The sequence below is a fragment of the Bidens hawaiensis genome, unplaced genomic scaffold (assembly GCF_021521415.1).
Source record: "Bidens hawaiensis isolate Kalapana, Puna unplaced genomic scaffold, B.hawaiensis_p1.1 tig00019721_1, whole genome shotgun sequence".
Taxonomy (NCBI): Eukaryota; Viridiplantae; Streptophyta; class Magnoliopsida; order Asterales; family Asteraceae; genus Bidens; species Bidens hawaiensis.
The window spans coordinates 252,850-397,028 of record NW_027492997.1 but is presented as its reverse complement, the minus strand read 5'-3'; the positions used below and the strand labels follow the sequence as shown (position 1 = coordinate 397,028).

Genomic DNA, 144,179 nt, shown 5'->3' with positions numbered 1-144,179 from the left:
TGACCAATATTTTGGATCATTTGTTTTATTATACAAGCATACTTTTTTGATAGTGTTAGGGTTTTTGAAGGCTTTGGGCAGGTTTTGGGTTTAGGTTTAAACGGGAGACGAAGAGAACATGACGGGTCACATTGATTTCTTGTTCATTAAGCTATTAAACATAGTTTTATGTTGTTATGTAATTATAATCTTGGTTGTTTGTAAATAAGAAAACCCTAGTTGTAGTTCGTGGATGTATGTCATCTGATGGGATTGAACCATATTAAAGTTCTTGTGTCGTTTATATTTTATGACATGATATATTATGCAGAACATGTATTCATTATTGTTAATATAATATACTATTTTATAGAACCATTCGATATATGATATTTTTGGCAAACTTGGTTACAGAAATTTAAACAAAAAGGCTTTAAAAGAATTTTATAAATAATAGAATCATATTAAAACTTGATGTCTTGTAAATTAATATGTTTAAACAAGACCACAAAGAGTAACTATAAAATCATATTTAAAGGTTTTAAAAGAATTTTAAATAATAGAATCATATTAAAACTTGATGTCTTGTAAATTAATATGTTTAAATGAGACCACAAAGAGTAACTATAAAATCATATTTGATTTCCTATCTGACATGATATCTGTCCACATGAAATAATGAAAATCATAAAATTGGTTGAATCATATTTATTATGTGAATGAATCAAATCAAGTAAAAGTTAAGAGGTAAATTTGTGGTTTTTAATTTTTTGTGTTTACTATTTACTTTCCATCACTATTCCCACATTTTTAATTTAATTGTGTGTACATATGTGTGTATTATTAAAAAATAAATTAAAAAAAAACTATTAGAAGTAGGATGCGGGTAGTTACAAAACACTAAATTATTGAAGAACACAGTTAGCCATAAAGTTTAATTATCTTTTTACCAGTGTTTATATTTTTTTTTTCCAATTTAATACTTATACTATATACAAATATATATGTGCATGTTATTTACATAAAAGTAAAACAATCAAACTATTTTGTTCATATTATTTTTTCTATAAATTTTAGACGTTTCATGTGTGGTTCTATGTGGAAACGAAATTTGTTTACTTCTTTAAATTTTAGAAAAAATAATTAAATATTGCATTTCAATCTTTTTTTTTTTGTATATTTACAAACATAAAGCATAAAATTACATTTGGTTTTGTAATTGACTTGATTCATCAATATAGAGAAAAAAAAACATACGTAATTCGACTTCTACATATGTATAACTATGGTTGTAAAAAAAACTAATAACTTATTGGTCTAGTGATATGGTGTTCTTCTCACAAATATGAGGTTTCACAGGTTCATATTCTTGCAAATGTAAGGTAAAAGTAAATAAAAATATAGTTGTGGTTGCAAAAAATGTGTGAAAAGAATAATATTGCAATCCTAACAACTATGATTTGGAAGAAAATGAGTGATGGTTTGTGTGATAGAGAGTACAAGTCAAGTGTCCTTGTATAAAATGAACAATATCTTAAGATCATCTAAAACTTATGATGGTATAGAAATTGTACAAAGCTAACAACTATGGTTTGAACCTTTCAAAACCAAGTCATTGTACCCTATAAAACCACCCTTCTCCTGACCCGGATCCCATGGTTTTTGTACCCACCTTCTTTTGTGTGAACCATAGGACCACTACACATGTAACCTACCCGCCCTTCGCCTTTCGAGTAATTACCGATTACACCCTAAAGTTCTCGTTAATTCATTGTTTACGTTTAAGTCGTTTGGGTTTTTGATTTATAAAGGATATTTGTTTAGACGTGGTAGATGCCATGTGATTCGGTTTAGGGGTGTGTAACTGTGTATAAAACCGAAAAAATAAAAGAACCGGTGTGTAACTATGTATAAAATCGAAAAACTAAAAGAACCCAGCTGGAAAAACCGAACCAAAACAAAAATCGGCTGTTTGGTTTTATGCTTTTGTAAAAAAACAAACTCGTGGTTCGGTTTTGGTTTTGCATGTGATGTAAATCGAAAAAACGAAACGAATTTCTAAATTTTTATTTTTTATTTTTTGTTGTGAGTAATTTATAAGAATATATTAAAAGGAAAGTTAATGATATTTTAGCTAAAATGTATAACAATCAATTAGTTATTAATTAATAACATCATTTAGGCCTCCATTATATTCGGACAAATTTAATTTTTCGGCTCAAAATTTTCAAGATTAAATGGCAAAACCGAAACGAAAACCAAATCGAAGCTCCAAAACCCGAAACCAAACAATTTTCAAACATAGTTCACGTTAATTCATTGTTTACGTTTAGTCGTCTGTTTGGATTTAAGATAAATACTTTTTTTAGAGGCGGTAGAGATTGTATGATTCGATTCTATTTGTCTTACATTAGTTTCTTAAACATATATAAAATGAATCATGAACATGAGTTTATAAGAAGTTAAAATACCAAAATAGGGATAACAAGTTTTGTTTAAAAGTTAAATTGTTCTAATCTACAACTGTTACCAACTTCATTATGATCATCTATGGAGGGTTTGGGGTTTAGTTGATCTTTTGACCTACTAAACATTTTATTAACAAGGATATATACCATTGTCGTTTTCTTATAGTTTAACTTTAGCTAAAATGTTTTAATTATGTCACGGATGGGTTCTTTGTCACACGAAAATCTAAAATTTGATAATATGGTGTTATTATCAACCTCGTGAGGCTAGGATAAAAGTATTATAAATATACATATTTAATAATTAATAGCAATTTGTCGGTTAGACTTTAGCCACAAAAGTTTGATAAGTATACTTTTTGCCCTTATCAACTTTAATTACAAACTTTAGTTTATTGGACTTTTATCATAAAAGTTTCACATGTGTATTTTTTAGCCCTCCAACTTTAGTTTCACAATTTTACTTTTTGACCACTCAACTTTGATAATAACACTTTTGCCCTTTCAACTTACATTGTTTTCACTTTTTAACCCCTCTATTTTATTAATAAAACTTTTGTCACAAAACTTTTATCTAGTAAACACATATAACACATTTTAGAATTATAGAAATACATACAATACAAGTGTGGTTTATTTAACATTCAAGAAACCTCTAGAACCTGTCATTTATGTTGTCCTCTACCATGGTGGCCTATAAATACACAAACTTGGGTGAGTTATTTTTTAAGTATACTCAAAATATTATTCTTTCGATATAAGTGAAGGTTTTAGCATTCAATTTGTGCTTTGATAAGTTCAAATACAAGTTTATGCATAAAACATCTCTTTTTTCATGATCTATCTACTTGTTACTTATTAGTTATATCCTATGATGAAGAACGAGAGGCCGGATAAAAGATTTAGACTAATGAAATGGGTTGAAGTGTCACGATGGTGTTGCTGACAGAGGATAGAGAGCACATATGACGAAGGTGCGATTCTATTGTGCATCTTTTTACTTTGTGCTCTCTATCGTTCTGTCATCATCGCATGCCTTCTTTCCTCTATTTCATTTTTCTTTATCAAAACCGTGTTTTCTGAGGTGATTATAAAGCTTTTGTGTTTTATATATATATATATATATATATATATATATATATATATTTCTAGGAATTTGATATTTAATGTAGGGAAGATAATTGGTCAGGTACAGAACGAGTTTTGGTAATCTCAGTTTCATACCCACGAGCATCCACATGATTACCCATCAGGTTAGCATGTATACCCGTTGAGATGCCCACTACCTGAAACATGATCTTAAATTATCAATAAAGACATATGCGTTATATCATTTATATAATTTTAATAAGTTCAAATTTTCAACACCTTTAACATACTATTTTTTATATCCTATACCATTATAGGTGTGTTTGATTTCGATTATGGTAAACGAGAATGAATCATAGAATATCTTTCACCTAATATCACATCCGTCACAAGTTCCTAAAAACTTCTAAAACCGATCATATGCATTGTACATATACCAAACACTTCATGTATTTAATTTTCATGTCGGGTTCGGGTTCGATTATTATCCATATATCAAAGGCTAACACACTTTACTATAGAAACTTTTCATAACCGCTTGTTTTAGTTTTCATGTTTTTCTCCTCAATCGCACTTTAGGAGGCTTACGACAGTGGAGTTCTTGGTAATGTCGTTAACGAACGGCCATCGCAAGCCCAAACTCGAGTCTACATCATAGCTCATTTGATAGATGAATTCAAGCCCATTCTCGACCTTCTATTGGAGCGAACTTATATAAATAGGTTTGAGCCACTTAACGAGCTTAATTATCTTTAAAAGCTTGAACAAGCCTACTCTTTATGTATATACTTTTAATACATATTAAAAATATGTTATACTTAAAAATATTTATATTATACTTGAACGAGCCTACTTTTAATACATATTTATGTATATTATTTATGTTATACTTAAAAATAATATATACGTAAATAAAATAGTTATATATATAAAAATAATATATACGTAAATAATATATAAGCCAAGCCAACCAACTTTTGTGCTACAAAAATTGTTCACGAGGCGAGCTTATACTCAGGAGGTAGATCTTGAAACAAGTTAGGCCCGAGTTCAAGCTCCCATAATTTGTATGACACGCACTTAAATTTAGACGGGTACGTCTTAACTCGTTCACGAGACGAGTTCAAATTCCATATGTTTTAAAGGTACACTTTTGATAGTAGCTGAAACAATAATAATGCTGCCAAGATTATTTTTCTCTTTAATTTGTATAGAAAAATAACTATGAGACTTGATTCAATATATATACTAGTTTTTAAAAGATATGCTTGCAGTTTGATATTAAAGTTGTTTTCAAACCCTTTTTAGGTTCCTTCAGACATCAACATTATACTTTTCGTAAAAAAAATAACGATCACACATATTAAAGGGGTGTGTTTACATAAATGAAATTCGTAAGTTAATTCATAGTCTAAAACGCAATCCTAAACATTTCAGAGCGAACCCACGTACCCGTTTAGCTAAACTAACTTGGGTCGGTTATAATGTAGCAAAATAATCGAAACCAATTTGGAACTGGTTAAAACCAAACCAAACCAAACCATGATAAAGAAAAAAAAACAGTTAAAAACCGAAACCGTTTTAAAACCAAAACAATCTTTCGACTTGAAAACCGGTTTGTTAGAAATCGTTTTTGACTTTTGTTTAAAAAAAATATAAATAAATAAAAAAAAAACTGGTTTACAATACTTAAAATAATTGGTTAAATATAGATTTCAAACTGTGATGCGCAAACCATGCTCCAGATTCGTTATCACGACCATTAGCACCCAAGGAATCGTGTTCCAGGTTCGTGTTCATGACCATTAGCACCCCTAAAATCAAAATTGTGGAATACGTAAAAATCACAAACTGCCCGACCAATCAGACCGGCCAAGCGTTTACTCAGTTTGGGTCAAACGATGCAAAGGATACACAAGTCAACATAGCCTATGTTCCGACCCAACACACATCCACGACAGTATTTAACTATTTATCCACAACCTCATCGAAACACATTTTTTAAAACAAAATGCTGAAAAGAAGATAGCTCATGAAGCATACTTGGCGATTTTCGTTTCAAGTGAAGATTTATCGGCCCCAACAACCTTGTCAATTTCCTTTCCGTTTTTAGTAAAAAAGAACGTGGGCACGCTGCTACGTTCCACTTTGTAGCCACATCGCTCGCTTCATCAATGTCAATTTTCAAGAACAACGTTTTAGGGTACTTAGCCGCCAGGTCTGTGTAGACAGGAGCTATGAAGCGGCAGGGCCCGCACCATGTAGCCGTGAAGTACAAAATGGCTAGTTGGTTTGACTTTGATGAAGTGGTCAACCTTGTTTCCAACTCTTTAGCTTTGTGAATGGCAATTACTTCACCTAAACATAAACATATAAACAAATAACAGAAGTAAACAAGATTGTATTTGTAACAAATCAATTTTTATTACTTTTTACATATTTATTATATATTGTTCCAATTTTTTATTAAGCTCGTTTAGGCACGCAAGCCTAATCTAACTCGTGTATGAAGTTGTCTTAAGCTCGGTTATCAAACGAGTTCCAATTCAACCTTGAGCTCGGCTCAAGCTTGTTTTAAGCTCGGATCGACTCAAGCTTCTAGCTGGTCGATATCAAGTAGCTCACGAGCGGCTCGCCTATTCACGCCCCTGGTCGCAAGTCACCAGGCGTGTATTTTTAAAGCACGCAAATCCTCCTTTTACTTTATTTAATAAATTATATTATTATTGAGAAAGAATGTCTAAGTCTTTAAGATCAACCCAACCCGCCCGCATACTACGTTACGACCCGTCACCCAACCCTTACCAGAAAGGTTGGGGCAGAATAACGGGGAATATATAGCGCATAACAGAGTGCTTTTTTAATCTTATACTAATCATGTTGGTATATCGTTTAATAGCATGAGCATAAAAGTGAAATCACATACCGTATGTTTGAGTTGAAGCCTTCACGGGCTGCATTAAAAAAAATTATACGTGAGCCTCAAATAAAACGTGTTTTAAGTTTTTAACTTAATTAGAACTGTTAAAATCAGAAAATGGTAAATTTACTGATCATGGAGATGTTAAATTTTTGTTAAAATCATAAATCAAAGAATAAAAACTATGAACTTCCAAATTTACAAATAATAACATGCCTCGGTTTCAGCTTGTGCCTTTTGCTTTCCATGATCAGTTGCTTTAGTTTTCTTCTCTCTCCTTAATCGTTCATACTTCCTCCGATGCTCTTTGATCTTGTGGACATTAGGTTCAATCTGAAACAGGGTTAATAAAGGTAAAAGAATAACAATACCAAAAGTTGTTTTTCAACTTATCTACCTAAAAAATGAGTCAACTAGGGTCAAATTTTGAATATATGTATCGAAGATTAAAAAATGGGCTGAGAACAAAAAAAGCACCTTTTTCAGAGTTGAACCGATTTCCTCATCATGATCTATATTCGATGCTAAGCCCAAATCATGAGCCGCTTCTTCCCAAAGGCCAAGCATCGCCCTTGCCAGTCCACGCATTTTATACCCTTTTGACGAGTCAGCGTTGATCTAAAAATTCAAAGGATGAAAGATTGAGTTGTTTAGAAACAAAATTTACACACTCAAATTGTTTAGCAGCCGACTTTAAATTAGGCACAAAAGGAGACTTGGGTTTTCTTTTTTCTGTTATAAAAGGTATTTTAGTCATTATAAAAATTTTAACAGTTGGAGAACATTGGACTGAGTTTGTAATGTCCAGAAAACTATGTATCGAATCCATAATACGGGCATACCACAGGAACCATCCGTATTGGTGGCGGTGTTGTGGGTCCCACAAAAAACACAGGCTTTTTATTGTTTATTGTAAAGGGTATTCTAGTCATTTTAAAAAAATTAACAACCAAGAGACATTTTGTTACAGATTGTAGCAAAAAAGTAGCATGCCATTAATTTATTGTATATGTATATGTGCATATACCAGATTATCTTTGTAAACATGTAAATCAATATTTATTTAATGAATATTTCTTTTCAGATATTTTCACATATGTGATGGTGAAATAGCAAATTTTACAAATAAAATCAGGTAAAATGAAGCTGGTTGCTAAAATAAGGAAAAATATAAAATTCATTTCAATAGCATGCAGTGAGCTAACCATTATTATCTAAGGTGTAAAGACAAACCTTTAACGCTGCATCAGCATCTCGAATTGCAGCATTTGGTTTTTTGAGTTTCACAAATACACTAGCTGCAATTATGTAAAAAAGACGAAAATATAAATAACCAAATGAAAACTCAAAAGCAGGACAGTTAGATTTGGGTAACTGCATGTGTGTGTAAATCGTAATAATTATAGAAATAAACAATTTTAGGAGTTGAACAAATAAGATTTTGATCTTAACTTCCTGATTATTTAGGGGAACAATAATCAGTTTGAAAACACAGATCCAAATACCGCTTAATTAATCTTTTATTACACAAATGAGAAATACCTCTTGTGGCATACAATATAGCCGAGCTTGGATTTAGTGTTATAGCTTCAGTTAGGTGATATTTGGCTTCATCCAGATTACCTGCGGCATAATGTTTTTTCAAAGAACAGTAGACGGATTAAATTAAAATAAATAAAAACATCAGCATATTAAAGGTAGCAATTCTGACCCGTTTACTTAATAACAGGATGCATTTGACCTCATGTGGGACAACACACTTAGCTAAAAGAAGAACAGGTTGAAATGCATAAAAAACTGTTTTAATCAAAGATTCAGATTATTATCATTATAATACTGTCATAACTCAAAATTTACGCATAAATTAACTTTTAAGAAAAAAGAGTTTGTGAGTCAACAGTCAAGACAACCAGATCCCAATTGTTTCGACGCGTACTAAAAACTGACCCGTTTCAAAATTCAAGCTGAACCCCTTTTGACCCGCTACCCTACCCACCTGTCCCATTTTTCCACCTAAGCAATTTACAGAACATACCTTCAGAGATTGCCTCAAGAGCCTTTGACTTCAAATTTTGTGCAAGATCACGGCTTTCATCAGTAACTTCAATCGAGGGATCTCCCATCTAAAACCAAAGGTAAATATTTGATAACAATAGTAAGAAAAAGGGAACACTTGTATAACGGTAGTTGACCAGGTCAAAGCGCATCAACTTTTTACCACCTTTTGTGGAGGGTCATCATCAGGTTTTACAACATCAGAATCATCCAAATCCAGGTCAGACTCAACAATATCCTCGTTGGCCGTGTGTCTATTTTCAGCACCCTTCATTTTTTGGTAACATCAAGAAAAACACATTAAAAACATATCTTTAAAAATTGTGAAAGGTAAGCAAGCAAATAAAATTGCATCAAAAGAATCAAGGGTTATTTGTTTTAACAAAATCAATAAATGGACATCTTAATCGCATATTTTTAAATAAACATAATTTAAAACGCATATAAATTAACTAATCAATAATAAACAACTTGACCCCAAGCCGAGTCCGAGCTTGAATAACAAACTCACCAACCAAGCTCGAGCTTTACAAGATGAGCTCGAAACAAGCCGAGCTCGAACTCAAGCTCTCATAAGTCAATACAAGCTGATCTTGAGCCTAGTTGAGGTCGTTCTCGGCTCGTTTACACCCCTAGCCCATGCTTGGCTCATTTATTATTTATTAATTAACTAATTATATACACTTTTTTAATTATCTTTAAATATTTTGAGAAAAACCTTAAACAAGCCTAAAGTTAAAAATACACATAAAAGCATCCTAACACATCGAAGTACAAAAGAGTTCAAACTTAAAAATAACTTGTTAAGGCTCGACGAGCCAAAACTATCTTCCCATACAAGCCTCTAAGCTCGAGTTTAATAACTAAACAACCTTTATTTTTGGCTCGAGCTCAAGCTCAATAGTTTTTTATCAATCCAAGCTCAATAGCTTTTTATCGATCCAAGCTCAAGTAGCTCGCAAGCGACTTTGCTCGACCTTTTGAAAAAGAGCTTGAAAAATAATTTTTTATTATCATTATTATTAAAAAAGCTCAGCTTTGAAAAAAGAGCTTGAAAAATAATTTATTATTATTATTATTACTACTATTATTAAAAAGAGCTCATCTTTGAAAAAAGAGCTTTAAACTTTAAACGAGGTGAGCGTTAAAACGAGCCAAACTCGAGCCTAATCAAGCTCGTGCTCGGCTCGATCACATCATTAAATACAATTAAGTGAAAATTAGAAAGCTCACCGATTTTGCCGCTGGTGGAATTTTGGCTCCGAGACTGGAAACCAACAATTAAATAATAATAATAATAATAAGTAGGTTTAGATAAGTAATAATTATACCTTTGCAGGAAGGTTTTGAAGAACCGTAGTGATGGTTTATGGAGGATTGAAGGGTCCGATTGGCAGTTTTCGACGAACAACTTTAGTTCCTCAAGTTTGGAATCATCCATCGGTTTTGTTTGCTGTGTTTTTAATTAAAATTTGCAGCTTGATTAGTGATGAGTTTATGAACGAGTTTTGGAGAACCTTCCAGTTGCTGTGTGTATTTTATAGGAGCGTAAATGAGCTGAGACGCTCGAGAAACTATTCATGATTCGGGATTGGTTCGTGAAAAAAAGCTTATTGAGGTGAGTTTAAACGAGTTTGAGCTCGAGCTTGAGCATAAATGGATGTTCGTTTAGTAATCCAGCTCAAGGTTTACTTATGAAGCTCGAGCCGGCTCGCAAATCTAGGTGAGCCTTTTATTTATTTATAGTTTAGAATATATATATATATATATATTATCTATATAGAGTAAAAGAGGTGGCAGGTGTCACAAATTTTAGTTTTCTGTTTTAGGCAATATTTTCATAACCGGATCGAGCAGCGAGCCGGGCAGACGACCGGTTCACCAGTTCAACCGGTCGGACAGGCCGAATTACGGATGAGCTCAGGATGGTAACGGTACCGACCATTACCGATCCCGAAATTCGGAAATAGTTGGTACCGGTACCGGTACCGAAATGTTCGGTTCGGTATCGGTTCGGCACCGGTACGGTACCGATATTTCGTGAAAAATTCATAAAATACCTGAAAAATTCGGAAAATACCAGTACCGTACTGATACCGAAAACTCAAAATTTGATACCGATTCGGTACCGACGATACCTACCGGTACCAATCGGTATCTGTACCGAAAATGCTCATCCCTAGGCTGAACGACTTTGGTCAAAAAATGACGGGTATGGCTGGAAAAAGATTTTTCAAGAAAATAATATATTTTTACACAGTATACCGGTTCAACCGGTCGGACTGGTTGAACCGATTCGGACCGGCCGGTTATCTGGGAGCCGAGCGAACTATGTTAAACCGGACCAGTCGGTGGGCCGAATCCTGGTCGGAGTCTGCTCCGGTTTTTACAACGTTGGTTTTAGGTTATAGATAAATTATTTGGGATGCTAACCAATGGATAAATTATTCGGGATGCTAAATTACTTGGTCTGGTAGGGATGAGCTCAGTATCGTACCGGTATCGGTACCGAAAATCCCGATCCCGAAAATCGTAAAAATTTTGGTACCGGTACCGATACGGTACCGGTATTTAAGGTAAAATTCAGGAAATACCGGTAACGGTACCGTACCGGTCCCGAAAATCAAAACCTTGGTACCGGTATCAGTATCATACCAATTTTTGCTCATCTCTAAGTTAATGTTCTATTTGTTGAAACATTTATGGGTAGGTTGCAAGTTCGAATTCGATTTCGAACAGGTTGTGTCTTCTGTTTTTTACTTAATATTACATGTGTATTTGTTTTGTTATTCGGTATACCCAATTTTTATAATTCCTTTGTTTATTTTAAAGGAAGCCATATACACATGAATATTTTATATTATAATTATTAGTAAGAACGGTTATAATTATAATTTGTTAACGTTTTATGTCTATGACTCGGGTATTATCGACCGAATAAATGTCTTTTTAAGTACTTTAATATTTTATATATTAATCAACCGAACCCACATTAGTGCATCTAGTATGGCTGTTCAAAAAGCTCGCAGCTCGATAAAAGCTAGCTCAAAAAACTTGATTTGAAACGATATGAGCCGAGCCGGCTTCTTTTTGTAACCGAACCGAGCCGATCTCGACTAAGCTTAGCTTTGCTTGTCTTGTTCTTAGACTCATTTAGAGGTGGCAAAACAATCTGGTTAACCGAAACGGTTTAAAACCTTAGGATTGGAACCAGTTTGTAATTTTCTCCACCAAACCGGTTTCAAAATGGCTAACCAGACCAAAACCGGTCAAAACCCGAACCAAAACTGATCGTAACACTGTCAAGAAAACGGTTTCAAATTGAACGAAACCGATCATAAACCGGTACTTTTAACTTTTGTTAACCAAACCTATTTTGAGTTCTCAACCGGTTTGTGCAACTCTAGGCTCGTTTAACTTCGAGCTTGAACCCACGCTAGCTTGTTTTTTGTGCTCACTCATACTCACTCTCAGTCATTCTGTTCTGCAAATCACTATCGGCGATTGACTCAAATATACGACCGCCTCAACCGTACTAATCCGCCTTCTGTACGGACACCGTCGACTCCTGCAATTGGGCTTGTTTCGTTCCACAAGATCAGGTAGTAATAATAATAATAATAATAATCGGACTTATCTCTTTCAATTCTATAACCTATACGAACATCATAATGTGATAATGTATATACACTGTTACATCTTCGTGGTTATATTATCTCATTATTAGCTTATTATTATTATTAATATGTGTGCCAGTAGCTGTGTTTATACTTTATACCTGTTCCGCATTCTGAAACCCTAATTTTAGTTAATTACTCAGTACTCAAAGTTCCGTAATCTTGGCTATCGGAACCTTGATTAGGGGCTTGCACAGTTCGGTTATTAGCCTCAACCAAAAACTGAAACGGAAGTCATATGTTAATCTATTTTACTAACCAATTGGTTTTCAGTTAATCGGTATGGTTTATTCAGTTAGCTTGTCGGTTTTCGGTTCGGTTAATAACCAAAATCAAACTTAGGCTAAAACTTTGCGTAGAAATACATGAAGTGGAGGTATAAAACATAAAATATGTGAAATGGAGGTATAGCAGCTATAAATATATGAAAATATGAATGGTTCGGTTAATAACCAAAACCAAACTTAGGCTAAAGTTTTGCGGTGAAATACATGAAATGGAGGTATAAAACATGAAATACATGAATTGGAGCCTTGGAGGTACAACAACTAGAAATATATGAAAATATGAATGGCTCTGTTAATAACAAAAACCAAACTTAGGCTAAAAGTTTTGCAATGAAATACATGAAATGAGGGTATAAATACATGAAATGGAGGTATAACTGCTTAAAATATGTGAAAATATGAATGGTTCGGTTAATAACCAAAACCAAACACATGCTAAAGTTTTGCATAGAAATACATGAAGTGGAGGTATAAATACATGAAATGGGGGTATAACAGCTAGAAATATGTGAAAATATGAATGGTTCGGTTAATAACCAAAACCAAACTTAGGCTAAAGTCTTGCGTTGAAATACATGAAATGGAGCCATGGAGGTATAAAATCTAGAAATATATGAACATATGATTATATGAATGGTTCGTTTCGGTTGATTTCGGTTAACTTTGGTTTGGTTTCATCAGTTTTTGGATCGGTTGATTTCGGTTAATCATGGTTACAAAAAAGAACCGATAACCGATTTATAGTTAATTCGGTTTTTGGTTAACTTCGGTTTGGTTTCATCAGTTTTCGGTTTGGTTGATTTCGGTTAACCATGGTTACAAAAAGAACTGATAACCGATTTTCTGTTAATTCGGTTTTTGGTTAATTTTGGTTTGGTTTCGTCAGTTTTCGGATTCGGATAACAGCTCGGTTATTGGTCACCCCTAGACTGCGAATAAACGGAGTTGACTTTTGAAACTACTCATCAACTGAGACTTGATTTGTTGTTTAGACAGTCGATGGCTTGTGGATTTCAAATTTTGGCGTTGAAGTGTTATTCGTTGTCAACGGTTGTGAATGAAAGCGATGAACGTGTCATTGTTAAGGAGAGTTCGGATTCAGTAAAGCACTGGAAAGATAAACATAGTTTGTTCACAGGGGTATCGGCTTTCAGAAGCAAAAGGTAACTAACTACTGAATAAATTAATGATTACTATACTGTTGTATCATCTAGTTGAGTAAGTATATAGCTGTAGAATATGGTTAAGTGATTCATAATCTGTTTGGTTCCTGGTTAGAATGGTGCATTTGGTGTTATAGTAATATAGTGCATTTTAAAATTTTTTTAAAATATTTATAGTATTTTAGTTTGCAGTGTCTGTAAGTATGCTTTCTTCTCTATCTGTGTTCACTAGAATGCTTTGGTATAGTTTTTCTTTTGCCATTTTTTGTGTTAGTTATGTTTTAGTTGTTTATATATAATGCTACAAATACTGTATCAAATTACTGAAAATCTTGCATATGTTATATGAATCGAATTGAGGCGTTATTGCTAAAATAAAAATAAAAAACTCACACAAAAGTTCTCACAGTTTGGAAGCAGGGTCATCCCAAAAGTCAAAAGACACTATTTCTGTTTAATGAATTAAACCTTGACTCCTTATCGGCTAGTCCCTATAATATAGTTATTCCTTATTCTTCAACTTGTTTTATCAAGAAACTATGAAAAAGAAACTAATTACTCTAATAAAAAAGACTCTGTCTTAACCCTCTTAATTTCAACATGTGCCCGGACGTCCCTTGCTTGCTTTGATCAACACCAGTAAACCTAATCTATTCGTGATTCCGTGTTCTAAAACGTGCTATCCAGCACTAGGCAGCTAAATGACCTTTTAATGCTTCATAGCCTGAGTGATTTATTTGATTTTTTTTTCCTTTATATATGCATATAATTATTAAAATTTTATTATGCTACAACTGTTTTGAATTTCAATTTCACTGTGACACGACTACTTGGAAATAGTACTTCCAAGTTGTGACATTTACTTGTTAATATGTCAATTTGGTTTATGTTTTTATCTCTAATCAGCCAAAATATTATTGAAATAATGTAATTGTTTAATCGTATATGACGCTAATCATCTATAGAAACCGAAAACATAAAGGAACAAAAGTATAAATTATAAAATACTATTTGTTGCAACAGTTTCCGGGGAATGCAACGTACGGTGGAGATGGCATTTGCTTTAAACACGGGCGGATTGCCAGGCAACGATGACCAAGAAGGCATAAACGGGGACCAACCAACGGGCCTAGGTCAAACAAGATTGGGCCGTCTAGTCAGCGCAGGCGGGAGACAGTTATTAGAAAAGCTAAACTCAGCCAGAAAAAACTTTCCCATGAAGGTATTTCTTCTCCTCCTCGGTTTCTACACCGCCAATGCACTCGCCACCATCCTCGGTCAAACTGGTGACTGGGATGTTTTAGTGGCGGGTGTGGTGGTAGCAGCAATCGAGGGCATCGGTATGCTTATGTACAAAAAATCTAATTTATCTACCACTACCGCTAGCGGTAGGAGCAAGAGATTTGAGTCCTTAATTGTGATGGTAAACTATTGGAAAGCTGGTGTTTGTTTAGGGCTCTTTGTAGATGCCTTTAAATTAGGTAGTTAATTGTTATTTTACTATATTGTAAAATGTAAAGTAACTTGCTTGTTGTAATTTGAGATATTAATAAGTGTGTTTTAGTGCTTAGGCTATGCAATTTAATTTAGGGGTGGAAGCTAACTAAGGCAGGCTTGCTAAAAGCTCGAATCAAGGTGAGCTTAAATGAGTCCGAGCCCGACCCTCCATTGGAGCTTCTTTAAATAATGCGCTTAACCCCAAGGTTTACTTCTAAAGTTTGATTACTTACAAATTGAGCTCGCTAGCTAACTGAGATCTGCTTGCTAAAAGCTCGAATCAAGTTGAGCTTATATGAGCTCAAGCCCGACCCTCCATTGGAGCTTCTTTAAAAAATGCGCTTAAGCCCAAGGTTTACTTATAATGTTCGATTGCTTAGAAATTGAACTCGTTAGCTAACTGAGATCGGCTTGCTAAAAGCTCGAATCAAGTTGAGCTTAAATGAACTCAAGCCCTACCCTCCATTGGAGCTTCTTTAATAAATGAGCTTAAGCCCAAGGCTTACTTATAAAGTTTGATTACTTGTAAATGAGCTCGTGAGCTAACTGAGATCGGCTTGCTAAAAGCTCGAATCAAGGTTTCATACCGAACTGCTTGGATACCGGTTGGAGGATTCTTCCACTTGGAAACCGTTTTTATAAACCAGTCTAGTTTGAAAAAAAAAAATTCGATCTTTGACCATATTTTACTGAACCAGACCTCTATGTTTTATTGTGGTTTATTGAAACGCATTAAAATATGGTTTATTATAGTCCTTCATGTAACGCAAATAAGATCACGTTGGATTTCATACATGCTAACAATCGTAACTGCCCAATTGAAACAAGTCAAACGGTAAAAATGAATAGCTAAACCGTCAAACTGGCATAGGTAGTTCGTCTAGCCCGCCCGCCCACCCACTCAGCCTAGTTAATTTGGTTTGGCGTTTTTCATAAACGTAGTTGGGGGCTCAGCCAAGAATATTTGTCAAAACTGACCAAGCCAAACCATAGTCACCCGAATATTATGGATCATACCCGAGGTTGGTAGACTAGGTTAATAGAGAGAGTACATTTAAGTAAATAGATATTTTAAAATGCATAATGAATGGACCGGTAACGATATAGCAAACTCAACACACAGAGGTTGGTGATGTTGTTCACTTCTTTTATCATATTTAGCATTATTAATGCATTTATCGTCTTAGTTGTGTAAATGGTATATTTTTATAATTTTTTTAAATAATTACTAGAAAGTTGAATTTAAGGTGCTAGATGATACCAACTTGTAAAATTAATTGTATTATTTTTTTATTTACTTTTATTTCTAACGTAACTATACAAAGCTGTTTTTATATATTCAGTTAATATTTATATTATTAAAAAGCATCATATGAAAAACAATTAAATAAAATATTATATTGTGTTAGTTATCTGGGCTAGCAATACAAGCCCATTACTAAACAGTCCACGTCAATTGGATTATCAATAATATATGCATGTTGTGATGTGAAGTGTGAACATGAGGCGGTTTGTGCATCGGAAGCAGTTTTTAACCCGAACCGAAATTGATTATGAAATCGATTTGGTGAAACTGGTCATGCTTCAAACCAAACTAACGGTTGGATATCAGTTTGAAACCTCTTTCAGTTGAAAACTGGTTTCAAAACCGAACTGGTATGGGCTCAAAAACCGATTTTTGCACCTGTAGTTTTATGCTGGTTCATTAAAACGTATTAAAGTGATGGTAATCATATAGACATGTGTAATTGATATTTTGCTTAAATATGAAGTATTATTTTATTATCTAAATGAAAAATTATAAACAAATTAAGTTTATATTCTCATTAACACAATACTGGGTTAGTGCTAGCCGCCTAGCCCGGTTGCTTGAGGGGAGGGGGAGGGGGTGTTATTCGGTTACTAGGGTTTCAAGTCGAACTTAAAACATTATATAACTTTGAACGGATGATTGAGACCCATCATATTTAGACTTGAAAAAATGTTATTCGAGAAAAAAAAAATGAATGACAAAAATCTCACTTTAATTAATACCTTTATTATGTTTTTAAGTGGTTGGTGGAGTTAGTTAATAAAGAGTAAATGCCTTATAAATGCAATATATTTTATTTATTTGTAAAGTATATAACATTTTGCAAACAATAAGACGTTTTTATTGAAGTGTCTTATCATGAATGTGATATTTTATTAAAGCGTGACAACTAAGAAAACAGTTATAATTTCAAGGAAATTGTAGAATGAGTAGCTACTTAGATTTTAGTTTATACCTTGAATCAAATCGAGTTAAGTTAAACGAGATAGGGTTTCATATATTGAACTTGGCTAGAATCACGGTTCTCACACTTATGTGTGTTATCTATGCTATATATAAAGAGAATCCCAAATACCTCTTAAATTTTAAGAGGTACCATTAACAATGCAAAAGATACAACACATAATGCATCAAATTATAAGATTCTATGGACATTTTTGTCTTTAGCCATATCAATACCATTAACTTCAATTTTGTTAAAAATAAGTTACAATTTTAGTCCTCTAACTTCAATCAAATTTTGTTAATTTATATAATAGTTACACCTTTACCCCTTATTATAAACAAACTACCCCTGTGATTTTTAAACGGCCATAACTTTTTCATACGTGAATATTCTTTTTAAAAAATTACACTATAAAAACGAGCATTTATACTCTTTAATTTGAGTATGTTATTGCTATAGTTTATTAATTTAAAAAAAAACTAACATGCTACATGATTACCTATTAGTACCGGCAAAAGGTCGAACAGGTTAGGCTCATGGGTCATAACGAATTAAGGTCAGAACGGGTCGATACAAAAAAAAAGATGTTTAATTTGGTTTGGTTCTCGATGGGTTCAGGTCGGAAGAGGCCAGGTCAAACGAGCTTTGGGTTAAAACGATGTTGAGTCGGAACAGGTTTCGCGTCAGAACGGGCTGGTTAAGAAGTGGTTTACTTGAAATTACTATACAATTCATCTTTGTTTCTTGATTTTCGTCACCGATTACTCACGTTCAGGCATTAGTTACGCAGATGACATTGTTTATGTGTACTAAATTGCTCGCGTCTAGACTGTGTGACGCGCTTACCGACACCGGTTACGCGTCTGATGCCACGTTAAGCACATACTATCATCGGGATATGCACGTACTGTTACAAGGAATGTACAGATATCGGTAACTTTCGTGTGTAACCCGCTACATCGCGCAGACACCTGACTAGTTTATATAAATATAATATAATCTGAATATCTGATTACAACGTGCTACAATTATAGCAGTCGTATAATTATGATGATATAAATGTATATAAATAATAGTTTAGAAAAAAATTATGGGTTGTTATAGTCCTTTCTGGAACTCAAATAAGGTCAATTTGAATTCATAAGCGCTATCGATTATTGAAACGATCGCACCTTCCAAACTGAAACAAGTCATCGGCTTGAGATTCAAACAGTAAAACCGAACTATTAAACTCTCAAACTAGTAAAATTACTTGGTCCAACTCACACGCTAAATTAATTAGTTGGGTTTTTCTTTTTTAAAAGCTGTAGTTAGCGGTTCGGTCAAGAATATTTGTCAGATTTGGCAAAACCCAACCTTAATCACCTATGATGGATCCTAGTAGAGGTCGGTATACCAGATCAACAAAGAGCACATTTAATAAAAAAGGTGTTTTAAAATACCTATTAAAACGACTAGTAACTGTATACCAAACCTCCAACAACATAGAAGTGTTGGTGATGTGTTCTCTTCTTTATTGTATTTTACATTGCAAACGCATTTATCATCTTGCTAGTTATTAAATTTATATATTAATAAATGAGAGTGTTTATAATAAAAGGATCCAATTACAATAGAAAGACAGGTAAGCAGGCAACAAGTTGCGCCCGTCACCCCGTATTGAATGGTAAAACCAATCCTACTGAAAGCTCGATGCGCTAGAAGAGTAATCTTCATCGTGTTTTTATTATTCATGATTTGGTTGATTAGGGAACACCTTCGTGCCCCTCTAAAACCGAAATTTTATTATCTCAATTGGGATCAAATTACCAAAGATCTTGAACATATTTTATTATTTATTTTTTGATTTTGGCACTTTTGTTTTTCTCGCGTCTGAAGCTGTAGAGTTATTAGCCGAGTTCAACGGATCATGCATGGTAATGTTATGACTCCATAATTAGTCAATGCAGTTTTTAAAAGATTACGTTTAGTACTTTGAAAATGGGTAGCGGCGTAGTTTTTCCGCCCCTTTGTTTAGTGTAATCACTACCATTTTTAATTATTATAATTGTTATTAGTAGTATTATATATTATTGTTATTATTATAACAATATTTTATGATTCGTCTCTTGCTAGGAGATCCATCCATATGTATCATTTAAGTAGAAAAGAAACTTATTACTTTATTTGACTATAATTACTTTTCTATTATTAAATATTATGCTTGGGGAAGAAGGATAAAAAGTAGTCCACAAAACATATTTACATATTAATGAAATGGAAGAAAAATGTTAACCATCCAAGTGCTTGTGTCTGCTTGGCATAATTCAGAATTTAATAAAAGTTAATACATTAAAAAAAAGAATATTATAATATGAATAAACATAAGGGATTTGGGGTAGTGAGTAGCGACTATTAAAAAAAACTAGTCTTTTCGTTCGGCGCGCTGCGCAGAGGCAATTGGAATCATTATGTACCCATCGCGAATTCGGTCGTTTCGGTTATGTTCATTACGGCATCGGAACTGAAAAACTGGAATAGCTTACAATACAAAAATAACATGTTTAAAATGACGTTTATACGGTTGGTAAAACCCGGGCGTTGTGGTGGCGACTCGACACGAATTCTGTCAGTCTCGGTTACCACACATTTCAAATGAAGTTTATTCGGTCGGTAAAACATTGACATCACAAATTCAATCGGTTTTGGTTACATTAGTTACAGTACCGAAACTAAAAAAAAGTTAAATATTAAAAGCAAAAAAGAAATAAAATTCATTGCAATATTCAAAAAAAATTCTTGAGAACGGCCTAAGACTGGACCCATACAAGAGAAACAAAAACAAATAAAAAAAATGGAAGAAAAGAGCCCAAAAGAAAACCAGTAGGTGATGAGATTTTAACCAGGGTGTCAACTATCACAAAGTCCTACAACTAAATTAACATCAACCAACATGCTGCGGGTGCATCATCTTCTAGTCGTACCAGATTAATTCCTTATATAGTAACATCAGGATTCTTAAAAGTAGTTGTGGCACCGACCTTTTGCTATTTATCTATAGTATAATATATGCTACGACAAAATAAATTAAATAACAAATAGTTTTGCTAAAATGAAAATAATTTCTAAAAAATGTAGGAAGTCGGAAGGCGTCACATGTCTAAAAAGATATGTCTAAAAAGATTATAGAAAACATGTTTTTTGAAAAAAAAAAAAACGCGTTGACGTATCATTGGAAAAAAGCATCAATGCATCTTATATATTCATAAACGTACCATGGTAGCCTTTTTTACGCTTTTTAAACGCGAATTTTTGAGTAAACTGGGGTTTTCGTCTATGTGATCTGTTCAAATATGCAGTTTTAATCCAACAGTTTTAAATTAGCGATTTTCGTCTTTGTGGTTTCATTTCACTTGTAATTAAACCCGAATTCATAATCTTGTTAAGTCTGGTCGTTAAACCCATCGGCGTGTCCTTCACGTGAGTAGAAACTTTGTCCTTTTTCTCCCCATATAAACCTCAGTCCTAATTCGCAACCCCCATCACGCGAGGGGCTGGGATGTACGGGAAAAAAGGCAAAACTGTCCCTCAAGGACACGCTGATGGGTTTAACAGTCAGACTTAACGAGATTAGTGAATTCGGATTTAATTGCAAGAGAAATAAAACTACATGAACGAAAATTGCAATTTTGAAATTATTGGACTAAAATATTTGATTTGAATAATCAGATGAACGAAAATCGTAGTTTACTATTTTATTTTATTAAAGCCAATCACTATATGTATGTGATTTAATAATCTACCTATATTCTAATAAAGTAAAATAAATGTGGACACTTATCATGTTTTGATTAAATCTCACAATTTTTTTTCCTCCAAAACTAATATACTCTAATATATATAATAAATCAATAATGATTCACTTTCCTTTTACACTATATTTATATAATATCTATATATTTTTATAATATAAATATTAACATATTATTTTACTATATATTTCAAAATACTTGGTGAATTTAAAAAATCAATAACAAATTATGTTTCTCAAACAAAAATTGTTTTGGGTTTTTTGTGAAACTTAAATTTGATTTTATGGTCAAAAGATGGTAAATAGATTGTTTGGTACAAGTTAACTGCATTTATGTTGAAATTTGTAACGGGTCAAAAATGAAAATTCTGCGTATTTTTAAAAGTTTAAGAATGCAAAATATATTTATCATCAAAGTTGTTATGGGTTCAAAGTGTTAACTTTAAAATGTCAAAAGTATGAAAGTTAGAAGTTTAAACATGATTCGGGTTTCAAATTTATTTTTAAGGGTATTTTTTGAAATAATCAAAAGGTTCGGGATTTGGCAAACTGACTATTGTTCCCTCAACTATTAAAATATAAGAAAAGATTGCGAACATTTTCGACGTGCCACCCCTATGCCTATCAATGCTTCTAACTTTTATCAAATTTGAAATATTTATGTCAACATTGATTTTTCCTTCAATGGTGATCAGAACGTTGTATGGGAAACACGTCATGCAAAACTATACTCAAATGAATATTCACAAAATTGAATAGGTTTACATGTTATTTTTTATGTTGTCATTATGACAAAGTCGAGAAGCCCTCTGAAACCTATCAAAATCTTTTTCATGGTGTAGCTTAGAAAAACATAGCTTTTGAAGAACATCCATTGTTACAATTAATGTTCTACTTTCCTTTGATGGGTGGTAAATTGATAAATATATCAATAAAAGTAACGCTCCTTTTGTATTTAGGCTGAGTGGTTAGAACTACTATCGTATGAGAAGCTTTATTTCCAAAATTGGTTCATAACCAAAAGTCTTTCAATTATACATATATGGCACCGAGAATGAATTTTTCAATAGAAAGAAGCATTCTCGGGTACGTTTTTGCACGAGCATTTTTTTATTAAAAAAAATCATTTTGTGATATAAATAAAATCAATTTATGTACACATTGTATAGATATAAACATAGATGTAATACATTTTTTTTATATACGCTATGTAATTATTTTTTTTACTTATAATTTTATAAGTTATATTATTCCGTGTGTGACACGGGCTCTAAAACTAGTTTATATTATTATAGTTTACTATAAAGATATATGAAGAGGTAGGTCCCAGCAGAGCCCAGTTGGACCCGCAAGACTCACCTTGAAAAGAGACGTCTGCGCATAAACCAATTGGATCCGCAGGACCACCATGCTCAGAGACGTGATGTCCTTACGCGCAGTACGCAAGCTGTTCCCGCAGGAAATGCCTCCCAATGGTGAAGTACTCCGCCTGTTCCCGCAGCTGCGGATACAAGCCATCAGGGAAGGCCACCCGCGTAGCAAGACTACACGCACAAGGCACTTAGCTCTCAATAATTCAGTTGTCACCTGAAGGAATGAGCAAAGCCGGGAGCAATCCCGCACAAAGGCGGGAGGGGGAATACTCCCGCCCAAATAAGCCAGTCCGTACGATACGGGAAGATCTTCTGTACTGTATCTGACGAGGTATGGGCAAAAGATCTGACCAAATATACGATAGCTTATTGACAACAGTATGGCGAGCAGCATGCTATTGTACTGTATGTCACTAATAGCCGCTGCCTACTCACCAACTCCTGTCATACCACGTGCATAGCCGGCAGTTGGTGGAAAAGAAATAGTACACAGCAGGCCTGGTCACTGTCAGCCGCTGCCTACCCACCAACTACCAGCATGGCACGTGCGTAGGCCACAGTTGGTAGAACATGAATACTATTCAGCCGGCCATACCTTCTTAGAAACCTACCTTCGGCTATAAATACCCCAAATGGTATGATCATCTTATCATCGTATACTATCTGGTATTACATATTATACCTGATATCTGCTCTAGCAATCTCTTAATATACATTTATATTCAAGAGCAATCTAGTCTGATTCTCACACCGGAGGGTGGTCACAAGGAGGAACCCCCCCCCCCCCTTCTCAGTGACGAGCTCACGGTGTCTGTTTTGCAGGTTATCAGAAGAACCATCTTTGTCGGGTCTAACCCCTCGTGGGAAACATCTATCTAACCCCCAGGTTATCTGTAATCTGCCCGGGGTCCGGTTAGTGTTTCTTCAATATATGTGTAAAAGTATATGCAACAAAAACACAAAAAGGCAGGGTATATAAAAATTCTTTCGAACATTTATTTTCTATTTAATTTAACCTTTAAGGTGTAAACTTGTTATGACCACTTTTAAATTAAAAGTGGGATGCTGAGTGATGGTTGTAAGTCATTGTCACGTTGAGTCAATAACAACTAATGGGGATTCCTTTATTACATATAAAGTCCTATATTTTAAGTACACTATATTCTTTAGTTTTTTTCTTTTTATATAATTTAATACTTGAAAACTTCTTTTACATAGGTCACTGTTTGTATCTCTTTATTATATATCAACACCCCCCCCCTCCCCCCCAAAATAAATTTAGGGGTGACCAATAACTAGGGATGATGGTACTTGATATCAGTACTGAATTCAGTACCGATTTGGTACCGTCGGTACCAACAGGTGGAAGGTTAGAAGGAAACGGATGTGGCCCCGGTCACTGTCATTTTCTCCGTTAATAGGGTAAATTTCGCGATTTTTCCCAAAAATTTGTATAGTTATTAAGCGCGGTCACTGCCGATTTATTTTTCCAAAAAGCTACCGGTCACCACCAATTTTTTTTAAATACAATACCCTATCGTTTGATTTTTTTTATAAAACCTCACGGTTTTTATAAACAAAAGTTATAAAATTTTAAAAAACTTAGTTTTTAATAACACTCAAATTTGGAGGGGCTTGTTGTAAATTTTTACATAACATAACTTAAAAAAAAAACAAACGGGAATTCTTTCAAAACAATCGTCCTACCTGCTGCTTCCCTTCTACCCTGCCTTCTGCCTTCTGAGTTCGCCACCGCCCACCGCCCCACCACCGTCCGCCGGTCATCTACCGCCGCCGCTCATCCCCGCTCATCCACCACCGCAAGGTAATAGTCTATTTCTTCTACCTTTGTGTTGTTAAATCAAGGATTATAAAATTATGGTTGGTAATTGTGAATTGAGGATTTGAGGAAATTAGTCAATTAAGCTTGTAATTGGTATTGTATGGTGAAATTTTACTCTAACTTACCCTATTGATTCTTCTTAATTAGGTAAATCATGAAAAAACAAGATATATTTTTTTCTTTTTTCAAAAAAAAAGGATGATGAATAAACGAGTAAATCTTCTTCTAAGGTACTCACCCTCCTCTCGGCTCTCGTATTATTATCATATTATGGATATTTTGGGTCTTTTTTTTAATTGTAAGAACAATCCTTTTTGAATGAATGAAAAAAATTAGATACATAGATGTCATGTTGTTTGATCTGACCCGACCCGAACCACCGACACGGCCCGAACCACCGACACGAACTGAACCACCAACACGGCCCGAACTACCGACACGAATCGAATTGCCAACCCGAAAATTTTCGGGTCCGTGACTTCGGTCACCGCCATGGCGAAGCCAAGCTTCGCCACTGGGTATCAAGTTTTTAGTTTTTGGTATCGGTACACGGAAGCGGTATTTCCCGATTTTTGCATGAAATATCGGTGTACCGAAACCGAGCATTTCGGGACCGAAACTGGTACCAAATATTTCAAATTTTCGGAATCGGTACAGGTCCGGTACCATCCCGAGTTAGGGTGTAAACGAGCTGAGTTTTTTTGAGCTCGAGTTGAGTCCAAGCTTAAAAATAACTCGAGAGTCAAACTTGAGCTTTTAGAAAAAAAGTTTAATACGGGCCGAGCTTAAACCTAGTCAAGCTCAGATTGACTCGACTCATTTAACCCCACTTCATAACTAAAAAAACATTCACACTCCCAAGTCATAAGGAAGAGAGTTGTTGAGTCGGTGACTCGGTGAGCCACTCAATCTTATCTCCAACCTACTCTAAGTTTTTAGTTTATCGTCTAAAATCTAAATTATTTAAAATTAATTAAAGTTATATTTTATTTATTCTATAAATTAAGTAACTTTTTATATATTATACAAAATCTAAAACAAGTGTGATGATTTATCATCCATTTGTTGAGAAATCATTAAAAAGTTATTAATAAATTTGACATAAAATAAAGTAAGGATTACAATTACAAAATATGAGCTGTGCTCCTTATTTAACATGACTTTTTTAAAACAGATTTTGTGTCTACGCTAATCACACATTTGTATCCCTGATACAACAATAACCTAGAGGTTGTGGATTCGAAACCGATCCTAAACGTCAATCGTCTTGTCGCGAAGTGAGGTTGATTTACCTCTCACGTGATGGGCTTAGGACGGTCTGGCATGGGCCAATTTGTGTGTCCGGAATAGCACGTTTTGTAACAATGATACAAAAACAAAAGATAGTAGCACTGCTGGAGCAGAGCATTGAGTATGAATGGTTGAATTGCATCATTGTGATTGTCAGGGCGGGCTCAATTATTTTGAAGGCCTGAATCAAAATAAGAAATTTGTTGCTCTTTTATAACAATTATAAATAAAAAAAAAGTTGCTCAGAAACAGTCCCAAACTCATGTCCTGCATCTAACAATAATAACACAAGTTTACTACCAAACCAATACATAATTTTAACTTTACTCCGATTAAAATATATTTATATTTAATGTTTTTTTTTAATTTAATGAGCTTAAAGTATAGGTCTAAAGCCATTGTTTGGTTTTACTAGCCCACGAGCTGGCCCCGATAATTACTAGAAAAACTAGAGTTGAAGTGGTAATGCACCGAAAAATACATAAACGCGAATGATTATTTATCGTAGGTGCTCTAAGCATTAATATTCGTACAATTATTTATTCACAATCATTTCTATATTTTCAATTAAGATTAAAATAATTAAAAAAAATCATGTTAAAGTTATGTAGGTTGTGTGTGTATGCTCAATCCTCTGGAATCTTTCGTTACCCACTAAGGCTCGGTTGTATCATCACTAATAATGTATGTACTACATGTTTGACCATTAATAAAAATGATTGCATTAGTTTTGTTTGATGTCTTTCTAAATTAAGATATATAATAATATGGAGTAAAATTAATTTATCTATTATCGATATTAACAAAGATATTAAAAAATAGTTTCGATGAAAGTTGTTATTGTTATGAGAAGATGGTCTAGTGGTACGAGACATGTCATTTGTTAATGATGACGCATGTTCGATTCTCACTTGAGCGAATTCGACGGACATCTGGGTGAAGGGACAGTCAGGGTTTTAATATCGTGTTCGAGCCCGACAGGGGTAAGGGTTTACGGATTTCATCCGGTTCCCGTGCATTAGAGGGATATGGTCACCCAGCGGTCGAGAAGTCGACCTTGGATGTAGTCGCAAAAGAGTAGGTTTATACGTGAGATTCTTTACCATCCGCCGCCACCACCGTCCACTGTCCACCACCTACCACCATCATCCACCGCCACCACCATCCACTACCACTATCACCGTCCAGCACCACCATCCACCACCCACTACCGCAGTTCGTACACCATCACCTATTTATTTTAGCAGTGTACATACATTAAAAAATAAAGCGTCTTCTCCTTTTAGACTGCAGAGGTTTAGTCCAACCAGGGCCCGCCGGGGCATAGGGCAATGCGGCCGACCTGCCGGGGCACTTAATTTTCAGGGGCACAAAATTAGTTGAAACGTATAAGGTTTAAAAATCATTATTGCGATTTTATAAATATTCCGACGGGTTCGGGATCGAAACGCACAAAATATGTTGTTAGAGCGCGTAATGAACGATGATTAATGTTTTTCCGTTATAGTCTAAATGTTTTACGAGATTTAATTGATTTATAAGGCACGCTTTAAGGCGTTTTTGATGTTCGCTGGATTTTTCTCGCCGGATTCCGGTGTCGCCGGAAAATCAAGGTAGAGGGTGACGGGTGGGTTCGGGCCCGGCAAAAAACAAATATTATATATTATTTTAAATATTTTACACTTAAGGCCCTTGTAAAATCAAGTTGTTTTAAGAAAGAAACTTAAGTAAAATTACAATTTGAACCTTGTACTTTGAAATATTATAAAAAAATGTAATAATAAGTTATAAACTTGGATATTTCGTTATATTATATTCGTATTGTTTGAAGATCGTTTAATTAAGAAATTAAATCCGGGAGTTTCGTGAATTGGACAAACGAATAGAAAATGAACTATCGATAAACGTAAATCATCAAGATTGAAATATTAATGATGCACGATAAACAGGAATACATTGAAACGACAAATCGGATCTGTTTTATCGAATGCAAATGCAAATTTAAATTCGAATAAAAACATAAATTAAGGAATGTTACATGAAACGAATATTCATAATATTATATATATACATATATATTTTATATATAAAACATTTTTATGAAATAAAATATGTATATTTAATGTTTTACCCTAATTATATAATAACTAGCTTTGTATAACGGCAAAGGGGTATGACTCTTAACCAAAATGTTGTAGGTTCTAGTCTCACTTGAGACATTTTTAAACTTATTTTTATACAAAAAGTTTTTTACACAATCTAAATCATAACCAAGTAAGCCCATTTAAAATTTTAATTGTTTAAACCAAACAAAAAACCATTTACGTAAGGCCTTTTTTTTTTTGCTTGTATTTCGTTACTCGTTAGGGTCTGTGGGCCTCTTTTTATTTCGGCTCGACCGAGGCATATAAATTCTTGGATACGGCCCTAAGTCCAACTCTTCTTCTACATACTGCAAATGTGATTCGCAGGCTGCGAATGCTTTACCTCTTTTAAAACAAACAACATCTTAATATTTCATTAAGAGATTACATCTTAAGATCTTAATAAGGTTTAAGGATTTAGCATAAGTTGCCAAGCAACCCCTTGGTATATCTAAAAAAACCTCTTTATTATTTAAATAGTCTTTAAATAATATATTAAATATATATTTACACATAATATTTGATAATTTACTACAGATAAAACCATGATAAATATAGTGTATCACTAATTAAATATATGTTTATAAATAATAAAATATATAACATTTTGAACTTCGTTCGTACAACATTATGTTAGATAAATACTTTTTCTTTCGTTTTTCCATCATAACCAAGCTGTTCATTTTCGGTTCAAAATTTAGTTTAAAAAAAAAAGACAATACGGCTAACACGAGAAAATCAAATTCGTACATATTGAACCATTGTTTTTTTTTTCTTTTTTTATAGTCCATCAACGTCTGCACATCTTAAAATCGAGAAAACCTAACCGAGGAAACTGCAACTAGAATCGAAAAAAAAACACCTTATTAAAATTATGTTTTTTTTTCCAGTTTGAAACAACAAACGTACCGAATTCAATTTTGGTTGTCGTTTTGATTGGAGAATAACTTATTATTTAAACAGTCTTTAAATAATATATTAAATATATATTTACACGTAATATTTGATAATTTACTATAGATAAAACCATGATAAATACAGTGTATCACTAATTAAATATATGTTTATAAATAATAAAATATATAAAAGAGTTATAAATTTATATAAATTAATTTAATAAATAATAAATAGACGGAACTCAAATCAAGCTTAGGCATGTATAATTCACGAGTAGAGCTAGAGTTTTTAAAAATAAATAAAAAAAATGCATATTCAAACGTGCCAAACTTAAGCCGAAGCTTTTGTAAGTTAAATAAGCCGACTTAAACGAGACAATGTTGTTTGTTTTTTAAGATAAAAACTGTCTGCAATCTGATTTCATCTGATTCTGCAACTGAAGATGTGATCTGAAGGTCTGCAATATGAAAATATAATTACTGTTTATTTTATAAACCAGCTATTGTTAGCATAAACTCATATGCCCTCACCCCTGCCATTACCATTACCATTGAAGACGAAGAAGAGGCTCAAACCTTCAACCTCACAACCACACACCGTCACGTCATTATTACCACAACCGGATCTCCGTACCACCGCTGCTAAACTCGTGGTGAAACGAATCTGCACCTCCGTCGGATACTTAATCGTCAGCTCTTGAAACCCTAGCCTCCGTCACCGTGACGCATATTCAATCGTTAGCCAAGCCCGCTGCTATTTTCGCTAACTCCACTCGCGAGATTCAGTTCGCGAAACCGTTGCCTCGCCACAAGTACAATTGTTCGACGAGATTGAGATGCATATTGATGAAGCTTGTCTCCACTACAAGTCCTCCGTCGCAGCTCTTCGTTTCAACAAATCCGCCACCGCTTCAATCATGTGTAACGCAGTTTCTATGATGTCACTCAGGTGGTTTCTGGTGAGAGTGGAGGTGGTTTCTTTGTCGGAGAAGACGGCGGCAGCGGTGGTTGCGGGAGAGCTTGGTGGTGGCTGCCATAAAGCTTGGTGGCTATGGAGGAAGAAGAAGGAGGAGGGGGGGGGGGAGAAAATATAAATATATATATATATATATTGTTTTTGTTTATTTATTAAAATGTTTTTTTAATTTAATATATAAAACGACCAACTTGCCCTCATGTGGAATGCATATGACAGAACTTAACGAGAAAATCTAACTGGGTTAGGAAAAAAAGACAAACGGTGTCGTATTTTGAAACATAAAGGACAAAAAAGATCAATTTTAAAGATAAGGGACCACGAGTGAAATTTGGATGAAAGATAAATGACAATTTATGTAATTTTGTATAAAAACAAACATGTACATCAGTACATGAAACAAGAGCACCTAGACGTGGCACAGTATTAACTATTTATTATATTTTATACTAAAGAGATGAAAGACCCACATCAGCATATCACATACCATACTTCAAATAAATTATTATTCTATGTGCATGAGGAGAGAGAATCCATAGCCTAAATACAAAATTGCAATCCTGTTATGTACGCTATTAATTATTATTTTTAAAACACTTTTTAATTTTTTACGTTATAAACTTGAACCTAAAATCTTTTTAGTGCTTAAAAGACTTTGTGTTTGTTACCGTGCCAACTCAAGTTCAAGCTTTCTTATATTTAATTAGTCAAACTCGAGCTTAGACAAGCTCAAGCTTGCCTTGACTCGGGTTAGTCACATCCTAAAAATGTTTGTTTAGTTGGGCCCTTTAAGACATGCCAAACCAAAAATACTTCTCAAGTCTGACAATCAAAATAACATCTTTTTATAAAGTAAAATGAGTAAACAATAATTGTGTTTTCAATATCATTATTACGCGTTTTTTGAATAAAAAGTTATCAAAAGCCCGATGCCTACGTAGGAGTGTTGTGATATTGCTATTACTCTATAATTTATAAAAGACACTTTTTTTTTTTACAAATTCTTCACACCAAATAACTTTTATTCTATTACGATAAAAACACACATGCACATGAAAGTAGTAAACCCAAAGGTAAGGTTAAACCCAGAACCGGTACCGAAAGTACCCATTTTTGGTGCCAATATAGGTACTAAATGTTCTCAGTACGGTATTTGAAAAGCCAAAGACCGGTAAAACGCTGGTGTCAAAAATGTCTATCCTGAAAATCTTAAAATATACCGAACTAGTACCGAAAGCACACAATACGACAGAGACGGGATTGGTATAATACTGTTAACGATCCCGAATTTCCCACAAAAAACTTAGTACCGGTACTAAATATGCTCGAATTAGCACCGGTACCATAGGCAAAAATTCGATTAATACCAGTATCAGTACCGAATTTTTCAATCTCAATTTTCTTAAAACCTCGATACAAATACCAAAACACTATTTCATTACCAATACCCGGTACATTTTACTCATAACATGTTTGGGATTGAGTTTGAAAAATGCTTATTGGCTTATTGGTGCTTTCAAAAAGCCAATAAGTTAAAATGTGTTTGACAATCACAAAAATATTTTATATTTTAACCTTTTGAAATAGTTAAAAAACAGTTTTTTAAAAGCCCAGAATCCTGACTTTTCAAAATAAATTTTTGAAAAAACCAATAAACTAATAAACATTTTTCAAGCTTAATCCCAAACATGTACTCACAATACCAGTACCGGTACCGATACCCCTATTTATCATTTATGCTCCCGCATGAGAGAGAAAATCCAAAGCCTAAATTCAAAATAAAATTCAAAATCGGAATCGGGTGACGTACTGATTTGCTTGCTGCTTATATAATGCGCCAAAAACACCCAACACTTCACACTCCTTCATTACATTACACATTTCATTTGCGTTACAATAATATATACAGAATCTGATTTCTATAAACTTATAATAATAATCATCATCGTCATCGTACTCAGTATATCCCATCAATAGCAAAGCTATAGTAGGGTCTGAGGAGGGTAAGATGTAGACAGCCTTACCTTTACCCCATAAGGATAGAGAGCTGCTTCCGGTGAGACCCCGGCTTGATAGTAGTTTTGCATCAAGCCTTGGACATAGCACTCAATCATCGGGACACCGGCTGATCGGTGCATGTACCCTTGTCTTTCGGCTATCAACGCCACTACACGATGCCTGATTAACCGTCCGTCACTTTTAACGTTATTTTCACGAGATTAGTAAAATAACGTCAAAATTAGTGCAATTTCACTTTTGCCCACCCGAGGGTTCACACGTATACGTCATATGTGCGCAATTATAATAATAATAATTCCGCTTTAATTCCGCTTTAATCGCACGCTATAAGTTATCAATTTAACCCTAATTTCACCAACAGTTTGTTACAGCGAGAGTCATGGCGGCCAGTGACAGTGGAAGCCATGGTGACGTCACCGATCAGCATCATCAACTCTCGTTCGCCAGAAGGTATATTATTATACATCATTATATTCGATCATCTACGTGTTGTTGTTGTTATATGATGTAATGTTTAGTTTAATTTGTTTGTGATTAGCGGTTGATTAATTGTTAGGGTTTGTGAATGATGTGTAGTGATATGCGTAGTGATTGTGCTGATTGATTGAAATGTATGATGATGTAGAGGTGAAACCCTAGGTGTTTGTTGAAGCTTGAAATGAGCTGAGCTGAGCCTTATCGAGGACGAGCCGATAAGGTTTGAGGTTTTTAAATGTGTGTTAAGTTGATTAATAAATGATAAACGAGCCGAGCCGACGAGGTTGTGTACTTTTTAGTTTTTTTTTTTAAATTTCTGTGTGTTAGTTTTACAATGCATAGCTGATTACGAGCCGATTAGGTTTTTAATTTATCAAATATGTGTTTGTTTATGATTAGCGGTTGATTAATTGTTAGGGTTTGTGAATGATTTGTAGTGATATTGAATGATTTGTAGTGATATACAGAGTGATTGTGTTGTTGATTGATTGAACTTTGAATGGTGAATGTATGATGATGATGTAGAGGATGAAACCCTAGGTGCTTGTTAAAATTAAGGGGGTGTTTGGCCTAGCTTATTTAACCATGCTTATAGCTTTTTTAGTTTTTTTTTACAAAATAAGCTTAGTTTGGTGTTTGTTTTAGCTTTTTAAGCTTATGCTTATAAGCTTATATAAGCTAATTTGAAGAAGCTTATTTGAAGATGGTTTTTTAGCTTATTTGAAGAAGCTTATTTGTGTTAGGGTGTAAGTTACTCATTTGTCCTCAAATGATGGTGGATTAATAATTATTGAAGCAACCTATTACTATAACAAATTAAAGAATGGTGGATTTAACAACTTATTATCGACTTGTAGAATATAAGCTAATCCAAATACTTAAAAGGAGCTTATCAAATGATAGAAAATAAGCTATAAGCCAATTTAAAATATAAGCATAAGCCAAAATATAAAAGTTAGGCCAAACACCCCCTAAGCTTACGTCACTCAGTGGTTGGATTTGTAAAAAGCTAGAAATGAGCCAAGCCGAGCCTTATCGAGCACGAGCCGATAAGGCTTAAGGTTTTTAAATGTGTGTTAAGTTGATTAATAAATGACAAACGAGCCGAGCCGAGCCGACGAGGTTGTGTAGTTTTTAGGTTTTTTTTTAAACTTCTGTGTGTTAATTTTACAATGCATAGTCGATTACGAGGCGATTAGGTTTTTAATTTATTTAAAATATGTGTTAAGTTGATTAATAAATGATAAACGAGCCGAGACGAGCTTGTGTTTTTTTTAAGTTTTATCTCTTTTGGACCTATGTATTAATTTTACACTGCACGAGTCAAGCGTTGGCTTGTTAAAGGTATCACACGAGCTCGAGCTGAGCTTAGGTTCGCTTGAGTTTTTTATTTTTCAAAATATATAAAAATAATAACAAACGTATGTAAGTTAATTATTTAATAAGTAATTAACGAGCTGTGCCCAAGCCTGAAGAAATAACTCACGACCCGAGCTTGAACTCTAGTAATTCAAAAGTCAAAACTAGCCGAGACGAGACGAGCTTGTGTTTTTTTTAGTTTTTTTAATCTCTTATGGACTTCTATGTATTAGTTAGTTTTACAATGCATGAGTCAGCGTTGGCTTGTTTAAGGTACTTCACGAGCTCGAGCTGTGCTTAGGCTTGTTTAAGGTTTTTCCCAAAGTATATAAAAATAATTAAAAATGTATGTAAGTTAATTAATAAGTAATTAACGAGCTGTGCCTAAGCTTGAAGAAACAACTCACGAGCCAAGCTCGAGCTCTAGTAAGTCAAAACGAGCAGAGCTTGAGTGTAGTCGAGCTCAGGCTCGGCGCGTTTACATCCCTACTGTCTGACTGTACTTTTTGGAGTTGCAATTTTGTTTGGAAAATTGAAGAATTTTCTGAAGCTTGTTACATGAGATCATTATATTTCATTATTGTTGCTTTTTATTTCAAATACAAGTAAATAAATATTATTGATGTGAGTCAACAAGATTTCTCTTCCTGTAACTGTCACAATTTACTGAAGTTTTCAATTTTCAAGAGATGGCTGGCTTCCCATTTTCCAATGTGAATTTATCTAAGAACAAGTTTCTATTTTTTCAACTGCTTTTATCTATCTTAACCTAATCCGTTTATATACGCTAAGGTTAGCAGGGTATTGGTGGGGTCGGTGAGTTATATATTTTGATTAAAATGAATAATATAAAAATACAACTTATGTATATGTATTAACTTTGAGTTCTTCCTGCGTGGAATTTTTACAGTTATCAGATAGAGGCTTTAGAGCAAGCAATCAAGAAGAACACAATAGTGTTCTTGGAGACCGGATCAGGCAAAACATTGATTGCGATTATGCTTTTACGCTACTATGCTCATCTTTTGAGTAAACCGTCTCCGTATATCGCAGTGTTCCTGGTACCAACTGTTGTATTGGTCAAACAGGTAGCTAGTTGACTTTTTTTTATTTGAATTTGTCATGTGTAATTAAAGCATGATCATGTGAGTTTTTTTTTGTTTCATTAGCAAGCTGAGTATGTGAGAAATCACCTTGATTTGAAAGTGGAAGAATACTGGGGTGAGAAAGGTGTTGATAATTGGGATCTTGATGAATGGAAGAAACAACGAGATGAGAATCAGGTATGTTAAGTCAACATTTGTACTTTTGTTGACCACTGTCAATATAATCTAAAGTTTGGCTAATGATCAAATACCTAAAGCATCCATGAAGTAAAAAAATGTAGTCTTGTGCCAACACAAATACATATGCCATGAAAATATTAGTTTTGATCATTTTACCACTGTACCTAGGTCTGTAGGTGAACCGAACAAACATGAATGGACCATGTTCATATTTGTTTGTTTAAGTTTAACTGAACAAACGATCTAGCGCAGACAATTCAACGAATAAGTTTTCTAGTTTGTGCTCGTTTGCTAAGAAAATCAACGTGCTTGTGTTCCTATATGGTAGTTCGTTAACAATATAAACGAACGGTTCACGAGCGTAAACGAACGAACATAACTGAGCTAATAAAAAGAAAATCAGAACAACAATATGTGGGACTTGTAAAGTTATTAAAACTAATAATCTGTAATGGGCCTAAAATATTTAAAGGAATGCATTAAAGAACGTAAATGAAAGAACTTCAACAAATGTAAACAAGCAAATATTAATGAAGGAATGAGACGTGATCATGATCGTTTGTTTAACTACGTGAACAAAAAGTTTTCTTCATGTTTGTTAAACTAGCTTCCCGCCGAACGGTTCATTGAACGTTTACTAATTTTACTATTTTTGTAGAAGGGTAAGACAATCTAAATCAATATTTTAGTGTAGTAGTAAAAAATTTGCTGTACTAATTACAATTACTATCGATCTAATTAATTAAGCAATTTTGGCATCATAAACTTTAAATATGGTACTCTTACCTTGGTTGTACCTTATAATTTTTATTCTCCGCCTTAAATTAAATGCACACATATGTTTAATGATTCTTACAGCTATTGGTCATGACGCCTGACATCTTAAAGAATGCATTGAGTCATAGATTATTGACCTTGGATGTCATCAAGGTGTTGATATTTGATGAATGCCACAATGCTCGGAAAAATCATGCATATGCTATCATCATGAGGGTATGTTAATGATAACACGTCTAATAATACTGCTACTAATTTGCTTTGATTGATTATTTAAAAATGTGAATAATATGTCTAGGAACATTATCACCATGCGCTGCGTGCTGGTAGTTCTCAGCTTCCTAGGATCCTTGGAATGACTGCTTCACCTGTGAAAGCTAAAGGTCTGGAAATGTACAATTATCAAAATTATTTTACTAAAAGTTTGATTTTTAATAAACTTATCAGGTCATTGTTTCTTGTATTTTTAGGGTCGAGTTCAAGCGATGAGTATTGGAAACAAATACATGAACTGGAAAACTTATTCCATTCAAAGGTTCTCAGTTGTTTGTACATATTTGCCTTTGTAAAAAATGCGGTTCTATACCACCAACTTTAAAACAAGTACAAAATAGAAGTTAGCAATACTTATAGAAACAAGCACGATATATACATATCTTTTATGGCATTCTATACTTGTTTTTAAACTTAAGAAAAAGTATTTATAATAAATATTTTATCACTTAATTTTTTTTTTCATATCTGACATCTCACGTAAAGGCTGGCATGATGTCAACCAGTGCCACGCCAGCATCTTACACATAAAATAGTTAAAAATGAGGGAAACCAATGTTCATCCAGTTTGCTCTCTTTTCAATTTGTAGGAAGTAGTTGTATTTGTTTATTCTTTTTACATAATTTTCCTTTGTTCAAGCTTAATCTAATAATAATAATGACACACGTGTCTTTTTTTAATGAAGGTTTATACATGTGCAAGTGAATCTGCGTTGGCGGAACACATTGCAATTTCCACTCCAAAGTATAAGTTTTACAGGGCAGCAGAAGTCCCAAGTCAAAAGTTTGAAGAAATAAAATGTAAATTGTTGATTTTAAGGGAAAAGGTAGTTTTGATCACTTGGAATTTAATATGTATTCTTTTAATTAAAATTTAAAAAGCTGATATATGACAAGTATGAGTTTCATCTTCCAGTATGAATTGGCGATAACAAATTCAAACCTCTTGGACTCATCAAAAGAGAATACAAGAACTAGATTAAAACGATTATCTTCACATTTTGAGTTCTGTTTATATGAACTTGGCATTTGGTTGGCATTAAAGGTATGTTTTTAGTTTTATGTTTCTACTTTTGACTAAGTGATCGACTGTTGAACCATTGTTTCCGTGTACAAAAGAAAATATCATATGATCCTTGTATCAATTTATGTTTCTTCAATTTGTAAAATGTCTTATGATAGACTGTTGAACCAAGCGTTCAGTGAACAGTTTGTGAACATTTTGACGGGAAGTTAGTTTATGCTCGTTCATTTAGTAAACGAACAAACATAAACAAAAAGCCTGTTCATTTAGTTAAATGAACGGCCATGAACACATCCTTCATTGTTCATTTATGTTCGGTCGTTCGCGTTCATCAATGTTTGTTAGTTTGTGTTTGCCTAAATTCATTAGTTTATGTTCGTTAATATATTTATTAAAATTGTTTTGGTGGGTTACAAAGTTGTCTAGTTTTAAAAATTTTTAGGCCCTGCACATTCTTATGTTTGTTCTATGCTTATTTATGCTTGTTTGTTTACATTCATGAACCGTTCGTTTATTAACGAACAAACGTAACTGCAGACACTTATTTTCTTAACAAACGATCACGGACAAGATAACTCTGTTCGTTTAGTTCGTGTTTATTTGTTTAATCGGTTAAACTTAAATCAATGAATACAAACATGATCTGTTCATAATCGTATTCTTTGGATTTGTTTACATGCCTATTTCTTCTGTTTCTTAACTGTATATTTTGATCGGTACTTGATATACGGGCCATACTTTCTAGGGAAAGTAAAAGAAATGGTTAAAGTTATAATTGGTTGAATGTGTTGTGGGCGTCAAACGGGCCAAAATGTATTCAAAAGCTCATAAATTTCTCAATTAACATGTTGAGTGCTTCATAAAGTCTTACTTCGTTAAAAATTCGTATGGTTAGGCATGTAGTTAACAACATATGTATTTATTTTTTGCCTTTCAAAAAATAATTTAACAGGCAGCTGAAGTTCATTCATGTGAAGCAACCGACATTTACAATTGGGGGACGTCTGATGTTCGTGGTGAGGCGATTGCAAGAGAATTTTGCAAAGAAGCCCAAAACACTTTCTCTTCTTACATACCCCCATGTAAGTTAAAAGTTTGTTACTTGGTGAATTTTATTGCGTTCAAATCATTTTTCAACTTCCAATATACAAAATGCGTAGGTTGGTCTGTAACATATATAAATAAAGAAAGTGTGAAACGCGGTCTATTCACAACAAAAGTCATGTGCTTAATTGAATCACTTGCCGAATACAGGTTTGTGCTAAACTATGCATTTGTGCTTTCTTATTTTGATTTTAAAGCTATTTAAAAAACAATTTGGATTTTTTTTGTAGGGATGTCAAAGATATGCGATGCATAATCTTTGTTGAGCGAGTGATTGCAGCGATGGCACTTAAAAGTTTGCTGTGTGAGCTGTACCCAGATTTATTTATCTGGAAAGCTGAGTATACAGCTGGCCGTCACTTGGATTTGCAGTCACAGAGCTGCAATGCTCAAAATAAGATTATTGGCGAGTTTCGTAAAGGCAATGTATGTCCTTATTTTTCATATCAGATACCACTTGGCATGTACATACAATCTAATTTGACGAATATTCAAATGTTGACTTTTTTGAAGGTCAATATCATTGTTACAACATCGATTCTTGAAGAAGGGTTGGATGTTCAGAGCTGCAATCTTGTAGTTAGATTTGACCTTTCATCAACGGTGTGTAGCTTTATTCAATCTCGAGGCCGTGCTCGGATGAAAAACTCGGAGTTTTTACTTTTGATTCCAAGGTACAATATTATAAATTCCACTAATTATTTTAATTTATCAAATTCATGACACTAAATTATGAGTGTTATTGTATAGTTTTAGCTTTATTAAAATAAATTATTTATTTTTTAATTAAACAACTTCTAACTGTAAGTAATCAGTAGTTCTATTTCTTTTTTAAGTATTATAATCAAAACCATATGATAAAAAAGTTCTACTGTGTTTATTTCTCAATTTGATGATTTTTAGTGAGGACCGGAAGACATTGGAGAAGGTGCGAAATTACCTTAAGAGTGGAGATATTATGCGAGAGGAATCACTAAACCATGCTTCAGAACCCTGCGCACCACTTAATAATGACATTTTGAACGAAGCCCGTTTTTGTGTTGAATCAACCGGGGCTTCTTTAAGCCTTAGTTCGAGCATTTCAATGGTTTACTTTTATTGCTCCAGGCTTCCTTCTGATGGGTTTGTTCTGAACTCTGTTATTATTTGTCTCGTTATTTCATGGATAATACCATGCTTATATTGATAGCGTTACATGGATAGGTATTTTAAGCCATATCCAAGATTTGTCATTGATAAAGAAGCTGGTACTTGCAGTATTTTATTTCCAAAAAGTTGCCCGCTTCTAAGCGTGCATATTTCAAGCACTGAAAAAATGCTGAAACAACTTGCATGCCTTGAAGCTTGCAAGCAACTGCACATGGTCGGGGCGCTAACTGATTATCTTGTCCCTGATACCTTGGAGAAAGCTGATGCTGATGCACCAGAAATTGGTAAAAATTTGATATTTATTTTGGAAGATTTATCTAATTTTGCAACTTCAAGCCACGATAACGAGTTTTTAGCTTTTGCAAAAAAATTGCCTTCTGCTTATGTTACTACTCAGTGGTCAAATAAATAATTACATATTTAGATTTGTAAACTGATTATTTGAGGTGAAAGAAGTCTTACCTCTTTTTAATTTCTATTTTTAGTTTTTAATTCCTCTTTTTACACATTTTATCTAAATTTTGCAACTTCCTAACTACAAAAACACATCCAAACACTAGTTTTCGTTACTATTGTGACTTGAAGACCAAATAGTGGGTTTTTATTGTTTGGAAGAACAAATCGTACTTCTGATTATTTTAATATATAAGGGCCAGGTAATGAGATCTGTAAACTGATTATCTGAAGGTGAAAGAAGGATCACTTTTCAAAACTGAATTTACAAAATATTCCTATTTGATTTTCTCATTACAACTTCCAGGAGAAAAAAAAATGTCCAAATCCGTTTTTTATAACTTTTATTCTAGTCTTAAAAAGAATTTTATGGTTTCAGCGTACGACTATGAAAAAGAACAGGCTCAATACGTGCCACCTGAGCTTGTGGGTCGAGTTGGAAGTGATTCGACTAAAAAGTTTCATTTCTACGCAATTAAGTTAAAGAGGAACTTTGAGTACGACATCCCGCTCCAAGATATTGTTCTTGGAATCAACACAGAGTTGGATCTTGATAATCAACGGTTGGAGTTTGATCTTGAGGCTGATAGAGGCTCCATTGATGTATCAATTTCATATACTGGCTCCTCTTTCCTTACATCCGATCAGGTAATATGAAAAGTTCACAACCTTTAATTTTGCTATATATAAAATAAACATACATATATTTGTTTTGATGTGCTAAAAATGGTAGTCTTATTATTACAAAATGAAGATGCAACAGTTAGTATTTGGTGTTTGGATGAAGTGATTCTGATCATGGTAATATTCTTATTACCTTATTTAGGTGTCTTAATCAATTTTTTTTGTTAAAAGAGTTTCAGGTCATACTTGTTGGCACTCATATTTTACCCACACTTTCATAATACTTTTGAGTATTGAAAGTGTTTTAGAGGGAAATGATATGCAACAAACGGACCTATCTTATATATGTTCTTTGCCGCATGTAAGATAGGTCCACTTTTGTTGTATAACAGTGTGGGTACAATGAGAGCGCAAACATGTATAACTTTCTATTTGTGAAATGATCACATGTATGAAACTCTTTATTAAAAAAATTGAGTTGACCCCTAAATAAATAGTATATCATGATCACTATTACATTATCCAAACACCTGTTATGATTTCAAATTTCAATAATCAGATAATCATTTTTAGCACATCAAATCAAATATATGAATACTTAAATTGCAAAATTTGGAGACCACGTTCCTAAAACTCTATTGGTGAACAATCATGTTAGGATCCAAACATGATTTTTAGTTTATATCCTTGATAGCAGTCATGTTGATAATTTATTTTGTCACACAATGCCATATTCTTATTAAGATCATATAATTTTTTTTTAATTTTTTTTTCAGATAACGACATCATACCAATTCCAAATGACAGTACTAAGAGTCCTTCTTGATAATTCTATCACAAAGTTAAACAAATATCTGCAACTAGGTACAAAGAAAAATAATATTGCGGTATTTGACTATCTCTTGTTTCCGTCATTGGGCTTGAATAAAAGCCCGCTGGTCATTGATTGGGCTTCCGTTAATTCGGTTGTATTCCCCTACCTAAAACAACGTAATTGCTCGTTAATGGGCAAATATCATCGCCAAATAAGCACAATAAACGGAGAAGTTTGCAGCTGCTTAATGGAAAATGCATTGGTGTTTACACCCCATAATGGACGGCTGTATTGCACCACAAAAAGATTGGTTGGATTGACTGGGAATTCATCTTTGCAATTAAAAGAAGGGGAAGCCGTAACGTACAAAGAGTACTACAAAACACGGTACTGACCTTTTTCTACGAATTTTCATTTATTAATCTATAATATCGAAAAACAACTATATGAATTTTGGCTGCATTAACTTTGTTTCTAAATCTCAATAAAAAAAATTCTGTAGACCACTGATGTACCCTTCAGTTTTGCATAATTAAGCCCTTATTATGAGAAACTCACAATTAATTCATTTTTTTCGTGTGATTAAGCTCTTAAAATTCATATAATGGACCTTTTTGTTGTGTTTTTAATAAGCTTAGAGACCTAGCCGTGCAAATATAAAGGCCAAGGTGTTATTTATTTCTTTTTATTAGTTTAATATATGTATGGGTAAAATAAAATAGTTTATTTGAAAATGCAGCTATGGGATTGATTTGCGGTATGGAGAGGAATCGTTTTTTGCTGCAAGACAACTTTTTGTTGTTCGGAATACTCTTCAAAAGGGCAGACATCATAAGGAGAAAGGTAAGATTAATGGTTTATTATGATATATTTGATGTTAAGTATTTTATTTGCCTATTTATCAATTTTGTAGATACAAAGATGCTGCAATAATTTTACAACACTCTTAACATTTGTTAAATAATTGACAAACCATCAAATAAGTTTTTGCCATACGTTAGCCAATGAAGCATTTAATTATTATATGTTTAATTTCCTTAACACTATGAGATAAACCGGGGGTCTTATTATATATTGATCGTGTGTCTAATATAGTAATAATTAGAATAATATTGCACTTGAATACCTTTTCGATATGATAGTTATGCAACTAGCCTAATACTATGTGCCAAATGAAACATTGTATTTTCTTAGGACAAAGGGGATAATTACTTTCTAGTGTTAGTACAACCTTTGGTTCGAACTAATTATTTTTTTCCTATATGTTTTGATTTTACTTTTTTTTTTAATTTTATTATGCAGAAACAAGTAATGCAGGGGTTGAGCTGCCTCCCGAACTGTGTTACATTTTGATGTCTCCAATACCTGTAACCACATTCTATGCGTTTTCTTTTGTTCCATCAATAATGCATAGAATCGAGTCATGGCTTCTGGCTCTAAATCTTAAAAAGATGCATTTAGACTGTAGTGAATCACATGGAAGTATGCCCGCTATCAAGGTATTAAGTTTATTCATTTCATCTTTTGTTATATTAATTTTAAACAAATAAACGAGCCTAAGTATGATCGTCTTTTTCAGATCTTAGAAGCAATAACGACCAAGAAATGCCTTGAAAAGTTTCATCTTGAATCCCTTGAAACTCTAGGGGATTCTTTTCTAAAATATGCTGCTAGCCAGCAGTTATTCAAAACCTTTCAAAATCAACACGAAGGAATCTTGAGTTCCCGAAGGGAGAAAGTAATTTCAAATGCCTCGTTATGCAGATTGGGATGCAACCGCAATATCCCGGTAATTTTTTTTAATTTTATTTGTGTTAAAGATTGATATTATAGAGGTGGCAATCATAGTTATGTTTCATGTCTAACGGGTAAAACAAAAAAAAAGGTGGCATGAAGCATCTTAAATCGTTTTACAAAAAATATGGATTACTATAATACTACTGTCTTAATATACTTTTTGCATCTATGTTGACATAATGACTTGATGATTAATTATGAAAATTAATCTATATTTTTGAACGGAAGGTACCTAATATATTTATCTTTTATTTGCTATGCAAACTGTCTGTCCCTCTTACTCCTCACTCTTCAGTTTTAACGAAAGTTATTATGAAAAACAGTTGGTTAAAGAAAAAGGGTCAAATGGGGCTGGCCAGGTCAAAACAGGTTGAACGTTGTCCAAAGTGTATTTTTAATCGATGAAGACTTTTAAAGCGTTTATATAGATACATGGATTACTAATCAAGTTTTGGACAAAGACCTCAAAATATTGCCACTTTCTTAACGTGTCTACTTTTCATTTTATCTTGAAAAGGGTATTTTGGTAATTAGTATTATACTTTCAGGGTTTCATCCGTAACAAACCTTTTGATCCAAAAACTTGGGTCGTTCCCGGAGATCTTTCTGGAAGCTTCAAATTAGAAGATACTGTATTTTCAACCAAAAGAAAAGTTTATGTTGGAAACAATAGAGTTATAAAAAAGAAAGTAATAGCCGATGTTGTTGAAGCGTTGATTGGCGTTTTTCTTAGTGAAGGTGGAGAAATGGCCGCCTTATCTTTTATGAGTTGGCTTGGTATTAAGGTTGACTTGGTCAACACGCCATACATAAGAGAAGTAACCTTACAACCAGAGAAATATCTAAACATTAAACACTTGGAGTCTTTGTTGAAATATACATTTCGTGATGCTTCTTTGCTTGTTGAGGCGTTGACTCATGGATCTTATATGATTCCCGAGATACCAAAATGTTACCAGGTAACAAGATACATTTACTTATTTACCATTATTACCTTCCTTAAAAATGGATAGATGTAATTTACTTAGGCCTGTAAAGAACCAAACGCCCAGTGAACAGTTCGTGAACTGTGTAGACTTTACCGGGAGGTTCGTTTATTTGATAGACGAACGAACATGGATACATGTTTTGTTCGTTCATTTATGTTCGTGGATGTTCGTTTGTTTACATTCATTTACATTCTAGTGTTAATCACTTTTTGTGGCTCAACACATTGTCTTCACTTTATATTTAGCTGGTTGTAGCTCAGCTACGTTCGTTTGTCTGTGTTCAGTTTTGTTCGACGTCTACGCTGGTGAACTGTTCGTTTATACTTTTAACGGGCCGAACATAAACGTGCTCGAGCATGGTCGTTCTTTTAACGAACGAACACGATCAAGAAAACCTCGTTTAATTTTTCGATTAAAGATAAACGAACCAAAACACACCCTTTCAACCCTAAAATTACTGGTTTTTTCACCTTCAATTACTTTTTTTATTAACTCTTGCAAGCTTTCCAACTCATTTGGTCTTTTCAAAATGCACGAGTAGTAAAATTGGAATTCTGCTGATTATTTTTTACAGCCTTTTCTTTCAAAATGCACATCCAAACACACCCGTATTCACTGTTTTGTTATAATAGACAACAGAGTATCTTTGTATAAGCTGAAATATATTTATTGTTTTATAATGCAGCGTTTAGAATTTCTCGGGGATGCTGTTTTAGATTATCTTATCACCGTTCATTTGTATAATAAGTATCCGGGTAAGTCTCCTGGGATGCTAACCGATTTGAGGTCAGCTTCGGTGAACAATGATTGTTATGCGCAATCGGCATTCAAAGTCGATTTGCATAAACATATTCTTCATGGTTCACAAGCGCTACACCAGCATCTTGTCAGAGTCATTAATGAGATTGACCATGCAACCTTGGAATCTACTTTCGGATGGGACTCCGAGACATCTTTTCCTAAGGTTAGTTTTTATTCTTTTTTTGTATATTCCGAAAGTTAGACAAATAATTAGTTTCTTTTTAGTTACTACATAACTGATTGTTTAGAAGGATAATGTGATATCATATTATTATTTATGTAGCAAGTTTTTGGGAATGTTTATTCGTTGGGAAAAATATATATTAGAAATACGTTGTTTTTCAAAATTTATGACATTTGTACTCTTATCTTAAACTTGCATTTGGATATGAGAGTTTGAAGCGTGAGGAGAAAAAGAAGGGTATAATGGTCATATCAGAAATTATATTTAATGAAATATTTGATACGTTTGAATGTTTGGGTGAGTTGTGTATATGTTTATTGCCAGCTGAAATAAGTTGTCTGCAACACGATTGCTTATTTAAAACTGATTTTTTTAGATTAAAATTACAAGTTTACTAAACTCCATTTCAAGAAAAACACCTTTCAACATATTTTTTACTATTTATTTTATTACACGTGATTATCTTATTCTATTCAATACTATATAATTATTTTAAAAACGCAAATACATACACATATTTTTTACTATATATTTATTTATTACATGTGATTATCTTATTCTATTCAATACTATTTAAAAATGCAAATACAAACACCCGTTTCTTATCCCCATCACTTGTCACATTTATGTTAATATTAATTTCCGGGTATTACATGCACAGGTACTTGGAGACATCATTGAATCTTTGGCTGGGGCTATTTTTGTCGATTCAGGTTACGACAAAAACCAAGTGTTTAAAAGTATTCGGCCTCTTCTTGAACCATTGGTCACACCCGAAACATTAAAACTACATCCCATAAAAGAGTTACATGATCTTTGTCAAAAGCATCATTTTGAAATTAAGAAAACTGCTAACCGTACCGAGGATGGTACCGTATGTTTTAGTCTCGAAGTTGAATACGGAGGGCATGCCATTAAGGAATCGGCGATGGCTGCTGATAAGAAGATGGGTGAAAGACTCGCATCCAAAAACATTTTGAAGCGTGTTAAGGAATCATTGTTGGAATTGGATTAATTCACGGTATTTTTGTTCTTTGTTTTGTGGTGATTCTTTTAAGCAACCAACAAACCATGGGTGAAAGACTCGCATCCAAAAACATTTTGAAGCGTGTTGAGGAATCGTTGTCGGAATTGGATTAACTCACGGCATTTTGTTCTTTGTTTTGTGGTAATTCATGGAATTGGATTAAGAAACTATGGGTGAAAGACTCGCATCAAAAAACATTTTGAAACGTGTTGAGGAATCGCTGTCTGAATTGGATTAATTCACGGTATTTTGTTCTTTGTTTTGTGGTTATTTATGGAACTGGGTTAAGTTTTTGGGAACCAAAAGTGTTGAATTATGTTGGCTTGTTTATGACTAATTTCTTTTCCCTTGGAACAACTGTTTTGTGGGTGTAAACACATTAAATGAATCATATTTTAGTCATAAAGAAATGGATTAATATTATTTTTAGAGGTGTTCATGGTTTGGTGTAAAAACTTGGAATCGTCCAAACCAATCGAGGTTTGAGTTTCCCGGTTGGCATCGGTTTGAAAATTTTGAAACCGAGATGAACTGTTTGGCTTACGGTTTATTCCTGGTTGGTGTCAGTTTGAAAATTTTGAAACCGAGATGAACGGTTTGGCTTACGGTTTAGAAGAAACTGGTCAGAGTGATAGGAGTTAATGGGTGTTGGCTAGGGAGGGTCGAGGTTTGGTGTGAGGTCAGTGGAGAAAGGGGCTGGCTTACATTTTAACTATTTGTTCTTTCTGCGTTTGACACATTTGGTTTCTTAACCCTAGAGGTCGTGGACTTTATGAAGAGGGTTTAACGGGTAGTACATATTAATTCTTCGGCTTCTAAGAGCAAATTGTTTTTACCAAAATTAGGTTTGCCATCCAAAAGGTGGTTGCGGCCCGGCTTAACCATTTGCATGCTTTTTATTAATTAAGTGAATCTTAAAAAACAAAACACTATTTGTCTATTTAAATAGGATTAATTTTCATGTAAATACAGGTATTTTGGTTATTTGTCTATTTAAATAGGATTTCTTATTTTACCTCCTTATAACTTATCAATAAGTTATAAAAGTATAACTTATAGAACTTTTCCTCTCATAATCCCAAACACCCCTACATAATCTGCTCTTAAGGGTTAAGTTTATAAACAAACCATGCCTAATTCTTTCTATTGAATGTTTAAATTTTCTAATTTCAGACTTCAATCACAAGTTATGTTGTATATTTTTCATAACAATAAAACAACTAATATGTTGTAGTTAATAAAATAAGAACTTTATAATTAAGCGTGTTTGGATGAGAGTAATAAGTTCATCACCCGAGTAACCAAAAACAAAACCGGGAATGATTTTGCATAGCCTGTGTAGTTTCAGTTATTCTTGAAAACACAAAACCCTTTAACCATTGTTTCAAAATCAAACGCTTTACCATTAATGAGAACTATTACAATGTGATTAGCAAGAGAAGATGGTTTAAGGAGGAACTCACAAATAACAATACAATATGGTATACCGTCATTATTAATCCACCGTTAGCCTGTGACCACAAAGCAGTTATTAATCCTTCTTTCAATTGAAGAGTAGGTTGATCGAGTATGTATTGCCCTTTTGTGCAGCTGCTTCTACCCGTCTTGCTCCAACCTGAAGTCGATTTACATTAATAATAACAGTGCTTCGGTTCATGTTGCTAAGATGATATTTTATGCATGGATAAAATAATCGCCAAAATTTAATATTTTCAAATGATAAATCGACGATAATATATCAGTTTTGTTCATACTAAATTCAGTTTATTGATATTAGCAAATATTTTGAATAAAAAAAAACATAAAATGAGTTTTTTTGTTTATTCTTTTCTTTGTTACTGTCATAAGAAAACCTTAATAATCTGTAGGTAGTTAATCCTTTTCAGTGTATTTCATATTTAATTGAGCATCTAACGATAATGCCGTCAAATTTAGATGACTTGGACATAATTATGTTAATGAAAAAAGAAGAATTGATATAAAAAAATGTACCTTGTCCATTAACCAAAATCCAACAGACGGAACGTATTGCACCAGGTACATAACAGCTAACACGGGCTGCAAGAATAACAGAACAATAAATATATGTTTGTATTTGAAAATGAAAGCAAAGGATGATAACAACAACAATAATAATAACAACAGCAAGAATAATAATAAATACTAAGGATATAGAGATTAATATGTGTAGTTATTTGCAAATTATAATGTGAATGTAACACTAATAAAAGTACCTGATATGATATCCAAGCTTCCTTTAAACCATGGCTTGCAGCAACTAATGTAAGCTCTGCACATCTCTCCGCTGATACTCGTTTCTAATTTGTGAAGATTTTCATAAATAATGAGTATCAAACTTGATAACAAGTTAACAATTACATTGTTTCAATTATAATATAATTAGGTGAATAAAACGATTCAAGACAATGTTATGCATTAACAGTATACATTTGAGACTTTCGACCAGTTTGACTTTGACCCGTTTGACCTATTTTCATTTAAGCTATATTTTTTACCTGCTAGCAAGCATAACTTGAATCAACAAATTCATAAGTAAGCAGGTAAAAATGGGTCAAATGATGACCAGTTTGACTCGTCTGACTTTGTTTCACTTGCCATTACACAACATGAGACTAACCTCTTTGAGTCCCCTTTGACTTGAGGTGCTTGTATCGGGCGCATTTGATGTCTCTATCGGGCCAGGACATACAACCGTTACCTTGATTCCCTTTTGGTAAAGCTAAATGACAATAAAATGCATAATAAGTTCGTTTATATGGTAACTTTTTTTTTAGCATTGGATGTTTAATTAAAAACAAATACTCTACATAAAAAAAATTAATAAACTGCATACCTCAGACCGCAAGGAATGAAAGTAACCATTTAAAGCAAATTTTGATGCAGAATATACGGCTTGACCTGGTGCAGGAGTTTTACCTGCAGCACTACTCATCTGCAGACGTAATGTACATCCAAATTATACACAGTTAAAATTATATTACGATAAAAGAATTAAAATTTAAAAAGCTTAACATAGCACAACAAAGTGTCCTCCACCTCTCTTCAACATGTGAGGGAGCAGCAGTCGTGTAAGAGATATCGGGCCCATAACATTTACATCGAGTGTAGCCTATTAGTTGCAAAACAAAAGGTGAAAACAGATTCAAGTTAAGTTACTTCAAAATACTTAAAAATAATAATACATGACTGCAAAATTAAGAGTACTACTACATTAAACAATATCAATATATGATACCTTGAGACTTGATTCAGGTACATCAAGTACTGTTGATTTCTGCAACAAGAACAAAACAGGGAAACGATCAGTGTCTTAGCAGTTGAGATGCCTCTTCGTTAGAAGTGAGAAAACGGGTAGATGATAGGGAATCAGACACCTTTTTTGTTTGAAATTTATGACTCTTTATAAATAACTATGAATCAAATATGAATAGAAAAGATATATTATTTCATTAATTGTAATGATTTAGGAGATTCTAGGCATAGATATACAATTTGGGTGACTTCCAAACCTTTCCACCCCTTTCCCTGTATTAATTAAAAAAAACATAAAAAACTCTTGTATCAGTTTATGAAAAAAGTAGGCCTGTAGACGAATTAAACAGAGACATGTCCGTGTTCGTTAGTTAACTTTAACCAAACAAATGACCAAACACGGAAAATGACAGTTCGGTTCGTCTGCATGCCTAGAAAAAAGTACATATTAATGTCATTATCAAGATAATACTACTTCTGACCTTATGTCATATTTGACACACTAATAATTTTGAAAAATTTATCATGTTGGACAGAACGTGTTTGGGTTGACACAAACCGTTTCGGTGCCTAATTTACCATACCCAACCCACCCAAAATTTCCATCTCTACTGAAGCACCAAAAGCAATATTATATAATGTTTCTTTCAACAACTTCCACGGCACCAAATAACAATTAAAATGATGTTGCTAACTTACAGGTCGCTCAAAAGCTGCATTATGGATCATATAATCTATACCGGCCCCATCAAATAAAGACACGGCTTTTTCAACAACATCTCTGATTGCATCTTCACTAGAACTCAAATCTAGAGGTAATATCTCCACATGTTTTCCTAAATTCAGATCTGAATTTTTTTAAGACCGTGATAGAAAGAGAACAAAATATTCCTATATGTAATCCTCCAAAGCTGTGATAAAACTTACCTGAAATTTGTTTCTTAACTCTTTCTAGTTCTGGTTTGTTTCTTGAAGAAATTATTATCTTAGCCCCTAAAGCTGCAAGTTGCTTAGCAAGAACCTCACCTTCATGCAAACAGAGCAAGATAGTCTAGTATATAACTTCACAAATTTCCAACTGTTACAGTTATTATATCATCATGACCAAAAGAAGGTGAAGGACTGTCTGGACCGATAATAAGTATCACAACTACCTTTAATTACAAATTTATTTATAAGTTATAAAAGCAGAACATGAATACAAAACCTTGACCTAAAACTGACCAGCTCCTGGATATGGAAATTAGAAACTGATAATTTGATGTGCATATGCATGAGTACCCTTAAGAGCAATGTGCTACTTAATTTATTCTATATGCTTGATTTAGAAGCTATTCATATTAGTGAAGTTGACAGTGACACATGGCTATTTCTCATTCTTTTATGCATTAGTCAGTAAACTACAATTCTACAAAGGTTACAATTCTTTAATGCTTGTGAAGTGAGACTCAAACAACATGTTTTATAAACTTCGCATCGCAAACATAATTGCATATTTGCCTTTTTGTTTGATCCATACAGCATTTTGTCATCCTAAAGTTTCCAAAAGATTTGTTGGACTGATACATACATAAACCGTAATTTTCAGCTTCAACAACTAGCAAATTATAAAGTGAACGATGGTAATAACAATAATCACAATATCTGATTTGACGTACCGATTCCCCGACTTGCTCCAGTAATCCATACAACCTGTTCATTCAAATTTCAACATAATAAACTAGTGATGAAGTTGAGCTGGTGATACAAATTATTAAACCAAAGAAATTCATCAAAATTAGATAGAAGAAAGTAAAATCAACACATGTGATTAGAAACAGATTTGAATGATATGCAAACAAAATAACGGGCACAAGCCCTTGTTTCATGTCAAATCTGGTACAATTGGCAAATCTCAACACAAAATTGTGTCATTTTACATTCATATATTGCTATTTTGCATTCTAAACCCTGGATTTAGGCGGTTAGTTATTCTACTTAAGCAGAAAGACATAATTCGAACTAAGATCCGAACTCCGTTTTCATGTCAAATCTGGTAAATTTCAGCTTTGAATCTGAAATCAATTCATACAAATTTACAGGTGCAAACGAGCCAAGTCGCTTGCGAGCTACTCGAGCTAAGATCGGTAAAAAGCTTGAAACGAGCTGAGCCGAGCAGAGCCAGAGCCTCAAAGAAAGCTAGTTTAGTTATCGAGCCCAAGCTCAAGCCTTGTATGGGAGGCTCGTTTAGGCTCGTCGAGCCTGCAAGCCTTGTGTATTTTTAAGTTTTACCTCTTTTAGACTTTTATGTATTAATTTCAAACTGCAAACTGAGTTCGAGCCGAGCTTTGGCTCATTATAAGGCACTACACGAGCTTGAGCTGAGCTTAGGCTCCTTTAAGGTTCTTCTATAAAAATTAATAAAAAATGTATATAATTTAATTAATAAAACGAGCCGAGCTCGAGCTCGTAAGTCAAAATGAGCTGAGCTCGACTTGTTGCGCCCCTAATATTTACAAATTCAATGATGCTAAATTCATGATGCAAAATCCTGTCCGATTACGTATATAAATCACTATTTTCTGCATTCAAAGCCCTAGGTTTAGACAGTTACTTATTCTACTCAACAGAAACACATACATAAATACATAATAATTCAAACTAAGATCAATATACCTTATCCTGAAAACTCTCTCGCTTCACTTTTCCTTTAGCCAGCAACGTGAAATCACCTATCGAAACACACACACACACACACACACGTTAACGAATTCATCGTTCATTCGTTCATAACTAATCAACAAAATCCAGCTCAAATTGCTTCTAATTGACCGTGAATAACTAACAAAAGCATGTAATTGCCGTCGTTTGTGAGAAATTTGTAGCTAAATAGTAACGATTAGATCTAGAATTACATAAATACAGTGACAAATTCATATAGTTCATTCGCTCTTAACTAATTAACAAAATCAAGCTCAAATTGCTTCAAATTGACGGTTAATAACTAACAGAAGCGTGTAATTACCGTCTATTGTGAGAAATATGAAGCAAAATAGTAACGATTAGATCGATAATTACATAAATACAGCAACGAATTCATCGTTCATTCGTTCGTAACTAACTAACAAACAGAAGCTCAAATTGCGTCAAATTGACGGTTAATAACTAACAGAAGCGTGTAATTACCGTCGTTAGTGAGGAATTTGTAGCAAAATAGTAACGATTAAATCTAGAATTGCATAAATACAGTAACGAATTGATCGTTGATTCGTTCGTAAGTAATTAGCAAACACAGAAGCTCAAATTGGTTCAAATTGACGGTTAATAAGTAACGGAAGCGTGTAGTTACCGTCGTTAGTGAGGAATTTGTAGGAAATAGTAACTATCAGAGTGAGGATTACGGAAGAAGATATGATCGACAGCATTGCGTACGTCGTTGTGCTCCTTTGGTAGTGTGTGTGTAACGATTTCTCCAATGAGTGAGTGTCTTTGTGAACCGTTTATGGTTTATGTTTTCGGCGATTTATCCGTTACAAAACACTTAAAACCGTTAAGTTGTTTTTCGAGTTTCAAAAGATATTTTATGGCTTTTGATTGGAAGAGCGGTATGAGTTGACTGACGTAAAAATTGTCTCAAATGACTTGATTTTTGTTAATTGGAAATTAAAAAACCCGAATTGAAACATTCTTGCGTCGCTTGGATCACCGTTTAAAGATAAGCTTTACATCAGTCGACTCGTATCGTTCCTCCGATCAAAAGGCCAAACACATCGTTTTGAAACTCAGAAAAAAGTTTAACGGTGTTAAGTGTTTTTTAACGGAGATCCATTGAGACAAAAATAGTTGAAAGTTGGGACTGTTGGTAATGATTTCAAAGTTGGGATTATTATCGGTCAACATATAAAATGTGGGATTAATTATTTCCAATTTGCCTTATGTTTTTGGATATTTTTGCACCACGAAACAGCAAGAAATATATGACACTATTTGTTAACACGACACGATTTTAACAAGTTAACGACATGTTTTGTGCATATTTTTAATTTAAAAAAAAATAAATAAATATACGCTCCTAAAGTCATACTTATATATGCTCGTCAGAACCCGCTATCATATTTTAATGTATGCTATGATTTGCTTCTAAGGTTTTTTGTTTCAAATATGTTATGGATTATGTATTAATTACGACTTTATGCGTATTTTAAAAAATTTTGTTTAATTACACATGTATTATTCATTGTATGTTTAAATAGGTTCCATAACAGGTTTTATCGTGTGTTAACTTGTTACTAAACAGGTTTGTGTGTGAAAAAAACGACACGATTAGTTATCGTGTCGTCTTCATGTTTAGCATTACAGGTCATCGTGTTTTATCGTGTTAGGTCCAACATGTTATGAAAGTTATACAAAACAAGACTCGGCAAGTTTTGGTTCGGTTCGATTATTACTTTTAACTGTAGTCATAACCATTAGCTTGGTTTTGAGATTTCGTTAACCACAACAAGATTCACACTTCGGTTTCAGTTAATCGGTAACGAAACTTGGTTATGGTTTGGTTTCGGTTAATAATTAACCAAGCCAAGTTTGAACTAAAATGTCGTGTGCCCAAAATTCTCGTTTGATGTCAATGATCCTTTTTACATGTTAGGTTAATGTTTGGTTTTGCACCATGAATTGGGAGTGTTTAAATTGTGGTTCGGTTACTACTTTTGATTATAACCGCAAGCTTCAGTCATGGGACTTTTAAAATACACTTTTTATAAATATAAAATTTTGAATATACCATCGCAATGTGCTTATATTTATCCATGTTTCATTGCAAGTTTCGTTCATAACAGAGTTGCATATGATAATGTATAAGTCATCTTGTCGTAGATCGGCCTTCAAAACAGTTGTTTACTTTCCTTTTTTTTACGTGGATTTTTTTAGCATTACAACATGGTTGTTCTTTTCTACAACAGTGCTTTACATTTCGGTATAAATTTATTATTTGTGTATTACATCTGTCTTTTGTACGGTTCAACGCCTCGAGTCGCCTGACATAACTAGGGGTGCAAACAAGCTGAGCCGAGCTCGAGCTTAACCGGGCTCGAGCTCGGCTCGTTTAACTTACACATAGCTCGAGCTCGGCTCGTTTACTATTTATCAAATAGTTTTTATATAATTATAATTATTTTTATATATTTTTTCTATTATAATTTTATGTATAAAATAATATATATTATTAAGTTATTTTTATTGATCTTTCGTAAGATTATATATATTAGTTAATAATTATTAAATATATATTTAAAAAAATTATATAAATGGCAGGCTCGTTTAGGCCCGCGAGTTGACTCGAGCTCGATAAGTGAAGCTCGGGCTCGTTTATTATACGAGCTTACTTTGAGGCTCAAGCTCAGGCTTGATTAAGCTTGGTTCGATCGATCATTTTAACGAGCTGATCTCGAACTCTAATCTTTTGCACCCATAGACGGAACACACAAATCAATATAGCCAATCCTCAAACCATTCGGTATAACGTAAACCCCTAATCAGCCATTCAGCCACACCGAGCAACAACAACAATACACACACACACACTCTCTGTAACCTCACACTCAGATTCATTCATCAATGGCGGCTCGAAACACACTCCTCAAGTACTTACGCGTGAACGTGACACCAGTTTATCCATCCGGTCAAAACCCTAGGGTAATCGGCGGAGGACTAATTAACCTCTTCCGGCGTCATTTCTCCGAGGAGCTTCGTGGATCGTTTCTCGATAAGTCAGAAGTCACCGATCGCGTGGTTAATTGCGTTAAAAATTTCCAGAAAGTTGATCCGTCTAAGGTAAATTAATATAGTAATTTCAAATGGATGTTTGTGTATTGGAGGAATTGATAAATTAGGGTTTATAAGTTTATTATTGATTTTGTGAGTGATTATTGGATGAGGATATTGGAGTTATTGAGAGTTTATGAATGGATGTTCTTAGCCATGGATTTAGGTGTAAACGAGCTGAGCTCGAGCTAGACTAAGCTAGAGGTCAGTTCGTTTTGACCTCGACTCGTGTTTTATATATTTTTCAAGCTCGGCTCGCAAGGTCGGTGGTTTATATACGTTTTTAGTTATTGTTATGTATTTTTTGAAAAAAAGCCTTATATGAGGCTATGAGCCCCAACTCGGCTCTGTAGTGCGAAATTAAAAATTAGAAGTCTGTGGATTGTTTCTCGATAAGTCGGAAGTCACTGATCGAGTGGTTAATTGCGTTAAAAATTTTCAGAAAGTTGATTCGTCTAAGGTAAATTAAATAGTTTTGAATTGATAGTTGTGTATTGGAGGAATTGATAAATTAGGGTTTATAAGTTTATTATTGATTTTGTGAGGGATTGGATGAGGATATTGGAGTTTTGAGAAAAACCGGCTAGAGCTCAGTTTGTTTTGAGCTCTTTTTCTAGAGCTCGAGCTAGGCTCGTGCTTTATTTATTAATTGGTTTATATATGTTTTTAATTATTGTTATATATTTTGAGAAAAAAAACCTTATATGAGCCACGGCTCGGCTCTGCAATGTGAAATTAATAATAGAAGTTTAAAAGAGTTAAAACTTAGGGGTGTAAACGACTGAGCTGAACCCGAGCTCGACTAGGCTTGAGCTCCGTTCGTTTCGAGCTCTTTTTCTAGAGCTTGGGCTTGGCTCATGAGTTGTTTTTTCAAGCACGAGCTCTGGGTCGATCGTGTATTATATATTAACTTATTTATATATGTTTTTTTAATTCTGATTAAATATTTTGAGAAAAACTGTAAATGAGCCTAAGCTCGGCTCGAGCTCTTGAAGTAAATTAAACGAGCCGAAGCTCAGTTTGAGCTCAGCTGTGCAGTGTAAAATTAATACATAGAAATTCTAAAGAGGTCAAACTTAAAAATACACAAGGCTCGAGCTCGGGCTCAATAACTAAACGAGCTTTATCTGAGGTTCGTGCTCGAAAAAACTCGGCTTGTTTCGAGCTTTTTATTGATCATAGCTTGAGAAGCTCGTGAGCAGCCCCGCTTGTTTGCACCCTAGCCCGAATGTAAAAAATGCTTCTTAGTTTTGAGGAATTGTAAGTAGAGCTTTGGCTTTTTAGTTTTTATGAATTGGAGTTAGTTTTAGAATGAAAAGTATTTAAGAAATGAAGTGGATTAACTAGCTATGTTATCCTTCACTTTAGATAAGATTATAAGAAAGCATGTGCTTGGTTTATATATGTGCTAATTTAATTAGTTGTTGCTGTAAATCAAATCTTCTACCTCATACAAATGTTTATGGAGAGAGATAAAAGATGTCTAAAACTTATATGCATTACATGGCCATATAGCTTCTCTGTTTTAGCTAGGTAGAGTGACTTATAACTAGAGTGTGATTTTTTTTTTAAAAAAAAAAACCTTGTACCTAACGCCCTACAATCAGAGCTGAAAATTGAACCTTTTTTGGGTGTATATAGATGTCATGTACGTGTGTGTGTTTTGCTTCTCTGTTATTTATGCTTGTTCATATTGGAGTCCACTTGGTTTTTTTGCTTCAGTTGTGATAGTGTTTTTCATTTTGTTGGGTTGTTGTCTAATTGAAATCATATGTGTTTTGTAGATTTATTTTTTATGATCTACGCTTTGCATGCATCTTGCTAAAGACGTTAATATCTCTTCATAATACATTTTTTTTGAAAGAGTGTGCACTTCAAGTAATCAAAAATGCTAGTTTGACTTTACCCTATGCATACTACAAGTGGATAAACATTGCTTTGCACAATTAATACTTAAATTAGTTTGCACAGTCAATTTCAAAAATTTATATAAGTGTACATGGTAGTATATCAACCATGCAAAAGAAAAAAAAAGGAAAATGATGATTGTTATCAACCTTCTAATGTCGGCATTGTTTGCCCGGATTAAACCCACGGATATACTATTCACATACTAATTTAAAAGGTTTGATAATAGTTTAATTCGAGCAGAGGATCCATCAGATGGCAAGTATAAAAGGTGATAATATTCATTTTCTTTTGCATAGTTAATGTATTTATGTGTATTCTTATGTACTGCGCTAACTAACTTGAGTATTGATTAAGCTAACCAATGCATATCTATATGTAATATGCATAAAATAAAACTTAGAATGGCATTTTCGGGTACTTAGTTAAATGCACAGTCTTTTCCCTAGAATTGTGTGTTAAGAAGTGATATTGGAAATCAACTCTTTCATAAAAGCATGCAAAGCACAAGTAACACAAACTAAATCTAAAAGGTATGCAATTTCAACTAAACAAGGACCTAATGAAATGAACAAAACACTAAAACAACCATAACAATAAAAAGCCAAGTGATTTCCGACTTGGGCATGCATAAATAATAGGGAACCACACAACAAACGCAAGCGTATGACGCCTATATATTCTCAAAAAATGTTTAATTTTTAGGTGCTGATTGCACAACGTTATCGTTATGTCGTCTCATAATTTGGTCACATAGAAAGTAACACGAGTCACAATGTCAATTCAGCATTATACATGTAAAAACATATGACAATTTAGCAATTTGTCAATTCAATGCTCCCCTATTTTGATTTCTAGCATCTTTGTTAAGTCTGCACATAAGATACATGGGTCAACTCGCTACACCTCGTAGGTCCCGCCAGTGTGATACTAATCATAACCACCAAACCCGAAATAGTAGACTGACCTAATAACATCTGCATCTACATCAACTTAAATAGTTATTAAAAGTTAAAAGCACTGGTTGAAAATTGATAGTAGGCTAGTAGCCCATTACTAAGGACTTATAAATAACCCGACTCGTTTTGTGCCAAAGTTCCCCTTTTGCCCGACCCGTTATTTAGACTGTTTTGACCCATCCATTTTGGCATTTAATTGCATATACCTTCGACAAGTGAGAACTTATTGTGGTCTCAAAAATGATACTTGTTTTGTTATGTTATTTGAAACGGTATTTCTCATATTACGCAGGTCACACCTACCGCACACTTCCAAAACGATCTCGGGCTAGACAGTTTAGATACAGTTGAAATCGTGATGGCTCTTGAAGAAGAGTTCGGGTTTGAGATTCCAGACAATGAAGCCGATAAAATTAGCTGCATTGAGCATGCCGTTGATCTCATTGCATCTCATCCCCAAGCAAAATAAGCAGTGTGCCATCAACTATTTTGTTTTCTTAATTTAAAAGATGCAAAGAGTGTTTGCATCATGAGACTATTTCCTCTTAAATGTTTCTAATTTTCTTGTTTTTTGGTACTCCAAAGTCTAAACTTGCATACCTTTTATGAGCTTTTCATGTGTTGCTTCATGTTTTGCATAATTCCTGGTATTCGGAAATTACTCTAGTATTACTTGAAGTGATTAGTTTGATGATGGTTTTTGCTTAGATAAGTATTTATTTTATTGGCCTTGTTGTGAAAAGTCTAATATTCGATCCATGCATTATCAGCCTTGTTGAGAGAAGTCTAAATTTGTGTATTTGTTAGCTTTGTAATTTAATACTAATAAGTGAAGGTTCTGCTCAAGCTTGCTTATAAACAAGTTTATTTTTATGCTCGAGTTACTTAAGTTCGAATCAATTCGAGCTTTTAAACGATCCCCAATCTCGAGTAAAACATGACCAGCTTAACTTGGTTACACCTTTAAAGATTGTCAATACCCGTCTCAAATCCATCCATTGAGATTCCTCTCCTTGGACCAAATTAAATTCCTCGAGGGGTAAATTGACATTATTTCAATAATCTCAATTGGTTAAAGTGTATGCGGAACACGATCGTTTGGACTCGTGAGCCTACTTGAACTCGATAAGTGAAGCTTAGACTAGAGCACGCTTACTAACACAAGCTTATTTTTAGGCTCGACTCAATTCTAGCTTTAACAATCTCCAATCTCTAGTAAAATACGAGCAACTTAACTCATTTATACATATAGAGATTGTCAATACCCGCCTCAAATCCGTCCACTACGATTCCTCTTCAAGCCACTATTAAAAGTTTAGTGCGTTAAAAGCTAAATCCAACATTTTCCAAGGACCTAAAGTGAAATTATCCCAATAATATCAATTGGTTAAAAATTAAAATGCATGCAAAACACGCATCATTACTATTTGTTGCACAAATTATCAAACACCAATATTGATGTAAATGTATAAAATTTATAAATAATGTGCTTGTCTGAGCTCGCAGGCCTTCTCAATCTTGATAAATGACGCTTAGGCTCGAGCTCGCTTATTAAACAAGCTTATTTTTAGACTCAAGTTATTTAAGCTCAACTCAGTTCAAGCTTTTAATGATCCTCAACCTCGAGTAAACACACCAACTTTGCTAAATGTTATATATATAACTCCTAAACACCAATATCACACACACACACACACACATATATATATAATTATCATGTAAATATATATCTAACACGTTAAATAAAAATTATATAAATAATGAGGTCGTTAGAGCTCGAAGGCCTTCTCAAGCTCGATGACTGAAGCTTAGGCTCGAGCTTATTCTTAGACTCGAGTTACTTAAGCTTGAATTAGTTCGAGCTTTTAACAATCCCCGATATCGAGTAACACACAAACAACTTAACAAGTAGTTTTTTTTTCTACGTTCAAAAGTTTAGTCCCTTAAAAGACTCAAATCAAAATTCTTCAAGGGCCTAAAGTAGTAAAGTGTACTTATCCAATAAAAATAAATAAATAAATAAATAAATAATAATAATAATAATAATAATCCGAATTGGCTAAAAGTGTATACAGAACGCACATCATTTCATTTCTTTCAATCCACCACCATCAAAAGCTACAATACAATAATAATTATTAATAATATTATTATTCTTTTCCCCAATCTCTCTCTCAATAATCCGAATCTCCGGCCAATCAATCAATCACACACTGCAATACATACATACACACACAAACATACGCTCTGTTGTGATTGCTGCGGTCAAATTGATCTTTAATTATTGTGATCGGATTAGGTTTTGATGGATTCAGAAGACGATATGCTTGACGCGAATGACGCTGAGAGTTACGACGATGATTTCTACAGTGGAGAGACTGCGATGGACTCCGATGACGGTGATGCAGCTGATTACGAGTTTGTCGATAATGATTCCGATGATTCGGATGATCCGGTATCGTATCGCAGTCAGGTAGAGCTGGATATATGATTATATATGACTAAACGTTACTGTTTTAAGTTTTGAAGATGATTTTGTTAGGATTCTGATTTATGCTTACTGATGTTGATGATCCTGTATAGTGATTACATTATTGACATGAATAATGCATGAATAAACGTTACTGTTTTAGGTTTTAATCATGATTCCGATGATTCGGATGATCCGGTATCGTATCGTAGTCAGGTATAGCTGGTTATGTGATTGTATATGATTAAACGTTACTGTTTTAGGTTTTGAAGATGATTTTGCTAGGATTCTGATTTATGCTTAATGATGTTGATGATCCTGTATAGTGATTGCATTATTTACATGAATAAACATTACTGTTTTAGGCTTTGAACATGATTTTGTTAGTATTACGAGTTTGTGGATAATGATTCTGATGATTTAGATGATCCGGTTTCGCATCAGGTAGAGCTGGTTATGTGATTAAACGTTGCTGTTTTAGGTTTTAGTTATGATTTTGTTAGTATTATTATTATTTCTGCTTAATGATTCTGATGATCAGGTATAGTTGATTACATTATTTACATGGATAAGCATTACTGTTTTAGGTTTTGAACATGATTTTGTTAGTATATGATTTATGCTTAGTGATTTGGATGATCTGGTATCGCATTGTAGTCAGGTAGAGCTGGTTGTGTGATTAAACGTTGCTGTTTTAGGCTTTAGGCGTGATTTTGTTAGGATTATGATTTATGCTTAATGATTTCTGATGATTTACATGAATAAACATTACTGTTTTAGGTTTTGATTGTGATTTTATTAGTGTTAGGATTTATGCTTAATGATTCGGATGATCCGGTATCGTATCACAGTCAGGTAGAGCTGGTTATCATCATCATCATCGTACTCAGTATATCCCACCAATAGCAATGCTATGGTAGGGTCTGAGGAGGGTAAGATGTAGACAGCCTTACCTCTATCCCATAGGGATATGGGATAGAGAGGCTACTTCCGGTGAGACCCCCGGCTCGATAGTAGTTTTGCATCAAGCCTTGGACATAAGGCACATAGCACTCAATCATCGGGACACCGGCTGATCGGTGCATGTGCCCTTGTCTTTCGGCTATCAACGCCACCACATGATGCCTGATTAACCTTCCGCCACTTTTAACGTTATTTTCACGAGATTAGTAAAATAACGTCAAAATTAGTGCAATTTTACTTTTGCCCACCCGAGGGTTCACACATATATACATTATATACACATATATACGTTACTGTTTTAAGTTTTGAAGATGATTTTGTTAGGATTCTGATTTATGCTTAATGATGTTGATGATCCTGTATAGTGATTACATTATTTACATGAATAATACATGAATAAACATTACTGTTTAGGTTTTAAATCATGATTTTGATGATCCGGTATCTCATCGTAGTCAGGTACGGCTGGTTATGTGATTAAACGTTACAGTTTTAGGTTTTGGAGATGATTTTGCTAGGATTATGATTTATGCTTATAATTCTGATGATCCTGTATGCTGATTACGTCATTTACATGGATAAACATTACTATTTTAGGTTTTGAACATGATTTTGTTAGTGTTAGGTACTTAGGCTTATGCTTAATGATGTTGATGATTCTGTTTACTGATTATATATTTGACATGAATAAACATTACTGTTTTAGGTTTTGAAGGTGATTTTGTTAGCATTATGATTTATGCTTAATGATTCTGATGATCAGATACAGTTGATTACATTATTTACATGAATAAGCATTCCTGTTTTAGGTTTGAAATTTGAACATGATTTTGTTAGTATTGTGATTTATGCTTGATGATCCTGTATCTCATCGTAGTCAGGCACAGCTGATTACGTGATTAGATGTTGCTGTTTAGGTTTTGATTGTGATTTTGTTAGTTTTATGATTTAAATGCTTAATGACTATGTGTTTACTTATCTGTACTCAGATCAGCAGTTTTAGTAACCGTTCTTATAATTGTGTCAAATTATGCATCGTTTTAAGCATTCCTGTCTTCTTTTTCAGCAGAACTATACCATTTTGAATGAAGCTGATATTCGTCGACGCCAAGAGGATAACATCAAGAAGATATCTTCTATACTTTCCATTTCGAGTGATGCAGCTGCCATATTACTCCGCCACTATAACTGGTAATCTGTTGTCAGTTTCATCTAAAGTTGTTTTACATCAAAACAAGTGTTGTGTTTGGCTGAATGAGATGTTGATAGCATTGTATCTTTCAACCATATTCTTTTTTCAACCTAGTTCTACAAAAGACACTAAAGCACCCACACAAGAATTCTAGTCCACCTTATTAAAAGTTTCAACCATAGATACCAAAGGCGATAGGCAAGGCACATAGGCCTCACCTGGGGCCTAGGCACAAGGCGCAGAAAAGTGTGGGCCTGAGAAAAAGAACGCACTTAAATAAAAATTTGTATATGTTATCTAGTTGAAAAATAATACTATTCTTCATATATAATAAACAAAAACTATTATATAGTGTTTAATATAATTTAATTAGTATCAAAAGTTCTAAAAGAGTCAAGATTCAAATCTAATCCAAAACTTGAATAACAAAATGTTCAAAGTAAAGTACCAAAATGTTCAAAACATGAAAACCGAAAGTTCAAAAAGTAATAAATAGTAATGGTTTAATTGATCATTGTTCTTGATCCATCGTCAATATCAGTAGAGGTGTTTTCAACTTCAAGAAGTGATGGCCTAGGAACTAGAAGCGCATATATTGGGTCTCACATGGAAAATGGGCCTAGCCGCAAGAAGCGAGGGCTTTTAATAACTATGGTTTCAGCCTGTATTACATTTGACCTCCCCAAATAGCATAATATGAATAAAAAATAGAATTGTAACCATCATGCAGTTCAGGTAATCTGAAACACACACACAAATCAATGATAAATCTTTATCTGTCGCATTGTCATCTACTTATAAAATATAAATTAAGATGTTCTACTTTAGAACAACATTGTTAGAAGATGTTTTTTTATGTGCTTGCGTGTATCATCATGAATATGGTACTGCATTTCTAAATAATATTTCGATGGTTAGGATTACCAAAACTTTAGGAACAGCTAAAGAGGATAAATGAATGGTTAAGTATCGGTAGAATGAGAAAAAGAAAAAAAAACAAAATTGAAACACTCCTAATAGATTGATGTCTAAATGAACAAGTGGATGAACTGTTATGTGGTTCTTGTTTCATTTTCAGTTTTTGTAAGCTATGTAGCATAGAGTTATATAGTTATTATTTATTGACCTCAATCTTTTAGGTGGTAAGAGGAATGCTGTCTCAATCTCAGTCTGCTGAATGAATTTCAATATTTTGAACATACAGGAGCGTTAGCAAAGTTAATGACGAATGGTTTGCTAATGAAGAAAAGGTTCGCAAGATTGTTGGACTACTGGAAGTACCACGTGCACTTCCCAAGGGCAGAGAGGTAATTATTGATAACTTTGAGAGCCACCAACTCTTTAGTTTTTATCCCATAAAGTGATAGAAAAAGCTAGGCTCGTTGACTCTCTCAACCCCATAAATATTGTCCTCAATTCTAGTTTAAAAATGGTATAACTTGAAATTTTCAGTTTACCCTTACCTTAACTGCATGTTTTCCAAGTGATAGGATTCTAGTTGCAAGGGTAATATTAGGATTATACTAACTAAAACTTGTATTTATTGTACATATCTTAACATGAGTTGCTTTTGTGAACAGTTATTTTGGGAACTGTATTTTCTTTTCATGATTCCTAATAAGTTACTTATTTTTGGCAGTTGACATGTGGGATTTGTTTTGATGTGTATCGAAGTGATAGCATGAGTTCTGCCGCTTGTGGTCATCCTTTTTGTGTAACTTGCTGGGAAGGTTTGTACACACGCATATATTAATGGAATTGCAGTTTCTTTCACTGTTTTCATAATTATCTTCAAATGTTGTTGCTTACATTGATAGTTGTTGACTCGTGACTCCCTAGTCCTGGATTTTTAGTCATGATTTGATTCGTAAGTCATTATTTAAATAAATATTAATAAAATTATATATTCTACATATTTAAATACAATTAGAAGTTAACTAACCAATAAAACACACGTATTAAGATAATGCAAGACTGCAAATTCACTAGCCTGAGTTTTCTTTTCTATAAGGACCAGCATGTGAGCATGTGCTAAAAGTATGGCAGCAACATATGTATAACTAAAGTAAACAATGTAATATTGACAGAATTTCATGTATTAAAATTTTAATGGGCACGTGTCGTTGTTTGAGCTTTAAGAAATGGGCATTTAACATGGTTTAATGCTCAACCACCATAGTTTAAGTTAGGTTCTGAGTCGGCTCTTTTTTAATGTTATCTGACTAAAAACTGGAACGAGTTCGCTATGACACTATGCTATTTACACAGCTATACAAAATCTTTTTTAATGAAATTATTTTGTAAATAATGAATGCAGGATACATAAGCACTGCTATTAATGATGGTCCTGGATGCTTGGCGTTGAGGTGTCCTGATCCATCTTGCACTGCAGCTATTGGTCAAGATATGATTAGTACATTGGTTTCACATGATGATAGAGAGAAGTATGACCGTTACTTCCTTAGATCCTTTGTGGAAGACAATAGAAAGGTACAATCACATGATGGTTTTTATTTTTTTGGTATTTTACTTTCTTTAAAGATATAAAAAATGGTAGTCTTTGGTTGAAATAGGTTATTAAGTACCTATTGATATGTATTGACCCACAAAAACCTTTTTGGTCATTTTTTGTATAAATATATAAACCATAAACGTGTTAATTGTGATCTCAAAGATATATTATTATGCATTGAAGCAGACGACTTTCTACCCTTTAATGCATTTGGTCTGTTCATGTTAGGTAATTTTTTTGTTTGACCCAATTGATTATTATATTATGTTTGGGTTGAAATGATTCATATTAGTTTGGGGCAGGTTGGCCCACAAACGCTTTGTGTCCATTTTTACAAAAATAAATATTACAGTGTTAATCTAAATTATTAATACTTTGAACCGCTTTTGACTCACTGGCTTTTTTCCTTTTGGCTAATTTTTAATTGATTTGGATGTGATATAACACAATGTCTAAATTGGCCTAGTTATAAGTAAACGGGTTGAAATTACCACCTCTAGTTATTAATCTTCACGGGCTTACATTCGTCTAGTGTGCTACTTGATCAACAAACCTTATCCCATTGTGATATAAATCTTATAATATTCGATATTATTCATCTAATAATTATCATTTATTATGTCTTTTACTAACCACTGTTGCCCTTTTTTATAGACAAAATGGTGTCCTGCTCCTGGTTGTGACTATGCTGTGGACTTCATTGTTGGCGGTGGAACCTTTGATGTTACCTGTCGTTGCTCATATGGCTTTTGTTGGAATGTACAGATACTCCTCCTTACTATTTTAATATCATATAGTATTTATTAACCAAACTATATTTTTTTTACTGTTGACCCTTCTTGACAGTGTACTGAAGAAGCTCATCGGCCAGTTGATTGTGACACTGTCTCAAAGTGGATTAGGAAGAACAGTGCAGAATCAGAAAACATGAACTGGTAACTTTTTTATCATATATTTGTGGCTTGGAAGTTTGATTGGTATCCTAAAATGGAATATTGGTCATTTATTTATGTATTTTTGGTGATTTTGGACTCTTTTCGAACAGAAAAAAGACAGCAAGCATAATGGGCTGTTTCAATACAAAATTAAACTCACTCGTTATGGCCTTTGTTGGATAGAAGGAATATTATTTTATTCGACTTTAAGTTAGATTATATTTGCTAGATCTATGAAATTTATTTGATTAAATTTACAGGATATTAGCTAATTCAAAACCATGTCCCAAGTGCAAGCGGCCAATTGAGAAAAACCAAGGATGTATGCATATTACTTGTACACCACCTTGCAAATTTGAATTTTGCTGGTAAGTTTATTTCATGTTTTGCATCACCCTTAAACATTATAATACATGTGAGATTTTCTTTTATGTTTTTTTCAGGCTTTGTCTTGGTGCATGGTCTGATCATGGTGAAAGACAGGCGGTTTTTATGCTTGCAACCGTTATGAGGCTGCAAAACAAGAGGGAGTGGTAAGCTAGTTTAAGCTAATAAGAAAGTTTAATTGCATGTATGCATATTCCTGGAATAAACTTTATTCAAATCGTAGTTATTAAAAGCGATAGGCGCACCTAAGGCGCTCAGGCCTCCTCTAGGCGCTAGGCGCAAAAAAAGCGTGGGCCTGAGAGAAAAAAAAGCGCACTTAAATAAAAATAATCTCAAACAAAATTTGTAATGGCAAACAACACTTTATTCAAACACCAAACATTTCAATAGCATAATCATCAACCATAGTTTTCAAAATCATATGAAAATCCAATATAACCAAATTGTTCATACTCAAAACCAAAAAAATCATAAAGTAATAAATATAAAAACGAAAGCCATTGTACTGCTCCTCAATTAAAAAAACAAAAACAAAAACAAAAAAAGTACCATTAGCACAGTAAACTAAATTAACAAAACAACAAACTAAATTAAAATAAACATAATATTACTAACCTCATAATCGAAAACAAAAATTTTAAAAATAATAATAAATATTACCAACTTTTTTTTCTCTGTAATCGCGTTCTTGATGTGTGATAATGATAAGAATAATCAAATATGTCATTCATTATAAAGAGAGAGATTAAGAGTTAATTTTTTTAATCCCATTAATTTAGGTAAGTTGTTCAACAGATTAATCAAATAAAGTGAAGGTAAATAAAAAAAATCAAAAAAAATATTCAGTTGCTGATTTTTCTCCTATATCCGCGCCTTTAGTCAACTCAGTCGATGGATGAACGCTTCGCCCTAAAATAGCGCCTAGGCGCCAAAGCGCAGCGCCTTTTAATTACTATGATTCAAATGTATATTGCATTTATTGCATACAGTATGATGACTCGGAAAAGCGTAGAGAGATGGCGAAAAAATCTTTAGAAAGATACACTCATTTTTATGAAAGATGGGCTACAAACCAATCGGTTAGTTTCTTATTCTTCTTTATACTATTATTTAAGGTTTGGGTAAAAAAGTGTTCTCGGCCAATCCAAGCCGCCTTGACCTGTTGACCCGCTTTAACCCATTATCCACCTGCGTAACTTGTTAGTATCAGCTTTGTTACATCATTTTGTATAGTATATGTTTCTATCGTGATAAGAAACTTTTATGTCACGTTCTAATATTAACGCCTCCTATTTACATTTTATTTTTTGTTTTGTTTTCAGTCTAGACAAAAGGCCCTGGCAGATCTTCAGCAAATGCAAAACGTACACGTAAGGAATTTCTATATACATATTTAATATTCATTCTTAGCTGTCGTAAGATTAACCGTCTACCCCTCCTTTTAGCTTGAGAAGCTGAGTGACAAGCAGTGCCAGCCTGAATCACAACTTAAGTTCATAACAGAGGCGTGGCTACAGGTGTTTATTTAATTTAATTTAGCAAGTATTTTAATCTGCTTGTGTTATATATTTCTACTTATGAATATCAATAATATAATATATTATTGCTTAATTTTGTAGATAGTCGAATGTAGACGGGTACTAAAGTGGACTTATGCTTATGGATATTATTTACCTGCACACGAGAATGCCAAAAGACAATTATTTGAATACTTGCAAGGTTCTCCACATTTTACTACATATAAACAGTCCAACTTCCAATTTTTATAAAAAAGTAATTTTTATTTATCATATTTTTTTACAGGCGAGGCCAAATTTGGGTTGGAAAGACTTCATCAATGTGCGGAGAAGGAACTATATAGCTACCTTAATGTTGACGGGCCTTCAAAGGACTTCAACGAGTTCCGTATGAAGTTAGCTGGGTTGACCAGGTATTTTGTTTGACCTGTGCATAACACGAATTGTATTTGTTTTTGTATTGTATATTATTTTGACAAGCTTCATTTGCTAGTGTGACCCGTAATTACTTTGAGAATCTCGTTCGGGCTCTAGAAAACGGCTTATCGGACGTGGATGCTCGTGGTGGGCCCAGCCGAACCGGTGGCTCACGTGGGTCAGTAGCCGGCAGCAGCAAAAGCAGTAGGAACAAAGGAACCGTATCCACAAGCAGATCAAGAAACATAGATGATTCGAGCCACTGGTCATGTGAGTATTGTACATTTGCTAATGCCAAGTCAGCCACCGTCTGCCAAATTTGCCAGCAACGTCGGTGAGGCGAATTGTTGTTGTCAAGAAGAAATAGCTTTACATTCATCTTAGACTGTTGTATGTATATATATTTTATAAAATATGTCATGTAGTTTATTATTATACATTTCTGTTGTATGCTTGGCACATGATCAAGTTTGTGACTTATATTTAAAATTGGTCCGAATGATATAATTTGATACTTGATGATAGCATAGCGTAGCGTAGGTTTTTAACCGGGTTTTTGACTGTTTTGGCTGGGTTTTGTATCGGTTTTTAGCCGGGTAGAGGTGGAATTGGTTCCGTACAAAATATACATTATCAATCATGTTTGATCCATAACTCCATAAGCTATTTTTGCACACTACTAGGCGGTAAATGGTTACGTTGTGCCATAGAGTCGTCTCAACCCTAGTCAGGCTAGGCTCTTTTGCAAACCAAGTCGAGCTCAAGCTTGGTACCATTGTTGTAAAAGTCACTAGTCGGTAGTCGAGTGGTGGGGTGGGGACTAGCATTTAATGGGGATTAGTCGGATCGGACGTTAATATATATTTTTCAGTTTTATATATAAACGTACATATTTTTATATGTAATTTTCAGTTTTATGCATACACAAACATATTTTGGCTGGAAATTGGCTGGAATCTTACTGGAAACCGCTAGATTTTGCTGGAATTTCACTGAAAACAGGTGATTTTGGTCGGAATCTCGCTGGAAATCGCTGATTTTGGTCAGAATCTCGTCGGACACCGCCGTTTTTAGCTGGATTTGACAGTTGACCGATTAATTAGCCGACTAGCCCAAAATTAATCAGTGAAGTGGGGACTAACAATTAATCGGTGCTTAGTCGGGATTTTTGCAACACTGGTTGGTACGACTCGACTTGTTTAGAAACTGCAATGGCTTATTTACAAGGAGTTAGAACTAAAAAAAAGCGGTGTTATAATACATGCATCACAAGAAATATGAATTAACCTTTTATCTCTTGCTTTATTTATGGCTTTTAACTGCATCACAATCCATGTGTATATCATCACTAATTTGCTTTAAATTTGGTTATAATTTTATACTAATTCATGCAAAAGATTATCCTTAGTAACAAACTCGAGAATAGCATTCATTGCAATATGTCGTCACATGTATTCTTGGGGTTTTAGGATGTGTATTGCATGTTTATTACAACTGTAAACCACTCCTATGTATCAAACGTCATCTTAGTATTTTCAAATTTTATTTGAAAAAGTAACTTATGTGATTAACGGAGCATTGAGTCTATACGAACATCCCCTACGTACGAATCAACCCCTTATTAATTTGATATTATACGGCCGTAAAAGGATGTATGACTTCTTGGTGTACACCCGTATAGGGCTTTGTATGATACTATATAGATACCGTTGTAGAGGGATCTTATATGCGTATATTGAAGTATACGACCGTTTAACTTACTAGCAAGGGTGGGCTCACTAATTACAAACTAAGTTGAGCTAAGCCCAAGCCAAGCCAAGCCAGTGTGGGCTTGACTCATTTATCTTAATGAGCTAAGACGGCTTTGAACTCGAGTTCGACTTATCAAAAGCTTGAGTCAGCGCCCCGGCTCTTGTAATTAAAATAATTTTGTATTACACATATTAATATCTATAGAAACAAAATAATAATGTTTTTAATGTAGCATCATCTTCTATATTTAATGAATAAAAATAATATTGGACACGTGACAACGTTGTAAGCCATCTAAAAGTTGGTTTTCCCGTCTTTCTCTCTTCTATTAAATGTTGGATGCCAAACGTCAACTTCTTGTGAACTCTTGATTTTATCTCTCCAATAGTTTTTTTTTTAATTTGATAAATATTATGATTACGGCATATTTAAGTCTTCTTTATTTTTTTAATAATATTTTGACAACTTTAAGATATGTTATTTAAAAATATTTATTTCACATGCGTAATACACGGGTTTCTATACTAATGTAGTATATGGAGGGATTTCAAATGACAACCACTTTGAGTTTTAAAAACTCGAAAGAACTCCACGTAATAATTTTTTTTTAATTTTTTTACACATATGTAATATATGTAGGTTACATATACGTAAAAAAATTACAAATTTTTTTACGCACCGAGTCGACTTTTTACATATGTGTAACGGACGTAAAAATTAGTCTCTCTCCTACTTAATTTTTTAATCAGAATTAATCTCAGCCACATAATCTAATTTATTTAATTAAATATGTGGTTAAGAACTGAGTTCTTAAGTTCTTAAAACTCAACAAGGTTCTCAAAATATCCCTCCTCCCCGTAGTATGTGTGTGTGTGTCTATATATATAGGGGAAAGTTAACATACATGTTAAATTAACGTGTTAACAATATGAATCAAGTAGTGTAATTATATATACAAATAGTGTAATTATGTAATTACATCGTAGTGTGAATTAAGTAATGTAATTACATTACACTATACAATCACACTACGATGTAATTACATAATTACACTATATGTATATATAATTACATTACTTAATTCACACAGTTAGTACGTTAATTTAATTTGTATCCGATCCAAACCACATATATATATATATATATATATAATCAATTTCTTATCTTGTTGCATGTTATGCATGCTAAACATTGTAAACATGGAGGAAAGCAAGCGGTGATGATGGCATAAGAAATGTGAATCAACACTTATCTCCTTTGCTTTATTTATGGCTTTTAGTTGGTCACATTACAGCTGTGTATCATTCATTATCTTTGCTATAAATTCAGCTATATTGTTTTATATTACTACATGCAAAATTAAACAATCCTTTCAACTTATTGTGATTTCTGAAAGAATCGTGTCGGTTTTCGAAATGGAGGGGCGTAATCTCGGGCTTGTTCTTGTGATTTGTGTGTTTATTTCCGCGGTTGTTGTTGTTGAAGTTGGTACTTTTGTATCTGCAAATGTTGTGTTTCGGGTGCATCACAAGTTTCGTGTCGAAAATAGGTCGTTGACTGCTTACAAGAATCATGATACACATCGTCGACGAATTCTTGCTGGCGCTGATCTTCGTGTTGGCGGGGATAGTAGTCCCTCGTCCGTCGCGTAAACTCTCTCTCTCTCTCTCTCACACACACATAAAATTAACATTAATCGAGCCCGAGCTTCACTAATCGAGCTCGAGCCTGCTCGCGAGCCTAAACAAGCTTGTCATTTATATAATTTTTTAACATATATATTTAATAATTATTAAGTAATTTATATGATGTTATGAAAAAATAAATAAAAATAACTAAATAATATATTATACTTTATACATCAAATTAAAATAGAAAAAATATATAACAATAATTAAAAGTATAAAAAAAATAATAACTGATAAATTGTAAACGAGCCCCGAGCTCGAGCTTTGAAAATAGAGCTTGAAACGACCCGAGCTCGAGCTCTGTGCAAGTTAAACGAGACGAGCTCGGGCTCGACTCGGCTCGTTTGAACCCCTACTCACATCATTTCAAAGGTCGCCCCGATAGGCGTCAGATGGCCGTTTTGACAAAAAAAAATCAAAAGATGAACATTTTTTCAAGATTGACCTCCTATGGTCAGCACAGTCGTTCATATTTTGTTCAAACAATCATTCTAACCAATAATTTTCAAAGTTCGACTTTTTTTTTTTTTTGCCAAGGCAGTGGTGTAGTGTTTAATTGGTCGCCGTTTAATGGTGTGAAATCAAAACAGGATGGTGTAGCTAAATCATGACTTTTGCAGTGTTATATATTATTATTATAAATAAAAAAGTAGAAAAAGATTTGTTATTGTATATTTGCATTAGATGCTTGTCTCTATGTTTCAACTGTTTTTTCACTATGATTTTCTTTTCTTTTTTTTTAATATTTTGTCTACATATTTTTTTTCCAATGTAGACTATACTACACAAAGATCCAACTAGGTAATCCTCCCAGGGATTATCATGTGCAAATCGATACCGGGAGCGATATCATGTGGGTGAATTGTGTAGGATGTGTGGAGTGTCCCACAACAAGTGATCTTGGAGTAAGTTTTCTTATAATCTTTCCATGTTGTAAACCAGTCAAACTGCTAGTGAGTTACTCGAGATCTGCTCGCAAAAAAAAACAAATCGAGCTAGCTGAAATGAGCTCGTGCCTAAAAGGCTAAAAGTAAGCTTGTTTAGTAAACGTGACTGAGCTTAAGCGAGCCAGATGTTTTATATAACTTTTATTGAATATATATTTATTAAATAATTAATGTTATGTATAATATATAATAAAAGTAACTAATAATATATGTTATGGTATATATAAAATTGTAATCATATAGATCTCTAAAAATAGTTATAAATAGATGAAAATAATTAAAAATATATATTAATTACTTAATAAATAGTAAGCGAGCCGAGCTCAAGCTTGTTTATAGTTTATATGTACTAATTTTTTTGGTTTCCCACTTTTAGGTCCCACTCACGCTATACGATCCACAACAGTCGTCAAGTTCAAGACCCGTTAAGTGTGGGGAAGATTTCTGCACAACAACACTTGATCACTCCACAAATATGTGTGTTTATGGGATGCGGTGCACATATCGTGTGCGGTACGGTGACGGTAGCACAACAACCGGGTATTTTGTTAGCGATATTGTGCAACTTAACAAAATATCCGAGAATCTTAAGACCACGAATATGAAAGGGAACATTATGTTCGGGTGAGTTACTTATTTTTCCTTTTCCAAGGAATGCAAGTCTTTTAAACTATAAAAAAAATTGTTAAAAATCCTTAAAGTTTAAAAAAAATAAGGGTATGAATTTTTACACAACCCAAAAACACGACATGAACCTAACACGAAATTTGTGGGTTTAGGTTTGGTATAAACATGTTCAGATAGAACCTGTAAAACTATTTAGCTAAACAGGGTGTTATTGGGTTAAACTGGACGGGTTTATGCGTTGCCCATTTATATTTTATTTTATTTTTTTAAAATATATTTTCTGTATAGTTGGGTATCTTATGCTAAAGTTTAAAACTAAAAAAAGAATCTACATAACATTTTATAAATAAAATGTCATTGTTTTATATAAATTTGTACTTTTACTTAAAAATGTAAATTAATTATTAACATGTGAAAATAAATGTTAATTAAAAAAATTTGGGTCAAACGGGTCGTATTCGGATCAAGAATATTACTTTGACCATGTTGACTTTTTTTAAAATGTAGTATATGAAAACCAATTGTGCTTACATGGTTGAATATTGCCTTATATAAAAAGAAATTAAGTAACTTTAAAATCTATAAAAATGTCATTTTTCATATACAAAAATAGTTCATAATTTGTGGTCTAAAATAGGTGTGGAGCGAGACAGTCGGGTGGTTTAGGTGAAACGAAACAAGCCCTTGATGGGATTTTAGGTTTCGGACAATCTAATTCATCGATGATATCGCAACTCGCGTCATCTAAAAAGGTGAAAAAGATGTTTTCACATTGCTTATCGGGTTCGAAAGGCGGGATCTTTGCCATTGGAGAAGTTGTGCACCCGAAAGTAACTTCAACGCCAATGTTGTGTAACATGTAAACTTTCTTTCTTTTAAATATAAAAGATTGTACATTTTTTATTATCTTTGTATTGTTATAATAAATCTTGATTGCATTTTAATCTACATTGCAGGGCACATTTCAATATAGAAATAAAAGCAATTCAAGTAGGTCATGAGTTTGTAAATCCTCCATCATATATGTTCAATAGCGTAGAGAAACGAGGAACGATTATTGATAGCGGTACAACTCTAGCTTATTTTCCTGAACCAGTTTACAGTCATTTAATGGAAAAGGTAACTAAAATTCTAAAATATTAACTTTTAAGGTGTTATAATTTTTTTTTTAATGTTTTTCTCATTGTTGACTACTTGACCTAGATTATGGCTGCATAACCGAATGCGGACATTCACATAGTTGATCACAAGTTCAAGTGTTATAAGCGCAACGAGAAGTAAGGGTTCTTTTTAATTCTTACTATTTAATTTTAATTTTTTAATAATGTAGAATTTGTATTTGATATTGCAGCTTGGATGAGAGTTTCCCGACTATCACGTTTCACTTTGCGAACGCTGTTAAGTTGAGAGTTTATCCGCATCAGTATATCTTTAAAACTCGGGTATATACTCGTGTTTTTATAATAAAGAAACTTTATTTATTTATTTAACTTTTTTGTAGTTAACATTTGCATTGCATTGTATTTTCAGCATAACTATTTGTGCATTGGTTTTTTGAGCCTGCAACCGATGGAAGGAAATGCGATCGTGTTGGGAGGTTAGACGAAAATATCGATAAAATTATGACAAATCTTTTAAATGCATAGCGAATATTTTCTATAAAATTTGGTTGTATGAAGATATTGTAATGACGGATAAGTTGGTTACCTATAACATGGAAGATCAAAGCATCAGATGGACCGACTATAATTGTAAGTGTAATGTCTCTTATATAAGTGCGGGTCAACAAGTCAAACCCGACCAGAGTGGGTTAACCTGCCAAAATATTATTGCATTAACTTATTATCCGACTCTTTGTTGTTTTTTTCAGGCTCGTCGAGTATTAAAGTGAGAGACGAAGAGAGTGGTATGGTGTACGAGGTTGGCGCTCATGATATTACATGGGCGGGTTCAAGTCGTGCAAATGTGTCGGTTTTTGTGTTGTTGGTGTTTATAATAGCTACTAAAATAGTAATAAATTAGTAAGCGGTGGCAAGGGTTTATTTTTTTGTTCGTGGTAATGTGTAAAGAAATGTATATTGGTTTTTTTATGTATAGAAAATTGTTAAATAACTTTTACGAGAAAAAAAGAATGTATATTGTTTTTTTTTATTGTATTTGTCAATCTTATAATGATACATTAAGAACAATTACAGAAGTTAATAAAGCCAAAAAAACCCATTTATTGAAAAATATATATATTTATAGCACTAAATTACTAATCAATATTAAGCTTTTCTATCTTTTGTTTTTGGTGCTCAACCAGTAATTTATTGGTGAGCAAAAATCAAAACCATAACCAAAAACCGAACCATAACCACAACTAAACAAAACTGACAGTTATAGTTAAGTGAATCTGATTAACAACCATTCGGTTATAATTACAGACTTACAGTTAACGTGCCTTTATTAACCAACTTTAACCAAAACCAGTTGTCTATAACACTGTCTGAAACACCATAACAAAAACTCGATTATGGTTGCGGTTAAGCCCCTATAACCAAACTAGGAATGGTAAAAAAGCCCGAGCCCGACGAGTATGCCCGAAACCCGAAACAAATGGGACGGGTATACCCAAAACCCGATGGGTATAGGATTAAATGATACCCAACCTGATTACCCAAAAACACATACCCGTTTACCCGAATCATATACCCGAAAAGTTCTTTGTATTTCATAGGCTAAAAATTATAAAAAATAAAAATAATAATAATAATATTTATTTATTGTCATGCTTATATATATCGAGTGTATTAATTGTTGTAATAATAATATTTATTTAAATTTATAATAATTGTTGTATACATAAAAGTATAAAATAACTATAATGATAAAAAAAATATATTTGAAAGTCCCAACAGGTATACCCGATACCTGTATACCCACAGGTAATTACCTAACAAATACCCGACAGCTAACATGCCAGGTATGAGACACGATTTTACAAATGGGTATAGGCATGAGATTACCAATACCCGGCTCATTGTCATCCCTAAACCAAACCGACTTTTTGCACACCTCTACTAATTTCAAACTAATGCACAAGACATCAAAAGTATAAATATGTTCACTAGTACAAAATGCACATGTAAATAAAAAAAATAAAACATGAAGCCAAAAGATGATATAAACCATGCAACTATCGTTTTTACATGAGCTGACCAAAAAAATCATGGTTATATGAAGGTATCCAATATGCCATGATCCTAATTATAATCCACCAACACAAAACCAAAACACAACATACAAAAAGAAACTATCATAATTTATTTATTGTATGTGTTCATTTGTCTGCATTTCAACAGCTGCTGAACCTTTTTCCATCGGTTGCGGAGAGACTTGGGTAGGGTTTGTTGTTTTACCGGTAGGTGGTAGACACCGTTTTGAGAAGAATGCGGCTATAGATTTTGCTCGTCTTATTGTTTTCTCTGTATTGAAATAAAAAATACAAGCATGTGAATGATGAAAGTATATAAAATATTTTAAAGAAATGGTTGAAAGTGTAGGAGTGTGCACAAAAGCGAAATAAGTTAGGTTTTTTAAAAACAGATTTTTCGGTACGGTTTTAGTTTTGCTATCAGCTAAAAGCCGAAAAAACTAAATTAAGTGATTTGTAAGAAATTAATAAAATATGTAGCCCAAAAATATTGGTTCCAAGTGTGTAATAATCAATTAATCGTTAACAAAAAATAGGCCCAAGATTTAAGGCCCAAATTCATTAACTCGGACCACTTTTTGCTCAAAATTTTAAAGCCCAGATGGTGAAACCGAACCAAATCCACTATGAAAAAACCGTAAAAACCAAAAAAAAACAACCAAAATCAAACCGTTTTGAAAAGCATTTTAAGCCCAAAGTAGACCCATGCACACCCATATAAAAGTCATTAAAGAAAGTATCGTTTATCGCATAGAACTTTTAAAAATATAATTTGACAAATAACGCTTAGCGGGATATAAGAAGCAAAGATGTTTGAATGAGTACCTGGAGATGTGGACAAGCCTAATTTTTCTAGTATATCTTTCTTGACCTGCAAAATAAAGTGAGGATCAATACTATTGACTATTTATGTAACAGTGTAACTTCTAACTTTTTTTCATTGCATTAATTATTTATTAAAAGAAAACTAAAATAAACCATACTATTTAGACAATCAATCTTTAAACCCCAAGCTTTTGCCAATAACATTACATGACAGAGTGAATTAAAAGGCCGAATAAAATAAAAATAAAACAAGCTACAAACCTGCCATCGGTTGTCTGCAAAAACAGATATCTCGCGAACTTTACTTCCTAACTGAGATTTTGAGATGTTTGGAAACTTCACACGCAAAGTGTTTACCACTTTGTTAATCCCGTGCGGGCAAGACTGGATGATAGAAACCTGAAATATATTATATGCATCAAACAATGAACTTAAACTCATTTCTGGAGAGTCAAATGCATAAAATTTAAGTATCAGCTAAAACAAAATCAGGTCAAATGGTTGGTCAAACAGGTCAGAAGAAGCCCAAAGTTTATTTTAATGCATACGCCTTACTAATAGTTTTATTGAAGAATTAGATTATTAGTGTAATGAAAACAATTTTTTTAAAGATTGATACAAGTAAAAACTTTTAGATAGGCTGATTTTGGTATAAATATTAATCTTTATACTTTTATGCAATTTTTACTACATAAGTCCATTTGAAGGTCAAAGTTGGTCAAAATTAGTCTTTTAAAAACTTTGGAGATTTGTTACCCTTTAGTGGAAAAAAGTGTACAAATTAAATATTTGTCACTATTTTACCTGTTTATGCAATATTTCAATTTTGTAGCAGCATTCAAGACAAACTGTAATAAGAAAAGTAACAGCTCACTCCAAAAGGTATCTGAATCAACCCAACCCAAAAAAATACCCGTTATGACCCGCTCAGTTTGCCTCCTTTAGACTAATATATAAACTCCATGCACTTACAATTTCTGGTAAATCGGCATCTGAGATGGCATTGGCAGTCCCACTTGCAGTTGGAACAGCATTACTTTTGCTACTTGAAGGGTAGTCTTCTTGTGCCTCTTCCTGAATATCATCGCCAGGTAATATATCGATAGATGGGCCCACAGGAAAAACACAAAAACTCAGAGCTTGCAAGCACATTTGCTCACTTTCTGAGTGGTCTTGAGTTGATGCCGAGTTTGTGCTTGACTTTGACTTTTCGTGCATTAAATTTGAAATTACCAATGGCTTGCTTTTCTTAAGAGCATGTTCTGTCAAAATGTTGAGGTACTTCATCTGTTTGAACAGTACAGCAAACTCCTCAGTTTCATTTTGGACACAGTTAGGAGAACTTTTGCCATCCACGGTTATTTCACCGTGGTCCATTCTGTCAACTTCAACACCCTGCAGTAAACATGGTTAGAACATATGAACAAAAAAGCAAATTTTAATTTTGTTACCCTACATCAAATAATGACAACTTTATTTGAATAACCAAAATAACTTTGTTACGTTATTCATGCATTTCTTAAAAAAAAGGTAAACAGAAAAAAAAAACAAAAAAAAACTGAAGAAACTAAAATTACCTCATTTTCTGAAAGATATCCATCAGGTACAAAAAAGCCATCTTCACTTTCATCTTCATCCTCGGCTTTTGATAAATTATCCTCCATAGTATCATCATCTTCTTCCTTTTCACAATCAGATAAACTTTCCCCAGGTTCTTCCTGTATTATAGAAACAAAGGTTATAAACACAATGAACTTAGTAAATAACACAATTACTAATTATAACATATGTGTATTTATTGCATTAATTACTAAGTCATTGTAAAAGTACTGCATAATCTTAATATTAATGAATAAATACCTCTTCCCATTCTTCATCACTGTCAATCTCATAATCCAGTTCCAGGTCCTTGACATGAGGGCAACGAGCTCTAACAACTTTGCTGAAAATTTACAAAAACGCAATCAAATCCAATCAGAAACTATACTCATGTCTCCCTAAAACAAAGCATAACAGAAAACTCCATGGCATACCTTTTATTGGGCCAATAACCATAAAATGCAGGTCTGTGGCTCTTATCAAACTGTAGCAACTGTTTACAGCGTCTCAGTTTCTTGCTACCAGAAACCGAACCATCTGGGCTTGCATTACTTTTTGATTCGGTTTCCATCCAACCATCATCAAATTTCTCTGTAGTTAGATCATCTTCACCCTTACAGGTTAGCTTAAGCTCCTTGACCAAAACTGTTTTTGGGGTCTGTCTGGTTCCCCAGTGTCGTTTTCTGCTACTAGACTGACTTGATTGACGCCACGAATCCAAGTGTACTCTAAACATTAAAAAGAAATCCATCCAAACCAGTTATAGCAGAGTAAAAAATATAACAAAAGTGTTATCAACTTATCATGCTAACACTTTTTTGCCTGTTTATTTTAGAAAATCTGTTAAATATAATTATAGAAATCTACTGGGTCAAAAACAAGATGCTTTCTCATTTAAGGGTCAAGCTTGCCACATTTAAAAACAGAAAAAAAAAACTTACTTCCATAATTCCTTTGCATCAAACTCTTCTTTTGATGATAAAGCATCATCTACTGACTGAATAACTGACTCAGGAACAAGTTCTTTTTTATTAAGAGAAATGCAAGTAGCAGATTCTTTAACTGTCGTCTGGTCAACCTGCACAGGTGACCTGTTTTTGTTTTTTATAAGAAATCGCTCCAAGATTGATGCCTGTTTTTTCAAAGCAAGTTGCTTTTTTTGTTCCACTTCTTCTTTCTCAAGGCGCCTTTGTTCTTTCTCGGCTTCTTCCTGTTGCTTTTTCAACTGTTTTTTCAATTCATTTTCACGGCGTTTTTCTTCTTTTTCTGCCTCGTCTTGCAATCGTCTCTGCTCTTTTTCCTGCAATTAAATTCCCAAATCAAAAACAATAAATATACAAGTTTAACCAAAATCATAAACCGCATGACACACATGAGAACATTGTAAATGCATAATATAACTTACATTTTGCAACTTTTCCTTCAAAAGTTCCCGCTCCATTCTAATTTTCTCTTTCTCAGCTTCACGTTTATTTTTCTCCAATTGTTTCACTGCTAATTTTTCTTCTCGCTTCACATCTTTCTCGGCACTTTACCCATGAACAGAAGATAAATTTATGAGCCAATAATAACAATGAATACAAAACTTAATTACAAACAATGTAATCATTAGTGCAAAAATAATACTCACGCGTCGGCACCATTTTTCTGTTCCATTTTTTCAACCAGTGAGCGTATCTCTGCTTCACTCAATACTTTATTAAGCCTTTCAGATGCTTTCATTATCTGCCCACCATTTGAAGTGTTATCTGGCTTCATCAGCTCAGTTATAACAGCTGAAAAGAACAATCAATGTCATTAAACATTATAGAAAATTGCAGTTTTAGCATGAACTTTTGTAACCATATTTGATACAATAACTATTTATATAAAAAAAAAGTTCAAAAGATTTGGACAACCCCATTTATAAATCAACCTAAGCATATCATCCCACACATTAACTTTTCCACATTTAAAAATACAAAGAAATCAGAAATAGCAATAATGGAAAGCTTTTTCATATCATTTTTCAACATGAAAACAAACACCAGTTTCGAATATTTATTAACTTCACACTAATTTTGGTTTCTTTTCATATCATATGCAATATAAAAGGTCATAAACTGACCACTGATTAACCTTTTGTTATACAATGATTAAACACTAACCAGAAACAGCAGTTATCCTCTCATGGATCTTTTTGCGGCAAGTCCGTCGAATTTTAGCGGCACCACGGAAAGACTTTGGAAGCAGTTTGATGTCTCTTGTCTACAAAGCCAACAGTGGTCAACAGAGTTAGACCAACTAAAACTACTTGATTTAAAAATGTTTAAAGCATAAAAAAAAAAATGAACAAGCATGCAAGCATTAAACAAATGCAAACTACACACCACAAACATATTGTAGCATAATAGTAATGTATTCATGCAATCAATGTGTTGAGTGTAATTATGCATACATCACAAAATCTAAACCGTAAAAAACAAAATATTGTGTATAAAGAAACAAGTGAACAAAAAAACAACATGCAGGACATGAATGCCTGCAGCTTTTAGTATTGAATCATTAATTAAAAAGCTTCAGCCCGCTAAAATAGACTTTAAAATTATATATATATATATATATATATATATATATCAAGGAGGTGTTTGAAACAAAATACTGAAACTGCTTATCTATTCATGCAACTTCAAACTGCTTAATGAAGGTGATTACACTCACATAAAATCAAATAAACACCTTGAATAAGCAATCCCAAATTTATCGCTATAAGACCTCTATCTATTCAACCCAAACCTAAAGAAAGTACCAAAAACTCAATCATATAAAGCCACCAAACATGTATTATTAGACAACAATGAAATATAACACAAAATGATGGCTAAATCACCAAGGTTGTAAAAATGACTATTAGTCACATATTAATCACTAATCTTTACAATACCACTTCAAGTTCACCTAATAAGACCAACAAATCTATAGTCAGTCAAAACCAGTCAAATAAGCCCAAATCAGTCAAAATTTACAATATCAATCCAATCCCACCAATAAAAGAAAAATTGTATAAAAAACTTGTGTTTGTGCATACGCACACAAATTCTTTCAAAACTTATATACAATTTTTCAAACTTATCAATCAGATTAAATCAGTAGTCATAACTTTTGAGCAACTTTAATTGAAACTTGGCTGATTTGAGCTCATTTTAACCAACTTTGACCGACTACCGGATCAAAAATCAAACACGAATTAAACAACTAACTCTTGTTTAATTCATGTTTGATTTTCGATCAGGGACTTGAAAATAAACTACATATGAATTTGCAATCAGATTAATCACTAGTCCCTAACAACCACTCAATCCAATCAAGCAATACAATAAACACAAACTATTATAAACATCTAGCAACCAAATTATTATAAAAACATTAATTCCAACTTATACCTCCCAACACCAAAGACAAGCACCAGACTCATCTTCCAACACATCCGCATTCGGATCCCGAACCCCGTAACACACTCTCTGCCCAATCAATATCAGACTACTCTTCACCGCCACCAAACTCACCGATCCATCACTCCCCTTCACCGCCTCGTAAACCGACTCCACGAGCTTCGATAACGACATCCTACTCTCCTCCATCAAACACGCAATCACCGCGTTACTCAAACCACTCAAATTCACATTAATTAAGCTCCGTACACCTGTTACATCAAACTGTTGATTGTAATACTTAATTAAACTATCAATCTCTTCACGTAAAGCCTTGATTCGCTCCACTCGTTGCTCTAAGCTCATCGGTGGCTCGGCGGCTCGCTTTCGCTTCGCCGATTTCTTAACGGCGTTGATAACCATCGCGTCTCCCATTTTCACAAACCCTAACTCGGTCAAACTAACCTTCGATTGTACAAATTGGCAGATTAATCGTCGCGAATTGGACGGTACACGGAGTTTTGTGTGTTTACTGGATTCGGTGTTCTAGGGTTTGGGTGAAATGAGATGGTTAATAGTGTGTGTGTGGGTTTATTGTGGAAATTGGGAAGATGAAATTAGGGTGGATCGATTTTCCCGCGTTGATGAAATGTTAAAAGGCGGGTGTTGATTGCCGCTTAATATTTTGAGATTTTGAGTTCTTAATTTGGCGCCAGGACACCCTCCTCGGTTACTTTCTTTTTGAACACCCTATTGTTATCTTTTTATTTTTTTTAACGGCTAACAAATTAAGAATAGTAAAAGGCTACTGTAAATTCCTAGTCATACGGGGCTCTTAACTGTTTCCAAATTATCCCCAATTATGAGGAAATCTCATCCACGCAAAGGCCCGCTAATTGTAAAACCCGAACGCCCTCGGGATCCAATTGGAGATGTTAATTAATAATACTAATCAACGTTGTAAAACTCCCGAGTAGGCAACCAAGTACTCCCCGATTACTTCCCGCCTAGACTGAGTACTCCCCGCCTCGGCCGAGTACTCCGTAGGTATTTTCCGAGTAATCCCCGACTACACCCGAGTACTCACGACTCCCTAGTCGACCGCCTACAACTGCCTAACGACTTTTACAACCATGATACTAATTATTAGTCATTTTAATAATACTAATTAACATTAGCTATTAATAAAAGTAAAAAACGGATTAGTGTTTTTAATAATACTAATTACTTTTTATAGTTAATTATATTATTTTATTAATAATACTGATTATTAGTCTTTTTAAAAAATAAAATAAAGATAAAAACATATAATTCAATAAATATAAAAAGAAAGATGAAAATTAGGTGTTGTCAAATCTGGCAGGCATTGTTCATACCTGCCGTTTGAAATGGCGGATGACTAAACGACACTTGTCATTTCAAATGACAGATTAGACCAAAAATGTATCATATCCGTCATTTTAAATTGCGGGACATCGGCTACTTTTCAAACTCACCCGACAAAAACTAACAGCCCCTGTAATCAAAGATCCGTCATTTCAAATGCCGAATCACCTAGAAACCATTGTCACTCTTTCTCTCTCCTATAAACTATTTCCACTTGATCAAATTTCCTATTTTGAAAAAAAAACTATGAAACTAAGATGAAACATAAGCAATTCACACAAAGCACCTCGACCGTGTCCATCTCTGTGAAAGGCCACCCTAAATATTCATGCAAGTAATATTTGAAACATGCTAAAAAGGGTGGTAAATGTCAACTACATATTGCTAAACCCGTGATATAAAAATGTAAGAAACAAGCCCATAAACAGACAATCGAATGATCAATGATTAAAATTCATGGTTTTTGCATTAACGCTGTGTTCCTGAGTATTATTTTGGGAAAGGAAAGTGAAGGAAACAAAAAAATCTGTGTTCCCGAGTATCATTAAAGGAAATAAAGGGTATGAATTGAAAGAAAACGTAAGGGTAAAATGGAAGGTTTTGTTTCCTTTCAATTTGAAAGGAAATGAATGAGAAGAAAGAGAAATCCTTTCCTTTCGTTTAATGATCTCGGAAACACAGCGTAAGTATTTTATTACAAGATGAAGTTCATCCGTATTTTATTGCAAGGTGAAGTTCATCCGGGTCACCACGTGGGGCATGGTTCCCCATATCATATTTTTTCTGTTTATGCATACAACTTATAACATGATTTGGCATGTTGAGTCCAGTAACCTAGGGGTTGGAGTTAGCCCATGTCTATACTCATGCAGGCGTTGTCTAACATAATAGGCATTATGATGTTGCCAGTTTTTCAAAACAACAGGACTATCCACTACAATGATCAAATATCACAACCGGTTGTGATGTGGCATAAAAATACAAAAATATTATCAATTAAAAAACTTGAAATTGAATTGTGGCTTACAACCGGTTGTTCTAGCAATCTAAGTTTGCAATCAGTTGACATGTATTTTAATATATATTTTTTCTTTTGTAATATTTAAATTATTATTATGTTGTATTGTTTAAATTATTATATAATTAAAATATTAGTCTAGGTTGGGCTGTGATACTAAGATAAATATTGAATTGGGTCGAGTTGTGTAATTAGAAGATGGATAATTAGTTTTTTTTAATAAAGGTGCTAGATTGGGTTATGACGGTAGACAGTGTAAATGTATAAAAAAACGGTGATTACTCTACTTACGTATGGATAATTTAGTAATCAACTGTGTGAAAATAGTAGTGAGCATGTATCATTCACAAAGAATATATAAAAAGAATGTGGTACGACACTTACTTTATGGCAAAGCAAGCGATTGCAATTTAAGAACCTTTATTTAATCAACAAGTAACAGTATGTTAAAATTTTGTATCGTGCACATACAGGCTTGGTTTGGTTGTGCAAGACTTAGGTCATCCTTGACTCCCATAAAGGTATCAATGGCTTGGTAACTAGCTTAAGCTTATACTCAGTAATCTCATAAGTTTCTATTTAATGAAAGTTTAATGAAGTATAACAGCCTATTGATAAGTTTATCATGCTAACACGAGTAATAGCAACTTGGTAAGTCATTAGACGTCATGCTAACACGAGTAATAGTAACTTGTTCTAAACAAATGACAAATTTGGAAGTTAAAAGGCCAGCAGGTAATTATGCCAAAGTTGACGTTCATTGGATAAAATAAACGTAAGTTTTTTAATTAAACGGACTGTCCAATCATGTGTGACGACCCATATTTGTGATAGTCCATGTAAAACAATGAATTTTGACACATTAACGCTAACACGTCCAACGTTTGTTGGCGCCTATCCTGGTCGATTATGGTCGTAAAAGAGAAGCAGACGAAATCTATTTCATGCGCCAATCATCACTTTAACCCCCCCCCCCCCCAGCACACACACGCATATTCAAAACCTTAGTCCTTGAAGTTATAAGCTTTATTTGCCAATAGCCTCAATCAAGTGAAAGGAGTTTACTTGCAATACTCTCAAGTGTTAGAACTTAGAAGCCATACCAAGCCTTAAGTTAGTAGCTAAGTTGCTTTAAGGTATTGTTATTGTGATTAAGTTGTGTTCATTTTGGTTTCTTCATGTGCTAAGCAATGATTTTGATTAAAGATCATCAAACCTTGTTAAAATGATGTTGAAACTAACGCAAATGAGTTTTTATGAGCTAACCGACTTAAACAAGCATTTTCAAAGTGTTTAAAATCATTTTAACCAAGACAGGTCTGTAGAGACAGTTAGACAGGCCGTCTAACTGTTATGACGAGCCGTCTAAAAGGTGTTTTTGTTGGAAATAACCCGTTAATGTGGCCTCATTGATCATTTGAATTAAGTTCACCAATATGACATAACTACAAGCCCCAACATTTACTTGATGGAAGTAATTGTAATAAGTTTAAGGGGCTTTATGATTTCCCTTTAGATGTCGAGAATGCAATGAGTTTCATAACCGATCATCATTAGTGATCATTAGCACCATAAAACTCTAATAAACACCAATGAACCTCACTCTCTCAATTATTCATCACTAAAAGACATCATAACGGGAATCACAGTGATTTCATCATCTTCATCAAAGATCGTGCTTCCCACAAGTAAGTCTTATGAATTTATATGTTTACTTATATTATTGATTGAATAAACATTATTAGGGTTCTTTGTTTTTGACCTGTGTTTATATATAATCAACATGTGGTATCAGAGCGATATTGATTATATCACTCATTATTAAATTAGTATTATTTTTATTGCTGGATTAAGTTATGAATCTTGAAATTAAAATCTGTATGTTTTAAGTGTTAATTTAATCTCTAAACAAACAAAATCGTCTTTATGGTTTTCATTTAAATCACATTGGAAAATCGATGCTTCTTAATTGATATAATATGTTTTTTCCGATCTGAAGTAACTATTTCGGATAATATGAATTTCAAATACTGATGAATCAATTTTGTAATGGAATTTGCAAAATCCATTTTATTTTGGATAACATTAATGACAATGATTTAGGAAAGTCATCATATATTTTATTGTATTGACTTTATGTCATAAACTTAGATCTCAATATATTATTTCAGTTTTGTAATCGATGCTTTAACTATTTGCGATTTGTGAACTTACAAAACCAAAATTTAATTCTTTCGTGTGCCATTAAATTAATTTGGACAACATGATTTTTCATCTATGCCTTCTCATTCACAAGCAAAAATGAGTTTTGAATTGATTTATTAATTGATGAATCGTTTTCTTGAAACTTTAAAATTTAATCAATGTTTGTAAAATAAAATCGATTTATGATTTTGTTGAAGCCCCTGAGTTTACCGATAATTCAATGATCTTTGCAAAGTAACCGATTTGAATTGTATGATGCCACCATATAATTCTTTGCATAATTTATTTGAATAAGTCAAACTATAAGCAAATCAAATATGTTCATAATTTCTTTTGTTTGCATGATTTCCTTTTACATAGACAAGAAAGTTATTACTTAAAGGTGGCAAACAATTAAATACAGATTGCCGTTACAGTGTCTTTCTTCATGGATTACATCAATATTCTAACTAGAATCAATTAAATGCCATTACACCGGCAATTATTGAGTAGACTTGTTATTTTCCACATGTTTCACACATATTATTATTTTTTTTTTCTTGTGTGGACTTATTTATAGTTGGAGTTTAGTTATCATATGGCTTTTCTCAATTCACTTTCTAAAATTAATTTCCGTCAAAATTTACACATGGTCTAAAGTACTTGGTTATCACGTTAACTTACTTTTGCTTGTGGCCATAAAAAAAATAAAATAAAATAATATCGGTCATTACGTAAATTTCATTAATACCTGTAAGATTTTTGGATACCATGGATTTAAATTTTGACACATTATATTCACATAAACTTACACTTTGATCGGTGTTTTATATGTACTTAATTTACAGCGTGCATGTGAAGTCACGTCCATACATTATTAATCATGTATGGCATAAAATAAATTTTGTGCAGCCCATCAATGATATGAAACCCAACTTATAATTGTCATTATACATGAAGTGAGTTTTAGCCTCATAATTTCCATGTGATCTCTTTATATATATATATATATATATATATATATATATATATATATTACTTCTGCATAACATTTATACGACAAATATATACTTTTCGCATACCTTGTTTTTATTTTGAATGGCTTAACTTTTGCATCAATACTTCAACGAAACTTTAACATTTGCATAACTAATTTCGTGTAAGTTTGAAGTTTCGCATACATTAAAATTTCCGTATGCAATATAAAATTGTTTATATTAGTGGCAACTTTAATAAAAAGATTGAATGATTGAATCAACGGGATATCATTTGATTTGACATTGAAGTTTAAATAATGCCAATTTATGTAATTATGTGTGTTGTCAAAACAATATGAACCTAACAACTACTTGTTTGATGATACATATAATGAATTGTTAGCCTAATTTATAAATATTTTATTTATTGCCCAAAAGTGTTATCTTTAATTTATGTGCTTTACATTATTACTTACCTATGCTCATAACACATGAGTTTTGGTCAAAGCCAAAGCGAAGCCAAATTTCATGTGAAACATTGAGAGACTATTAATTATGCACATTCATAATATTTGAATTTTTGTCAAAGCCAACGCGAAGCCAAAATTCAAGTAGAACTTTACTTTAATTTGTTCATAATACTTGAATGTTGGTCATAGCCAACGCTCATGTAGAACATTACTTTAACTTGTTCATCATATTTAAATTTTGGTCATAGCCAACGCGAAACCAATATTCAAATATTACTTTACTTTTAGCCTATTAATTTGGTGTTATAATAGGTTTTATCTTTAATATAAATTTATGTAGAACCTTACATTAATAATTCATCACATTTGAATTTTGGTCATAGCCAACGCGAAGCCAATATTCAAATATTACTTTACTTTTAGCCTATTAATTTGGTGTTATAATAGGTTTTATCTTCAATATATATTTTGTCTGTCTTAAATTATCCCTAATTTAGCAAAGTCAACTCTTCTATTTATATCAATCTGGTATCCACTTTAAGTCCTAGCCATGGATTAAACTACTGATAGGAAAAACTTTATCACATGGAGGGACTCAATTGACCTAACTCTTGAAATGTTGGATCTTGATTATGGCTTAAGATGTGATGCTCCCAGTGCTTTTGCTGCTGAAAGTACTGTAAATAAAAAACTTGAGAATGTAAAATGGGAGAGGTCAAAGTAAACATCTCTAATAGTTATCAAGAATTCAATCTAAAGTGCCATCAGGGAAACTATACTCTAATTATGAAGATTCTCACTTCAAAATATGTGAAGTTAGTGGTGCGTGGGGGCACATAATGATGACGAGTGACATGTCCCGTAAATTAAAGGGATTAGACATGGAAATGAGCAATGGTTTTCTGTTTACTTTATAATGACTTCTCTTCCAGCACATTTTTATGCTTTTTCAACTATAACACTCTTATAGACAAATGTTCAATAAGCGAGTTGATAAAGTGTGTGTACAAGAGGATAAACAATTGAAGTTAGACGAACCAGAATTTGGTTAGGCCACTACCACTAATTTACCTATGAGGAAGGGAAATTTCAAATGAGAAAGTAAGACTAAAGCCTTAAAGACAACAGTCCATATACTAAATATGGATCCTTCTAAGTTTGTCTCTATAACTACTTTAGAGATTTGGACACGAAGTAATCCAAGTTTAAGATATGATGTTGTCATGTCGAAGCTAAACTTTATGATCGTTTACAAAAGAAATTTGAAATGAGGACCGTCAAAATCTACTTTATAAAATATCTCGAAGTATTAAAGCGATTTAGATTAAATTTCCCTTCCCATGTTACTTGCATGGTAGAAACCTATCATGCTGAGTTTTTAAGAGAACTCTAAGATTAGTGGGAGCAATGAAAGTAAAGTTTTAACTTACAAGAAGTGCAAGAGGAGGGGGGACGAGCTCTTCAAGTTTGCCTCCTATTACACCTCTTGTATTAATACTGCACCATCTCATGTTTGCTCACAAATTAATGCTCATAATATCCAAAGAATGATGGCACATTAAACCTATAAGAGCAAGTCTAAATCCATGAACATGCAAACAAGCTTGTTGAACAAAAAAAAATCAGCTGATGAGGTCATCAAGGTCTAAAAAGCCTAGTAATATTGATGATTATGTAACCTACCTTAATAAAGTTGATTTGGATTTAGGAAAGACTATTGATCCAACCTCTTATAATAAAGCTATTAGTAGTGATCCATCTTCTAAATGGAACCAGACTACAATTTATGAACTTGACTCCATGAGTTTGGATGATGTTTGGGAATTGGTTAAGTTACCTGAAAGTATAAACCCATTGGATGTAAATGGGTTTACAAAACCAAATTAGACCCGAATGAAAATGTCGAACATTATAAAGCAAGATTGGTTGCTAAAGGCTATACTTAAGATGCGGGAATTATTATCAAGAAACCTTCACATCTTTATCACTAAATGGTTTCTTGAGGATCATTATGACACCAATAGCTCATTTTACTTAAAGCAACATCAATTGGATGTCAAAACCACTTTCCTTGATGGTGGCTCATATAAGGATGCGTTCATAGTTTAACATGAAGGCTCTAAAAGTCCGAAGGTTACGAACACTCAATATGTAAACAGACATCATGTTAGTGGTACTTAAAGACCGATGAGATCGTCAAGAATCAAGACTTTATCAAAAATTAAGTGGATCAATGCACTTACCTCAAAATGAGTGGGAGAAATTTTGCTATACTTGTTCTTTATATGGAAGATATCATTTTGGCAAGTAATAGCTTAGATTTATTGCATGAGTCAAAACGATTATTCTCGCATAATTTTGACACCGGGATCTCAAAGAAGCCACATACTTGGCATTGAAATACACCGAGATCATACTAATGGGATATTATGTCTGTCCCAAAAGGCTTAATTTATCGTGTTCTTGCACGATATATAACATGCAATGTTGCTCTCCATTAGTAGCTCCAGTAATTTAAGGATATGTTTTCAATTCGTTTTTATGTTCGAAAATAGAGGTTAAGAATGGCAAAATGAGACTGATACCTTATGCTTCTATAGTAAGAAGTGTGATGATGCTCAAGTCTATACTCTTCCAGATATCATATATATTTCTCGAATGATAGGTCTGTATCAATCTAATCATGATCTACATCATTAGAAGATGCCAAAGAAAGCATTGTGATATCTATAAGGAACGGAAGACTAAAAATCGACATACAAAATAACTGATATTTTGAAAGTAGTTGGCTATTATGATTATAACTTTACTAAATACAAAGATCATAAAAATCAACTTTGGGGTACATTTTATGCAAGAGGGCAGACTAATTTTATGGAGGAGTCATATACTATAGTTAACAGCCTTCATAAACATGGTTGAATACGTTGTAGTGTACAATGCAACGCGCCATGGGACGTTAATAAATCTTATAAGTGGACTCAAAACTTTTAACTCCATATATTGAAGGTTTACTTTAATAACTCAGTTGCATTAGTTTCTCGATCAGTAACAGTCTGAGTGGCACTGAATTATATTTTGATACAACGTATTTGTTCATAATCGTACAAGAACAAATAGAGGAAAATAATCTTTGTATTGAATACTTTAACATTAAAGATATGCTATCGGATCCAATAACTAAAGGTCTCCTACCTAGAAATTTTAAGAACTTATAATGAGGATGGGTATTAATAGAGACCTTGTATAATAGCATATAGTGTGTATGAATTATTATGATTTCCTCAATACTTTATTTTGTCTATAATAATGTTTATGCGCGCTTAATGATCTATAGACAAATTTGTACAAATTAAACATTGGACATTAAAGGATTTATTTAAGTCATTTTGGTTTTATGATTAAGTGTTTTATATTGAAACGTTAGTATGACTGTTGGGGGTCTCGAATTAATTTCAATTCGAATGGCTGTAACTATCTGCTATAGTTTTAATGTGAAACTTGATTAGTGTTTTAACTTGGCCAAACTTACTTATGCTCATCACAAATGATCACTTGGCCAAGTGGAAGAATGTTGGAAATAACCCGTTAATATGGCCTTATTGATCATTTGAATTAAGTTCACCAATATGACATAACTACAAGCCCCAACATATACTTGATGGAAGTAATTGTAATAAGTTTAAGGGGCTTTATGATTTCCCTTTAGATGTTTTTAATGAAGAGAATGCAATGAGTTACATAACCGATCATCATTAGTGATCATTAGCACCATAAAACTCTAATAAACACCAATGAACCTCACTCTCTCAATTATCCATCACTAAAAGACATCATAACTGGAATCACAATGATTTCATCATCTTCATCAAAGATCGTGCTTCCCACAAGTAAGTCTTATGAATTTATATGTTTACTTATATTATTGATTGAATAAACATTATTAGGGTTCTTTGTTTTTGACCCGTGTTTAGATATAATCAACAGTTTTGAGTAAGAGGTTTGCTCATATGGTTTTACGAATCGTCTAAATACTCTAGCAGACCATCTAACAAATATAATGGCATGTAAGTGCAAAAAGAGCCGTACGAAACACGTAGCATCATGCTAGAGGATAACGAGACAGATGTAGGTTGTTAAAAAATCTGCATAAGCATACATAAAAGTTCAATGAGACAAAGCGTCGATGCTTAATGTTCAATCAAAATCACAAACAAACAATACAATACAATACACTCCTAATGAAAACAATAATTTCCGCTACTAAATCCAACACTGAAATTAGAATCCTTTTGGTGTTCTTGATCTTCTTCCTAAAATTTATTAAAATTGCATGCAAAATGATTTCATTACAAAAGTTCACTTGTCAGACTAACAAAAAGGCTTACATGAGATAAGATACCTCCAAAAACATCTAACAACATACTTAATTATCTATCATGTCACAAAAGCACTAATTATTTGAAAAACACCACCATATACATGCCTTTACAAAACACAAATTATTCAAAAAGTTAATAAGTTATAAGTTGGAGAAAATAAGCAATCCCAAACACCACCTATGTTTTGTGGGTGAAGTTTTATAATAAAGGGAGTGGTTTAGGGTGTTATGAGTAGAGGGGAGACAAAATACAATGATTTTTTTTTTAATATTTGAAACGTTCCTAAAACACCCTAAATTTTTTTTAATATATTTTGAAAGTGTTGTGAGTGGAGGAGAGAGTTAAAGTAATAATATATATATATATAATTATTGGATTAAAACATAGTAAGAAAATATAGTGATTTTTAGTATAATTTTGAATTTGAAGATATACGAAAGGATGAGAATGCTCTTACCTCAATATTGACCAAGTTGTAATGTACTGTTTAGTTCTGTTTGATTATTAGCCGAACCAAAGGGGAAAACTTTTTGGAAGAGAGAGGTTTCTAAAACGACCCTCCATTTTGAAAAATTCCCAAAATAACTCGTTCCAACTTCATCTTCACGCATAAACTCGGAAGTCAACGATGAGATTCAAATGACCTAATTAGAAACTAACACGTGGCTTCCCAATTCCCCAATCACATCGTGACGATAAGATTTAAAGCCACATGACACTTCCTCATTCACTGTTGAATCTCATCGTGAAGATGAGATTGAGGGGGGGGGGGTTTCCTTGAAATTTTCAAAAGGGTGGATCGTTTTAGGAACCTCTTTTCAAATACCCATTAAATAGGGAAGAGATCAATGGAAATTGTTCGAGCAAAATATTTAGTCTTTTATGGCATCAAAGCTTAAAACTTAGTTGGTTTTGGAGGGTACAAAATAAAAGATAACCAATATGAGTTAATTTGTTTTTGTTTAATTTTAACTCGGTTTTCGGTTCAGTTTTGGCTTTGGTTAACGGTTCTGATACAGATTCGTATACGAGTGGATGCTAGAAACCCTAGCGTGATAACCTGCGTCCGATTAACCGAAAGACAAAGAACAAATATTGCTCAAGACAATTCTTATTCTTCAAAAGAAAACTGAACCATCCAACAAGGATTACAATGTTTAAATAAGAAAACTAAAACGACAGTTATGGAATTCAAAAAGATAAGCATATAAAAAGATCATTATTAAATTAAAGAGATAAATATGAAAACCCAAAAGGTTGGATGGAAGACTAAAGGTGGCAGCCCCTAGCCATGCTTCACTTGGCCTGGTGGTTCTTCGAATGGGCTTTAATCCGTATCATCCTCCCCCTCTAAAAATAGACTCGACCCCGAGTCACCTTCACCCTCAGGAACGTATGGTGCTAGATCGGCGACGGTAAAAGTGGCTGACACTTTATAATGTCCGGTGAGATCGATCTTGTAAGCATTATCATTGATTCGTCTTAGGATACGGAAAGGACCATCAGCCCGTGGTTGTAACTTCCCGAAACGTCCCTGTGGAAAACGCTCACGTCGCAAATAAACCCAAACCAAATCACCTTCATTAAAAATCACTTGTCGCCGATGTTTATTAACCCGTGTTTGATATTGCAAGTTATGCTTCACAATCTGCTCTCGAACTTGTTCATGTAGTTTTTTAATCTGGTTAGCTTGTTCATCCCCTTCTACACTGTAGTGGTCAAGCTCAGGAAGAGGAGCCAAATCAAGTGGAGTGAAAGGATTTCTCCCATACACAATGAAGAATGGACTGCGCCCTATTACACTATGGTTGGATCTATTATATGCAAATTCGGCTTGAGGCAAAACCAAATCCCACTTCTTTGGGTTATCAACGACAAGGGCCCGAAGTAAATTTCCCAAACTCCGATTGGTCACCTCTGTTTGACCATCCGTTTGTGGATGGTGTGAACTACTAAATTTTAACTTTGCACCTAAACGCTTCCACAACGTTCGCCACAAATGGCTAATGAACTTGACATCGTGATCAGACGTAATCGTCTTTGGAACCCCATGCAAACGTACGATTTCTTCGAAATAAAGTCGGGCGACTTGAGAGGCATCAAATGTCTTGACACATGGAATAAAATGAGCCATCTTAGAAAAACGATCAACGACAACCATAATCGAGTCTTTCTTTCGTTGTGTCTAGGGTAAACCCAATACAAAATCGAGACTAACATCCTCCCATGGTCCCGTAGGGGCGGGCAACGGTGTGTATAAACCTTGATTTGTATTGTGGGTTTTAGAAATGTGACAAACACGGCATCTCTTCAAAACCTTGGAAACGTCCCATGTTAATTTTGGCCAAAAGAAACGATCTTGTACCAAAGAAACTGTTTTAGCCCTTCCAAAATGACCTGACAAAGCCCCTTGGTGGCATTTAACAATAATAGCTTCCCTATAGGAGGATTGAGGTACCGTACACACAAGCACTTCCCTTTGTACAGCAACCCATTTTTTTGTATGAATGACTGATATGGTGCAGCTCTACTTTTTTCCCAAATAGCATGAAAATCAGGGTCGTCTTGGTACAAATTAGAAAGCGTTTCAAACCCGGTTACCTGAAAAGTCATGGTGGTGATGAAAGTTGGCCGCCGGCTTAAAGCGTCCGCAACAGAGTTGGCAGAACCTGCTTTGTGCCGGATAACAAACGTGAAATCTTGTAGAGTTTCGACCCATTTTGCGTGCCGGGGATTCAACTTTGCTTGGCCTTGAATGAACTTAAGCGCCTGATGGTCTGAATAAAGAACGAATTCATTGGGGAGTAGATAATGTCGCCAATATTCAAGACTCCTAACAATAGCATAAAATTCTTTGTCATACGTGCTATATCGTCTCCGTGTGTCACTTAGTTTTTCGCTAAAAAAAGCAATAGGACGCTTCAAAACGCCCCCAATGCCCACCCCTGAGGCATCACATTCGACATGAAAAACGTGTTCAAAGTTTGGTAAGGCAAGAACGGGAGCGTTGGTGACTGCGTTTTTTAGAGCGTTAAATGACTGTTGGGCAGTGGAGGACCAAGTAAACTTACTACTCTTTAAGCATTCCGTAATAGGAGCGACAATAGTGCTAAAGTTGCGAATGAAGCGACGATAGAAAGACGCGAGGCCGTGAAAACTTCTAACCTCATGAAGCGACTGTGGGGATGGCCACGATGTAATGGCCGAAACTTTAGATTCGTCCATGCGGATGCCGCCACCTGAGACTAGATAACCCAAAAATATAATCTCTGTTGTCAAGAATGACACTTTGTTTCATTGGCATAAAGCCTTTGCTCTTGGAGGATCACCAAAACATCCCGTAAGTGGGTTAAATGTGTGGCGACGTCTTTGCTAAAAACCAATATATCATCAAAATAAACCACAACGCATCGGCCGATAAGAGGTTTGAAAATGTGATTCATTAACCGCATAAAAGTACTTGGTGCATTAGATAACCCAAATGGCATCACCATCCACTCATATAACACATCTCGCGTCTTGAATGTGGTTTTCCACTCATCGCCGGGTATTTGGTGATACCCACTACGTAAATCAATCTTGGAAAAGACCTTTGCGCCATGTAAGTGATTATAGTGTATAAACTAAACTTATTAATATTTATATTAAGTATAGGGGTCTGTTTGTAATTATTATATTTACTAGGGTTAATGTGTAATTATTAGGTCTATAAATTGGGATGATGTTAGACATACTTAGATTAACGTATTCCATAATAACAATCGCATATTTCAGTGTTTTAATTCAAGAATTCTTTGTGCATCTTGATCTTATACAATACAATTGAATTGTCAATTGGGATTTGTTCTTTGATTGATTGCTAATAGTGTCATCAGAGCCAAGGTTTAATTCAATCGATTGGATTTGATTGACTAGTTCAAGAATTGATCAAGGGTTATCAATCAAAGTCAAAAAATTGATCAAAGGCTGTTGAAAATCATAGTACGTTAATTGTTTTTTCGTAAGGCAGAATCAAAAAAGAAATACTTGGGGTGGAGAAATCAATTATAGTGGTTGAAATAAGAGGCAGACAAAAGGATTATCCACTAGTTTTTAATTGATTCTCCATTTTCAAAGTCTTGAAATAATTTTTCAATCATATGTAAAGTTTCATGTGTTTAGGCTGTTCGAATTTGTGACAAAAACACAAATTAAAGGCCACAGGTCCCTTGATCTTGGACATCAACTGGGAATACGAAGTGCATGCTGTTGCTTGTTGTATTCAATAATTGAATATAAGTTTCAAAATTCGAAGGTGTTCAATAGTTTGAAACCTTAAAGATTGTACAAAAGTTTGATTGTTTTGTTTTAGAAAAACAAAACAAGAAAAAGTTAAAGAATAGTTGGTTTGATTTGTCTGGCAACCGAAAAACCCGTGTATTGTTGTCGGTGGAGACGAACAATTGGTTTTAATTTGCCTTGCAACCAAAAACCCGGATACTATTCTTGGTCGAAACGGTTGGTTTTGATTCACTTGGTGACCGATAAACCCGAACACCGTTGTGTTTTAGAGTAGTTGGTTTGAGTTATTTTTGGCAACCGAAAAACCCGTGTATTGTTGTCGGTTGAAACGAACAATTGGTTTTGATTTGTTGTGGGAAACCCGTATACTACTCTCTGTATTAAACGGTTGGTTTTGATTCATTTTGTGACCGAAAAACCTGTAAACCGTTGTTGTCGAAACAGTTGGTTTTGATTTGTCTTAAGTTGTAAGGTAACCGAAAAACCGGTAAACTGTTGTTGTTAAAGGTTGATATCGATTTGATCCGATAGTAGTAAAGTTGAAATCAAAGTCGATCTGAAACCAGTAATAGTAAATTTTGTCAAGATTGGGAAAAAGAAAACTCAGAAAATGGTTGGGTCCAAGGATAAAGAAGTTGTAACTTCAAAGGAAGGAGGGACACCCATGAGTTTTCAATGCCCTGTGTTAAACTTCACAAATTACACCACTTCGGCTATAAAAATTAGATCAATCTTTAATGTCCATGGAATTTGGGAAGCCGTCGAACCAAAAGAGGGCACCGAAGTTGATGAAAAAAAGAATAATACCGCGATTGCATTACTATACCAATTGATTCGACGCGTTAAAGAAATTGCTAATTTTACTTCAGCCAAAGAAATTTGGGACGCGTTAAAGGTTCGACATGTTGGAGTTGACAAAGTTAAAGAAGCGCGTTTAGTAGGCCTGTAAATGAACCGAACGTTCGTGAAATATTCGTGAACCATTCGGTGGGAAGTTCGTTTATGTTCGTTTATTTAATAAACGAACGGACATGAACAAAAAATTTGTGTTCGTTTAATTAAACGAATGAACATGAACACATGTTCCGTTCGTTCATTTATGTTCATGAACGTTCGTTTATGTTTGTTTATGTCTATTTATTTACGTTTGTTTATGTATGAATAAAAAACAATTAAATATTATCTTGATAGGTCATCTACTTAAAGGTTTTATATTTGTTAATTTGTTTTCATTTAAGTTCGTTTATATTTGTGTTCATTTGCATTTGTTCATACATGTTTGTTTATCTTTATTTAGTTATGTTTGTTTGGATTTTAGACAAACGAACACAAATATCCATTTTTAAGTAAACAAACATGAACATAATATTTGTTCGATTAAGTGTTCGTGTTCTTTTAAAGTTAAATGAACTTACACGAACATGCCCTTGTTCATGTTCATTCGATTTGTTTACAGGCTTTCATTATTCACATTGATGATTACATCAGTCTCAATCTCTAGGCTCTGCTAATTTTATTTGTGTTCGTTTGTGTTCGTGAACCATTCATGAACACATTAATTTTCTTAATGAACGAACCACGAACATAAAATCTCGTTCGGTAAGTGTTCGTGAACCGTTATTTTCTTAACGAACGAACATGAACAAGGCCTTGTTCGTGTTCGTTCGGTTCGTTTACAGCTCTAGCGTTTAGAAACACTCGAGTCAGATTTTGAGTCTCTAAAAATGGGTGTTGGTGAGTCGCTTGATGTTTATGCCGGAAAAATTAGTAAGATTGCATCACAAGTAAGAAATCTTGGGCATACAATGAATGACAAGAAACTGGTCCGAAAACTACTCAGTTCGGTGCCAGAAAAGTTCATTCAGATTGTTGCTGCGATCAAGCAGTTTGTTGATCTTGGTGCAATGCCATTCCAAGAAGCCGTTGGAAGATTGAAGGCTTTCTAGGAACGCACCAAGAAGAAAATCAAGGAGGAAGACATGCATGACAAGCTATTATTCTCCAAAGAGGACGAAAAAAAGAAAGCTAATGACCATAAATGTGAGCGTTGTGGTCACAAAAGTTCGAAGCAGGAAAACAACGGACATGGTCAAGGCAAAAATTGGGGGTCATGGAAAAATAAAGGTGGGAAGCATGGTAATCAAAACAAAGATCACAAAGATGCTTCAGTTGTAATGAACTTGGACATTTCAAACATGAATGTCCGAAAGGGGAGAAAAGTGTGGAATCAAACCTGATCCAGGAGGAAGATGACGAACCAACGCTACTGTGATGGCAACCGGATCTTGAAAAATCGAAGACCTCACTTAAACGAAGTTTAGTTTAAGGGGGGGTATTAGTGTATAAACTAAACTTATTAATATTTATATTAAGTATAGGGGTCTGTTTGTAATTATTATATTTACTAGGGTTAATGTGTAATTATTAGGTCTATAAATTGGGATGATGTTAGACATATTTAGATTAACGTATTCCATAATAACAATCGCATATTTCAGTGTTTTAATTCAAGAATTCTTTGTGCATCTTGATCTTATACAATACAATTGAATTGTCAATTGGGATTTGTTCTTTGATTGATTGCTAACAAGTGATCGAGTAAATCATCAAAACGCGGAATAGGAAACCAGTATTTTATTGTAATTTTGTTAACAGCACGGCTATCAATACACATCCAAAAAGTCCCATTTGGCTTGGGCATGAGTAGAGCCGGAACTGCACATGGACTCATACTCTCCCGAATGAGACCTTTTTCCAACAGTTCGGTTACTTGACAATGCAATTCAGCAAACTCTTTCGGATTCATTCGATAAGCGGGCTTGTTTGGAATACTTGCACATGGAAAAAAATCGATACAATGTTGGATTTCCCGTATGAGGGGAAGACCAGCGGGAATGTCGGTTGGAAAAACATCACGAAACTTGGTCAATAGAGGTTGCACTTCCCGCGGAACTAGCGGTACGGTGGGGTTTTCTTTGGCAATTAATAGCCTAAAAATAAGATGTTGATGGTTATTCTTAGTGAGTGTTGTGAATTCTGACTTTGCTACCAACAATGATGTGGAATCTTCTTGCTTAGGATCCAAGGGTGCCAACGTGATATTAAGACCATCCTTTTTAAAGGTGTAAGCATTGCAGAAGCCGTCGTGTTTTACGCGACGGTCATAAAGCCATGGACAGCCCTATAAAAGATGACATGCGTCCATCGGAATGACTTGACACCACAGTTCGTCTGTGTACTTATTACCAATGGAGAAAGGAACCAAACACCGATGAGTAACTTTAAGAAGATTGCCATTTTTTAACCATGTAAGTTGGTACGGGTCGGGGTGGTCTTGAAGCGGTAATCTGAGTTTTTCCACCATGGTACTTGCTACCATATTTTCACAACTGCCGCTGTCAATGATAACGGTACAAACCTTGCCTTTAGATGTACACTTTGTGCGGAAGATGTTGTTATGAAGCCATTGCGTGTCATCGGATGAATTTGCTACGGACATGTTTAGAATACGTTGAACAACAAGTGCTTCACCCCGATCGGGGTAAACAATTTCAGCTTCCTCGTCATCGTTCTCAGTATCGTATTTTGGTGCAGGTTCATCAACAAAAGCAAGGACATGTTTATTGGGACAATCCCGTTTGAGATGACCAATGCCTTGACATTTGTAACACCGATCGCGGAACGTACCGCTTGATGAACCTGTTTGAGGTCCCGGCGTTGGAAGAGGGTCGGCTTTGATTGGACCGCCTCGTGGCTGTGAAGAGGTCGATGTCGGAGGCCGAGCAGTGGTTATAGTGCGGGTGCTTGGTCGATGTTTAACTAATAATTGTTTCTCCACTTGTAGGGCTAACCTTCAAACGTCATTAAATGACCAATACTGTTGTAAATAAACCACGTCCGAGGTTTCGGACCGGAGTACCCCTAAAAAACGAGCAATAATATGCTCTTCATCTTCCTCTATCTCGCAACGCATACGCATGCGTTCAAATTCTGCAATAATTTCTTGTACAGACAACGATTGTTGTCACAAATTGTGATACTCTACGAAAGATTCTTGGCGGTGATTTACGGAAAAACTTTCCTCGCGACAGCCTCTTCATCTGTCCCATGATTCCACCTTGTATTTACCCTCCCGATAGCGTTGTTTCTGCACATGTTCCCACCACAACGAAGCATGTTTTTTTTAATTTAACAGCAACAAGTTTTACCTTGAGATTGTCGGGAACATCCCGGAGGTCGAATATTCGTTCCACCGTTTGAAGCCAATCGACGAAATCATCTGGTTGCATGTTGCCCTCAGATTCCGGTATCTCAGTACGAATACCCAAAGCGCGAATGTGGTCCGGCGGTGGTGGTGGCGGCGGTGGACCATGATGGCGGCGCTAACCGAATATGTTGTGAAACCTGTTGTCCTCTTCGTCCCAAATAACCGATTCTGTAGCGGAGTCATCTATGTTGTGAAACTGATTGAGTTCAACTTCACGAACCCGTTGTTGAAGACGTTCAATCTCAGCAATGTCTTGAGGATCACGTTGTACATGACCGTTGCCTCCAGCGGCGAATCTACGGTGTTGATGACCACGATCTCTCCCCTGCGCAGACATCCCGAGTAACCCGAGCTTTGATACCACTTGATACGGATTCATATACGAGTGGACGCTAGAAACCCTAGCTTGATAACCTACCTTCGATTACCCGAAAGACAAAGAACAAATATTGTTCAAGAAAATTCTTATTCTTCAAAAGAAAATTGAACCATCCAACAAGGATTACAATGTTTAAATAAAAAAACTAAAACGACAGTTATGAAATTGGATAAACATATAAAAAGATCATTATTAAATTAAAGAGATAAATATAAAAACCCAAAGGTTGGATGGAAGACTAAAGGCTGGCATCCGCAAGCCATGCTTCACTTAGCCTGATGGTTCTTCGAATGGGCTTTAATTTGTATCAGGTTCGGCTATAGGTCACCCTAAATTGTACGTTTGACCGATAATAGGTCCAACATTCATTTTCATTATTAAGACACTCATTCAGAATGAACAATTGATTGTGTGGAAGCGAGGAGTATCACATCGGCAATATTAACCATGAGTCATAATTTAGATTATTAAAATTCAATTTGAAAAGTAGTTCAAATAATGAAATTACCATATTTATTCACAAGTTCTAATTGAATAGTTTTTAATTAAAAAGTACATGCATACCCACGTCATGTGATATTTTACTAAGAGATTGTGTACAGACAAATATTTTACAACAATTATCACCCCTCACTTAATAATTTGTCTTAAGGTTACCAGCTACTGAAGAGCATATATTTGTTCCAAATTCTGCAAGACTTCTTCACTTGAAGGCCTATACTTGGGATTTATTGCGATGCATCTTAATACCAATGCAGCGCATTTTAAAGCACCTTTCATGGGGTAGTTGTCTTCTAGACGTGGATCCATTATTTCCTTTAGTTTTTTTCTCTTTGATAGGAATGGAATTGCCCATTCCAACGACGACTTCCCTTTTGACCGATTGCTATCTATTGCCTTTTGGCCTGTTATACTTTCTAGCAACAACACTCCGAACCCATAGATATCAGCCTTGGTACTCAAATGCCCTATAAAATTAAGGGTGTTTAGAATCGCAAGACTATGATGTTCAGAGTTTATAAACATTTTGTCTTTGACCGATAGGTGACAAATTGAAGGCATTGACTTTTGCATCATGAAAAACAAACGATTCTTGTAAATTAAAAAACTGAAGACGAAAAGTGACAAGCATTAAAACAAAAATGTTTTGATTTAAATACAAATTACTAACACACCAGTTGTGAGATACTCTGGGGCTGCATATCCATAAGTTCCCATAACTCTTGTAGTAACATGTGTTTCCCCGATGTCGGCCAACCCAAAATCCCCTAGTTTTGCTTTAAAATTCTGGAATAAGAAAGAGTAAAATAAGTGGTTACCTTTTGATATATGGCATAAAAAGTAAAATATTACAGTGCTTTGTCACCAACATCAATCTTAAATGGCTTAAGAGTACATACATCATCCAGAAGTATATTAGAGGATTGTAAGTCACGATATATGACATTTGCCGAATGCAAATATGTCAGTCCACGGGCAATTCCTATCATTATCAAAAGTCGTGTTCCCCATGAAAGTCGTTCGGCCGTATCTGGTGCATGTGCAAAACTATTAATCTTACCGAACTAATCAATTAGAATAATATAGCAATTAAGAAAAAAAATTAATGAATAATGGTTTAGAAATTAAGATCCTAATATAGTCTACCTGTGAATAAAAAGTGATCAAAACGTTTGTTGGGCATGTGCTCGTAAACAAGCAAGCGCTCACGTTCATCTTTTTTGCAGTATCCCAAGAGTCTAATAATAATAGGATGAGCCAGACGTACTAGGAAGTTCACCTCTTTCTGAACTCACATAATTTTAAGCTACATTAACAGAAGGATTAAAAATTGTTCTATCTACGAAAGAGATTCCTAAGATGCATTCACAAAATAAAATCCAGAAACGAAATAATCATGTTACTATGTAGAATCTTTCTATTTAGTTTTTCCATTCTGTTTTACATTAAGGCATATACAAGGAGAAATTTTCTTAATGTGAGATAATATAAGTTGGATAATATGACTCAAGCTATTATATTGTTATTTTCTTTGCTTGAGAGTTGGTCTGGAACTGTAACGACCATTACTAGTTCTATGGGGGGGGGGATTGTTTGACATTTGAGGGGGTCCGAGACAATGTGCTGGGTGAAGACGTTCGCTGGAAAAGCACGAGTGGTGGATCATCTTCTGATATGTTTTATGCAGGCAGGGGAAGGGAAAATAACAGGAGCAGTGGGAGTCAGGGAGGAGTTCGTCTAGAACTTGGAAAAATGTGAAGTGCTTGAGGTGTAATGAAGTTGGACATGTTAAGAGTGAGTCCAGACAGATTACATGGAATGGCTACTGAGGTGAACAATGCTGAACAGGTTAATGAAGGCGTTAGTGATGACGAGGCATTATTTTGTAGTGCTGATAGCATGGTGGACTCATGGGTCATGAATTCCGAATCTTCGTTTCACGCTACGCACAGCGGGGAGATGGTGAATCTAAAGGTTGGTAACTTTGGGAAGGTATGTATTGCTAATGGTGATGTTTTTGACGTTACGAGCATGGGGGACGTTAATTTGGTAACTCCATTGGGAACCGTTTGGAACTTGAAGAATGTTAGGGTAATTCCATCATTGAAGAGAAGGCTTGTCTTTGTTAGTGAACCGGATGAACCAAGCATGGAAATAAAGTTCGGTGAAGGTAAATGGAAGGTAACTAAAGGTAGTATGGTTATTGCTCGTGGAAACAGATGTGGTTTATGGTGGAAGTACCTACTGAGGGAAGTAGGGCCGTCCCTCAAAACAAAGTCGGGTTTCCTGAGTCGAAGGGGCAAAATAAGGTTCAATTTGCAAGAGTGGAGCCTCGCGCCAAGGTGATTCTAGTTGAGCGGGGTCGGAGGTCTAAAACAGGTAAGGGTTTGGTGACAATGGTAGCGCGGGTTGTGTTTCGGGAACAGTTACAAAACAACGTTGGGTTTTAAAAACCGTTTTTCCGATTGATAAAATCTCTCCTAGAGAACTCTTGCTAAAAGAGGAGAGTGGTAATGGTTCTTGGGTTATCTCTGGAACCGGTGGATCATGCGTATCAGTTGAGATAGAGGACGGATCAGTTTTGGCTGATGAGTTGGAGCTCGGTGGAGCTTCAACTGGCCCTTCTGGTACTTGATGTTGAAGGGGTTGCTGCAATTAGGAGGTAAGTCTTAGCTCATTTATGCGAACTAGAAGCTTGGAAAACTTATTAATAAAGATTGATGATATTACTGATGACTGGGTTGCTTTGTACTTGAATGGTGGGCTAGAGTTTATCGCAAGGCCTTCAAGTGGGAGATTGTCAGGATTAGTGAAGGCCTTTGTTTAGGTCCGTTCGTTGGTTGACGATTAGAAAGACAAAAGGGGACGGTCCGTTTAATTATTGAGGATGGCCCATTTGGAGTTTTCTTGGTTCCTACTCTATTAAACCTAATTGTTATCTATAAATACCTAGTCACATATTGTAATATTTTGTACCGTGCTTAATAAAAATACCCTGGTTGCAGCCTATGGACATAGTTCGCCTTGCCCAAACCACGTAAAATCTGATGTCTCTTATTTATTGCTTTCGTTTGTGCGTGTGTGTTTGTGTTTCCGCTGCATACCAACTCTGATTAATACCTTACATTAAGATACTTTTACTTGAACCGTATGCAAGTTAGTGGAGCCCGAAAGTAAATTGGTTACAAGATGGTGCTTAAGGCACCTACTAGAAGTAGAGTATTTGAATATTATGTTTTTCTGTCGAAGATCAAAATCAAATTTATGGCCCCCATAGTTGAATGTAAGTTGATGAACATTTGGTGATACTTACGAGCCATTCAGCATGCCCTTGAAAGCCTTTTTGATTGGGCCTTTTAACCGCAATAGCAATTTCAACACCTTGTTTTGAAGGGGCTAATGATAGGGTTAAAGCAAATTATAGAGAAAACTAGAAAGAGAGGCTAAGGTTTATCTCCAAAACATAACATTTATTCAATAATACTTTAACTTAAATAGAGTTCGACTTACAGTAGCAACCCAAACAAACAAATAAAAACATAAATAGTCCTTGAACTTGATATTAAAATAAATAACGTAACAATACTTCCTCCTTAACCATCTTTTTGCCCTCAAAAAGTAATTCAAGGAACCTTGTCTTCATCATCTTCAACAACCCCATTTGGTGCTTGATCTTCACCATCTACCACTTGCAGTATATAGAGTTGTCTTTTCTTACACTTGTGGCCCGGAACGAACTTCTCGGTACACCAAAAACATTCACCTTTTGCCCTTTTTAGCTCGAGTTCATCACTCGTCAAACATCTCGAGCTAAGCGTTCCCGGTTTGGAAGTCGGTGGCACGGTTGTTGGAGTTGGTAGCAAGGGCAGTTTTGAAGCATTAACCGGGGGAGGGGGTTAATTTTGGTATCTTCACGGTGCGAACTATCCTCCACATCTTTAAGTCGATTCATCAGGCTCGTGTTGTTGATAGTTTGAAGCCTTGCTAACCCATATGCCTCGTGTAATGTTTGAGGCTTGAACATCTTTACTGGCCCTTTTATTCCCGGCTTCAATCCTTTCACATATAGGCTAACGGCATATGGTTCACTAATGGTAACCTTATTAAGCAAGCGATCAAAACCTGAATTAAATTCTTGTAGGCCCTCGATGTCATCAGCAATTTGGACAAGAGATGCTATTTCTTCCATTGCATCTTCAAACATAGCGTTTGAGAAACGAGCCAAAATGGCCAAAACATAGTCTTCCCATGGTAGTGTAGCCACGGTAAGCCCACATGTCCTCATATACGATTGATGCCATTCAATCGTATCCCCCTCAAGGTGTATAACCGCATGCCTTAGTTTGAGATTTGTCGGTGTCTCGTCGATTGTGAAGAAGTGTTCATAGCGGTAAATCCAACCTTCAACATCTAACCCCGAAAACTTAGGAAACTCTACCTTTCCGACCCGCGTAGGCCGAAAACTTAGGAAACTCTACCTCCGTTGCCGCTGAGACTGCCGCCGCCGCTGAGACTAACGCCGCCACCGCCGCTGAAACTGCCGTCGCTTGAATGCTCTTAAGATCTCTTCTTGTTGCTTCAGAGATTGCTCCTGTTGTTTCATGGACTGCTCTTGCTATTTCATCAGTGCAGCTAGGGTTTCTTTTAGATCTGAGATGGCCTTGCTATGATCCTTGAGAGTATTGTCAACTTCTTAATTCCTGGTGTTAGTCATGGTGATATGAGATATGTCAATAAGGATCGGCTGTAATGCTCTGATACCCTTGATAGTCAAAGAAGATTATAGAGAAAACTAGAAAGAGAGGCTAGGGTTTATCTCCAAAACATAACCTTTATTCAATAATACTTTAACTTAAATAGAGTTCGACTTACAGTAGCAACCCAAACAAACAAATAAAAACATAAATAGTCCTTGAACTTGAAATTAAAATAAATAACGTAACAGCTAACGTGTTCTGCTCGACCCAGCCTAAGAACACCATCCCAAAACCTCCCCTGCCCAATAATAAATTTGGACTAAACTTCTTCGTAGCCTTTTCTAAATCATCAAACGTATATTCTTTCAGACCTGGGTTTGGACTTTGGAATTTAGCACAAACTTCTTTCATCTTCGAAAACATACTATTGTCCGAACGAACAGTATTACTAGCAATTCTACTGTTGTCGTTGATGTTGCTTGATAACTTCGAAACACCATGGACTGAAACAGAACACAAAGAGATTATATACATGCAAGTTTAAGCTTTAAATCGCCACAAAAAAATGTTTATTCAAATATGCATGATTGTTGGAAAGTAACTGGGTCGAGCAAAATTTCGTTACCACGCCCACTAGTTTTTGTAAGAGAATTTTATACAACTTTTGTAGGTAATGCAGAGTCTCTATACTAGCATACATCCTCCTACACTCTAGGCAAACCAAAAGAATACATCACTAAAATTTCGTTACCATGTCCACTAGTTTTTGTAAGAGAATTTTGCCCGGTTAGAACACTAAAAGAAAGTATGTCCTCTAGAACGTCTTAAACAAGCATCTCACTGCAGATGAATCCCATATAACACTAACTAGCAACATTTGAATGCTATTCCATCCTATACTTGGGGTAAATCTACAATTTCTCGCGTCCCAAGAAACTAATATTTGAAAAGAGGGATACACCTAAATATTAAGAATATATCAAAACTATTCAAGAGATACCATAGTTTTCTTCGTTGGAAGCGAATGGAAGCATATCAACCATTTTACCAAAAAAATGTTCTACTGCCTGCAGGTTGCATAATGAATCTCTCTTGTATGTTCAGTGCATTCTCAAGACTGACGACAACCTCGACCATGGTAGGTCGTTGCTTTGGATTGTCTTGCAAACATCTATCGGCAAGTTTAACAAATTCCTTCAAACATTTAGGGGATATTTCATCCCTTATATCTGAATTAATTATTTGCTTTAACGTCCCTTCTTTGATAGAGTCTTGAACCCATCCCACTAAACTCCATTGGTCCTCGTCGAGAGTTACTAAACCACCCATCACTTTGTGGGATGTTATTGTTTAGATATGTGTTTAAAAACCCATATATTTCTATTTGGATAACCCTATTATTCTATTAATACGATCAAATTGATTACAATAAAGTAGCTGGTAAACGGGCAACAAGCTGCACCGCAACCCCCTTTTGGATAGCAAATCCGACTTAGGGCTGTTCATGAGTTGAGCCAGAGTGGTTTCTAGCTCGAGCCCGAATTGAACGAAGCAGCTCAGCTTGGGTAGATTTTGGCTCGGTTACAAAAATAAGCCAGCTTAGCTCAGGTTGAATCAAATCAAGTTCTTTTAGCTAGTTTTATTCAAGCTTTTTATCGAGCTTTTTGAACAGCACCTAAATCCGATTCTACTAAAAATAAAGCTTTGGGTCTTAGAGGCCGAATATAAAACTACCCGGTGAACCGTGGTTAAAAATCATCATCATCATCATCATCATCATCATCATCGTACTCAGTATATCCCACCAATAGCAAAGCTATAGTAGCGTCTGAGGAGGGTAAGACGTAGACAGCCTTACCTCTACCCCGTAGAAATAGAGAGGCTGCTTCTGGTGAGACCCCGCTCGTGAACCGTGGTTAAAAATCATAACCCTATTTTGATTTCTGATTATATTTAAATCGCATTTGGCTAACAATAAGTCGATAAAAATGTGCCATGCATCAATGAAATTGAATTAAACTTAAGAAATTGGCAAATAATAAAAGACTCAGATAATGAACAAACCAGGGTGTGATTGAAGCAAGGTTGTTACTGGAGGAATGTGCACGGTAGGTGATACGACACCGTTTTCGAAGAGAAACAACGGAGCAGACATCTGTAGTACGAATTTCGAAAAACCCTTTGTTTCTAGCAAAAACCCATTCAAGATTTATGCGGGAATTGACCATCAAATAACACAAAGAAAAAAGATGTAAAATGTTGGTCTAAAATATTTATTGGTTTGGTTATTTATTTATCGTATACCGGTTTTTATTAATCCCAGCTATCATCTTTTGGTCATTACCGGTCCCCACTAACGAATTGGCTGCTGACGGTTCCAACTTTTAACGTATTTATTTCTAACGGTCCGTGACTAACAGAATCCTAACGTCGTTAGTTTTAGGTCGCCGGAAAACTCAATTTTTTTCGAAAACTTAACATTTTCGTCTCAAACATCTTGGTAACTTTGTATCGGACATTTATAAACCTTTTTCTAGTAAAATACCCAATTATTGAGGTTGCCGGAAACCATAGAACCATCGTCGGAATCGGTTGATGGTGCTCAAGTGGTGATAGTTGGTTGGCAGTGAGCCAATTGGTAATGATTGCGGTGTTCAGGTGGTGTTTTTCGGCTACAAATTTGACTTTTCCAGCCAAAAACGTTTTTCCGACGACCTGAAACTAACGGTGTTAGGATTTTGTTAGTCGCGGACCATTAGGAGCAAATACGTTAAAAGTTGAGACCGTCAGCAGCCAATTCGTTAGTTGGGACCGACAGTGACCAAAAGACGATAGTTGAGATTGATAAAACCAATATACCTTTATTTTTTAACAGCCACTTGGGCTACTAATAGGTGACTCGCTCACCCAAACATCTCCATTTCCTAACTATGGAACTATGGGGTGTTCGTTCATTAAAAATCTAAAAAACCTACATATCTCAATTGATAAAAAATATAATGAACGTGACGAAATAATATATACATGTTAAATCAAAACAAATCTACATTAAAAAATAAAACAAATCATTACAAAAGAATAAAATAGCAAGACGATTAAAAATAAAGTGAGACAAAAATGAGAAGTGCTAGAAGCATCTATGGTCACACAAAAAAAACCCAGAAAACAATCATAACTCAAAATATAAATAAAAAAACAAAAAAAATTAAAAAAACTAAAATGTTTCCCCCGTCATTCCCGTTAAAAAAAACCGCTGAAAAGACACAGTGCGAAAATAAACAAAAAGCACAATTATAAATAAAAAAAGACACAAAAGATAGCAAAATATAACACAATTTCAAACAAAATATATCACAATATTGAGTAATATAACATAATATAAAAAGGACACAATGTCAAGAAAAAAGACACAGTCAATAATGAAAATAAACAAAAAACACAATCAATGACGAAAAGACACAATGATTCTTTTTCATCAACATTGTTTTTTTTATTTGAAAACGAGGAAGACGGTTTTTTAACATTTTTGAATTTTTTACTTCTTTTGCTTTTTATTAAATTTTAAGTTATGATTTTTTATTTATTTTTTTAAAAGAATTTTTACTACAAATCCTTTTTATTTTTCATTTTTATTCTCTTTTATAAAATACCTAAACCCTCCAATCAAAAACTTTCAATAGAAAGTTGTTTGACCATTACGCCCCATTTCAATTTGTAGTTTTCTACTTTTACTTAGGCGCTCTTTCTTCACACAAACCCTATCAACACACAAATTTCGAATCCAATACTGATTCTATTAATTTCTCAGGTGCAAATTCACTCATACTCGTCCCAGTTAGAATGTATTCACATGATATACAGCTTCTATTCGATTTGTGCTCTGTAATGACTGTTTTTTTGCTGGTTTTTGTTAGGGTTTTGATACATTCAACAATGGCAGCTCCGGCACCGCAGGAACCTCTCTCTGCTCAAGCTGTATGTATTGTTTTATGGATTATGTGATTGTTCCTAAACGTTTCATCAATAATCATGTTCTTTGCTCCCGACGTTGGCAAAGGCTTTGAACCCTTCACATCTGAGTCTGAACCATGCCGTCAATTTGAATTTCCTGAAATCCTGATTGCAACGGAAAACTTTGACGAATCATTAGTAATCGGGAAAGGAGGTTTTGGAAAAGTTTACAAAGGTAACGTAATCTATGGAGCAAGTCTTGTGGTTGCTGCGATTAAACGTTTGGATCCGGAATCAAGTCAAGGGGTAGAAGAGTTTTGGTCGGAAGTTGATATACTTTCCACGTTGCGCCACTATAATATTGTGTCCTTGATCGGTTATTGTAATTATGAGAAGGAGAAGATACTTGTTTACGAGTATATGCCCTATGGAACACTTGATGATCATCTACATAAATGTCGTACCCCCCTTTCTTGGGTTCTGCGGCTCAAGATATGCATAGATGCGGGTTGTGGGTTACGATTCTTGCACAATGAAACCGGAATTGACTTCGGTATTATACATCGAGATGTCAAGAGTTCGAATATTTTATTACATGAAAACTGGGCAGCTAAAATTTCAGATTTTGGGTTGTCAAAAGCATGCCCAAGGAATCAACCATCTACTTACGTCAAAACACGTGTGAAAGGCAGTTTTGGGTATTTTGATCCCAGTTATTACCAAACTGGAATGTTGACAAGGAAGTCTGACGTGTATGCTTTTGGGGTGGTGTTGTTGGAAATGTTGTGCAGGAAGCGTGCAGTGGATAAATCTCTCGATGAGGACCAATGGAGTTTAGTGGGATGGGTTCAAGACTCTATCAAAGAAGGGAAATTAAAGCATATAATTGATTCAGATATAAGGGGTGAAATATCCCCTAAATGTTTGAAGGAATTTGTTAAACTTGCTGATAGATGCTTGCAAGACAATCCAAAGCAACGACCTACCATGGTCGAGGTTGTTGTCAGTCTTGAGAATGCACTGAACTTACAAGAGAGATTTATTATGCAACCTGCAGGTAGTAGAACATTTTTTGGTAAAATGGTTGGTATGCTTCCATTCGCTTCCATCGAAGAAAACTATGGTATTTCTTGAATAGCTTCAACATATTATTTATATTTAAGTGTAACCTTCTTTGCAAATATTAGTTATATATCAATGAAAAGATTTTTGATGTTTATGTTTCTAGGGATATGACGATTTGTAGATTTACCCAAATATAGGATGGAATAGCATTCGCGGGTTGCTAGTTAGCGTTATATGCGTTTCATGAGATGCTTGTTTAAGACGTTCTAGAGGACATACTTTCTTTTGGTGTTCTAAACTGTGTATAATTCTCTTACAAAAACTAGTGGGCGTGGTAACGGAATTTTAGTGATGTATTCCGTTTGGTTTGGCATGCATGCTAGTATAGACCAAAGAGACTTCGTATTGCCTACGGAACTTATATAACTTTGAATTGCATATTGCAATATAACGATCTTCACAATATTTGCCTATAGCATATTGCTCGTGGTGTTTTCTTTACATAATTGATGAAGGTGTCAATACTTGTAGTTCACACATGAAGCGTGTTAGAAAGAATGGAATATTTGTGTGATGCTTGGTCAATAATAATAAAATAATCGACCTAGAGTTGAGTCAAGAACCGGTTGTTTGTTCTTTTTGCTCGACCCAGTTACTTTCCAACAATCATGCATATTTGAATAAACATTACTTTTTGTGGCGGTTTAAAGCTTAAACTTGCAAGTATATAATCTCTTTGTGTTCTGTTTCAGTCCATGGTGTTTCGAAGTTATCAAGCAACAACGACGACAACAGTAGAATTGGTAGTAATACTATTCTTGTGGACAATAGTATGTTTCCAAAGATGAAAGAAGTTCGTGCTAAATTCCAAAGTCCAGACCCAAGTCTGAAAGAATATATGTTTGATGATTTAGAGAAGGCTACAAAAAAGTTTAGTCCAGCTATGTTATTGGGTGAGGGAGGTCTTGGGACGGTGTTCTTAGGTTGGGTCGAGCAGAACACGTTAGCCCCTTCAAAACCAGGTGTAGGAATTGCTATTTCGGTTAAAAGGCGCCATCAAGAATGCTTTCAAGGGCATGCTGAATGGCTGGTAAGTATCACTATGTTCATCAATTTACATTCTTCTATGAAGGCCATAAATTTGATCTTTGATGGAAAAACATAATATTTTAAATACTCTAGTCCTAGTGGGTACCTTATGTTAGGATTTGTGAAGGCTTTTGGACTTTTGGTTTAGGTCAACAAGATGGAGCATTGGGCTGGGTTTAATTATTTTATTAAAGGTCCGTTTACTATTTCTTGTTGACTAAGTTATTAACCCTAGTCTATCTCTATTTATATTCATGTCATGTAATTGTAATCTTTGCACCTGAATAATGAAATAACCCAATTGCAGCACGTGGATGTAGGTCCCCCGCTGGGACCGAACCACGTAAAATTCTTGTGTCGTTTGTCGTGCATATTTTTTATTTATTGTGTGATATTGTGTTTGCTGGTTCGTGTGATGTTCCGCTGCATCGTTTTGTTCCTAACACTTTAAAGCACCATCTTGTAACCAATTTACTTGGGGGTTCCAATAACATGTATACTGTTCGAGTAAAATTACCTTAATACCGAACATCCTAGTTGAGAGACTTATACTAGGAAATCGAAGTGTGTTTTCAGCCACATAAATTCTCAAAACCTCTAATTACAAACTAATGTGTCTATATTATTTTGGTTTAAGTCCAATGTAATCAATGTTGGAGTGATGCATTTCCCCAACAAATCATAAATTTGCAAGTTTTCATCAACTTGTTGGCTGGTTTACCAATTATAGCTAAAATCTAGGTGTATTGGTTTTTATTAATCTTAACTATCATCTTTTGGTTGTTGGCAGTCCCAACTAATGAATTGGCTAATAAAGATCCCACCTTTTATCATCTTTGTTCCCAATGGTCCGCGACTAACAGATTTCTAACGCTGTTAGTTGCAGGTCGCCGGAAAAACGTTTCTGGCCGGAAAGCTCACATTTTTTTTCCAGAAAACTCAACATTTTCGTCCCAAACATCTTTGTAACCTTATATTGGACCTTTAGGAAATCCCCATTTATTGAGGTCGCCGGAAACCTAAAACCATCGTCGGAATTGGCTGACGGTGCCCAAGTGGTGGTTGATTGGTTGGTGGTGAGTTAGTCGATGGTGGTGTTCAGGTTGAGTTTCCTGGCAAAAAATGTGTCTTTTCCAACCAAAAGCGTTTTTCGGCGACCTGAACCAACGGCGTTAGCATTCTGTTAATCGCAGACCGTTGGAAACAAATATGATAAAAGGTGGGATCGTTATCAACCAATTCATTAGTTGGGACCGCCAGCGACCAAAAGACGATAGTTTTGATTAATAAAAACCAATACACCTAAAATCTACTATCATGCAAATGTTCATGAAACTTTATGGACAAACACATGTACAAAATGGTATGCTTCAACAGGTATTCTACATAGGAACATGATTATTTGGTTTCTGATAGCGTAGGCTATTTGTGGAAAATACTAGGTATGATTGATTGATTGATGATCTTAGGAGTCTCTTTCATAGATAGAACGATTTTTAATCCTTTTGCTAAATGTAGCTTAAAATTATGTGAGTTCAGGCAGAGGTGAACTTCCTAGGACATCTGACTCATCCTAATATAATTAGACTCTTGGGATACTGCAGAGATGAACCCGAGCGCTTGCTTGTTTACGAGTACATGCCCAACAAAAGTTTTAATCATTTTTTATTCACAGGTAAACTATATTAGGATCTTTCTAAATTAACTATTCTAATTGATTAGTTCGGTAAGATTAATAGTTTTGCACATGCACCAGATACTGCCGAACGACTTTCATGGGGAACACGACTTTTGATAATGATAGGAATTGCCCGTGGACTGACATATTTGCATTCGGCAAATGTCATATATCGTGACTTACAATCCTCTAATATACTTCTGGATGATGTATGTACTCTTAAGCCATTTAAGATTGATGTTGGTGACAAAGCACTGTAATATTTTACTTTTTATGCCATATATCAAAAGGTAACCACTTATTTTACTCTTTCTTATTCCAGAATTTTAAAGCAAAACTAGGGGATTTTGGGTTGGCGAAATTTGGCCCCGACATCGGGGAAACACATGTTACTACAAGAGTTATGGGAACTTATGGATATGCAGCCCCAGAGTATCTCACAACTGGTGTGTTAGTAATTTGTATTTAAATCAAAACATTTTTGTTTTAATGCTTGTCACTTTTCGTCTTCAGTTTTTTAATTTACAAGAATCGTTTGTTTTTCATGATGCAAAAGTCAATGCCTTCAATTTGTCACCTATCGGTCAAAGACAAAATGTTTATAAACTTTGAACATCATAGTCTTGCGATTCTAAACACCCTTAATTTTATAGGGCATTTGAGTACCAAGGCTGATATCTATGGGTTCGGAGTGTTGTTGCTAGAAAGTATAACAGGCCAAAAGGCAATAGATAGCAATCGGTCAAAAGGGAAGTCGTTGTTGGAATGGGCAATTCCGTTCCTATCAAAGAGAAAAAAACTAAAGGAAATAATGGATCCACGTCTAGAAGACAACTACCCCATGAAAGGTGCTTTAAAATGCGCTGCATTGGTATTAAGATGCATCGCAATAAATCCCAAGTATAGGCCTTCAAGTGAAGAAGTCTTGCAGAATTTGGAACAAATATATGCTCTTCAGTAGCTGGTAACCTTAAGACAAATTATTAAGTGAGGGGTGATAATTGTTGTAAAATATTTGTCTGTACACAATCTCTTAGTAAAATATCACATGACGTGGGTATGCATGTACGATTTTTACATATATCCCCCCCTCATTAAGCCTTTTAATTACATATCTCCCCATTGTTAAAATCTTAATTACATATTCCCCTTTTAGCATGTAATTACCTTTTTACCCCTATTATGTGACAAACTTTGTTCATATGCCACCCATGTTAGAAATATTTAGCTTATTAATTATGCAAAAAATATTTTTAATATTTGCTAAAAAAATTGACTCCAATTATGTGTTAATAATAATAATATTAATAAAGGGATTAAAAGTTTTATAAAAGTTTACAAACATTTTAGATGAATTTCAACTTGTATCATTTAAGATTTCAGTGTGTCGAGTGATGTTTCGGAAATAATATCCATAAATTTAAATTATTAAATCTAGACATATGTCTATTTGAGTAAGTCCAAATAAACAACTCGGACCACTACTTCTTATATTAAATAATATTCATTTCACTTTTGTAACATTAGCTACACCAAAGTAGTGACAATAACAACAATAATAATAAAAAAAACTTTTACATATCTCCTTCTTAAGCCTCTTAATAGCTTCGATATGTTTGTTTTAGCACGGACTCACTTTGGGTTAAATTGGGGATATATGTAATTACTGTTGTTAGAAATGGGATATATGTAAGTAAGTTTTTAACTAGTTTATTAAGGGTAAAATAGTCATTTTTAAGTTAATTTTAATGAAATGAGAAAATATGTAATACATGTGGTTTATGGAGGAGAAATATGTAATTGATTTTTAAAGGTTGGGTAAATATGTAATAAGGAAACTTAAAAGGGGGATATATGTAAATGCCTCTTTTAATTAAAAACTATTCAATTAGAACTTGTCAATAAATATGGTAATTTCATTATTTGAACTACTTTGCAAATTGAATTTTAATAATCTAAATTAATACTCATGGTTAGTACTGCCGACGTGATACTCCTCGCTTCCACTCAATCAATTGTTCATTCTGAATGAGATTGCCTTAATAATGAAAATGAATGTTGGAACTGTTATCGGTTGAAATGCACAATTTAGGGTGACCTACAACCGAACCATTAACTAGAGCTGAACCGAAAACCGAGTCAAAATTAACTGAAAACAAATTAACCAATAACGATTATCTTTTTTTTTTGTACCCTCTAAAACCGAAAATAACGGAAAGAGGAAGAAAAAAAGTTCAGGATCGTAGCAGTCGGGGGGGGGGGGGGGGTAAGTTTTAGCTTTGAATGTTTGATACCATAAAAGACTAAATATTTTGCTCAACAATTTCCATTGATCTCTTATCTTAAATATATATAAACGAGTTTTATACAAGTATGAGTTTGTACAAGTATGAGAAGTATAACTCTTATCTTAAATATATATAAACGAAACATTTAAAAGCTTTTTGGTTGCTCCCCACCTCTTCTCAAGCCATCAAATTGTTTTATTTGTAAATTGAGGTTTTATGCAATTGACTCGATTTACGGGTATGGATCTCATCAAATCCAGATGGTCCTTAAACATGTTATAACATCTCATTAAATTAAAAATTAATCTCACCAAATATTTGATATGAAAATCCTATAAAATAAGGATATAATAAAAATTAATATCCAACTAAAAAATATATTATTTATAATTAAGAAACCATGTTATAGTAAAAAAAAAAGCGGGTCATGAGTCTCACCAAATCCAAATAGCTTTTAAACCGAGTTATAACATATTATTTATTTGTGAAACCTTCATCATTAAACTCTAAGTATATTATTAACTTCCTTACAATAAATAAAATCAAAATCCAAAAAAATATATAAATATTGGAAAAGAATAATGTAAAACAACCCCTCATAATACGGGGATAAAAGCTAGTTAAAAGATAATATACAAGAATCATAAACAAATATGAAATATAAACTCATAAAATACAATCGTCAAATTAATCGAAAACCAATTAATTAATAGAATCGATAAAATCAATTAACCAATGAAAATTCCCAAAATAACTCATTTGAAGAAAGAGGTTCCTAAAACGACCCACCCTTTTTAAAATTTCCAAGGAAAACCCCTCTCGATCTCATCTTCACGATGAGATTCAACGGCGAATGAGGAAGTGCGATGTGGCTTCAAATCTTTTCGTCAGGATGAGATTGAGCTCAAATCTTATCATTACGATGTGGTTGGGGAATGGGGAGCCACGTGTTAGTGTCTAATTAGATCATTTGAATCTCATCGTTGACTTCCAAGTTTACGCGTGAAGATGAAGTTGGAACGAGTTATTTTGGGAATTTTTTAAAATGAAGGGTCATTTTAGAATCCTCTACCTTCAAAAAAATTTCCCCTTTTGTTCGGCTAATAACCACCAAAAAGAACTAAACCTTACATTACAACTTGGTCAATATTGAGGTAAGAGCATTCTCATCCCTTCGTATATCATCAAATCCAAAATTGTACTAAAAATCACTATATTTTCTCACTTTTTTTCAATTAAATAATATTTTTATACCTTTATAACTAGTTTTTCTCCCTTCATCACTCACAACTACTTTCAATATATATTAAAAAAAATTTAGGTGTTTTAGTAAAGTTTCAAATATACCGAAAAAACATCCCATTTTTTTTTCTCCTCCATTAATAACACCCTAAACCACTTCCTCTATTATAAAACTTCACGCAGTGATGTTTGGGATTGCTTATTTTCACCAACTTATAAGTTATTAACTTTTTGAAAAGTATAAGGTGTTTGGGATTGCTTTTGGTGTGAGAGGGAAAAGTTAATAAATTACACTATTGTAACTTATTAATTTATTATTGAAAAGTTATAAGGAATTTTTGGTGTTTGGGATTCCTTATTTTACATCCTTATAGCTTATAACTTATATACTATAAGTTATAACGTGTTTGAAAAAATTTGGTTTTGTAAGCGTATAAGTCATAAGTTACAACTTTGTAACTTATAACTTATGACTTACATAAGTCACAAGGAGGTAAAATAAGGAATCCAAAACAACCCTATTGTCTAACAGCTTTTACTTTGTTGTCTTTCTCCCTTCCTGTTACAAATTTGTATTTTACAAATACCATACACAATAAATCCTGTAATGCATGTATAGATGACACATATTATACCAAGACCAGTGCAATGAGTGCCCTGAGTGTAGAGGTGCGCAACCACCAGACTGGATCAAGATCGAAAATCAGTCCCGAAATCAGGTTGGGAGAATTTAGCATAACCGGATCCGATCTGATCAGTCGGTTTGAATTGGTCTGGGTATATTACTATATAAACTTGGAATCCGTTTTCAAATCGGTTCAAGGATGAAATCGGTTTTGAATCTGGTTTGAAATCGATCAAATCCGATCCAGTCTTTAAATATTCTTCAAGACGGTTTGGTCAAACAGGTTTTGACTTTGTTTGACTCGACCCGAACTGGTTACACCAGTTCGGGCCGGGTATTTTTAATTTTCTATAATATTTCGGACAAAATATCTCAACTAAAAAAAGGTGAGCCTGTCACCACCACAATAGTCTCATAAATAGAATTCTCATATTGTTAACTCTACTCCATACAAAAACTTTGAAATCAAAATAAAAAAAGAATATTGCTATGATTATACATTACTTACAAAAATGATTTAACAGAGTGCCCTTCAAGCTTTGCCATCTTCAAGACTTCCTCCTGCCAATTACAGTTACAGTTACAAAACAGTCGGTTTGGTTGGAACTATATTGATAACGGGTCAAATGAGTTTAACAGGACGAAAGTAGCCTTATGTAGGGGTGTGCACGGTTCAGTTATTAGCCCCAATCAAATTAACCAACTGGTTTTCAGTTAACCGGTTAGGTTAATTTCGGTTGATAACCAAAATCAAATTTGGGTTCATAATTTTACTTAAAAATACATGAAATTGATGCATAAATGCGTGAAATGAATGTATAAATACGTGAAACGGAAGTGTGTGTGTATGCGCGCATGAAGTGGTGGTATAAAACATGAAATTGAGGTATAAAAGCTAGAAATATATGAAAATATAAATGGTTCTGTCAATGAATTTCGGTTAACCAAGGGTACAAAAATTAACCGAAAACTGATTTTCAGTTAATTCGGTTCGGTTAGTCGGTTTTTGGTTCGATTTGGTTAACGAATCAGTTATTGCTCACCCCTAGCCTTAAGTGTACTAAATGCTTACCAGCCATCGACCTATCATATCGTCTTTTTGTTTACAAATTTATAGTTTTCAAAAACCAACAAATCATACATGCCAAAAGCAATAAGCAATATACTTTACCTGGATTATTGCAGTTATGCTTCCAGGACCATCCTAATATAAAAAATAAATAATATTTTTAAAATCAAGAAAGGCTACAGGCATCAAAAACAAGTTGAAAATATTGCAAACCTCAAATTGTTTCTCCTCCCATGCCACCTCCTTCCAGGTTTTAGAACTCAGTGAGTTCCACGAACTCGGAACTTGGATTGTTTCCACATGCTGCAAGAGTCTTAAACTGTCTGTAAAAAAACAAAGTATAATTCTTTACCGTGTGCAATAATAAACACAAAAAGTAGATATTGTATGCTAGTTATAGGTGAAAATTTCAACTTGGTTACATATAGTTGAGTAGATTCAGGTTATGTTTTGAATTCCATTTCTAATGCATATAATAAAAATTGCTAAAAAGAAAACAAGTCAAAGGTAGTTTTAATGCATACATCCTCCTAAGTAATTTTATTTAAAAAGTTAAATAATTACTAAAATAATATATAGTTGTGTTCAAACTTCAAACCTTGGTTACAAAAAAGCGCAAGGCGAGAGCTTCACGTATGATTTGTTGGGGGATATTATGAATAACAATTGTGTTTTAGAAGTTTCCCATCCTTTTTTTTTTAAATTTATCTTTCCACAAAAGAATATTATCACATCAATCGTGCTCTACATCATATTTTTGGCAATGAATTATGCATAACAAAAATGCTATATTTTCCCACTTCACAAATAGAACTTATTGAGATAAGGGCGTACTTGTAATAAACGCTTCTTCCCAGAAGTGGCGTTTGGACCATGATGGAGCAACTTCTCGTACCGGGATTCCAATTTTCAAACATAACCTGTAAATCAAAAGTAACATACTCACACGGCCCGTAATGTCATCATATCAAGAAAAAAAAACTTATCCGGCTTGAAATAGTTGGAAATATAAAATGTTAAGTTGTAAAGCTAAAATCTGTTGATTAAATTAGAAAATAACTTACTCGATGACCACTTCGTGCACTACTCCTGGAAGAACACCATCACTTATGGGAGCTGTTTGTAATTCAAGGGAATAACCCTATTTGTTTTTTAGCAGTTCATTTTCTGCAGATTCTTCTATATTATCCTGCATGACAAAAAAAAAGCTAGAAAATAATTTAATAAAAGTTAAACAAGATAACAAATGACTGAAGTCAAAGATGCAGCTTACATTTAGCATGATATCGTGATCTCTAAAGAAATTAATAAACAGCACAAGCATATATAATAATCTAACTTTTTTATAAAATGATTTAGGAGGCTCAATTTGCTTTTCAGCTTCTTCTTTTTTTTTTTTTTTTATTTACTTAGAAAGACCGAAATTACCAATTTTAAGTTTTAACATTATACCTTACGAGAAAGAACAAAAAAATTTGTCAAACAACCTTCAAGAATCTGATCTCCATCATTTGATGGCAAGAGCTCGGTAGTCGACGGAGGCCTCAGTTTTTCCAAAGGTTTCCTAATCCTGCATAATAATCATATTTTATGTCTTAGAAAGTAACACATAAGCTGTGCATGAATCTTACTGCTAAAGGTAGCAATTTCGACCCGTTTACTTATAAATGGGTCATTTTCGGTTATGTTTTGTTACCTAATAGATGAACAAAAAAAATAGCTTAGAAGAAACAGGTCAAATGGGTCAAAAATGTATTTTTATGCATAAAGTCTCCTAAATTATTTTATTACAAAAAGTAGATAAATATTAAAAATATATAACAGTAGTAGTTTTATCTGACAGTTTTTTTATTTATTTAGAAAGTTGAGATTTTCGGACAGAAAGCGTTTTATGTTGCCCGACCCGACCTGTTTATCCAAAAGGTTAACATTTGACTTGAACCCATTTCGATCCATTTACTTATGAATGGGTCGATTCAAGTCGTCTTTTTGTCTTAACGGGTCAAACGGATAAATTTAACAAAAAAATAAATATAGAGGAAACGGGCCAAAAACCTGAATAAGTGTATTATTTAAGCATAAACCTTCAAAACCATTTTACTACAAAAAAAACTATCAAGATTTTGGACAAAAAGTTTCTCAGATCAAACCAAAAACTACATATTTGACCCGAACCCATCTTGACCCATTACACAACCTGCCTATTTTGCCACATGTACTACTAGCTGACTTACACAGTTACACTTACATAACCCAATCCGAGTACTTCGCGTTTGCAACATCTCGCCCACGGCCCACAACAGCCAGATGAGCACCATTTTTCTTGACTCCAAATACAACCGGATCATATAAACTAACGTGTAAATACATATCATAACCCCTATAAATATCTTCATCATCTACTCTCTTATCTTTATCTAAATTTCCAGTCACGAGAGCCGTGAACGCCAACTCTGTTTCACCTTTTCTCTCTTTGAGTGCATAGGGCATTGCTTTGGTCATTGAGTCGTTAACAAAAGGTGGTATCTTTGATTCCCATTCTAAAAACTTCATTTGTTGCAGCGATGATGATGATGATGTTGAACTGGTTCCGGACTTGAATAAAAGTTTTGGGCATGATTCACAAATAATTCTTGCAGAAGTAGCAAGCCTGCGCAAATGTCTTTCGTAGAACACTAATTCTGAACCGTTGCTTTGAGTTCTAAAGGTTGTGTATGCACCTGAAATGTGTACAGTTCGATTATTAGTTATAGAGATTTTAACTCGTGTATTTATCAATTTGTCGATTTTGGATAGGGGTGTGCATAAAACCAAAAAAAACAAACCAAAACAAAAACCGACGGTTTGGTTTTATGTTTTTGTGAAAACCGAGCTATCAATTTGTCGATTTGGGATAAGAGTGTGCATGAAAACCAACAAAATAAATAAATCGTAAACCAAACCGAAACAAAAACAGACGGTTTGGTTTTATGTTTTTGTAAAAACCGAACAATCAATTTGTCGATTTGGGATAAGGGTGTGAATGAAAACCAAAAGAAATCGTAAACCAAACCAAAACAAAATCCGACGGTTTGGTGTTATGTTTTTGTAAAAACCAAACTTACGGTTTGGTTTTGAATGTAATAAAAACTGAAACAACCAAGCTGAATGGAACTTATAAGTTTTAGTTTTAATTTTTCATTTTAAGTAATTTATAGGAATTTAATAAATATGTAACTCAAATATTTTAGCATGTCTGTCTAATAATCAATTACTTATTACTAGCAAAATTATTTAGTCCCAAATTCATTATTTTAACCATTTTTTTCCAGCCTAAAAACCAAACCAAAACCGAACGATTTTCAAAAGTTTAAAAACCGAAGTTTCAGTTTTAACCAAAAACCGACACAAACCAAACCGTGCACACCCCTAATTGGTTAACCTAATTGGTGCTGTAATACAATAGCAAAATTACAAAAACTAAAATATCAAATGTGACATCCATCAATCAATTAATTAATTAATTAAGGTTACAAATTGGCATATATATAATATAAAGTTAAGGAATGGAATAATAAAACAAACCAGGGTGTGATTGAAGCAAGGTTGTTACTGGAGAAGTGGTGGTAGGTGATACGACACCGTTTTCCAAGAGAAACAACGGAGCAGACATCTGTACAGTTTCGGGTCGGAACCGATTCACCGATGGGTCACCTGCTCATTTCAGCAGAAACTCATTTTCAAGATTTATAGTGTTGCGAAGTAACCTAATGAATACCAACATTAATGAATACGAACTCGTCATCGTTTGTGTTTGTTAAGGAGATAATGTGTTTATAAACGGTTCATGGACGCAGATAAAATCCACGAAGCCTAAATATTGAGATCAATGTAATCATCCATTATGAATAACAAGAAAGGAAATAAGAACTAAAAAATCAATGTTAGAATGCGATTGACTAGTTTCCTATTTGAAGTTGGACTAATAAACTAAAGAACACAAAATGTTTAGATAAAATAATAAATATACAAACGGACGTTTATGAACACATTACCAAACGTTCACGAACATAACTGAACGAACGGAGGCTCTGTTTATGTTTAACTAATCGAACAAACTTTTTTATTCATGTTCGTTCATTTATTAAACAAACGAACATAAATGAACTTTCTTCCGAATGGTTAACAAATTGTTTGTTGAATGTTTGGTTCGTTTACAGCCCTATGTGTAAAGTTTTTATTTATTTATTTTTTAACAGTTATTTGGATCACTGACAAACCACTAGTTCACTTAATCATCTCTATTCCTTGAGTATTAAATTGTCATCCGGAGGAAACCATCACAGGTGAGGATAACCTCATGGTCCAACTTAAAACCTCTGATATCTTGTCACATGCGTGACTTGAATTTTCGAATGTCTCATTTCAACCACTTGAGTTGGGTTAGACTATCTTCATTCACAAACCATGTATAGTTTGCTAACGGGGGTGCTCTTACTTAATTATTTTATTACTTACATGATAATTTTTTATATATGACATAATATATATTATTTACTTATTTATATCTAAAATTTTCATATAGTAATTGTTATAGAAATATACATTTAATCTCCTAAGCAAAAATTATATAAATATTAAATACTCATTTAAGCTCACGAGACGGCTCAAGCTCGTTATTTAAACAAGCTTAGTTCTAGACCTGAGATCGTTCAAGCTTAGCTTAATTCGAGTTATTGTTCTATTGGCTATGCATATCGTGGTTGTTTTTTTTTTAAATTCAATGTCTATTTTAGATAAATCTTGGTCAAATATGCCTATTTAGATAAATCTTACACCTAAGGAAATGAAGAGACCTAATAATTTTACATGGATGATGGGTCCAGTAACAAACAAAAACCGACCCGTTGTCATCTTATTTATGGTATGGTATATGGTATATGGTAACTTAAGACTATGAATACTGTGTATATCATTAATTAATGTATAATAACCACGTTCAAGATAATACTTATCACTTAGTTTGATAAACTATACAACAATCATTAAATAAGTTTAAGAAAACATACTCTGGGGTGTTTGGCCTAGCTTTTATAACAAAGCTCATAACTTTTTTGGCTTTCTTTTTTACAAAATAAGCTTAACTTGGTGTTTGGTTTAGCTTTTTAAGCTTATACTTATAAGCTTATATAAGTTAATTTGAAGAAGCTTATTTGTTTAAGAGTATAAGTTGCTCATTGCCCTCAAATGGTAGTGGATTAATAACTATTGAAGCAACTTATTACTCTAACAAATTATTGAATGGTGGATTTAACAACTTATTAAGAGCTTATCAACTTGTAGAATATAAGCTAATCCAAACACTTAAAAAGAGCTTATCAAATAATGAAAATAAGCTATAAGCTACTTTAAAATATAAGCATAAGTTAAAAAATAAAAGCTAGGCCAAACACCCCCTCTATCTAGCTAGTGCTATGTAGGATACATGAACTCCAGACCGAACATACCATATAACCTAAACATTGAACAAGATCCATTTAATAAGTGTAAGTGAACGAGCCAAACTAACCGCAAGTCATAACAAATGTAAATGAATTGTGACAAAGTTGTAAATGAGTTTACGGATTGTAAACAAGTTTAACTGACCTTGACGAGTTACAATCAATTTATTTACTCTTTCTAACTATTTTTTCCTTTAATCCTAATCCAACAAATTTTATGCTCTATCCTTTCAAAAGTAATCTGAAAAACACATAATTTAACTATTTAGAAATGTACAAACTACAAATAATGTAGATAAAATCCTACGTGGTGTAGTGTAATAAGTAGTCAAATAAATAACTATTACATATTATTAGTTTAGCTATGATAATAAGTTAATAATTGATATGCATGTTGTAAATGTGATACGTTAAAATCATTGTTGGGTTTGCGGAGCCCATTCTTGGGTTTGGCCCCGGTTTATGGAAACAAGAGAATTGATGACTTAATGAAGATCGAAGAGGCTTGTGGGTCGGCGCTTATTCTCTTTTATTCAAGTTCGTTTTATGTTTATTGTTCTACAATAAGTAAACATTATATTAGTATATTCATATCATTGTGCTTGTAATTTTTTATCACTAGTGTTAATAGCATAAAAACAATAATAAATTAATGGTCACACCTCATCAGTTGGGATCGTCATTTGTCTATAGTCCAAAGTAAATCTAACTTTTCAAATCATAATGTCTTATATGCTGATATATATGTTTTTTTGAACGGTATATTTCTTTTAATTGTTATTACATGTGAAACTAGCTTAAACTCAAAACCCCTCCGTTTTAAATTAATGTGTTTAAAGACTTTGCATTTATTAGTGGACCACCACCCCTTGGTTGATATATTATAAGTTTAGATTTAGATGATACGTGAACAAGTATTTAAAATATATAAAAAATATGAATACTTATTTTAAAACAAAAGAAATTGCTTCAATGAAATCTAATTGGTCAAGAGCTCGGTATTGATACTGAAAATTCTCAAAAATGAATACCGATAATAGAACTAAAAATACTTGATACGATATCGGTATCGAAGAAAAAAAATGGGTACCATATCCGATAGGATTTGCTCATCCCCACATGCATAATATAAGAACATTATTATTATTATTATTATTATTATTATTATTATTATTAATAAATAACGTCTAGAGATTCATGCAGAAATCCACCAAACCTCCGCTCAACTCTTCCCGGCCATCCATAACCGCTCCTATTTTGCCGCTAACTGAAACACACTCTCTCTTCTTTCCACCACAATATATATTAATAATAATAATAAAACCAATCACTTCATCTCACTCCACCAAATCATATCATATCATCAAATTATGGCTGCTGGTTAATCGAAAGCTAGCTTATATATATATATATTCAACCCACAGCATCGATACTGTATCTGTTGTATCACTGTCAGTCAGGTTTTGTTGTTTGTTGACATTAGTTTTTTGATAAGAGGAGAATAATATATACATAATGTTGGCGAAAGAAGAAGAGATGGGTGTTGAAGATGATGAAGATGAGTGGGGAGATCTGATTACGACTCCAAATCGCTTGATTCCGAATGAGTTTTTTGTTTTGAAAGGTGATGAGAGAGTTCGGGTGGGTTCGGGTTCGAGTTCGGTTCCGGATACGGTGTGGTCGCAGTTTGTTACGGCGCCGGAGGATATTAGTATGGAGTCGTTGCTTGGTTCGCCGATTACGCTCCCTAATTCGCAGGTAAAATTGTTAAAAGAGCGGTTCCCGAGCTACTCGAGCTCGGGTTGATAATAGGTTGAAATGAGCCGAGATGAAATGAGCTCGAGCCTTAGCATAATCTTGTTTAGTAAACGAGCCTGGCCCGAGTTTCAATTATCGAGCTCGAGCCTGTTATTTATATATTTTTATTTCATGTATATTTACTTAATGATAATTACCATGTATAATATTATGATAAAAATAGCTAAATAATATATTTTTTGTTATATATGAAATTCTAATTTAAAAAACGTATATATAAATAATTACAAATATATAAAAAACTAATAAATTATAAGTGAGTCGAGCTCGATCAAGCTCGAGCTATTAACAATTTACACGAGCTAAGCTCAAGCCTAGTCAAGCTCGAAAGATGAAAGGTACTACACGAGCCAGAGCTTGAAGGTAGTAAACAAGCCGAGCCGCTCACCTCATATCAATAAAAAGCTTGAAATTAGCTGAGGTTTTTGAGGTTTTCGAGCACTAACCAAGCGCGTACCTCAAATAAAGCTCATTTAGTTATCAAGCCTAAGCTTGAGATTTGTATAGGAAGCTTGTTTAGGCTTGTCGAGCTTTAGCTCATTTAGTTATCGAGCCTGAGCTTGAGATTTGTATAGGAAGCTTGTTTAGGCTTGTCGAGCTTTAGCTCATTTAGTTATCGAGCCTGAGCTTGAGATTTGTATAGGAAGCTTGTTTAGGCTTGTCGAGCTTTAGCTCATTTAAGAGTTTTTCTCAAAATATATAAAAATAGTTTTTTTTATTAAAAGGTATCTAAGTTTGTAAATAATAAACGAGCCATGCACAAACTTGAAAAAACAACTCGTGAGTAGAGCTCGAGCTCTCGTAAATTAAAGCGAGTTGTGCTCCATCTTACTCAAGCTTGAGCTCGGTTCGGCCTATTTACACCATTCTTGAGTGTAAGCTACATATGGAATCTGCAAGTCTAAGTGTTTTGAGGATTTGGTATATTTTTGACTTACATGAATCAAATGTGGGCATAAAAAGATAGCCTCACTTGTTATGCATAATTTTTCAAAGTGCTTACTAGGACTTTAATAATTAGAATCAGATAACTAATAATTATTCCCCTTAAACTTCCATAGTTCATACAATCTAATTATTCATGAATCATAAACATTTTCCATTTGAGGTTCCAGGGCCGTCTTCGAGAATTGTTAAAGTATTTTGGGCAGAAGACGGGTATAAATTCGGGACTTGAGTAAAATATAAATTCGATAACTCATATATAAAAAGTAACCGAGTATTGTATATGATTTGGATTGTGGGCCTGACTTAATGAGTATTGTTTAAACAAAACTTTTGATTGGACTTAATACAACTTTTTTTTTTAAATATACTCATATAAATTTTTTTTATTAAAAAAAATCAGGTTCTTTTAATCAGAAGATCAAAAAATATGTTTCTTGTTTATATATGATTAATGGCATAATGTTTTTTTGAAGAGAATGGTAACACATAAGTAGGCCATGAACCTCTATGACCATTAAACATAACAAAAGAAAGTGACACGATTTACATGCTTGTTGTTTGTTTAATGCATCTCAAAAAAATGATGATTCAATAAGTGTATCATAATCTCTTTCATTAGGTAATAAAACACTATGAGATCTGTGGCCCAATGGAGACCCAAGTAACCAAATTATGAAAAAGATTGATTCATTTTGTGATAAAATATTCTGTAAAGTTTTTTTAATATTCAGCAAGTTGTGTCGCCACCCTAATTTGAATGACAAAACCGATCCTACTTGAAATTGCATTTTTTTAATATACTGAAATTCTTGATTTACCATTTTGTAATTTTTCTATTTACAGAATTCTCCTACTGATGGAACTCTTCATTTCCCACCTATGAATCATGAAATTTTAGGCATGGATTCAGCATTTGATGACAGTAGCTGTGACAGTAATTCTTTATTTTGGCCATGCATTCCAGACCTACAAAATCAGGTGAATATTATTACATATATATATATATATATATATATATATATATATATATATATTAATAGTGGTTTGTGGAAAACTTTGCATGAGCAATGCACTTTTCCTTTTTAAAAACAGACCATTTTGTAATTTCAAGTTTGGCCACATAGGTTTTTTATAGCAGACTTTTTATGTTAATAAGTTGACCACAAAAGTTATGTGTTTTAAAATTTGGTCACAAAGGTTCTTCTTCTTCTCTATTATTATTATTATTATTATTATTATTATTAATTCAAATTACTATAGTTTAATTTTTTATAAATTGATCATAAAATTTTTGAAATTTGGTGGATAGCCACAAAGTTTTTTACTTTCTTATTTTAATTTCTTAAAAAATCTAAACATGAAGGTGTGCTTAATTTTAATTATATTTAATTCAAATTACTATAGTTTATTTTTTTATAAATTGACCATAAATTTTTTAAACTTTGGTGGATAGCCACATTGTTTTTTTACTTTTTTTTATTAAAATTTCTTAAAAAAGTTAACGCGAAGGTGTGCTTAATTTTTTTCTCGTATATATTATGTGGTAGACTGATACCGATTTTTGTTTTTATAGTTTTCAGTTGATGTAAAACACGTCTCGGTACCATTCTCTAGTTATTATTTTATTATATAATCCTCTTTAATTTCATCTTAAAGTTAATGTTAACATGAATTTGGACCTCATGCAGCCACCAATACCATCTGCATTCCCAGGGGCAATACTGGAACAAACTGTCACAAAAAACTCTGCTACCAATATGCATGCTTCTGAAGGACTTAAACCTTTGAATACAACTGCTAAACCATCTCAAACTAATAACCAAATGCCACCCATCATACAACCTAAAGAAACAAACATGCGAAACTCAGAAGACGGATACAACTGGAGAAAATACGGACAAAAACAAGTCAAAGGCAGCGAGTATCCACGAAGCTACTACAAATGCACGCATCCGAGCTGTCAAGTCAAGAAAAAAGTGGAACGTTCGCATGACGGTCATGTAACCGAAATCATATACAAAGGTGCTCATAATCATCAAAGTCAACGCAGTGTTAACGGGCCAACAGACAGTAACGCTGCAAACTATCAAACACCAGAAGGCGTGGACTTGTCGAATTCGACATCAATGGTTACTGATAATTCTGATTTAATGTCACATGCTCCAGAGTTTTCATCTTTGAATGCTACTAATGATGTTAATGATCAAGATGGGACCCACATTGGAATAGGAGATGATGCTGATGAAGATAAATCAGATTTGAAAAGAAGGTCTTGTTTTATTAAAAGATGATTTTTTAGCATGTTTTTTTTTTGACAAATACCGTAAAAAACCAGCATATTTTCTGTTAACAGAATTTTTAGCGTATTTAGAAGATAAACTTTTATGTGTTTTAAAAACCAACATATTTTCTGTTAACAAAATTATGATTGGATTAAATCATGAAAGCATTATTTGACAAAGTATATTATAATAGCGATAAAAACCATTTTATATGTTTTAGTTATTTTATTTTATTTTTAGTTACGCATCCACGCTCATGTATTTTTATTTTTATTACATTGTTTTCGAAAGATTATATGTTATTATCTTAGCATTGAACGAGCTTTGCCTTGTCGCGTGTCCAATTTAAAACAATAATTCATCTAAATTATTTTCACATGTAGTATCATATTATTAATAAGTAAAAATATTCACAATTTTGTTCAAGTTAACATATGTGTAAAAGATTTTCAAGGGACTTTAATGCGAAAAACAAAAAAAAGAAGTATATTTATTTTTATGCGCAGATGATTGTTAAAATGATAATATGTTTTTTTTCAGTATTTGCCCTTTTCTTTTATTAAAAGTTATATTTATTTCAGGAAAAAAGGAAACTTTATACTGGATACAAGTTTGGTATCACGAGCTATGCATGAACCGAGAGTGGTAATTAGAATAGATAGCGAGATTGATATACTTGATGATGGTTACCGTTGGAGGAAATACGGGCAAAAAGTTGTTAAAGGAAACCCAAATCCGAGGTAACTAATTCATTTAAGTTTCTTTCTTTTTTTTTTTGATAAATATAACACGCTTGACACGTTAAAGATAAAACATAACAGGAGCTACTACAAATGCACAACTACTGGCTGCCCTGTGAGAAAACATGTGGAACGAGCCTCTGATGATTTAAAAGCCATTCTTACAACATACGAAGGAAAACATAACCATGAACTACCCGCAGCCAGAAACAGCGTCCACGGTTCAGCTGCCAACGCACCTAACCAACCACTACCCAAACTCACTAACATCCCCAAACCCGAACCACTAGTTCAAGATCTTCGTCTTCGTTATAACCAAAAGTTTAACACGGGTCAGATTCCATCCAGTTTCATTGGAAGTTTTGACCCGTTATCTTTTAATCCTATTCTACCCGACTTCCCAATGCCATTACCGCCTTCTGCAACCATGGTTCATAACGGTTTTGGTTTTAATAACAACGGAAAACATGCGCATGATGGTTTCCTTAAACCAAAACTCGAGCAGGATCACAGTTTTTATGACGGTTTTGATGCATCGTTGAGGTATTGTCGAGCGCTTCCAAATTTTCGGTCTTAAGTTTGAGATTTTAGAAATTATTTATTATTTGTTTTAGAGTAGGACAGAGTTCTAACTCTAGGTGTTAAGACTTAAGAGGCCCATTGGTCTTGATTCATTTGTTTTTTTTTTTTTTTTTTTTGGTTTTGTTGTTTCATTCTGTAGTGAAGGATTTTGCAGCCCTTAATACTTGATTAAGACTGATTATGCGATCGTTAATTCGTTTTAAGTTTAAATAACATTGACCCGTTCAACGTTATATCATCATATAACTTGTTTTACTGCATTTGATTGTTTGAATCTTATTATTCATGTATCAGACAATCTCTTAAAATGTCATTTATCCAAACAAAGATGAAAAATGAAAATCGACAGCATGTCTTTGTTAACGCGTATTTGATTATCTTAAGATTCTAGTATTTTGCACAATTCACATGTGAACTAACTAAAGGTAAGGTTGATTATGTTATGGTGATCATCTTGTTAATATGATTGTCATTGTGTGCGCGTGTTCTAGAGGCCAAAATGCTCATTTTGACTTACGAGAGCTCGAGCTCAGCCTGTAAATTGTTTTTTTCGAGCTCGGGTTTGGCTCGTTTATTATTAATTAATTAACTTACTTTTTAATTATTTTTAAATATTTTTGAGAAAAACCTTAAAGAGCCTAAGTTCGGCTTGATCTCCTGAGTACCTTAAACAAGCCAAGGCTCAGCTATGCAGTGTGAAATTAATACATAGAAGTCCAACATAGGTAAAACTTAAATATACACAAGGCTCAAGCCCGGGCTCAATAAATAATGTTATGGTGATCATCTCATGACTATGATTGTCATTGTGTGCTCGTGTTCTAGAGGCCAAAAGGCTCGTTTTGACTTACAAGAGCTTGAGCTCGGCCTGTGAGTTGTTTTTTCAAGCTCATGTTTGGCTCGTTTATTATTAATTAATTAACTTATATATGTTTTTAATTATTTTTAAATATTTGTGAGAAAAACCTTAAACGAGCCTAAGCTCGGCTTGATTTCGTGTAGTACCTTAAACGAGCCAAGGCTCGGTTCGAGCTCCACTATGCAGTGTGAAATTAATGCATAGAAGTTCAAAAGAGGTAAAACTTAAATATACACAAGGCTCAAGCCCAGGCTCAATAACTAATGTTATGGTGATCATCGATTGTCATTGTGTGCGCGTGTTCTAGAGGCCAAAAGGCTCGTTTTGACTTACGAGAGCTTGAGCTCGGCATGTGAGTTGTTTTTTCAAGCTTAGGTTCGGCTCATTTATTATTTATTAATTAAGTTATAAAGTTTTTAATTATTTTTAAATATTTTTAAGAAAAACCTTAAATGAGCCTAACCTCAGCTCGAGTCTATGTAGTACCTTAAACGAGCCAAAGCTTAGCTCAAGCTCGAGCTCGGCTATGCAGTGTGAAATTAACACATAGAAGTCCAAAAGAGGTAAAACTTAAATATACAGAAGACGCGTTAAGGCTCAACGAACCTAAACGAGCATACCATGCAAGCTCGAGCTTGGGCTCAATAACTAAACGAGCTTTATTTAAGGCTCGGACTCAACTCGATCTTGAAAAATCTCAGCTCGTTTTGAGCTTTTTATCGACCCAAGCCCAAGTACCCCATGAGCAGCTCGGCTCGTTTGCACCCCTATTCATGTTAACAATTCACAAACTCTTTGTTTTCCCCAAAGTTAGAGTAATCCATCCAATTACCTTCATAACAACTTAAACCAATGGTTGGATATAATGTTCAAATGAATCTTATCATTAAACATCATCATCATAGTTTAACCAAATGAAAGAAGATGGATCAAAACATAGGTTATCTAATATTTGTGTGACGCATCTTCTCTCTATAGCAATCTTCTTCGTTTTTGGAACCGTATCCATGATATTGATAGATTGACGTTTGAAGGCTTTGTCGTAGGTATGACACATCATATGTTTCCAAGAACTTTAAGTCTGTGTCTCGTGATTTTACGCCTGCATGAAACTTGTATTCGTCCAACACCGACGATAAACACCAGTTTTGCAATTTCCTTAACGACCCCACAACACAACCCGTTCGATGCTGCCATCATAACACATTTATTCGAACTTTTAAAAACCGACACGCGGGGTGTTTATACACTCGTTTTGAAACTTATTAACTGATTTTTGCAACTATGTGAAAACATGACATGTTACATACCTTTCCTTGTTTGCAATGTATTAGAACGGGATGGATTCGCACATCTGGAAAAAGAAAACATGCGTGTACTTGATACGACAAATATTTTCTATAACGATTATAGTGAAACTTTGTATTTAACTTCAGTATATATACCGATCAAAAGTTTCAAGGTCTCCGTTATAAAGTTCCTTCAAACGTCTGTAGAAAGCTCCTGCATGTTTAGATCATACCCAAATCGATATTAACAGTTAAACTATATACGCTTAAAATTTGGTTTGGTAATGAAAATACATATAGAATGATGTTCGTTTCAAAACCAATAATATGTGAAAACCACTATATACACATAAATAATTGTATATATTCCTTTAAATGTGACACACTAAAAGGTTATTATGTAATGAACGTTAATTTTTATGTAGTGCGGTTCTCAACTGATTATTCATTATTTTTTTGAAATTCGTTTTAGAACCAATAACTTAGAACCGCACCATGCGATTGTACTTCTTATTCTTAACATATTATTGATTTTGAAACAAATACATATGGTAGCTTGTTGATTACGTTAACAAAGAAACAAACCTTTGTGCCCTCAATCGCAAATTGATATAAGCGAATGTTATTCGCTTTTAGGAACTCCAAATTCTCCTTCGGATAGGGTTCCGGGCACAAATATCTACACCATCAAATACCAATTTCATATACAATAATAATAAAAAACAAACCCCAAAATATATATAAATAACAATAATTTCGGGCCCCACAAGGGAGCAAGGCCTAGGCGGTCCCCACCATAGTACTTTACCCATCCTAAAGCGTGGGCCTTGATGGACCTCCACCTTAACCCTTTTGCAGGTGGGCCCCAACAATAATAAAAAAAAATGTTACAAAAATCAATCACTCACATGACTGATAGAAGCTGTAAGGTCTTGAGAAAGGCGAAATTCGAAGGTTGAGGGAACCCAGATCGGTAAACCTGATCTTCAACGTTAGCGAAATTAACCGGTGGCACGAGTGGTTCTTCCGCGCCACCGGTTAATTTCAAGACCATCAATACCATCGTTAATAATAATATTATTTCGTTGAATCAAGAGGAAAAAGATGATGAATCAATCCATGATGCTGAGTTTTATGATTATTGGGGGTGTGAAGATCAAAGGAAACAATATTATTATTCCTCCCCCCCCCACATTATATTATTTGTGTTTTCTCTTTCCTTTTAAATTGCATTTTATTTTTTGGATCCATGAGAACGATTCATTTGTTAGGATTTGTTCTAGCTTGATGAGTTGTACCATATGCATTATGTGTTGTACGGGTTTTGACTTGTGTTGGATGATTGTGAAAGTTTGGAATCCTTTGATAAGTAACGTGTTTCACAACATTTAATTAATTATTTAAACTTAGGATTATATTTAAAATCAAGATAATCATATTAATGTATTGTATATATGTTAAATGGAATCACAACTTTAAATGAAATTTCAAATTTTAAAGGGATAATTAGATAACCTAGGCTAAGGATAATTGAACCTTAAGGTGTACACAAAGAATACTTAACCGGAGGGTTGTGTTTGGTATCATTATCACGGTATAGATGCTTGTGAGGGATGTGTGTGAAACTAAAAAACGGATTTAAAATTAAGAAAAACGAAAAAAATTAAGTTAGTATAAACTTACCGGAACAAAAATCGATGGTTTGGTTTTATGTTTAGAAAAAACCAAACCGAGCTGTAGATTTTTTTATTTTTTTTTTGTTTTATGTAATTTGTGACAGTTTAATATATTATAGATTTATACCCAAATATTTTAGCCTAAACGTATAATATTCAATTAATTTTATCAACTTGCACAAAGAAAATAAAAGGAAAAAAAAAATTAGGGCCCGAATTCATTATTTTTTGCCAATGTTTTTTCTTTTTGACTCATGAAAGACCGAACCCAAACAAAAAACCGAAAAAACTAAAATAAATGTTTTTAAAACTCAAAATCCAAAATTTCGGTCTAAGCCCAAAACTAAACCGAACCGAACTAACCCGTGCATAGTCCTAATATTTTGAACATTGAATTGCGTCTTAATCAATCGTATCTAGGATTTGAAGTTACAATTACTTGTAGTTACAAATATTTGTACTTTTGTAGTTATGACTTATGACATATGGTTTATTGGAAGATAGTTTGAATGTTTGATGTAAACGATAATAACTAATAAGAATATTAAGATCTTCCTACCTAGTTATTATTATTTTGCTTTACAATTCATTCTTTATCTTTTTTTTTATCATATATTTATAACTATATGGACTTTATTATATATATATAGAGAGAGAGAGAAGGACATACAAAAAATGTAAAAACAAATATAACCTTTTTTTCAAAGCTACACATGAATAGTGTAAATGTAGGTTGAATAACAAGAACAACAATTTATGTCAAATATTTTATAATGACTCATTTTCACACACACAACCAACTTGGTTCACACAACAACAAATCCTGATACAACTTAATAGAATTATATAGCATATATCCCCCATCCTATGACAATAGTATGTATCATACATGTCATCCCAAACACAATCATGTCATTTTTCTCTAACGTTGGGTGACTTACATGATGTATTTTGTATATCTTGAGCTACATTTGTTGGTACAACGGTAGCACTTTCCTCAAACCGAGCCATGGAATCAGGACAGAGTGAGAGAATGTCAGTGAATGCCAAGCGGTTGCAACCATTGACACCTTGGGTCAAGGGTCCATCTAACCCGATGTGTGTTACATGTTTTACATCTGTCGGAAGGCCAATCTCTAGCTTCGTTTCTTGATCATCCACATCCTCCTTGTATACTAACATCATAATTTGAATGAGTTAACAATATCATATAGACAATATTGATAATTATATATGTTTAATATAGGTTAGAAACTCGTATATCATACCGATTGAATAAAATAAAATACTAAATAAAGAATTTTTTTTTTGAAACGACCAACTAACTAACGCCGGGTACTTCGTATGCGACCCCCATTGGCTAAAGATAGGCCGAGCCGGCCACGGGATGGACACAAGTTGTAAATTTAAATATAAATATTACGAATAAAATAAACTAAAAGAAGAAACAGCATAACGTAAAGAATCACTCAATGTTACAAGCATGTGTTTTCTTCACTGGACATATTTGAGTAGGCTAGGTTTAAAGTCACAAAAAGCTTCATTTTTTCAAGGTGTATCGGTTTTTATTAAATTTAATTATCATCTTTTGGTCGTTGTCACTTTCAACTATCGAGTTGACTGCTGATCGTCCTATCTTTTAACTTATTTGTTTCCAACGATTCGCGACTAACATAATCCTAACGCTGTTACTTGAATATCGCCAGAAAAACATTTTTGGCAGGAAAAGTCACATTTTTTGCTAGAAAACTCAATTTGAACACCACCACCACCACTTGAGCACCACCAACCGATTCCGACGATGGTTCTAGGGTTCCGGTGATTTCAGTAATTGGGGACTTTTACTAGAAAAAAGGGTTCCTAAAGGTCCGTTCTAAGGTTACAAAGATGTTTGGGACGAAAATGTTGAGTTTTCCTGCGAAAAACATTTTTTCGGCGACCTGCAACTAATGGCGTTAGAATTTTGTTAGTCGCGGACCGTTGGGAACAAATATGATAAAATGTGGGTTCGTTATTAGTCAATTCATTAGTTGAGACCGGCAGTAACCAAAAAATAATGATATTAATAAAATCGATATACCTTTTTTTTTCTATATTATAATTAAGTCTTTAGAAAAAAGAGATGATAATTAGTCATGACTTACCAAGTGATTGAGACAAGCTTTTAATGATTTGAGTGATCCTGTGAAACCCAATGTATATATTAGGTTTTGATAGTATGGGAAATGAAGAAACACTAAGTGACCCCGGCAGATTACGGATAATCTGGGGGTTAAATAGATGTTTCCCACGAGGGTTAGGTCCGGCAAGATGGTTATTCTTCTGATGACCTGCAAAACAAACACCGTGAGCTCGTCACTGAGAAGGGGGGTACCTCCTTGTGACCACCATCCGGCGTGAGACTCAGACTAGATTGCTCTTGAATATAAGTGTATATTAAGAGAAATAGCTAGAGAGAAGATGATGATACCGTTCCAAGGTGTTGGAGTATTTATAGCCGAAGGTAGGTGTCCAAGAAGGTACAGCCGGCTGTATTATATTCCTTTTCTACCAACTGTGGGCTACGCACGTGCCGTGCTGGTGGTTGGTGGGTAGGCAGCGGCTGATAGTGACATGGCCGACTGTGTACTATTCCTTTTCCACCGACTGCAGGCTATGCACGTGCCACGACAAGGGTTGGTGAGTAGGCAGCGGCTGATAGTGACATTAAGTACTAGAGCGTGCTGCTCGTTGTACTGTTGTCAGTGAGCTGTCGCAGCTTTGGTCAGATCTTTTGTCCATACCTTGGCAGGTATAGTACAAAAGGTCTTCCAGTAGCGTACGGACTGGCTCATTTGGGCGGGAGAATTCCCGGCTTTGGGCGGGAGTATTCCCGGCTTGCTCATTCCCTCTTCAGGTGACATTACTGAATTATTTGAGAGTTAGTGCCTTGTGCGTGTAGCCTTGCTGTGCGGGTAGCCTTCCCTGATGGCTAGTATCCGTAGCTGCGGGAACAGGCGGAGTACGTCACCATTGGGAGGCTTTTCCTGCGGGAACAGCTTGCGTACTGCGCGTAAGGACGTCGCGTCTCTGAGCATGGTTGGTCCTGCGGATCCAGTTGGTCTTTGCGCAGACGTCCCTCGAGTCTTGCGAGTTCAACTGCGCAGACGTCTCTCTTCGAGGTGAGTCTTGCGGGTCCAACTGCGCAGACGTCCCTGTTTAAGGTGAGTCTTGCGGGTCCAACCGCGCAGACGTCCGTGTTCAAGGTGAGTCTTGCGGGTCCAACTGGGCTATGCTGGGACCTACCTCTTCAAGTCCCGCCAGTCCAATGTTCTTCTCATGAATTGTTAATAAGTGAGGTGAACTTTTGGACTTAAGCAAGGGGTTTTGAAAAGGGTTTAGTTTTAAGGTTTTCCATGGGGATTCTTCCCGCGGAAGTCCTAATGTCACGTGCAGAAATTCCCGACTTTTCTGCTTGATCTTTGGGTATGATGCGGGTAGGTCTGTAACCTCCTCGCAAGTCAGGAGCGTTGAGTTCCACTTGTGTAGATTCTCCATGAGGTTTTGGTAGTTTTAAACATAGTGATCAATTATGTTAAACAACCAATTCCATCTTGGAGCTTCAAACAATCTAGTTCTCAACGTTCCCGCTATGCGAGGATGTTATTTCCGTTTCCGCAAGCATGGCCCAGAAGATCCTTCTTGGTTTCAATTCCCTGCGAGTGCAAAGTATGTGAAGGGTTTTGCCTTGACACTGTACCCGCACTCGTCTTATAGTTACTTTACTTCCAAGGTATTGTTGGCTTCAATTCCTTGCAGGTGCTAAGTATGTGAAGGGTTTTGCCTTGACACTGTACCCGCACCTGTCTTATAGTTACTTGGTTGCCAAGGTATTCTTGGCTTCAATTCTCTGCAGGTGCTAAGTATGTGAAGGGTTTTGCCTTGACAATGTACCCGCACCTGTCTTATAGTTACTTGGTTGCCAAGGTAAGAGGGTATAGTCCCGCTTACTTTTGAATCTTTTTGACTTGCGTTGTAAACGTTATATGACTTGCTCATGCATATTTTAGTTTAACTTAGCAATTTTCCAAGTGTTTTGAATAAGTTAACCTTTCGACGCGCGGTTGTCAATAGGTTAATGTTCAGTTTCTTCTATCATGGTTGTGCAGGTAGGACCGTCACTTTCATTTAGTGGGATGACCAAACTTTACCTATAACTGACATGCGTGAAGGTTTTCCTCATCTTTTCCTTAGAAACTTTTGCCGTTTTTTGTGTTTATGCGGGTTTTGCCGCCGTCCACACGCAACGACTTCTTTCCATATTTATGCGGTGAATACCGGCATATCCGTCCGGAAAGTTCATAAGTATAAATGTAAAGCGATCAACACAATGTGATAAAGGAGAATCATTTCCATTAGAAGTGGCTCTAGGCCGTTTCTTTATAAGTTTGGAATTGATCTACATGTAACATTTGCGTAATTGAGCTCCATTCCATGTTCTTGGGATGGGGGTGCCATCGAGCCTTTCGAGCCGGTATGCGCCCTTTCCCAAAACTTCTTTGATAATGTATGGCCCTTCCCAGACCGGGGCCAGCTTTCCTGGGCGTTCTTGGTTCGAAGCCTCGTTGTTACGCAGTATGTAGTCTCCGACATTGAATTTGCAGAGTTTTACCCGCGTGTTGTAGTACTTTTGCATTTGTCGCTTGTAGTTCTCTTCACGCGCTGCGGCTAAGTCTCTGCGTTCGTCGGTTAGCATAAGGTCTAACCGTCTTTCCGTATCATTGTCCTCTGGTTGAATCAAGACCCTTGGTGAGGGTAGACCAATTTCGACCGGGACCATGGCTTCAGTGCCATAAGTGAGGCTGAACGGGGTTTCTCCCGTACTTGCCTTTTTCATCGTTCTGTGTGCCCAAAGGACGTGTGGAACTTCGTCCACCCAGCCGGATCTGTGTTCCAGGAGCCTTTTCTTAATGTCGTCGACGATGCTCTTATTTGCTCTTTCCACCTCACCGTTACCTTGCGGGTGCGCCACTGAGGTAAAGGTGTGGGTGATTTGAAGTTCTTTCAGCCACTGTTGTAGCTTCTTGTCAGCAAAGTTGGTGCCGTTATCGCTCACCAAATTCTGTGGAAGTCCAAAACGACAAATAATAAATTCCCAAATAAATTTTTTGATATGTTTTGCGGTTGTTTGGGCTAAGGGTTTTGCTTCTATCCACTTGGTGAAGTAGTCGATCGCTACCACTAGATACTGAACGTTCCCTGCTGCTGTGGGAAATGGGCCTGTCACATCGATGGCCCACTTCTGAAATGGCCATGAAGAGGTAACTGGAACAAGTTCATTCTTCGGGCGATGCGTGTTGGGTGTGTAGAGTTGGCAAGACCTACACTTTCTGATGTATGCCAGTGCATCCGTATGCATCCCCGGCCAAAAGTATCCCGCGTTGTTTAGCTTAGCTACAACTGCGCGTGGACCTGCGTGTATCCCACAGATGCCTTCGTGTACTTCCCTTAGGAGGTAGTCGGCATCTTGGTCGTCAACGCATCTGAGAAAGTTACGTCTGTAAAGGATGTCATCGATGAGTTGATAGTTCAGTGCTTTACAGCGTAGTTTTCTTGCCTGTGTTTTTTACTCTGGTAGTATACCCGTCGCAAGGTAATTTATTATTGGTGTCATCCATGTTTCTGTGCTGGTTTGGATGACACAAATTTCCTTGTGCGGGACTGATGGTGCGCCAAGGAGTTCAATGCGGATATCCTTTCCCAAGTGGGTGAAGGCCAATGACGCAAGCTTGCTTAACGCATCCGCAGATTTGTTTTCGCTACGCTTGACGTGTATGACCTTACAATCGTTAAAATCGCGCATGAAGGTTTTTGCTTGTGCGAGGTACAGCGCCATTGTGTCGTTCACGGCCGTGTACGTCCCGTTTATTTGGTTGGCTACTAACATGGAATCCACGTGGGCTTCCAAGTTCTTCACTCCCATCTTACGCGCAATTCTCAGCCCGGCCAAGAATGCTTCATACTCTGCTTCGTTATTTGTGCTTGGAAAATCCAGTCGAATAGCGTAAGTGTATTCTTGGCCCGCTGGGTTGATTAGTTTCAATCCTGCGCCTGAGCCCTCGTTGCTGGCTGCTCCATCAGTGTAGAGTCGCCAGACATCATCGATGTCCTGTGCTGGAGAGGGTTGAGCATCTTCCTGGCACTCTTTCTCCCGCGAGGCGGGGACTTCTGCAATAAAGTCGGCCAAGATCTGGCCTTTTTTGGCTGGTCGCGGCTTGTACCTTATCGTGTATTCTCCCAATTCTATTGCCCATTTGGCTAGGCGTCCCGACAATTCGGGTTTGCCTAGAACGTTTGCGAGTTTGAAGTTGGTGAGAATGGTGATTGGGTGACCTTGGAAGTATCGTCTTAGCCTGGGTGAAGCCTGTACAAGTGCTAAGACTAATTTTTCCAGGGTAGAGTACCAGGTTTCTACGTCTATTAGGACACGGCTAACATAGTAGATTGGCATCTGGATGCCTTTTCGCTCGACTAGCAGGACGGCCCCGGTTGCTCTATCTGTGGCGGAGAGGTATAGGATTAATTCCTCCCCCGCTTCTGGTGCTGTGAGCGTTGGGCGTTCGATCAAGCGTGACCGAATTTCCTGAAAAGCTGCTTCCGCTTCTGGTGTCCAGCGGAAGTGCGTTTTCTTTAAACAGTTTCTCAGCGTCGACACGAATGGGAACGATCTATCCGCATGGTTTGCCAAGAAGCGGTTAAGTGCAACTAGGCGTCCATTCAGTGTCTGAGCTTGCTTGATGGTAGTAGGTGATTCCATTTTGATAATGGCTTCGACCTTTTCAGGGTTCGCTCTGAAGCCATCTTTAGTAACAATGACTCCTAAGAACTTCCCTTCTTCCATCCCAAAGGAACACTTGCTCGGGTTGAGCTTCATGTTTATCTTTCTGAGCATGTTGAAAGTTTCTTCGATGTCTTTCAACATTGTTTCTGGGTCAAGGCTTTTGATGACCAAGTCATCCATGTAGACTTCCAAGTTCCTCCCAATTTGGGTATGAAACTCTTTGTCCATCAGGCGTTGGTATGTGGACCCGGCATTCTTAAGTCCGAATGGCATCATTTGATAACAAAATGTGCCATCGGGCGTCCAAAATGCGGTTTTGTCCTGATCGTCAACGGCCATGTGGATTTGATGGTACCCTTTATACGCATCAAGGAAGCATTTAAGGCAAAACGGTGCTAACGAATCTACCTTAAGATCAATTTCGGGTAACGGGTAACAATCTTTGGGGTATGCTTTGTTTAAGTCTTTGAAATCTATGCACATGCGCCATTGCTTGTTAGACTTCGGTACCATGACGGGATTTGCAACCCATGTTTGATATCTGCTAACGCGTACGATGCCCGCGTCAAGGAGTTCCTTGACTTGGGTTCTACACGCGTTAGCTTGTTCCGCCCCCATTACTCTGCGCTTTTGTATGACTGGCGTGAAAGCCGGGTCACACTTGAGCTTATGCTCTGCCTTACTTCGAGGTACACCAGTCATGTCAGCTGGTGTCCACGCGAAGATGTCCGCGTTTTTCTGTAGTAAGCGTTTGAGTAAGGTGCGCGTAGGATCAGTGACTGTTGGGCAAATGGTAACCGCCTGGTCGGGGTATTTGCCATTGAAGGCCCATTCTTCTGGTTCGGTGATGGTTGGTTTAGCCATCTTTGGTTTGGGTGTTGATGAGATAGATGCGATGCATACCTGGGGAATACCGGTGACCATCGCTACGCCCTCAGCTGTTGGCCATCCCATCATGCCGTGGACTGAAGATACCACGGCATTGAATCTTGCCATCCCGTCTCTCCCGAAGAGAATGTCGTATGTGTGGTGTGGCTTCCTCATTACGACAAAGTCCACGTCTTCTGTGCGGGAGTGTTTCCCGTCTGTGAGAATGACGGGGAAGGATAGGATACCCAGGGGGTGTTTGTGCTGCCGTCAAACCCTTCCATCGAGGCGTAGACCGTTTCCAGGCGTTCCTTGTCTTCGTCGTCTAGCTTGTCGAAGAACTGCCTGTACATAACCGTTGACGAGGCGCCGTTGTCAACAAGAGTGCGGGAAGTGATGTAATGCCCCAGCTGGCTTTTGATGACGATAGGACCCTCTTTGCTGGGTCCTCCTGGCACTCGCGGGAAGCGCACTCAGCTTCCTTCCATGCGCATGGTTCTGTCGTCCGTCTTTTTCTTCCTCTGATGTTACTATGAACCATGTGGATGCTGATGTCAACGAGCTTTCGTCCGTTGCTTTTGTATCGGTTGTCATTCTTCCCTCCATTCTTGATTGATGCCACAAGGTGTGTAAGTTTTCCATCCTTGACGAATGTTTCAACAATATCCCTCAAGGATATACACTTCTCAGTGGTGTGACCCTTTGTCCCGTGGAAGCCACAGGATTTGCTCTGATCCGCGTCAGGTCGGTGCCGGACCGTTGGAGCTTTTGGCCATGGGAGTTTCTCAGTGGCAAATATCTCCGTGACGCTTTTGGTGAGCGGTGTCCACCGGGGGTATCGGCTTGATGGGTGCGTGTTATCCCTTCCGCCTACTAAAGAGCGAGAGCTGGATGAGGTGTCAAAGTTTACCCTTGACTGCCAAATGCCAAGCTTCCTCCTTTTGTTTTGCCGGGCGGTCCGGACGTTGTTTTCTCTAATCCTCTGCGCGTAGGGGTTTGTACTCTGGGGTAGATCCCCACCCAGTTGC

The 144,179-nt window shown here is 34.6% G+C and overlaps 8 protein-coding genes and 4 pseudogenes across 12 annotated transcripts; 6 read left to right on the top strand and 6 right to left on the bottom strand.

Moving 5' to 3' along the window:
• Window positions 1–5,377: 5,377 nt before the first annotated feature.
• Window positions 5,378–9,966, bottom strand: LOC143559166 (TPR repeat-containing thioredoxin TDX-like; annotated as a pseudogene). The gene is made up of 10 exons (XR_013139891.1): window positions 9,843–9,966; window positions 9,745–9,778; window positions 8,678–8,779; window positions 8,492–8,579; window positions 7,999–8,079; window positions 7,690–7,754; window positions 6,934–7,074; window positions 6,673–6,789; window positions 6,463–6,490; window positions 5,378–5,894 (listed from the first exon to the last, which is right to left on the bottom strand). The product of XR_013139891.1 is annotated as a TPR repeat-containing thioredoxin TDX-like (transcript).
• Window positions 9,967–12,027: 2,061 nt separating this feature from the next.
• LOC143559165 (ycf20-like protein) lies at window positions 12,028–15,225 on the top strand. The gene is made up of 3 exons (XM_077047834.1): window positions 12,028–12,113; window positions 13,472–13,638; window positions 14,662–15,225. The coding sequence occupies exons 2-3, from the start codon at window positions 13,475–13,477 to the stop codon at window positions 15,125–15,127; spliced, it is 630 nt and encodes a 209-aa protein (XP_076903949.1). The 5' UTR covers window positions 12,028–12,113; window positions 13,472–13,474; the 3' UTR covers window positions 15,128–15,225.
• Window positions 15,226–32,103: 16,878 nt separating this feature from the next.
• On the top strand, window positions 32,104–45,894 carry LOC143559181 (endoribonuclease Dicer homolog 2-like). Its single transcript, XM_077047844.1, has 22 exons — window positions 32,104–32,174; window positions 34,471–34,648; window positions 34,730–34,843; window positions 35,705–35,839; window positions 35,922–36,006; window positions 36,094–36,158; window positions 36,583–36,723; window positions 36,813–36,941; window positions 37,873–38,002; window positions 38,081–38,174; window positions 38,255–38,450; window positions 38,538–38,698; window positions 38,928–39,146; window positions 39,228–39,457; window positions 40,006–40,274; window positions 41,027–41,451; window positions 41,804–41,907; window positions 42,367–42,563; window positions 42,644–42,853; window positions 43,410–43,820; window positions 44,536–44,814; window positions 45,497–45,894. Exons 1-22 carry the CDS (start codon window positions 32,104–32,106, stop codon window positions 45,848–45,850), a joined length of 4,197 nt encoding a protein of 1,398 aa, XP_076903959.1. The 3' UTR covers window positions 45,851–45,894.
• A 1,371-nt stretch (window positions 45,895–47,265) lies between these two features.
• LOC143559164 (uncharacterized) lies at window positions 47,266–52,539 on the bottom strand. 2 transcript variants are annotated; one of them, XM_077047832.1, is made up of 12 exons: window positions 52,464–52,539; window positions 51,791–51,846; window positions 50,794–50,827; window positions 50,063–50,161; window positions 49,835–49,983; window positions 49,119–49,157; window positions 48,901–48,992; window positions 48,717–48,816; window positions 48,501–48,602; window positions 48,097–48,180; window positions 47,855–47,920; window positions 47,266–47,477 (listed from the first exon to the last, which is right to left on the bottom strand). In XM_077047832.1, the coding sequence occupies exons 1-12, from the start codon at window positions 52,537–52,539 to the stop codon at window positions 47,406–47,408; spliced, it is 969 nt and encodes a 322-aa protein (XP_076903947.1). In that variant the 3' UTR covers window positions 47,266–47,405. The 2 variants fall into 2 exon arrangements, with proteins under 2 accessions (XP_076903947.1, XP_076903948.1); XM_077047833.1 differs by having other exon boundaries at window positions 49,835–49,971.
• A 2,158-nt stretch (window positions 52,540–54,697) lies between these two features.
• Window positions 54,698–58,485, top strand: LOC143559162 (acyl carrier protein 2, mitochondrial-like). Its single transcript, XM_077047831.1, has 2 exons — window positions 54,698–54,946; window positions 58,097–58,485. Exons 1-2 carry the CDS (start codon window positions 54,731–54,733, stop codon window positions 58,271–58,273), a joined length of 393 nt encoding a protein of 130 aa, XP_076903946.1. The 5' UTR covers window positions 54,698–54,730; the 3' UTR covers window positions 58,274–58,485.
• A 1,592-nt stretch (window positions 58,486–60,077) lies between these two features.
• LOC143559168 (putative E3 ubiquitin-protein ligase ARI8) lies at window positions 60,078–68,567 on the top strand (annotated as a pseudogene). Its single transcript, XR_013139892.1, has 15 exons — window positions 60,078–60,277; window positions 62,304–62,428; window positions 63,634–63,736; window positions 64,069–64,159; window positions 64,747–64,919; window positions 65,596–65,700; window positions 65,788–65,876; window positions 66,137–66,244; window positions 66,320–66,409; window positions 67,253–67,342; window positions 67,586–67,633; window positions 67,709–67,780; window positions 67,883–67,982; window positions 68,067–68,193; window positions 68,274–68,567. The product of XR_013139892.1 is annotated as a putative E3 ubiquitin-protein ligase ARI8 (transcript).
• A 2,721-nt stretch (window positions 68,568–71,288) lies between these two features.
• LOC143559180 (aspartic proteinase 36-like) lies at window positions 71,289–75,233 on the top strand (annotated as a pseudogene).
• Window positions 75,234–76,520: 1,287 nt separating this feature from the next.
• On the bottom strand, window positions 76,521–82,676 carry LOC143559179 (chromatin assembly factor 1 subunit FAS1-like). Its single transcript, XM_077047843.1, has 12 exons — window positions 82,254–82,676; window positions 80,979–81,078; window positions 80,462–80,606; window positions 80,237–80,360; window positions 79,773–80,131; window positions 79,266–79,559; window positions 79,093–79,174; window positions 78,810–78,950; window positions 78,205–78,627; window positions 77,494–77,631; window positions 77,233–77,278; window positions 76,521–76,678 (listed from the first exon to the last, which is right to left on the bottom strand). Exons 1-12 carry the CDS (start codon window positions 82,674–82,676, stop codon window positions 76,521–76,523), a joined length of 2,433 nt encoding a protein of 810 aa, XP_076903958.1.
• A 19,569-nt stretch (window positions 82,677–102,245) lies between these two features.
• On the bottom strand, window positions 102,246–103,301 carry LOC143559178 (putative serine/threonine-protein kinase PIX13). Its single transcript, XM_077047842.1, has 4 exons — window positions 103,233–103,301; window positions 102,986–103,150; window positions 102,761–102,872; window positions 102,246–102,553 (listed from the first exon to the last, which is right to left on the bottom strand). The coding sequence occupies exons 1-4, from the start codon at window positions 103,299–103,301 to the stop codon at window positions 102,246–102,248; spliced, it is 654 nt and encodes a 217-aa protein (XP_076903957.1).
• A 15,830-nt stretch (window positions 103,302–119,131) lies between these two features.
• Window positions 119,132–123,442, bottom strand: LOC143559161 (uncharacterized). The gene is made up of 8 exons (XM_077047830.1): window positions 123,355–123,442; window positions 122,039–122,510; window positions 121,243–121,360; window positions 120,855–120,979; window positions 120,625–120,710; window positions 120,004–120,113; window positions 119,893–119,925; window positions 119,132–119,282 (listed from the first exon to the last, which is right to left on the bottom strand). Exons 1-4 carry the CDS (start codon window positions 123,440–123,442, stop codon window positions 120,932–120,934), a joined length of 726 nt encoding a protein of 241 aa, XP_076903945.1. The 3' UTR covers window positions 119,132–119,282; window positions 119,893–119,925; window positions 120,004–120,113; window positions 120,625–120,710; window positions 120,855–120,931.
• A 3,343-nt stretch (window positions 123,443–126,785) lies between these two features.
• Window positions 126,786–131,855, top strand: LOC143559177 (WRKY transcription factor SUSIBA2-like). The gene is made up of 5 exons (XM_077047841.1): window positions 126,786–127,028; window positions 128,880–129,014; window positions 129,725–130,305; window positions 130,900–131,058; window positions 131,140–131,855. The coding sequence occupies exons 1-5, from the start codon at window positions 126,786–126,788 to the stop codon at window positions 131,633–131,635; spliced, it is 1,614 nt and encodes a 537-aa protein (XP_076903956.1). The 3' UTR covers window positions 131,636–131,855.
• Window positions 131,856–133,318: 1,463 nt separating this feature from the next.
• On the bottom strand, window positions 133,319–134,939 carry LOC143559160 (inositol diphosphatase DSP3-like; annotated as a pseudogene). The gene is made up of 5 exons (XR_013139890.1): window positions 134,697–134,939; window positions 134,374–134,467; window positions 133,945–134,002; window positions 133,810–133,853; window positions 133,319–133,689 (listed from the first exon to the last, which is right to left on the bottom strand). The product of XR_013139890.1 is annotated as an inositol diphosphatase DSP3-like (transcript).
• Between the last annotated feature and the right edge of the window lie 9,240 nt (window positions 134,940–144,179).

What these genes read in the sequence shown, in the direction of transcription:
- LOC143559165 (XM_077047834.1), top strand. Translation starts at nt 13,475, where the DNA reads ATGGCTTGTGGATTTCAAATTTTGGCGTTGAAGTGTTATTCGTTGTCA. An exon ending in TCGGCTTTCAGAAGCAAAAG is followed by an intron (nt 13,639 to 14,661) that starts GTAACTAACTAC and finishes TTGTTGCAACAG; the next exon opens with TTTCCGGGGAATGCAACGTA.
- LOC143559179 (XM_077047843.1), bottom strand. Translation starts at nt 82,676, where the DNA reads ATGGGAGACGCGATGGTTATCAACGCCGTTAAGAAATCGGCGAAGCGA. An exon ending in TGAAGGAAAAGTTGCAAAAT is followed by an intron (nt 80,132 to 80,236) that starts GTAAGTTATATT and finishes ATTTAATTGCAG; the next exon opens with GAAAAAGAGCAGAGACGATT. An exon ending in AGGCTTGTCCACATCTCCAG is followed by an intron (nt 76,679 to 77,232) that starts GTACTCATTCAA and finishes ATTTCAATACAG; the next exon opens with AGAAAACAATAAGACGAGCA.
- LOC143559162 (XM_077047831.1), top strand. Translation starts at nt 54,731, where the DNA reads ATGGCGGCTCGAAACACACTCCTCAAGTACTTACGCGTGAACGTGACA. An exon ending in AGAAAGTTGATCCGTCTAAG is followed by an intron (nt 54,947 to 58,096) that starts GTAAATTAATAT and finishes CATATTACGCAG; the next exon opens with GTCACACCTACCGCACACTT.
- LOC143559177 (XM_077047841.1), top strand. Translation starts at nt 126,786, where the DNA reads ATGTTGGCGAAAGAAGAAGAGATGGGTGTTGAAGATGATGAAGATGAG. An exon ending in TTACGCTCCCTAATTCGCAG is followed by an intron (nt 127,029 to 128,879) that starts GTAAAATTGTTA and finishes TTCTATTTACAG; the next exon opens with AATTCTCCTACTGATGGAAC. An exon ending in TTCCAGACCTACAAAATCAG is followed by an intron (nt 129,015 to 129,724) that starts GTGAATATTATT and finishes GACCTCATGCAG; the next exon opens with CCACCAATACCATCTGCATT.
- LOC143559161 (XM_077047830.1), bottom strand. Translation starts at nt 123,442, where the DNA reads ATGTCTGCTCCGTTGTTTCTCTTGGAAAACGGTGTCGTATCACCTACC. An exon ending in AAGTACTCGGATTGGGTTAT is followed by an intron (nt 121,361 to 122,038) that starts GTAAGTGTAACT and finishes ATTATTATGCAG; the next exon opens with GATTAGGAAACCTTTGGAAA. An exon ending in TTTTTGTTCTTTCTCGTAAG is followed by an intron (nt 120,980 to 121,242) that starts GTATAATGTTAA and finishes TTTGTCATGCAG; the next exon opens with GATAATATAGAAGAATCTGC.
- LOC143559178 (XM_077047842.1), bottom strand. Translation starts at nt 103,301, where the DNA reads ATGAACGTGAGCGCTTGCTTGTTTACGAGCACATGCCCAACAAACGTT. An exon ending in TGATCACTTTTTATTCACAG is followed by an intron (nt 103,151 to 103,232) that starts GTAGACTATATT and finishes CTAATTGATTAG; the next exon opens with TTCGGTAAGATTAATAGTTT. An exon ending in CTAATATACTTCTGGATGAT is followed by an intron (nt 102,873 to 102,985) that starts GTATGTACTCTT and finishes TTCTTATTCCAG; the next exon opens with AATTTTAAAGCAAAACTAGG.
- LOC143559181 (XM_077047844.1), top strand. Translation starts at nt 32,104, where the DNA reads ATGGCGGCCAGTGACAGTGGAAGCCATGGTGACGTCACCGATCAGCAT. An exon ending in AACAACGAGATGAGAATCAG is followed by an intron (nt 34,844 to 35,704) that starts GTATGTTAAGTC and finishes TGATTCTTACAG; the next exon opens with CTATTGGTCATGACGCCTGA. An exon ending in GATGCAACCGCAATATCCCG is followed by an intron (nt 42,854 to 43,409) that starts GTAATTTTTTTT and finishes TTATACTTTCAG; the next exon opens with GGTTTCATCCGTAACAAACC.
- LOC143559164 (XM_077047832.1), bottom strand. Translation starts at nt 52,539, where the DNA reads ATGCTGTCGATCATATCTTCTTCCGTAATCCTCACTCTGATAGTTACT. An exon ending in AGTTAAGAAACAAATTTCAG is followed by an intron (nt 49,984 to 50,062) that starts GTAAGTTTTATC and finishes AAAAAAATTCAG; the next exon opens with ATCTGAATTTAGGAAAACAT. An exon ending in GATTTTGGTTAATGGACAAG is followed by an intron (nt 47,478 to 47,854) that starts GTACATTTTTTT and finishes AATCGACTTCAG; the next exon opens with GTTGGAGCAAGACGGGTAGA.